The sequence below is a fragment of the Lathamus discolor genome, chromosome Z (assembly GCF_037157495.1).
Source record: "Lathamus discolor isolate bLatDis1 chromosome Z, bLatDis1.hap1, whole genome shotgun sequence".
Taxonomy (NCBI): domain Eukaryota; kingdom Metazoa; phylum Chordata; class Aves; order Psittaciformes; family Psittacidae; genus Lathamus; species Lathamus discolor.
Window position 1 is genome coordinate 83,172,360 of NC_088909.1, and position 144,179 is coordinate 83,316,538.

At 41.6% G+C, this 144,179-nt stretch overlaps 1 protein-coding gene across 1 annotated transcript; it reads right to left on the minus strand.

Moving 5' to 3' along the window:
* Window positions 1–44,251: 44,251 nt before the first annotated feature.
* On the minus strand, window positions 44,252–116,223 carry DOCK8 (dedicator of cytokinesis 8). Its single transcript, XM_065661765.1, has 47 exons — window positions 116,143–116,223; window positions 112,822–112,997; window positions 110,270–110,341; window positions 106,771–106,894; window positions 106,344–106,556; window positions 105,806–105,891; window positions 105,173–105,239; window positions 104,772–104,921; window positions 104,050–104,130; window positions 103,095–103,254; window positions 102,346–102,485; window positions 102,168–102,261; window positions 100,900–101,062; window positions 95,009–95,126; window positions 93,243–93,313; window positions 92,495–92,633; window positions 90,965–91,066; window positions 90,166–90,261; window positions 88,833–89,067; window positions 87,599–87,763; window positions 85,665–85,840; window positions 83,629–83,724; window positions 82,207–82,302; window positions 81,278–81,427; window positions 78,734–78,847; window positions 77,506–77,661; window positions 74,674–74,810; window positions 73,925–74,094; window positions 72,186–72,331; window positions 71,260–71,442; window positions 70,477–70,612; window positions 69,802–69,889; window positions 66,710–66,806; window positions 65,340–65,474; window positions 63,374–63,526; window positions 62,162–62,320; window positions 61,299–61,399; window positions 60,658–60,850; window positions 53,400–53,543; window positions 52,408–52,539; window positions 51,516–51,650; window positions 50,895–50,984; window positions 50,229–50,465; window positions 49,447–49,590; window positions 48,529–48,635; window positions 47,077–47,244; window positions 44,252–46,434 (listed from the first exon to the last, which is right to left on the minus strand). The coding sequence occupies exons 2-47, from the start codon at window positions 112,947–112,949 to the stop codon at window positions 46,371–46,373; spliced, it is 6,111 nt and encodes a 2,036-aa protein (XP_065517837.1). The 5' UTR covers window positions 112,950–112,997; window positions 116,143–116,223; the 3' UTR covers window positions 44,252–46,370.
* Between the last annotated feature and the right edge of the window lie 27,956 nt (window positions 116,224–144,179).

The window sequence follows — 144,179 nt, forward strand, 5'->3', positions numbered from 1 at the left end:
CTAGGACAGCAGACCCCAGCTGACCCAAGGGATATTCCAGACCACGTGGCAGGCAGAAGAAGGATGGGGAGGGCATTTTGAGTGGTGTTTGTCTTCCCAAGTAACCATTATGCATGATGGAGCCCTGCTTTCCTAGAGATGGCTGGACACCTGCCTGCCAGTGGGAAGGAGTGAAAGAATTCCTTGTTTCGCTTTGCCTCTATGACTTTTGCTTCATCAGTTTAACTGTCTTTATCTCAACCCATGGTTTTTTCCCCACTTTTACTGTTCTGATTCTCTCCACTATCCTGACACAGAGGGAGTGGCTGTAAGGTGCTTAACTGATGACCAGGGTTAAGCCGCAACAGGTTAATTACAAAGCAAGAAGTGGTTCTAGGACAGTGCATGGGATCATGTCTATCTATCCTCTTCCTTCTGAACGCAGAAAAAGAAGTCACACGTTACCTTAAAACATCGTAACAGAAGCTCCAGTTGTCTACTTTCTTTTAGGCCTTTTTAAACATCAGAAATAACGTAAAGGATTCAGCTAATTCAATGCTTTGGCATTTGACAGCACATTCAGGAACCTGAGAGTCACCCTAAAGAAGCAAAATGAAAAGCACCAATTAGCCATTGTACATGTCAAGCCATATTCACATGCTTAAAGCCAGTGATGCCTGATAAAGCCATGCTAAACAATAATGAAATTACCAACAACTACAAATATGAAAGGCTAAGTCATTTTTTGCTTCCAGTGTGAAATGCACAAGCAATATTTTGGTTGCAGTTCCCCCGGAAAGAAAGCATGTGTCTTGCAATAGTTGTGTCACCCTGCACTGCCTTCCCAATTTAAATCCTCTTTGTTCAAACAACAGTTCATGTGAATGCACCGAAACAAAGCTCCAGGCATTCCAGGATATACCAGCCATGCCAGATGCAGAAACACAACAGTGAATGTTGAAGGAAAGGTAGCCTGGTACTAGTTTGCATTGGGAAATACAGCAGAAGTCCATGTGAGCTATGTACTAGCACTATATAAGCCAGGATGTTGGTGTACATTAAAGACACACTGAAGTACTTTATAGACTGCAGAAGAGACATCTACAGACTGCTTTGTCTCATTTCCCTGAGTAGGCTTCTTTAGAAATTCTTGTACATACTCAGCCCTTATTGAGTAAAGGCTTTCCAACTGCAACAAAGTTCATGCCTGCACCTAAATAGCACGTAAGACAGCTCTTTTCCACCACAGCAACTCAAAGATGTTCTGCCAGTATCAGACTCCTGTTTTTCAGTTCCAACTAGCTGGCATGTCCCTCAAATGATCAGACTTCCCAAGACCACAGATACACACATACAGAGACACCATTCCTTGCACTGAAGCATCCTGCCTCACAACCACTCAAAGGTACAAGCCAAGCCAGCTGCACCCTGAGGCTGTGCTGATGTTAAATAGTTGCACAACAGTGCTGCTATCACATCTGACAGCTGCTATGACATTTTACAGCAATGGATGGATGGGACAGCAGAACAATTTATCTATATCTAGCATGGTTACTCAAGAGAGTTTTGAAGATTATCTTCAGGAAAAAGATACTTCTTATCATCCAGATTTTAATTAAGTACTTCCCTAAAGCTTTAGTCTGAAGATAAAAAGCTATTGTTGTCCCAGTTTGTAAAGCTACATGTGGGCTTAATGGAGTACAAGGGAATCATACCAGGTATGAAAGAGTTTTTATCATAAATTAATAAATAAGCTACCACTGAAAGCATGTCACAGACCAATGTCCCTACATGTATTTATATTGTTCTAATCCTACATCATTTACAAATCCCTAAACCAGCCTCCTAAGGGTTAATTGTCTTCATAAACTAAAATAACAAGTAGCATTTGAAGGGAAACTGTAAGGGTCTCTCTGTGGTAGAAGGAGAGGTGGAATTAAGTGGGAGACTGTGGAAAGATAAACCAGAAACACAACATCTGTTAGAAAACCAGAAATCTCAAAAGCCCCAAGTTTAGGCAAGCTTTAGTACAGTGTTCAGTGCTCTTAAGTTACCCCTAGGAAATGGGAATCAATTTCTTCTCCTCACCCCTCCAACAGTTCCCCAATACATTCAGTTATACTTTCAGCTACTTATGTAAAATATGAACTTGTTTGCACTGCATGTTAGCTATTCGCAACACCCTAAAAATGCTTTCCTTACATTTCAATGGCGGTGCATTCCAACATGCAAGTATCTCTGTTTACACAATACTAAAAACTATAATGAGTTAAGAAACTTGAGATGATAGAAAGCAAATTATATCCTTGGTGCTATATAATCACAGCTAATAGGAAGCACCACGATCTTTGTGTTTCTGTACAACATCCCGCTTTACGCTTCCGAATAAGCCTTACAACAGTTTTGTGTAAAATTCCCAAATATTTCACAACTTCAGCCTTCATCTTCAAGATACACAATTGACAGTTACACACCCTGGGCGACTGTTCAAGGACACAGAAAATTGACTTTGAAACTCCTACTACCACACCCAGCACATTGTGTCCCCGTAACATGGCGTCAAGATTATTCAGGTATTTCTCATGGGTTAATTCTGCTCCAGCAGATTGTTTTTTGCACACCGTCCCACAGCTACCATAAACCCTGTACTAGGTACTCTGCGTAATCCAGCTGAAGAGAGTGTTCATGCTCACACCTGATCCAGATCAGTTTGAAAGCACAGTAATGGTGCTACACCAAAAGCCAGGAGTAGGACAACGCTTGAGCTCCGAGATGACTACTGACAACTCCATGTAATTGCTCCACTTTGTCAAAGAGAACTGAACAAAAGTCAGAAATCCTTTGGGAGCCAAGATTTATCACATACCATACTGTTTTTTATACCAGACTAAATGCTTTTTACCCCAAACAAATCACAGCATACATGCAATACACAATCAACTGAATCCTACTCATCTAAGCCCAACCAAAACAAAAAACATTACGCTGCACACCCATTTTTTTCCCCTTAAGAAGAGAACAAACAAACCATTTACCAATACCAGCAGGTATTAGTAAAAACATCAAACATTAGAAAACATTCTGATATAATGTTAAAAAAAAGTAATACTAAGCAAAATTTGAATCTGTATAATTATGTATCTTATATCAAAAAGTAATTGCTCTTCTCAACTGCCTTGCAAATGGCAATCTAAATTCATTCCCAGTCAGAAAACTGACAGTGATCAGAATAACTGAGTGCTAAGTAGAAGTGAAGAAAAGCAGAAATTAAAACAAAATGGTCAACCAGTTAAGCAGAGATATTGAATATACAAAGGGAGCACAAGGAGGACTTTTACTGATAAAGCTGTAATTTTTTGCAGGAAGCTTTAGCCTTGATAACAATTTATACAAAGCTTGCTATGCAACAGGTATTTCTTGAATTCCCAAAGACATGGTTTCACCAGTTTTTCATGGGAAGTCTACATCACAGCATACTATAGCTTGACAAGTTCTCCATGGGCAGCTAACACACATATTCCATCTTCTCTCCTTTTCCATTTTAACACTGTTCAACACCTCCTCCCACACACTCCTCCAACACACAAACCTCCCTCCAGCAGCCAGATTCACTTATCTAAAGAGGAATTCATGCTGGTCTGAAAAAAACCAGCCCCCTCAACTGCAAGGACATGCCTGGATAACTTACTGTGATATGCCTCCGGTGTTGTGGCAAACAATTCAAAGTCGGTTAAAGGTGCCTTGCATAGCACCAAAGGGTCGTTACATTCTTGCTGGGAAGGAGACATTTTAAAATAAAGCTGAATTTGCAGGTAACATTTCCAGTGGAAAAGACCCTATTTCCCCGTGAATATGTTCTAAGTTTTTGGACAGAAAGCCTCTATGTAATCAAAGGCAATAATCAATCTTGGTACACTTCACCCACATAAGTTCTCATAATCACTAAAGGAAATAAACTAAAACTACATCTGCATGGCACAAAGCACCATGCTAATTAACCCTGCGGAGACACTATTTAATCCAGGCAGGGTGCCACTGCAACATGAGTAGTCTGCTGCCTTAGGAATCTCCCCATGCCCATGCATCATGCCATTTGGTCACACATCCCACCCCCACTCCCAAGCAGTCTCTTTCACGTGAAAGAACTGTCTTATACCAAAGAACCCCCTATAGAGGGATGTTTCCTCTCAGAATGTATCATACTGCTCTTTAAGTCTGTGAGCTACAGCAGACAACACTGAGCTGCACATCGCACTAATTCTTAACAAAGAGGAAAATAATCAACTGAGAATCCTTTGTTGCTAGGAGGAGGAAGATAAGAGGGTGTATTTATGGACAATCTCCTGGACCCAAGCAGAAAAGGTTCAGGACAGCATCTCAGAGAAGCTACCTGTAATGATAAGGGTCATTGTCTGCCAATCACCTGCAGCAGTTCACCACACATTCTAATTTCCCAACTGGTCTCAATACAGAGCAAGGAGATACCCTGTAGTACTAGTGTAAATGTTCGGGAGTTAGTAGGTTCTAAACAGCAGATAATGGTGTGGTTGTTAGCTCATTCAAAAAAGTTAAACTAGTGCCAAAGCAACTTTCCTTTCAACATTCTGGTGATAAGACAGGTCTTGGGCTAAAGCCAGAACACCTTATCTGCTGTACCTGATGCCACCTCTTGGTACAGAGACTTCATGTACTGCAAATGGACTTTGAGCTGCTTGTGACTTGTTAAAACACATCCCATAAGGAATAACACACTCAACAGTACCCAACAATAACTGGGTTTTGAGCAACGAGGGGAACATCTGCCTTGCAATGCAATCTGCAGCAGAATGTAGCCTCATAGCCTGCCCAACACCACAAGATGGGAAGACAGAGAAGGGTCTGCCAAACCTTCTGGCACAAACAAGGCAAAGTCAAGGAAAAATGTTTTACAGTGCCAAGCAGAACAGAATTTCAGAGCCTGAACAGCCACAGTCCCCCCCTTCCTCCTCCCCACCAATCCACTAAAATGACATATTACCAAGACAGTACTGCTCATATGGCCTCTCTCAAGAAATGCAGACCTTCTGCAAGGCACAGCCCCATGAATTTATGCATGAGTTACTTCAGCAAGGGGACTCGCACTGCTGGTAAATGGGATACACCAGCTCAACTAGAACCTGGAGGGCAACACTGGCTTCTCACGTTTCAGTCCATTTGCACAGGCAGAGGTCACAGCACAGGAAAGGGCGACTTCACCTTGGTCCAGGGTTTGCAGTACAGTGGTCGAAAAAATAGTGACAGGTTTCAACAAGTAGGCTGTTTCTTGTGGCAAAAAGCACAGGGAGAACTGTTGGTCTAGTATAAAGCATGCTGCATTGAGACAAGGAGAAGGCACATCAAAAAAGCAGCATGAAAACCCTACCTGAGCCTTTCATGTTCTCATAAGAGGGGAGAAGGACTCAGGTCTGCCAGGTCCAGCAAGGCTGAATACAAATTCTACCAGTGTAAAAAGCATAATCATTAAGAGAAATTAAACTGTCTGATAAGTAGGTATTAAAGAAGCAGTTCTCATGTTAGACACACAGTAAGTCAGCTTATAAAAAATGGAAAAGTGTAATAAAAGACACATTTGCTACCTGATCACTTTAAAAAACACTGCTATTTTCACAACCATCTGGTGCACATGTAAGATTGAGACTGACTAATAAAAGGCTGTCTCCTTCCAAATCTTCTTGGCACTTTTTTTGATTCAAATGCTGAATGTGAATTGACAATCCAGGTAAACGCTTCAGTCCCCAACCAACAAGAACTAGTCAAGATTGTGACAAAACATAAAACCCAGCAAGCCATACAAGCAGATGTGCTGAATCTTAACACTTTATCTGTCAAGTGAGACAAGACTGATTCACCATTCACTGTACCTTCAGAGGCCAGATACCCATATCCCACTCCTCCAATACTTCCCTACACAAACTGTGGAGTTCACCATGGGCCTTCTGAAAGGAGAAGGGTAGGACAAACAGTGCCATGACACAACCACCACTGCTATCTTCAGCTGGTGGACAGCAATCTCTGCTTTAACCAGAAATGGGCAGACTCTTTTCTACTCTTCTGTGGGCAGACTTCTGAAAAGAAATGGCACAAATACCCACTCTAACAACTGTGGATGCTGCCACAGGTGAGGCGTCACTGACAGTGCTAGAGCTCATCCACCACTTAAAGACTTCATCACCCCCTTATAGGACTCATGTCCAGAGTCAGAGGAGGTAAAGTCATATGTACACCCAGTTTTTGTTTGTGGGAGCTTTTCCCCAGATGACCAATTGTGTGGACAGGTCTGATTCTTTATTATCTGTCTGCAAGACTAAGATACCAGAACAGCCCAAATTTAAAAAACATGTATTTCCTAGGACTCTAAAGCAGGATGGGCTTGACAAGGGCAGTGTAGCTGAGCTATTTCGTTTTAGGCAAGGAATGGAGGGAAAAGAGGGTGTCACAACTGAAGCACTAGTGTGATGTTACATAACAGTGGCTCAGGAAAGAAGGAAAACTGGGAAGACCCTCAGTCACAGACAGTCTTCATTTAACTTGACTCAATACACCGGTTACATCCTCTACTACATCCCTTATCCAGTTATATCCTTTGCTTGCTCACATTACCATATCATGAAACACCTCTTACAAGCAACAGCACATATGATAAAACTGTGCTTGCTTCCTTGAGGGGAGCAGAGATTAGGAAAGGCCATGAAGGTCATTCTTTTGTCTTGCAGTGAAAAGGAACTGGGAAGGTGGAGAATGAAACTGAAAGGGACCATTAAAACACTATCTCGTTTGCCTGGTTCCGAGGTCAGGTGGCCTCTCACCTGCCAGTGGACAAAAGCTGCCCCTGATGAGAGCCATCTGCTCACTCCTCTGGTCCCATCTGAGCTGGACAAGCAGATGAAGGGAGAGAAAGCTTTTAAAAGGCACTAAATAAATTTCAAAATTAAGATAAAGATATAGAACTGATTGCCATTATCTCCAGAAGCACCAGGTCAGAAACACTAGCAACCATGATGGACCCCAAAAATTCTTAATTGCTAGATTTCAAGTCGCAAAAAACAAACCTTCATAAAAACTCCACTCCCTTTTTGTGCTATTTCCCATCCTCACACAAAATGAAAGCATTCCCCAGCTGTCAAGCATCACTACATATCTTCATGGTATCACACAGCTATAGCAAACAATGAAATATGCAGTTGATCTGCTCTAGAACCATTCCAAGAACCTGCATCTTAGGGCATCCATATCCCTCATACCCATCTCCATATCTAGATCTGGAGGCTAACGCTCCCCTTATTTCAGGACAGGTCACATCCCAAGGCTGAGTTGGCAGGACCAAAAAAACCAAACACAATAACGGTTCTCATGTCCTTCTCTGGCACAAAGGCAAACCTTGGACCAGATCACTTGGCTTTGCAGCTCGGGCTTTCCATGTGCATGTTGCCTACCTACTTTGGGGATTTTCAAACAGGTCTTACCACCACATCCTTAGTGATACTCCTGAGTTTATATTCCTAAGGGATAGGATTTTTTGGATGGTAAACCAGCCACACAACAAACTCCTGTAATAGCTCCCAGAAATTTCTGGTACTGAAGAATAACCCTGTCATATTTTCAGCCTACAGCTCTGAAAACACAATGAATTGATGAGCCCAAGATGCACAGTGCCATTGGGTGGTATGCTTGCTACAGCAGGCTACAATGAGAGAGATACTCATAAGTGTAAACACAGTCATAGGGAGAAAAAGAAATATGACAGCTGTCTCATCAGATGTTCTAAATCAACAACTTGAACAAGAAAAGCTAAAAATAAAGTAATTCGTAATTTGTTTCCTACAAAGCAAACACATCTAGAATAACCATTGTATGTCCTTACACCTTCAAGAACATTATGTTACTGACACGGCAACTCACTTTGGACTAGGTGTAGTAAACAAAACCGTGCGTTTCCAGGAATTCAGTGACCAAGAAAATTATGCAAACAAGCATATGGCCTCCAGCAGAAAGGACATTATTCTCCAGAGTCCCACTGCTAGCTCTTAAGAGAACAGCTTTCCTCAATTTCATTTCAAGCCTTATCACCCTAAATGTTTGTGTCCCTCAAGGAAAGCAGGAGAGTAACTGATCCTAGCAAAGAGAGGACAAGGATGAGGCTGCTGGTCAAGATGCTCTTTGCTGCTGAAACTGTTTGGCTAGCAATGGCACAAATTAGAAATTCCACAAAAGAAGGCACACACAAATGGCAGTATTCCTGTTGCTTCTGCCAAATAAAAAAAAGTAGGGAGACTGTCATTGCAACCACAGTGCTCTGTCTCTCTATCCATGCAAGAAAAAGATACAAACATATATGCACACTGAACACTGGATTTTGAAGCACCAGCTCATGGACATTAAGATTATAAGCCAACAGCCTAATATCTCAAAGCAGACTGGGGGAAACCACAAGTGTGAATTGTGTGATTTTCAACATGTTTCCCCTGAACAGCCAAAATAATAATGAAAAAATTGCGGAAATCCCCTCTACCCCCAGTCTATAAGACGCCACAGAGCAAAGTGACCTGAGCCAATGTCACCTGAAAAGCTGCAGGGTCTCCTTAGCAAGGGTAGCCAGCAGAAGGGCAGAGGAGGGAGAGAACTGACTGGAAAAGCAAGTGAAAGAGCCAGCGCAAGCCATGCAACCCTGCTTTATTACGTTGGGGTGAAGGCTCCACATGCCTGTGGGTACTCAGGGTCACCGCAGATGAAAAACTGACCACAAATCGTTGTTCTGCCACAGCTTGTTGATTTGTGCAGGACTATCGGGGCTGTTTCAGCAGTTTGCAGTCTGTGCACCAGAAAGAGATACCAACAGAGGCATTCCAAGAACACACACACACTCACTCTGTAATAATTCCTCTACATTGAGTACTTCAATTCAAAAAACAAATCACCACCTCAACTCACAAGTATGCTCCCATTTAGATGTATTTTAAATAGCCCATTAGATTGTGACACCAAAACCTACCCACTGACACAAACCAGATTTCACCATTTCCCTGAAAAAGCAGTGAAAAACAAAAGCGCTGAACTTACAGAGCTGTTAGTCCATTTCTCGCTAGCACACCGTACATCACTGAACTGCAGTGCCTGAAACAGTAACTCGACCTCTCTGGGAAGGTGGGCGGTATTATACAAGCTGAAACATTAGAAACATGCATAATTATGCTGGGTATTTGCCACACATTCTTTCATCCATGAACCAATATGAATGGAAAAGTCACACTGACACTCCAGAATTAGATTATGTCTAAACCATCAATTAAGACTTTTTCCTAAGGCCCTGAGAGAACTATTTTTTTTAGGACACAAGAAACTTTGGACTTAAGCTGCGCATAGGCTAGAGACACAGTGACAGTGCTGCCAGCTCAAAGCCAAGACAAGGGTGGGTTTTCTTCCCCACCACTGACAACATAGTGTCACATTATTCTCTTCTGAGCCCAGCGCCCATTCACACAGCACTTCTGAGGGTGCTGCCAGGGCACCACCAGCACCCATCACTAAGTCCACCCACTCCTGCACAGTGACACCTCTCCTACACACCTTAGCACCTTCACCACACCAAGGACCTTCAGCAGAAGCAGTGCATCCACAGGGTGGTTTTTGATGAACTCACCACTGTAAGGACTCACAGGGCAGGTGAATTAAGCAGAGACCATACTTACTCCTAGCTACACCCACCACCACAGCTCACATCACAGCTGCTTAGACTTCATGCAATAGTGCCTTCACAAGCATTACACTTACATTGCTTACACTTAACGCAATATTGCCTTCACACTTCACAGATTGCCCTGGCATGTAGCCTTCCTTTCAAGGAAAGCAGCATTCACCTTTAAAGTTTTGAGAGGCAGAACCAGAAGACAAAGCCAATATTCACAGCAACAGTCTAGCAAAATACCCAACACTTTCGCAACACAACTTGTAAGGCTAGAAGAACATAAAATGCTATTCTTTAACTGGAAGAAAACACCGTTCTCAAAGACAGAACAACTGTGCACATGTGTCTACCTACAGTCTCCTTCTGTTACATCAAGTTCCTTCCCTTAAACTTAAGACCTAGCCACACTCTTGACTAAGTGAGATGCAGCAACACCTATACTTGCTGTGGTACAGTTGCCCCTCAAAACTTACTTTGATACAGGCATCCACATTTTGCTGTTCTGGGCAACCAACTTTCTATAGTAAGACACTTCCAGCATAGAATCATAGAATGGTTTAGCTTGGAAGGGACCTTAAAGCTCATCCAGTTCCATTCCCCTGCAACAGGCAAGGACACCTTCCACTAGATCAGGCTGCTCCAAGCCCCATCCAACCTGGCCTTGAACACTGCCAGGGATGGGGAACGCACAGCTTCTCTGGGCAACCTTGATTCAGCCCATTTCATTTCTAGTGCTTGCCAGAAATAGATGTGGAATACAGGGTATTTATTTCAGCTAATTCCCCATGCACTAGGGACAACGCATACATCTGGAACACTTTCAGCAGAGACACTTCAATAATTCTAGAATAATGCTTATATTTTGTACTCAAGCAGCCCAGCTCCCTCCATCTCTTCCCCTTTATTATATACTTCCAAAACCTTTGAAGATCATAGCAATGCATAATGAAGTACTTCTCTACATATGTAAGCCATATTTTGCAGTTTCCAAGATCTGTGTTGCCCCTTCATGCAAGATAACCACTCATATCAGGGAACCTGAGTTGCCCCAGTGACCACACAGAAAGGAAGTAAAAATGTTGAAGCAACCTTTTTCCACACATATCTGAAATCTCAAGATAGGAAAATTGATCAGACTCAAGTTAATAAGACAATATAAGTAGAACTTGTTTGAGACCGTTTGTTAGTTTTAAACCTGCTTTTGCAAATAGTCGTTCATTCAGAAAATGGGCCCTGCATACTTTCTTACATGCTTAAAAAATGAAAACATAATAAAATATAAAATGAAAAAAATAAAAATAATAATAATAAATAAATAAACTGCAGGCAGCTTTACTTTGATGCTTCTCTCCCTCTTCTGTATAACCTAAAAATCAATTAAAAGGTGACAGAGCAACCCTCTTCAAGTTTTACCTGAAGTATCTATCAAAAATGTTTGATTTATGTGATGAAAATTCCTGAAGTCAAACAAAAGTGGTTTGTGGTGAAAAGAGGGGAAAATGGATGTGCATTTCAGCAGAGACTACTACAGAACAGAAGTCTGAGTTTCCATCAAATCCTGGTTGAAATAATTTAACTGCCAGTACATAAGAGCAAGAATTTCTCAAGTATTTTTCAGTATTTGATTTTGGAGTAAACAGAAGGGAAAAGTCAATATTATAGTTTTAAGATTCCAACTTACAAGTGGTTTGATAACAACCTTCCCCAAGTCATTCTCCCAGGAAAAAGTAGCTAAAAAAACAGCTTACCAGAGCTTGTCAGTTAAGGTCCTTCTTCTGCTTTGTTCAGAAAACCTAGGCAAATAGCTTATCCATGGATAGACCTGGGGGCTTTTCACAAATATTTTGTATTCCAATGCAAGCTTAGGCACATTACATAAACATCTGGAGTACCCACTAGAAATGTGAACACCTCCTCTTTAGCCCTGCAGTGAGTGTCTTCATGACACTGCTCATCAAGAGTGACTGAAACAGTATTAGAGAGGGCTTCCATCCAAAAAATGTTGTAATCTATAGCTTGTCTATACATACACAAGGGTTTGAGGGGAAAGGGAGGTGGGGGAATTCAGGTGCACAGATAAGTTCTCCAATCTTCCTTATCAGTGCTTAACTTCAGAGTGAAAGAAAGTGTCTCATATCATTAGTAATAAGAGACTGTTTCCTGAAGGGCTGGAGACTGGACTGCTCTGGGGAGAAACAGCAGTGACAATCTGGCATGTTCATTTTTCCCTGGAAGTGCAGTCTAGCTCGGAAGTGCTCTGAGCATCCAAATCCTAAGACAATGCTAACTGATGCTGTCATACTTTGACCCCACCACAGACCAACAGCATAGAGAAAACCACAGGCACTGTACAAAACATGGGCATCCACAGAAGCTCCCAGCTGTGTTGACCATGCCAGGGCCCATGATTAATAAACCAGGTACTCACAATGCAGTAAATACTTTGATATCACGTTTCACAGCACATAGGATTGGAGCAAAGAAGATACCTCCTGTGTGAGCCAAGCTATAAGGAGGAAAAGGCTCACAGCTCTTTTTGGGACACTATTCCCAAAACCTTAAAACAGCAGTGTCAGCCCCTTCAGCTTAGACTGCAAAGATGCCTGCAGAATTGCAGCTGTCAAGCCTAATGCCTGGGCCAATTTTAGTGTATTTGTTTATTTTTCAAACCTGCAGAGAAACTGTACCTTACCACGCATTTCAGCAACTGCCTCATAGAATAGTTAGGGTTGGAATGGGCCTTAAGATCATATAGTTGCAACCCCCCTGCTATGTGCAGGGACACCTCCCACTAGACCATGTCACTCATAGGTGCAGCTTAGTTACCTCAAAACATTCCCTTCACAAAACCAGGGAAACAAAGTCGTCTTCTTCTCCGCTACTCCACAGGAGAGCACTGAAAGCTTCTGGTGAGACAAAAGCAATAGCAAGCAACCAGTGTGATCAACTATCATTCACATTTTATTCCAAGAAGTAGTAACTACGCGGTTTAAAAATACACAAAATCAATGCATAAACCTGAAAGAAACTGTCCTCAAGAGCTAGATGGTCCTAGATCACATTTCAAAGCAATGAGCTATCATTCTGTTAACTTTTTGGGAAAAAAAGTGTGGATATTCTGCTTCAGTGTGACTAGTGCAGGAATTCCAGCCTCTCCATTGTGACCTTCCACAGAAACCTGAGAGGTCAAGAGCAGCAGCTTGTATGTGTCATGCTACAATGCTAATATATCTGTACTGTCAACAAAAGCCTTCTGTAACAGTAGGATTAACAAGTTTTGGGGGCCGGGAGCAGGGATCTATATACACACTCTAAGACTGCCACAAAACAGAAGCTCTTCTTCTAAAAGTAGTTGTACAAATTTCATGTTTGTTACGCAGCTGGAAAACAGTTTACTTCCATGGTTTATTCTCAACAAATACCCACACCCTGTCAAACCAGTAACAAATAATAGACTGCTTTCTTAAAGCAATGGTTAATGAACAAGATGAAGACTAGAGAATGCTACTTCTTGGTCTGACACTGAAGTGCTATGCAGAGAGAGGGAGGGTGTGCAGGAAAGATGTTGGGTATTTTTTGCCCTTGAGCCACAGCACAGTAAATCGTTGGTGAAACCCGATGAGCACAAGCAAGCCTGCAGAGACAACGCTGGTTCTTGCCCTTCACACCTCAGTGGTTGTGCCCTCCTCTTCCAGCACCTTTCAGCAGACACCTACCAAGACTGCTCCAGGGACAAGCAAGGACGCAACAGTAACTGCCCTGCCCTGCAAAGGCCCTGGCTCCCCGAGAATAGCCTGTCAAAGTTTAAACTGAACCCCACTAGGATGGCACAGATAGCCTCCGGGTGGCCAGCATGAAGCCATGAAAAGAGATCATCAGATGAAGCTTCCCTCCCCCCCCATTCTTACCCTTTGCAATCTGAGAAGAGTGAAAGAGGACACCAGTTAGCAAGAAGTCTGCTAATTAATTCCTCCTCACCCAGGCACTGCAAAGCTCCTAGCTGCAAAGTACCTGCTTATTAAGAATAGGCACTTGATAGCTTTTTAAGAAAGAGGCTTGATTCATTCTGAAAAATGCTATTAAAAAAGAGACACAATCATCTCACAAGATCAGTTTGTAATGTTTTCCCTACCAGCAGTGAGAAAAGATGAAAGAAAAGCAGCATCAGCGTTGCCTATGTTATTTTAAGCCTGGTTAATCTTCAGAGCATCATCTTCTATTGCACAGCAATTTTGATGACAGGTCCTTACGACACAGCACAGACGTTTTCAAAAGGACGACTTTACGTGAGGAAGAGTCCTCACATCATCTCTTGGGTGAACAAGTTCTCCTGAATTAAACTATCTCCAACCAAGCTGCATCACAGTACAAATGTCTTGCTGTAAGGGCAGGACCACAATGAAGGTGACATGCCAGTTTAAGACACAGGCAGCTAAAGCACTTTAAGAAAGCAGAACTGTTATTTTAGCTACTCAGTTAACCTGGATGGACAGTGATAAAAGGCTCTTTGGAAACAGTACTGAGACGAGTCAGACACAATGAATGATAGGGGACAAAAACCCCAATGAACTCCACACAAACAGATTTCAGCACACTTTAACACAGAGGATCTAAAGCTTCTGCTTCCAGCAGTAAGTCTGTTTGCCTAGCAAGGCTGCTCTGTTCATATTATCACAATACAAGTAAGAGAAGTCCCTACGGCAAGAGTTAAAACTCCTGGCTGTCAGTAGGCAGATACGGCCATAAATTAAGTATCACCTGGAACACCTGCAGCTCACCTGCAGCCTTTTGGGCTGTCAATGGGACATCATAATCATTAAAACAATTCCACCTGCAAGCACAAAGGCTCAAATCAAATCACTTTCATGCTGCTTCTCACTGTTTATGATTGTGGTTTTCCTCATTTTAGCTAGGACACAAAGGATGGAGTTACTTAAATTAACATTTTGGGATTTTTTTATTTTAATGAGGCAGGATGAGCTACAAACTTGTACAATACCCAGAGTTGCTCTAATTTCATCACCCTTTCGCAGTTATGTTTTAATGCTCCCAGGACTATTAATCTTCACAGCCTGCTTCTACCCAGGGCAAGGCCACTCCTTCACACTACATGGGTACAAAGTGGGCAATATGCCAACTGGACAAACAGGCAGTGGAAAGGGTTTTATTTCCTGTGTTATTAACTCCTGGACATACAGACTGCATGTTGATTGTGCAGATGTTCAGCCCAGCCAGCTGTGTTTTCTCACATCAATATTTCATCCCCTTGCCCCCATCCTGAAACTGCTTTTCTTTCTACCCACCCAGCAATCTCAACCACATATTTTCCCCTGAAAACAAGGGTTACAGTTTCTGGCCTTGCCACAGCACACAAACTTAATTGAAATCTGAGAAGCAAAAATGTTTTGCTTGGTTGGAATCCGAAGACACCTGCAGTTCAACCTCAGGTGTGCAATTCAGAGCCAACAACAAGAGAATGGAAATGTCAAGGACCAGATACTCTCTTAAACATACCAGATTTGTTCTGGGCAAACAATGGGAATACTGTTTGGCTTTTTCCCTTTTTTTTGTGTGTGTGTGGTTTTATTTTGTTGTTGTTCTGGTTTTGTTTGCCCTTCCCCCCCCCCCCCCCCCCCCCTTTTTAAAGGAGAAATCCTCCACTGTAGGATACATCACTGAAAATGAAAGGAACTACACAGCTGTCCTCTGGGTCATTATTGAGGATTTCACACCAATGCTATCAGCTCTGAAGAACAAAGAACAAAATGATAGGGACACATTTCCTACTCAACCCAGTTGCTCTTTCTCAAAAGCAATAAAATGCCTTTTTTTTTTTTTAGTTCAAGAGTGAGGGTGAATCCTTCCCTATTTGGAATAAGCACCCTTGTGCACATTCCTTCCTTTCACAGTGTGTGTACATGCTAGCTGGCATCCAGCAAGCTGTTGCAGGATGACTCAGTTTGTTACTGATTAACAGCTCACTTCAAGTCTTTTCTGCTCCTCAATCCAACTCTATCAGTCAGGCATCCTGACACCATCCCTTTCTTACGACTTTGCCCTCAGGTGTACCAGACTAACACTAACTCCATATCAGGGTTCACCATCTACCAGCAATCTTCTTGATCCCTCAGAGCACAAACCCCACCTCTTTGCAACTGCACAGTTCTGCAGAACAAAACTTCCACATCCCCAAAGGCTCTGCAGGCAGCAGAGCAGGGATGAGGCCTTGCTGCCTTCCCACATTTCCATGCATGAAGAGGCAAAGCTGCTAGTCAAGAAGCGGTGTCCTGCAAGGGAAGGCTCTGCCTACTCAGGTACCTGCTGATACCTTGTAGATACTAGCTCAGGTAGATGGCTGGACCATCATGCAGTGTATCACCCATTCACTTCTGGAGAGCTAGGCCTGTCCTTCCTACCCAGAAAGGGTGTATTTGCATGTACACGGAAGGGAGTTATTTTAGTATGGCTGACAAACTGATGCTTCAAATCAGAGACCAGGAGAAAAACAAGGTACTTCAGTTTTGGGTGTATTTTGCTCAAATGAAATGTATTTTTAAGAGAAAGAAATGAAAAAAAAAAAAACCAAAACCAAAACACAACACCCTTTTCCTATATATCAAAGACAACGTGTCAGTCATTCATAAAAGCTGGGACTGCCATCTTGAATAGTCACCCACAGCTATGTCCTGGCATAGACAAAAGGCAGCACACCACAGCAAGCACTGCTGTGACAGGAAGGTGATACTATCCATCCAGTACCCCACTGCCTTCGACCCTGACCCCACCAAGCACACCTTCACCAACATGACCTCATTCACCTTTATCTGCCTCTAAGCAAAGACCACATCCATCCATACTTTCAGCTCACGCTCCTCCCACCAGCACTGCTGCCTGAACAGGCATATACACACTGCCCCTGAGCAACAGCAACATGCCACTGGCCTTCACAGGGAAAGAAGGAATCCGGAGCACTGGCTCTCACACCTTCTCTCAGTTTTTTTCCACAGTGTGGTATTTCCAATCAGGGCACACTGATAAGCTGCACACACTGCAAAGTCTTATCTGCAAAGTCTTGCCCAGGGGTCTTACCCTACCCCATATTTGCATTCTGCAAAGAGTGCTCCTAAGCCCTGCCATTGCCACAAACCCAGAGAGCAGTGCAGGGATGAAGTGACATCTTCATAGCCACACAAAGACTTCAAAGGCTGAGGCAATGCCAAGTGACACACAAATGTCTTTCCAAAATGGAGGCAGAAGAGGAGGCAAAGAGACAAGTCACTGCAAACACTGGAAGCTTGTTTGCTGGCTGTAGAGTTGTACTGGGACATAAGATAGAAGGCCTTCTCCTGCCCATGCTATGCAACACCTTTCACACCTGGACTTATTTCCAAATGCAGTGTCCCAACAGTCCATGCAGGCTGCTCTGTGAAATTTATCATGCCAACCCCAATGTGATTTGGATGATATCCATAAATCATTCCCATGTCAGGGGCTACTGTAATCCCAGTAAATATCAGACAATATTTACACCTGGGTCAAACCCGCAGTTTGGCAAAAAAAGTTAATTCAGCCAAAAGCGCTTTGATCCTCTGACAAATCATTTCCCGATTCAAGCTGAAACAATACAAAGGACTTTGGACACCGACCAGCTGTCACTCTTGTGTTTTGAGATGGCACTAAAGCCCACACAGCCAGAGGAAAAGATTTAGGTGGTGGGAGGGCAGCAAATGGTCCATTTGCGTTCACAGCATGTGAGAAGTTCCTTCTGGTGAAGCAATTCCTTCTCTTGCTACCTATCTGGTGCAGGCTGACAGAACCAGGACCCACCAAAACTCACGAAGAGGAGAGCAGCTGCAGAACACTTGGACAGCACTCAAGTATAGCAAAACCTGTTGGAGGTACTACAACCAGAGGGGTGAGAGATGTGTTCTCTTTGCTCTGCTCTCCCAAGGATGCTTGGACACTGACCAATCTCCACATGCAATGACCCCTTTGCGACCTTTAGGCCTGAGCTGAGAGAGAGAAAAGAATAAGAAGTGAGCTTAACAAAGATCTGAGACAGCAGCTGGGAAAAGCGAAGGCAGAGTTTAGGTTTAATAGCATGTCCTTTTGTCCTGTTTAAAATGAAGCATTCACACACTCAAAACAAACAAAAACTGCCCCCAAAAACGAAGAAAAAACCCCCAAATTATGCTAGCTGCTAGCTTTCAGCATCCTCCCTCATTTTCTCTCAGTACAGATTTATTTTGCTTTGATGCTACTAGCAAATGTAACACTTCACAATTAAAAAGAAACGTAGCTTGGGGGGAAGCCAATTAGAGGCATAACTTGCTACATAGCCCTGGTATGATGAACTATTAAAAAAACAAACCCCCAAAACACCCCAACCAAACAAAATTAAACCAAGGTGTTGAAAGAAACGGTCCACAGAAATAAGTAGTTTCTTCCAGACTCCATCCTCATTTTAACTGATGTGTTTTATTACCAGGCTTTGAGAAACTGATTCTACAACCTTACTGAATGAGCAGTTCATAATACTGTAGCAAAAAAGAGTGACTGGCTAACCACTGAGATGCTTTTGATGTTTTATTTTTACTAGGACAGGTGGCATGGAACTGAACTCCTGAAACCTCTCCTTGTGACAAAGCTTGTTACTCTTCTATTTCTCATTAAAGCAAGTTTTGGTGGCCAGACAATGCTTAGAGGTGCTGCTTGACTTGCCACCTGCCTAGTTCCAATTGGATCTGTGTCTTCAAACTTAGCAGCACAAAGGGATCAACTTGATAAAAACACATGCCTGGGCTTTGAATTGCCTAATGCCAGATCCAGAGTTGACACTACTCCAAGTCTCTCTCACGGGGTTCTGTTGTGATGAAAATAACGTACAATCCCCAGACATAAAAAAAAAAAAATCATTAAACTGGAACTAGGATTTATAAGTAACAGGCAACTTGAAGGAAAAAATGAGGGTTAAAAGGAACACTGGTGAAAGGTGTGTAAAGAAGAAACGGCTGTTGGCAATTACCTTTCATCAAAGGTAAGGAAACACAGGTACAAGGACAGCCTGCTCTCCTTCCCCAGGCTGTGCACACACATCACCCTTCTCCCCCCACAAGCCTGATGGACTCTGCCATCCAGCCCTGCCCATGGGCTGAGAGCACCCACAGCATTTTAACACTGCAGCCTCCTGCTCAGCCTGCCAGGCACATCGGTTGGCAGACAAGGCTAATACCAGCAGCAAGCCAGCTCTGTTGCAAACGGGAGCCAAGGCCAGCCCAGTCCCAGCCAAGCTCGCAGCAGCTCCCCAGCTGCTGACCAAACAGGGAGTTGAGCAAGCCAGGCAAGAGCAGAGGAAACACTCACACAGTATTAGGTCAAGAGTGGAAATATTTCAATGACCTGCAACTTTCACTGCGAACAGGACTGATGAATGCCAGAGCCACACAGCAGAGAAACTCATCTACCAAATAAACAAAAATCCAGCCTCTGATGCAATTTCTCTCACTCTAGATAGCCAGCAAGAGAAAATGAAGAAGGGTCTTCTCCCTTCAGGCAGAAATTAAACCATGACTAAAGATGAAGTTTTCAAGAAACAAATGTGGAGAAACATAGAGCTGTTTGAGATGTCCCACATCAGAGAGAAGTCAGCATCTCAGTCTGGCAAGACAAATATTATCCCTTTTTCATGGTAAGAAAACCAGGAGCATTCTTTGCCTGGAATGCCAGCTTCACACTGACCATCATTCACCTCATCTGACTTCAGTTCCCATCAGGCAATCCAAAATGAATTATAAGCCAGTCATGGAGCACAACAGCTTTCTTTCCACAGTAAGAAAAGAATTCATAAATAATGTACAACCCAAATTGTGGATATTCTTCACCTATAATGTAGGCAGCCCTGTAACAACCAGCTCCCAATTAACAGGTTAAAAGTGAAAGGAAAGCAAAAGGTCAGTTCAAAAAACTCATGTATAAATCAGGCTTGAAGACTGTTCACAGCTAAGAAAATACCAGATTCCTGCAAGAAGCAGGAAGAGCTCAAGAGAGCAGCCAGCAGAGCAAGCACTCACTGTGTGCTGCAGGCTCAGCCAGTAACAGCCCATGGCCAGAGGAGAGGGCAGAGAGCAGTCTATCCTACAGCACACCCTACCCAGCTGCAAACAACTGATGCTGGAGAGTACTCATAAAAGCACTGTGTGTGTTATCACCCCTGGCCACTATGTGTCTTTTCCCAGGTTGGATTCTGCCCTGTTTCTGAGAAGATGGCAAAAACTCAAGTTCTCAGATTGTCACAGACAAAACAAGGCTTTTGCCAGGAAAAGTTTTTTAGTATATGTATTTTTATTAGATACATACAAATTTTCTCTGCAATACTGAGGCTTGAACTTGGTACCAAGAACAGCCCCGTATGTCATCTTTTTCCATTTCTAAAGTAAGAACATCTTGTAAGACTACAACAGCCTGAAGTCCTGGTAGTTGCCCACTGCTGCTGTGTTACAGTGAGAGGCAGCTATGTCTTTTTCTCCCCCTCTTCATCCCCCTGCAATAAGGGGAAAAGGAGTTGCATGGCTGGCTCATCACTTCATCACTTCCACACACGCAATAGTCCCTTGGGCCAAAGTTCAAGACTAGCAAAAAATTGATGACAGGCTGAAAATGCAAAGTGAAGAACAGTTTCTCCAGAAAGTTTTACTTGTCAGTTTAGACAGAGGAGCCTGAATTCTGTCAGGGACAGTTCTTTCACTTCTGCCTTTTATTTCTTCAATTTTCTTCTTGTTACCCGCCTTTTTTTGCATTGCCTCAAGAGACTTTTGAATAAACAGAGCAAGCATTCAGGGGCAGGGTGAAAGAGGAGGAGCAGGCACAACTTGACTGGCAGTGAACAAAGCATGCACTAGATAGAAAAGTTACAGGAAATAAAAGGAGTCCGGACAGCCAAGACAGAAGAATAGCAAAAGCATGAGAACAGCTGAGATCAGAGATGCTTCACAGACATGTTCGGGCAAACATTCAAGGCCACGAGGTAAAACTACCAGAAGCCAGGAGTTACATCGTCTTCTGCAATAAGTTATGTCTTCTTTGTACTGCAATAAAAACTACTGAGAACATCTCCCGGGAAGGACCCACAGGCAACGTCACAACTTCACTCCAGTGACTTGCTCAGAGCTGGGAGAAAGCAGCTGTGTTAGACATCCAGGCCCCTCCTAATCCCTCTTAATCAACAGGCAGCTGATAATCAACCTGGCTTAAGTGGTCAAGATGAGGCAATGGGCACAGATGGGTTGATGAACTTGCAGGCTTAGTCAGGAGGGTGGTTGGCTATTATGGGCAGGTAGAACTGTGCATTGAATGTGTTTAACCTCCAGTATGAAAACCAGTATTTCTAGCAGGGATATTTTAAGAAGGCTCATATCTCCACAGTACAGTCAGAAGCTTCCTGATAACTCTCCAGAATTATTTTCCTAATTCTCCAAAACCAGCAGGAAACTTATTTACTTTTTTCTCAGGATGCTGTGCTGAAACACCTCTCCATGAGCTGTTCAGCCACCCCGCTGTGGTAGACAACTCACTCTGTGGCAGGTCCGTCAGGTGGGGGAAGTACCATTTCAGCTATCTGACTTAAATCTACCTCTGCATGCAAGTCAAAACCATCTTGGCCAAGGCCAATCTCTGTCTAGCAGGAGCTAGGATAATACATTGCAAGCCACCATTACTTTAATTAGATTCAGTCAAATCCAGGTCTTTGCAGTCTAGACATGGTTTAATAAGTGCTTTTACATAAGTAATTAATTGTGAGAGAACACAATTCTTAAAGAAATTAGATAACTCATCACACTAGGTTTTATATGGAGCTTACCTTAGTTTTGGCAAAGAAAGCCTTACTGAATCTTGACAAAGGCAGCCTAACCCAAGTATTCAAGCATCAGTCCAAGTGAAGATTTTACTTGGAGAAGGAATGAAAATAAAACATATCTCTTTGAGTCCAATGCTTTTCCAAAGTTTAGCCAGCCACAAAAGGCTTTCTGTTCAGAGCAGAAGCATTAACATTACAATTTTGCAAGAGAGTACAGAAACAGGAATCTTGCTGCAGTACAGATACAGACTTTCATCCCTTATTCTGGCCCCTTCTGTAGCCTCTATACTGCTCCGAGTTTTAGGCAAAGTTACAAAGATCTATGCAAAGGAGAGAGAAAAGGGACATACATAGTACCTACTGCTTCTGGCCTACTGTACAAACACAATGGTCATATTTCCAAAGACCTCCCATACTCACACACCTATTTACAGAAACAAGCTTTGTGACTTGACAGTTCTGTGTTGAAATCAAGGTGATGAGATGCTCCAGCTCCACCAAAGTCAAACTGACTAAGCTTTAATATATATACACACACAAAATGGCCGCTAGATGACAGAAAATCCTAAGCACTATTGTGCTGCTAGCTGAACATAAACTTTATTGCTATTTTTAATTTGCTTTAAAATCTCTGGCAGTGTTGGTAAAAGATGGGGAATACCAGCCCAGTGTTTCTGAACACTGGATGTGTAGGGAAAAGGCCTTAGAAACCCAGCTAGTTCTTCTGCAGAGTAACACCAGCATCACAGGCCAACCTACCCTCCTCCTCCTGAGACTCTCTCTGCACTGATGCAAGAATGGCTGTAACTGGACATTGTAGTAATACATTATTAACCAGTTCAATTAACAGCTGTATTTGAATACACCAGTAAGTGTAAATCGACCCATAAATCACTTCATTTTTACTCAAACAGTTGAAGAGATCTTATTTTCTGCAGGAGATGGAGACAACCCTGGCTCACTTTTGTGATGCAAATCAGCAAGTTGCTTGGAGGAAGAGAGGGGGAGAAAGGGTCTTTTAACTGAAATGACAATGAAGCTTCCTCCCTACACAATAGTCGCAGAGGCATCAGCACCACCTCCAGGACTCCACACGGTCCTTACCGTGCACAGCCAAACCTCTGGCCCCTTCCTCATGGCTGCATGTCTGTCACCTTACTCACCTACAGTCATCAAAAAGACCTGGAACCACCCAGAACTGGCACTAAATGTGTTACCCCCTTGAAACTAGGGGATGTAAATCATGATTTCCTATGAAGATGTAGCTGCAAGGAAACTCCTTTACCAAGCTAACAAGCTTCCAAAGCAAAGCACCATCCCAAAGAAAAGCGGCTCAGGAATGTGAACTATGTGGGCACACGGGGCTCTGATGGATGCAGAGGGAGGGAGGAGAGGAGCAAGCAGGCTGCTTTCACAACCAACAGCAGTCTCCTATCGAAAGCAGAGGACCATCGTAGCCACCCTCCCTCACTCCATCCATGTGCATGCACAGGCACGCTGGCACACACAGAGCTCGGGAATGTGAGCAATGCGGACCGGGGGCTTCGCTGCTTGAGAGAGAAGGATGGGAGCAGGTACGAGGGAAACACAAGACCAAGAGGCAGCGGGGGCTGCAGGAGTCCCTTTAACAGTGGGTCTGTGGAGGGTTTGCAAGGCTTAACTGCAGGCTGCAAACCAGCAAAGGGTCCCTTCTTGTTCCACATAGCCCATGCTTGTGGAAACGAAACTTCACACACAGTAAACCTGTCTGTCATTAATTTGTACCAGCTGAAACAAACTGCAGGTCCCCGGTTTTGGCCAGCTGCTGACATGAAAAACATACCAGCATTAAGAGTAATAAACACATGCACTTAACACTTCCTGAGCCAGAGATTTGATACTCAGCTGTACAAGCCTTTTCTCCCCCAGGCTAACAGAAAATGGAATTGCTACAGATAAAAGAGACCTGAAACCCTCCCAGGTCTACTCCATCCAAAATCAACAGTCCCTTAGAGCATGAAGAACATATTCAGTCACCTGCCATTTTTAAGGTTCTTGAACTCCATTTTATTTCTACCCCCTTTTCTCGGTCCACATGTCGCGGTCCAACCACAGGGTCTGAGGATGAGCCCTGCCTATCTGGATGGTGCTGCAGCTCCCAGGAGGGGCCCAGGGCACTTCACACCACCAGGTCCCGCCGGAGCGAGCACCGACTGCATCCCCTCCTCAGTACGCCTACCGCGCAACTCGTGACAACGGCAATGTGTGCGCCGACACAAAGGAGGGCTTGTTTTCCTTAAACTTCCCCAGCAGAGCAAGCTCCCTCCCCAGAGCCACGAGTATTTTTGTTGATGTGACCAATGTCACACATGGCTTTTAAACACGACAGAGGACACAAGCAGCAGCAGTGATGGAGTGAGAAACAGCAAGAAAAACACAAGAGATAAAGACTGAGTGATAAATCACAGATGGAATCAGAATGGAGACTAAAGCAACTCCCAATCCACACACGGGAACAAGCATCAGAGCCCTTGTCTACTCAAAGGAAACATGATTAAAACAGCTCACAACACTGCAAGAACAAAGTAAGAAGCACGCATGAAGTCTGTCGGCCCAGTTAAACGATGCTGACAAGACAAACTGCAGCTAATCATGCCTACATCATTTTCAGCACCTCCTGGCTTCAGAGAGATTCAATCCCAGGGTCTTCTTGCAGGTGTTTTTTATCTCATCTGGGAAAATAACTGACTTGCCATGAACAGAAAAGAATCTGAGCAGACTGCTAATAAAGTGGAGAATACAATCAGTGTCACTACAATAAGACTAGCATTCACCCAAGAAAAGAAAACGCTTCAAGAGCTTACCATTAAAAAAAAAAAAAAAGCAAGTTTAAGAATGAGTTCAATACCCCATGTCAGGAAAGAATGAAACTTAAACCAAAGATCTCTCCTTGTGTTACTTTTTCTAAGTCTTAAGATTAGTCTGGGATAAAGACTGTTGTTCTAAAAGCAAAACTGTTTACTGAAAAATGTGAAGTGTGGTTTTAAAATAATACCATAAAGCAGCTTAATTCTAATCCCACTCATGTAAATCTATATGGAACACCTGAAAAGAGACAGGTGACTTTTAATGCCTTTAAAAAAGAAACAAACTTACTTCCCTGCTCAAGAACACTAACACTATACCATTCATTTGTTTTAACATACCAAACCTGGGCTTTTTTTCAGCAAAACTCTCCAAAAGATAAAACTGGGAAATTATTGTAAAAGTGGAGACTTTCTGCTTTTTTTTTCTTGTTTGCTGGAAAAAACTGGAGATCATGGACACAGTTTGGAGCAACTTTAAAACTTACATTTCTAATAAGATCTGCACTGTGAACTGGTCTCAAAACTGAGTGACAGCTTCTCTTCACTCAGCAAGCCCATTTTTGGGTAGTCTCTACAAGGTAAGATGTTACCGCCAGAGGAACAGAAAGCAAGAGAACACAGAGCAGGCTTAAAAGACCAAGCAAAGAGCTCTGAAAAGCACAGGAGCTATAGAGATCCTCCTTCCATACAGCTGGCTGTAAAGTCCTACCCTGGTGTAACTATATGATAGTCCATAACATCCTTATGCAGCTTTGACAGCTATTGTCCAGTTTGTTAGGATTTCTCCAGCCATTCTGCACCCACCTTTTACCTCTGTTCTCCTGTGCACTTACATGGCACAGAACACTAAGCTTAGACTGCCAAAATTACTTCTGCTTCCTGTCCCTGTTTGCCCCAGAAACCCAATTACAAAGTTAATTCATGCTAATGGAGCCTAAAGGGATGTGCACTCACACTCAGCTACATGACAAGTCACAATGAATGAATAGCCCGATTTTCACCCAGGTTTGGTAACTGAAATGTAAACAATGTACACTGAAGTTACCTACTCCAGAATGGCAGATACATCTTGGTCTATGTGTGGGTTAATTGGAGTGAAAAGTCAAGATTCCAGTAGATGAGTCATTAGCCTTTAAAGCACTCTGCTCAAAAACAACCCAAACCAACCAACCAAAGAAACAAAAAAACCACACCAAACAAAATCAAAACAAAACAAACCCCACACAGCAAGTCAGACCCCAGCATCAGTTTCTACTCTGAAGAAAGATTCAGCTAAATATCTTCTCTCAACAGATATTTTGCTGTGTCTGTTCAAGTACGTCCACTCAAAAAAAAAAAGCCCCCAATGTTCTGCACTAGAGCAAGCCCTCCAAAAGCAATGGGAAGTAAATTATGTCTTAATATATCAATAGGTAATTTATCAATCTACGAACACTGCAGTGACATCAAAGAGAAGGAGTTGAAACAGTACAACCTGTTTACTAGCAACTGAGTTAATATCAAAACACTGATGAGAAAAAACCCAGAGGCTCAAATTGCCTTTGCCAAGCTGCAGAACAGAGAAGACCTATCAACTCTTCCAATTTCTCTTCTGTCAGAAATCTGGAAATTGGAAACAAACGCTGCAAGATTGTTTCATTTAATAATTAGTATGGGTTATGTTCCCACACTTTTGCCTCAATCAGCATCTTGACTGCCCTTTGTTACTTTTTATACTTTAATATTATAACACTCAAAAGCCAAAAATAGAAAAATCCCTCTAGTCTGAATCCAACAATTTCTCCCAAAGTCACTGCACTTCTTGGCAAAACTCTCTAAAGACATACTGAAAAGTCACACAAAACTCCTTTATCTTTCCTTCTCTGTCCAAACCAGATTAGTCTGGAGCAGCTTTTAGAGATTCTCTGCATCCCCATATGCTGAGAAAGGGATGAAAAAAGTAAAATCTGCAGACACCTCACTATTGCCTGATGTCCTGGGGGGTTTTTTGACACAGCTGTTCCAAACCAACTCAGGAATGAGCCCCCATCCTTTTCTCATTTAACAGCTTGTGAAGTGAATGAAAACACTGTGAGGAAGCCCCACCATGCACAGCCATGTTTATGCACCTAAACAAACACATTCAACCTCTGACATTGTCTCACTCAAGGGAGACTCACAGCCCCTTAAACTGGGAAAACAGTTGCAGTTTTAAAGGGAAAGAGTCAGAACAACTCTGGGGAAATCTTAGTTTCAAATTAAACTCTTCCATCTTTGAGATAGAGAAGTGGCAGACCAGTGGCACGAATGAATACAAAATGCAAGACAAGGAGCTTTCCCAATCCCATCCACAGAGCCCAATGCTTCTGATCATGACCTGCCAAGATGGTCCTAATAGACTGAGTTGTAGAACAAGTCACATTGGTTTCTAGCAGTTCACAGTTGTAGTACCACGATTTCACGACTATGAATTTCGGATACAACCTTGTACTGCCACTGATAAGCTTCCCACCACCTCCTGCCACTCTGGCACTGCCTGTGGGATGCTGTGCACACAAAGGAGAGCCAGGTGGGGGTGTATTTTAGCAAGTTTGTTTCCAGCCATATCAGAGCTCAGACGTTTTGTCCCATCACCACAGAAGTGTCAGCATCATCACAAAGAAGCTGTCAGCCAAAGTGCAAGAGGGGAGCTTGCTGCTTTCAGCCAGGCGCAGATTTACTGCCTACCTGCAGCCCCTGTAAGGCCCCTGTGGCAGAGGCAGCTGCAGTCAATGGGGAAGAACCAGGAGGTGTGGAGATTTGGGCAGATGCTGAATAAAACAGAAACCCTTCCAACTCCACTTTGGGATTCATTGTACAAAATCCTCCAGGTTAATCTCGGCAGCATCCAACCCCTTAATAATGACACTGAAGAACTGGAAGGGATCAGAAATACTTAGAATTCATGAAAAAGGCTTTGAAAAAAACCACTGTTCTTTAACAACCCAACCAAGCAGTATTTGGAAGGGTCTGGGGAATGATGCAAAACAGTGAAAGGCACATAAAAGCTAAACCAGTGTTTTTCCTTATCTCAGCAATGAGGAATGATTGAGCTTTTTAATTAGGAAGCCAAAATGTGTGTGCACACACTACAGAAGTCACTGGCACTGCACAACAGCCATTAAGGCTACCAGCTCAGTACAGCTAAGAGAAGGACTGGACATTGGGGTGGGTAACAGCCCTATTTGGAGCTACATTCAGGAATACCAAGTAAATTATTAAAAAACCAAAACACTCCAAAAAACAAACAACCCAAAATCAAACAAAAAATCCCACCAACAAAACAAAAAAACCCAAACCCAACCCTTCACACAACCCCCCCTTAAAAAAGACCTCAACAACAACAAAAAACAAACAGCGTAACACTCACACACAAAACCCCAAAAGCAAAAACCAGGAACTCAGGGCTTAAAAATCAATGTTCCTTAAACATAATCCCATACAAAACATCAGGTAAGGGATAGATTAGTCCTCATCAGTCTTAGGTGTATGAATACTGCACATCTCTCTAGGCCTTTAGTACAAAACCTCCCAACACAAAGCAGCCTGACCAGGGCTTGTTCTTCATGCAATAACCAAGATTTTGACTGTTTTCACTTCTGAAAACATAGCGTCAGTGCAATCCATCTCCTGCCATGGCACTACTGCTTCATGTAACTGCACTGGTAACCCTTTGGTTAGAGAAGATGGTAGACCTCTAAGAAAACACCAGGTCCTTGGGATGAGTTGTGGCTACACTTGTGCAGTGTAGAGCCCAACAGTAATGCCGGCACCGCAGAACTGCAAAAGCAGCCACAGTGAAACCCTTTTATATCTCCTCAGTGTCCCCCAACAGCTCAAGGACCCACAGGAAGGGCATCCTCTACTTCAGAGCACTGGCGCATGACAAAGCAGGTTTAAGAAACCACCAAGCCAGAGCAGATCAGCAATCCATACTGGGAAGTGTGGTACTGTGAACATTTGCCCAAGACACACAACGAGATGTCCCCACTGCCTTCCTGGACATGAACCACCACCACAAAAGTCAGAGATGCCTATAGCTTACAGCATAAACAGCTGCAGAGATGATGGAGAAATGGCCTGTATTTTGCACAGAGACTTCTCTCACTGCCATTTCCCCCTCCTGAGTTCTGTGTGCCATGCAGCAACACCCCAGTGCTTTGGGACAGAGCATAGATATCTCCCTCTCCAAGGAATGGCACAGAGGCAGCATCCCTGAGCCCAGAAACAGGCTGGGACACCCCCAACACTCTCACACCTTCAGCAGGGTATTTTCTGAAGACACCTCATTTCAGGGAAACATGGTTACCACCTCCAACCCATCAGAGCAGACACCTGGATCTAGTTATGTTTGCCTGTGTGCAGTAGGGAGCCTGCACACTGACTGAGTGTGGAAACAGCAGTTTGGTTTATAAAAACAACTGCTTACCTTGACAAATTTGTTTACCCACAATTAAGTTCCAACTGTTCTTGCTGGACTCCTCCATCTCCAGTCTACTCACACCTCTAAAGAATCAAAGGGACATTCAAAATGCATTCATGACTCACGCTTAATTGTCAGCTGTCCTTCCCCAGTACAGATCTAATTAGAAATCAGAAACACATTTTTGAGCACAGACACAAAAAAATTGGCATTAACTGCCATGGAAGCCTGTGGGAGCATTTTAAGTCTAACAGGCTGCCGCCTTCTAAGTTGTGCTTTGGCCAAGCTAGTCATTGGGCTTACTTACTACAGGCATAAGAGCCTGGGGCCTGTGACAGCCTCGAAGCAAGATCAGACATTCTTGCCATCCATCCTGAATGACAGAAGTCTCTTCATTACTAGGAAAGCTCAGAAAGCATTTTCAGTATTAACTACAGCACCTTAAAAGTAATTTCCTCTTTTTCTCATCACAAAAAAGTACATCTATAATGCTGATGAAGGGGCTATTGCCATATACACATTTCTGCTATATGCAGAGTTTGCCAGGGAACCTTTGGCAAAGTTCAGTCTTTGGCTGTATTTATTAAATATAAATACAGCCTAAACTTGTATTCAGATTTAACTACAAGTCTCAACACTGCTGTCGTGATTGCAGGCACAGTTCCCTGGAGTAAAATACATGGGCAGCATTCAGAGTCAGAGAATGACCTAGACATTAGAGTTCACAGTACATCACTTCTAGGGGCTATCTGCATGAAAACATAAACTGCAAAAAGTAATCACTTATGCTGGTTGTTCATTCTTGATGTGTATTATCCCTTCTCTTCAGGTCCCAGGCTTTAGAGCTGTGAGCAGCCATGTAATTTGCATGTTATTTCTCCTCAATACCTGGCATCTGCAATATGAACAAGAGATAACTGGTATGGCAGACCTGATGAGCCTGAATGATCTCTGCGGTTTCTCCATGAGATGCCTCAGTATCTTTTTACAGGACTGCCAATTATTCAGCCACACAGATCCTATTAAGATACTTAAAATGAATCACTTCCTGCTAAAATCAAACACGTTAAAAGTTTGATCATAAATCTGAATCTCTAGTCAAAGCAATCTTATCTCAGTGCTTATGTAAGGCTTATAAAAAGATACTGTGACTTTTATGTATTTTTATGTCTCTAACAAAAAACTTCTCAAGTAAATCCTGTAAAAAGAAAAATACAGCTGGCATTTCAGCCATCTGTAAACTTGATTTACATCTCTAAGAAGTTAGGTGAAATTGAAATTTTTCACAAGTTGTTCACTGCTGTTTTGTGTTGCAATTCCACACGAACATCTCATCATTATGATAAGCCAGTTATTAGCTTAACACTTGTCATCTCACCACAGCCAACAAAAAACTTTGATAAAATTCATATGCGTGTATGTATATACACAAGCTTTCAAGCCACTTTGCAAGTTTCTTCCCTTTCCAAAGGGCAGGAACAAATTTGGGTGGGTCAGACACTCCAAGCACTGATGCCTTAAACTTCTATGGCCCATTAGTCAAATCCATTAGCTAAAAGACTGGGGGAAAAAGCCTCCTTCTCCATGACCTAGCACAACAATAGGTGCTGACACCACAAGAAAATCTGCAACTGTCCTCAATTAACAACTAGTGCTTTAGTAACTAAAAGCACTATCAGCTGCCCATTTCTGACAGCTCTTCACCGTGGCTCAGCATCATTTGCAAAAGAGACTCTTCATTTAGACGTGTTCATCTCACTTTCAGCATCTATTATTTAGACATACAGGGCACTGCAGAAACTGAGACAGCAAGCTGTACCAGAGGCTTACAAGCCTGAGAAAACTGCCAGTTTGGAAAAGGCAGACACTGAGGGGGAGCAACTGAACAGACTCATCTCACACAAAAGTTGGGAAAAAGAAAGTTTGTGCTGTAAGAAACACATCCATAGCCAGTTCTCCCAAGGCGGGAGGGTTTCTAGAGACCTGCCAAGCTGCCACCTAAAAACAATCCACATTTAGTCTCCAATCTAAAGACACAGTTCTATTCTCAGTTTCCCCAGTGCAATTTTAAAGTAAAGCCTCATCTCCAAAGAAATCAGGCACTAGTGACTCCCATATATATATTTGGTGACAACAGAAGCTGTCACCAAGTAACCTGAAGTGGTCATAAGTAATTCATTTAATGGTAGTATCGTGTTTGTCTCAAGAGAACCATCCATTGCAGATAATGAGCTTCCACCTAGTCAGAACTCTGGCAGTAAAAAGGGTTAACCTCACTGTGACATCAGACAAATGAAACACAGAGTCCAGTGTAACACCAAACCCCACTGAGCACACAGTGGGCATATTCTGGGGCTCACAACAGCCTGTAACCCCCTATACTTCTGCCCAAGCCAGGCCCTGGCAGCTAGAGTTGCAGCTTTGCAGGGAGCTCATGCCCCCAGCACCAGCATGCCCCACGTTTTCCCATGCCCACCACTGCATATGATGCTCATGCAACAAGCTCCCACACCCAAGCCCCCTTGCACCTTGTACAAGAGAGCTGCAACCTGTCTCACTCAGAATGAATGGAGGAAGGTCCCAGGCTTCCTTGCCATAGGACAACACCTTGTCTTCTGCTGAGGAGGCAGTTTTGGGCTAGCATCCCATTTTACCTAGGTACCAATGAGGCAAGTTTCCAGTCAGAAGGCAGAGAATACTTCAAAGATGCTACTCGCAGCACAGACTGGGTGAAGCCCCACTGCTGCCAGCCATCCCCACTGTGCCCTGCTGGCACCCTTTGGAAAACAGACTCCAGACCTGAACACCCACGCAGCACTCACAAGGACTTGAAACCGCACCTGAACAAAAATGTCAAGGCTCACTTTGTACACATCAGGCACTTAGTAAATTAGTTCAGCCTTTATGAAGCTCACATTAACCTGATCAGCCTCTTCTCACTTATCTCATAATTTTCTTTCTTCACAACATGCACCCACAGAGTCTTTAATCAGATCAGGTGAAATAAAAGGGTAAGGTACATCCGATATTTTTAATCAGCAAATTGTCATGGCCACATTTCTTGGCCAGACAAGATGCAAGGTTGTCAGCTAAGTTACAGAACTGCCAGATGGGCTCTGCTATTAAAATTTGAGAGCTTTAATTTAACAAAAGCACACTACACCTGACCTTCAAATCAATACAAGAAAGTTGAACTAAGCTTGGTCTTAACATGAAACCCGGGGCCAAGGAAGTCACAAGCAAGTCACTATCATTACTGAGGCTTGTAATTATGCCTGAATCAGTTTTTACACATAACTATGTATCAAGCTAGAGCCTGACAGTGTTCTTTGTTTCAGAAGGAATAAGACGGTTTTCAAACATTCAGGATGTCTTCATGAGCTTTTGAGATCCATGAAGAGCAGCCCAAGTCAAGGCATATTCAAAGGCTGAGCATCAAAGCCCAAGACCCTTCCCCACCCCCAAAAAGTTATCTGCTGCCTTTTTACAGTGCCAGCTCATCAGTTAGACTTTATCCAAGGCAGCCCATCTGAACAAAGCACCGACAAACACAACTCCCGCTGTGGATGCGACCCATTCCCTCCACGTCGGTAGCCGCTGTCCCTCCTCTGCCCCGCGCAGCGGCTTCCCCCTCGGGCCGCACGTCCAGTCCCTGTCGAACAAGAAAGAAGCCGGGTCGAGGGGAACAGAGCACGGCCGCTCCGAGCAGCTCCCCAGCCGGACGGGCACCGGGAGCGGCAGGGCTGGGATGCTCCCAAGTACAGACGGGATGCAGCAACTCACATAATACGCCTGTCTGTGCCTCCGACCCCGGCCAAACCCACGGTTTTCCACTCGAACCGAGAAACGGGTACCGGCACCAACAACTCCGCGACGAGCTCAGGTACCCCTGCACCGGGACCCCCGCCTTGGCGCCAGCGGGGCAGCACCGTGGCACAGCGACCAACAACCGTTCCCCATGCAGGGCCAGGCCGCCCCTGAAGCTCCCCTGGCGGGCTGCACCCTGCAGCTCCGCTGTCGCCCCACTCCCGACCCCTCTCCGTCCCCCCCGCTCACCTCCGCGCTCCGCGCCCCGGGAGCAGGAGGCCCCGCCGCGGCTGCCGGAGCGGCGGTGTGCAGGTGGTGGTGGGACGCAGGGCAGCCCCGCAAGACTCCAGCACCCCCCAAGAGCCCGCACCGCTGCGAGTCCGCAAACTCCTCTCGCGGCCGCTTTGTACCCGCCGGCGGCCCGCACTGCGGCTGCGCGCTGCCCAAAATCAACACGGCGCGCTTCCCCCCCCCCGCCCGCACCGCGGCTCCCCCAGCCCTCCCCGAACAGGGCCGTCCCTGCGCCGGGGCCAGCCCTCCGCTCCCCCAGCAGTGCGTGTCCTCCAGCCGCCCCGCAGCCCCCGGCGCTGCGCTTCCCCCGGCACCGCCATGCACCCCGCTGTGTAACCCCTCCGCCCGGCAGCGGGAGTCGGGTGGTCCTGGCCGTTCCCGGTGCCCCCTCAGCTCCGGAGGCGCGCTGGGGTGTGAGGGACGGTGTCGGGTGCTTTTTGGGGGTTTCTCGTCTCCAGTTCATAACCTGGGTCAGCGGCATGCGAGAGGTCCATGCCTGCTGGAGCAGGGCTGCCCTCGGGGCTGCGGCTGCAAAGGCAGCATCCTTGGGAAACCTGCCGGGGCGAAGCTCGGTGCAGCCTCCCCGCGCTCGGGCGGTGGGCACTGAGTCGAAGCCCGCGACAGCAGCGTTGTCCCCGGCAGGTCTGGGCCAGAGCCGGGCGCTGCCCGGTGCGCAGGGTGCGGGATTCCCCCGCGGGGCACTCACGTGAGATGTTGCTCTCGGCGCGGGAGCCCCGGCGGTGTGCTTGCCCGCTGCCGGCCGTGCCGCTGCACGGGGTCCGTGGGCAGGGCTTGCACAGGACAGCAGAGTAAAGCACCGAGTCCCACCGCGCTGCTTGTGATCCTCCGCTGAAAAGCAACGTTCTTAAACTCGTGTCTTGGTCTTTGCTGGTCGGGGACTGTCTCTAAAGCCTTTCCCGCTGTGCGAGGAGACAACATTCCCTGCTTGTGAGCCGTGAGGGTTTTGCTTAACTGTTCGAGTATTCGGCGTGGTTTGAGACATGGCTTCTTTCACTCCTCTCTTATCTCAGGTGCTATCCTCATTGCCCCGAGTTTCCCAATCCCCAGCAAATGCTTCAGAGGCTTTGTTGTGATATCCTTAAAGGTTTCACAGCTCGGGAACAGGACAGTCCCTCCCAAACACAGAGAGGTCAGTAAGTGAATCCGCAGACCAGGAGTAAGCAAGATGCAAGCAACTAAGCCAAGTCAGAAGTGTGAAAACACTTGGTGTTCTTTTCCAGATCTGGAAGTGGGGTCCTTCAACGTGATTATTGGGGGTTACTTTGAGGCACAAAAAGATGCAACTGTGGTGCATCTACCCTTGCCTTTTCTGGTTTTTCCTGCTATGTGCTGCCAAACGCTGGCACCTCCTGATCCTCCATTCTCATTTCCTTCTTTCTGTGCCATTCCTCTGCTTTTCTTCTGCCTTTCCCTGGTTAATTCTCCTGAAACTGCTTTATTTCCAGATATTTTTTCTTTGCAGACGTTATATGTGAAGCTCATGAATGGAGACCAGCAAAGACTGTCTCAATGAACATTGATTCCAGAATGGAGCAAGGAGAGTATTAAAGAAATCTGAAAATCTGTTTCTTTCCCAATGGATCACACTCAAGTAACAGTATACAACAAATTGGAGGGTTTTATTTTAAGTTCTATGGAAAGCTAGCAGGCTTGGTGATTTTTCCGTCTAAATAATTTCCAGTATTTCTTCTGAAACCTCTGAAGCCATTAAAACATTTTAGAGATTAAATCGCATCAAGTATTTTTGCAAGTAAAGCTTCTATGGTGTTGATATAAACCACCTCTCAAACCACTAGGCTTTTATTACAGAAAAAAGCTTTTAAACATTTTAATTCAAGAGCACATATTTTTTTAAATATTCACAGCCCACTGCAACCAGACCCTGCAGCTTTTAGACATTAATAATTGCTAATCCTGACTGAACTAACTTTCCATCCAGAGGCTATTTTTTTATGGCTGAGTTACCAGCCCTAGAAAAAAAAAAGGGGGGGGGGGGACTGATGAAAGAAAGAGTTGAGACAAAAGTGAGCACCACTTTCCATTATTTATATTAACAACTAAAAAGAAAGTATACTCAGGCCAGCAAACAACTCCTTAGCATCAGTTTATTCATCCAAATAGTTGGGTCAGGACCATGTTGTACCAGAAACTGTACAAACACCAAATGAAAGCTCTCCAGACTTGGGCAATGAGCACAGCAAGCAGATAGGGCTCTTTCTACTTCTCCCACTTAATCCTTTCTTTCAGGAGCTGCCAGCTCTCAACAGTTTAAACAAGCAAAATTAAATAAAGAAGTCAATTGTTCTGTTATCTGCATAAGAGTGACAGGAAAAGACTTTCAGTGTGGTCATGCAGTAGATGGGGCGTTTCTCTTTGATGGTACAATTAAAACCACCAGGTCTTGGTTTGCCTTTCGGTGCTTGTCTGGCACTGCAAAGGGCACAAGCTGGGAGATCTGGCAAATGGGCAGACCTGGGATATACAGAGCAGAACATGAGGAGGGCCAGTAAGTACCTGCCATTCTGCTCCATCCACCATGGCCTCCCAGGCACATGCACATGGGTGAGATTCAGAGAGGGGACATAGATCACCTGTGGACTCCGTGTAGAGCACCAAAGAGAAACTGGTTTCAGCCTAAATGAATCCAAGGTAAACCTCGAGGAGAGAGGGGGATGAGAGTGTCAATGTGCTCCTGCTCAGCTGGGAGCGGTGAGGAACAGGGTGCTCATGTCATCCTTGGAGAAGCCTGGGCAGCCCACACCGCCCTGGCAGGGCTGTGGGAATGAGAGGGTTTGGCTTGCTTAGACCAGCCACCAGTGAGGAGCACAGAGCAGTTTTGCAGGGCTTTTCCAGCTCCCTTAGGGGCTTTTCACTGGAAACATGCTCTGGCAGGTAGGAAGGCTGGACACACCATTAACATTTAGCAAAATAAAACCTCCACTGCTGGAAGAAAAGACCAAACCCACCTATTTCCTTCAAAAAGCCAGATATCCCATATTTGTGAGTAGATCATAAGCAGCATGTCCAGACGTAAGTAAAGGTAACGCCTGAAGAGAGAAAACACACTGTGTTTTTCCATGATCTGGATCTGGTCCAGATAAATACTGTGTACGCTTTAGAAGACTTTTCTTTAGAAGACTTTTCTGTGAGATTTAGGTTGCACACAATACAGATAAAGCCTATGCACACATAGCATGTATGTAAAAAAGAGCAGGACTTAAGAGAAATCCTGCCCAATGTCATGCGTGGTGCACTGAGCTGGGTGGGCTCAGGCAGAATGAGTTCCCATTGACTCAGGCCACAATCCGTTGTGTTTTAACACTCACGGTGCTTGAAACCTGCTTTGTGTGGAGTATCCCACACAGCTTACTCAGGAGCCATGGGGCTGCTGGAGCATGGGGGTTACATCAGCCACCTCAGAGGTGGCTAACTGTAAGAACCTGAATGCAGGCGCTCTGGGGGCTAAACTTAGAGGCAGGTCGCACCAGCCCTGCTCCCTGCTGTAGCCTATACCGTGTTTGGAAGTGTGGAAAGGATCAGACATCCCCTCTGCTGCTGCATTTGTCAACGGTTCTCTGCTTAGCTGCAGCCATAGAGGGACAAGAGGCCACAAGCACCTTCGATGTGTTGCCTCAGGTCTTCCTCTAACTGCGGTGGGCACCTATGGCCCCACAGCAAGCATCCCCTCAGCAGCACAGTGGGTGGAAAAGGCTGAGGGTTACTCACTTTTTGCTCCTCTTTCCCTCCTTCCCCAGCACCCCCAGGCTCTGTGATGCTGCCAGCCCCGCAGGGCTCACAGCTCCAGGGAAGGCCCTGAAGCCACAGCAAGCTTCGCCTCATTTGCTGGGGCAGTGGAAGTGGCCCTGCCCTGTAAACAGAACAGCCCTATGGAAGTTTTCTAAACAGTAATTCTGGTTTGCCGAAACAAAACAGAAAGTTGTAAAGTGCTTTCCATAGGAAATGGGGATGCTTTCCTGTGCTTTGTTTTGTCCATTCTAGAAATATCATTACCTGAAAAACCCTGTGTTTTATCGAAAATAAGCTTTGGCTTGCAGGAAGGAGTGTTCATAGCTCCTACCTAAGCCTGACCAGAGCACTGCAGCCCCTGCGACCGCCCCAATTCATCCCTGCCTTTGTAGGGTCTCACACAGATGTGGGCTAAAGGGGCCAGGGCTGCGCTGCCTCAGGTATCTCCCTTCAGGCCTGGGGTGCCCCTGTGCTGTGAAGAACGTTGTGAGGTGCTGATCACTGCCATGCAGCCACCACTGCCAAAGCCAAGCAGCAACCTCAGGCATTAAGTAAAACCCAGTTTTTAAACCACTGGACCTTTGCAGCCCGGAATATTCTGCAAGCCACTGTGGAGAGCAGGGGTAGCACACCGCACTGCTGTGATTGACCCCACACAGTGGGCATGGCAGTTGAGAGTCAGACTAATCCTCTCCACTGGCAAGCCTGTGAAAGCCCAGCTCTTTCTCTCTGTTCTGACTTGCTTTCAGGGAAGCCGCAGTTTCAATAGGTGTACACCCTGCCTCTCTTCTCTCAGCATAGCACACTGCTATCAAATCCTACCACGTGGCTTTTCTTCTGAGCACTCTCTGCAAAGGAGGGATGTCACACAAACACAAAAGGAGGCAGAGTGGTTTTTTCTGCCCTAGTTCAGGGATCACATCAGTGGCAGCCTGGAAGCAGCAGCACATGTGAAGTCAGGCCCAAGTGAAATGAAATGGTGCAATGTGCGTCTGAGTTTCCACCATCTTGAGTTTCCAGTGCTGAACGGTACGTGTTGCTGTTTCCCACACATTGTCTTGGACCTCACCATCAGGCCTGGGGATGTTTGAGGCACAACAGTGTTCTTGATTTGTGCATGAATGCACAGGAATGCAACTCCAGAAATCATTTACTAGATAAATGTAGCACCTGCCTTTCCCCTTATCTTTGAGGGAGCAGTGTCAAAATACTATAGTCCCCAAGGACTGATCTGCTCTAATAAGGTAAAGTTGCCATAGCTCTGCCTTCTAGATTTTATCTACCTTTTATTGCTGAAATATTTTAAGGAATGCTTGCTTCTCCAGAGCTCCCAGACCTTTGTTTTACCTCCGAACTGGGTGAAGAGGCCACTGCAGTTTATACTGAATTAAGCTGATCTTAATACCTTTTTCAACCCTCATCATTCTATGACTCCTTGTAAACAGCATCATGCAGCTGTGTTACCAAGCTTGAAGTTGTATTACCAACCTGTACAAAGCTTTACGTGGTCTTGACGTCTGTCATGAGTTGTTTGAGAGATTAATGTAATAATGTCCTTGATGGGTATGTGCATAGAACTACATTGGGGAATCCTGCTAAAACCTGAAAGTATCACCAAAAGTCTATTAGGACACCCGTACTAGGGAAGATGAACAGGTTCATGTGCAAGTCCGGAGGAGGGAGAGCTGGCTTGAGCAAGTTGGTTGGAGTTCGCATGTTACCTGTCTCTCATGCCAGGACTGGCAGAAAACATTCCACAGCACCCCAACAGCAAACTTGAGACCCATAGTGAAAACCAAAAGCAACAATTAAAGGAAGAAAGCGGGATAGAAGAGATTTGCAACTTCTCGCTGGAAGAAGGAATTTGTTAAATGCATTCACAAAGTTAGAATCTGTTAGTGCAATCCTAAATTTGTGTATGTTTATCCCAGGGAATGGCAGAATTGGGAAATTAACAACCCCAGGACGTGTGGCTCCTTGGAGGAGTTCCTCCCTCCTCATGGAGTTTGGTTCCACAGCAGTACGTAGCTAGGACCTGAGGGTTTCTGTGAAGGACACCTGCATTTTATATAGGACTCATTTGAAGGTTTGTTTCTATCTTTGTACATTACAGATTCTCAAATTAAAATGTGCTCTGTGCCAGAGCTGAGCCAGCAGGGACTGCTGTTATGCACAGACAGATTATCACCTTATATAGATGATGATTTGGTTTCATCCAATTCATTAATCAATTGTCCTCTTAGAATTGGGTTTCTCAACCTTCATCCTAATTTCACGAGGGGATCTTAATTTAGAGGCATTATGCCATTTTTTAGAAATGCGATTAGGATAGAGAGGGCCTTGACTGTAAAAGCACAAGAGAAAAAAGTTGGTGTACTTGGTCATTTGTAAGGGCCATCTGGTGACATTCAGTGACAACTCTGAACACCGGTGGTCTCACCTCAACCAGTGATCAAGCTGAAGAAAATAACAGGTTCCTCGTTCCTGTTCTGCAGATGTCGGTGTGAAGCTGCTTTGGCAGAGACTGGGGAAAGTTTTAGCTGTTGCAGAAGTGCATGCCTTGCTGATTAGTCTGTGATTTATAGCAGGTGGGTGTAGATCCTCCCTCACAACTTACGGAGATTCTTCATCATGAAGAATTTGCTACTGGCTGGTGCACGGGTAGGAAACCGGACAAGCTCAATGGCATGCCAGGTTTAATAATGCTATGTTTATGTTTCAACAAACTACCAGTGGAAGTCTTCAGCCTGCAAATGTACCTCCTGACAACACAGCCCGGCACAGACAATAGGTACAGATTCCTCTGAAAACTTCATTTCTGCCAGCCAGAGGCTTCACCTGGTATCTGGCAGTTGTTGGATAGTCACAGGTACCCTCTCATCTCACTGTTTCAGACTGTGAAGCGGTCTGATGACACAGGAGGAGTCCCTGTTTTTAACAGATGGTATGCAGCTGTCCCCTCTGGATTCAGGGAGCGCACTCTGGTATTTCACTGATGCAGAGTGCTGCTGAGGACTCACAAAAATGCATTAATCCCAAAGCATTTCCTGGGTCTGGACAGTTTTCTGCCCTCCTTCTAGCAGAGGCATTGAGCGGCAACATCTTCAGGCCTCCTCCCTCCCACACATAGGTTCATGGAGAGCAGAAATGGGAACTGTTTGAATAGGAAGTGTTCAAGTTAAGCTGAGGATTAAACAAGCTCCAGTTTTGCAACCATGAATACCATGTGTTAAATGCTTTTCCTTACCAGGCTGTGGGAACGACCAGCAGTGAAGGGAGGCTTAGCTGGTCTTTCTAGGAAGGTTGCCTCTGTCAGTGAGGTATTCTGAGTGCTGTGACAGCAGCCGGTGCCACAGGGTCAGTGCCCCAGTGATGGTGCCTGGCTTGTGAGCAGCATCTCTGTGGAGCCACTGGTGGGTGCATTTGGGTGCATCCTCCTTTGGTTAGTAATAGAGAATTTTAGCAGTGAACCAAAACTAGCAGAAATAGCAGGTCATTCTGCCTTTGCCTTCTGTTTCCTCAAACTATGCCTGCCTATGACTTTTCCTAAGCTGAACAGTTTCTGTCTATGGCATCCGTTTTGCATATAGGACATGGAACCAGTGGTCTCTCTTGTGACCTATTACCACAGGAGGAATGTGAGGCTGTTGCAGTGCTCCCAGCTGGCCTGGGTTCCACATTGGAAGTAACAACCTGACACTTAGCCTGCCTCCTTCAAAGGGTGATGGGAAAACGCAGGGTGCCTTTTGTTTGGCACTTTTGCAGTTCCACAGTTCTTGATGGAAAAAAAGCAAAATCCAGACAGTAAACACTAAAAAAACACAAAAAATTCCACACCCAAAAATCCACAAAATCACCCCAAACCTAAGAACATTTTTATTAGAAAAAAATAGAGGTTTTGATATTTTTTATTATTATTATTTAATCTTTTGTGATTACTTTTTGCCTGACAGTTTCCATTAAAGTACAGCAGCCCCGGGTTTGGTGCTGAATGCCTGGAAAGCGAGATGCATTCAGCACTTTAACCTGCCCTTAATTCCATTTCCATAGTACTACTTCCTTTGTTCCCCACAGTGTGCTGGGTTTCTAATCTTTTGCTCTTTGATTGCTTGTTTATTTCTTTATGGATAGATTTCTTTCACTCAGATGCAGCTTTTGTCCTAGGCTGCAGCAGGCCTTGGGGGCAACTGGGTCTGTCTACAAGCTAAGCTGAGCAATCCTTTCTACATAGTCATGGAGGGCTAGCTGTATTCTCATTAACATGCCACAGATTACAAGAGTTTTGTTCTTCCTAGTTTAATCAATGGTTGAATTCTGTTACATAAGCCAACCTCTTTAGACCCTGTTGATTTAATATTATTCTTCCAATACTAGAAGCTGGCAGCATGAATTTACAGCAAAAATGCCATTTTCCAGTCTGCTGTAAAATCTCTAATCTCTGAGTCAAGCAGTATCAGCCTATTTTGTGTAAAAATGCCCTTCCCTTCCCCATCCCCTTCCTCCTTCCCTTCCCCTTCTCCTTCCCCTATTCCCTTCCCCTTCCCCTTTTTCCTTCCCTTCCCCTTCTCCTTCCCCTATTCCCTTCCCCTTCCCCTTCCCCTTTTTTCTTCTGCTTCCCCTTTCCCAATCCAAGGGTTTCAGTTTGAGCTCAGGATTTCATGCCTTAACACAAGAAGCAACACATTCCTTTAGGAACACTTCCAACTCTTCTTTGAGAAGGTTTGGGAACCTGAGAAGGGATTGTTCATTTCTGTTAAAACTGAGCTGCAAACAAAGGAAAGGATGTGGTCTTGTACCTACTTCCTTTCTTCACTGTTATTAAGTCCAGAAACACTTGTTTGTGTGAGGTTTTAAGACAGCTTTCTGGCACTTCTCAGCTGTAGATATGTTAACAATGTTAAGCTTGCTTTTTATTTTTCTTTTTTATTTCTTCTTCTTTCTCTTCATGAATCTCTCCTTGGGCAATGGGAATATGTACAGTCATTTGCATTTGAGAAAGCTGGAAATGTGTGGTAGGAAATCTTCCCTTCCAGTTCCTGTTTTACCAGTGTTTGTCAAACAGCACAAGACATAGTCCTCCTGCCATCCTGCTGAAATACCTTATCCCTTTGATTATGAGAGTTTAACTTCCTTTGTAATTTAGATTTCAGCATCCTAGTAGGCATGCAATACAGGTTTAGAAATAGTCCATGAATAGAGGCAGATAAAGAAAGCCCTTATTCCTGTAAAAATATAGTTCTAAAGGAAACATTAGATCCACAGATAGAAATATAAAATCAATGTTATACCTTAGGAAGAAAAAGCGCGTAATGATTTAGGATATTTACATTTGCATTTAGGTATCTTTTAAATTCAGTAATAGGGAATTAAAAAGACTGCAAAGCAGCCGATTGCTTAGAACAAACAATCTGAACAAACTGTTGCAACTTTCAAGGCTTTCTAAACTTATCCTAGAAAAAACTACTATTAAGGGTCTTTGGGATTTGATTTTTTTGTTTTGATCATCTAAGCAGTTTGACATTTGCAGGACTTTTAACTAAGCAATACTAACTGACTACACTTTGGCAAAGAACTTCACCAAGATTAGCATTGTAATGCTCAAACACTTGGAAAACAGTCAGTTTTTGAATAAAAATGCTTCATTAAAGCCAATCTCTCTTATAGAACATAGGGAGTCATAGAAATGTATTCAATTCACTATGTCAAACACACAGCCAATGCCAGATTTTACTGTTACCTTCCCAAGCACTAACGGAGCTTTTATGGGAGTGTGCATTGCCTTTATTCATGTAATCAAAAACTACTCTTTCCACCAGGGCCCCTTCTCCTTTCAGTGCACTGATTAGACCAGAGCATTACCCAACCTGAGATGAGTTATCAAGACCTGCTTATTATTTTTTAATCACTCCGTTTAACCGGTTTAAAAGATATTTGAAACAGAGTCGGCTGAGCTACTCCCCAAATTACAACACTCCCAAATTCAGCAGTAATGGCAACACCCTTTGTACACTCCTTGTACGTGTTCCTAACAGAAGGCAGCAGCACTGTAATGCAGTAAAACAAGCAAAACACTTTTTTTCATGTGCTTTATTTTCATAACAAGCATTGCTTTAAGAGATTGTCTCACCCTAAAGAGTCCTAGCAGGCTCTGTGTAAGGCTGTCTGCTAAGCTTTAATTCCACTTTCTGAGATGATACTTCCAACAAACAAATAGGAGGGGGAACAAAAAGAACTAAAATGTTCGCGTTCATTTTTCCACGTCTTCACATGGGTGGGAAACTTACTGAGGAAGCATTCAGCTTCCAGAAAGAGGTCATGTTACCCAGACCTGACAGCTGTTAAGTAACAGTACTGCATTTCTCTTTCCCCAGCACAAGTATGGCTACCTCTACTCTTGGTCGTGCCTGATCAGTTCTTCACCTGCTGAAGCCTTGAGAGTGTGTTTTTTTTTCATGCAGTATGAAAAGCGTGCTCCCCTTATAGCAGCTGTTCTGCAAACCAGGAGTCATGGAGGGTCGGTAGTGCTGGCCAAAAGCACCCACCTTGGCTGCTCAAATGTATTCAGAACATGCTGACAGGTTTATTTATATTTCTGGGCATTATTGGTGGTCTTCTGGCACAGGTTATCCAAGGAAGTTGTGAATGCTTCATTCCTGGCAGTGTTCTGCGTCAGGTTTGACAGACTCCTGGGGGACATGGTCTAGTGTGAGGTGTCCCCACCCATGGCAGCGGGTTGGAACTTGAGGATCTTGAGGTCCTCTCCAACCCTAACTATTCTGTGATTCTCTGATTCCATGATTCTCACAGCCAGCATGGACTCCTTATGTATGCATGTTGTCTGCATGCTGGCAGATGTGTGGGTACGTGCTCACACCAAATGTTTTGGATCAGCTGTGCTCTGTTGGGTGATGGGGCCATGTACATACTTGATGCTGCTGCACGGTGCAGTGGGACAGGGCACACCTGGGCTGGTGAACGTTGTGCTGAGCTAAAAGATTCCAGCACCAAACCAGCCCCATGCTCCTTAAAGCTGGTGCTCACTGATGGCAAATGCAAGGAGCAAGTGAGCTATGGTGAACTCCCAGCTGAGACACTCATGGGAATCTCTGGACCAGGATGGTGTAGTTCTGTGCCTTGCTTGCTGTCTTCCCTGTGACAGCCTTAGCAGTTTAGCCCTGAACCTAACTAGTGTGGATACACACAACTCTTCCTAGTCTTGAATCACTCAGATGATATGTCATTCAAGGATCAGGGATGTTTCTGCTCTACAGCTACGCACTGGAGGAAGAAAGGAAGGCACTACTATCACTGAGCTTCACACTGCCATTTTTTTCATCAATGAAAAAGAGTTTGGGAGCAAGTTGTTGCCTGTTACACCTTGCAACAGACACAATTTATCCAAAAAGCAGACTGGCACCTCCTCTCACATCTTTGCAATTTCTGCTGCAATATGCTTCTACAGGGAAAGGCTGTTCCTACTGAAATTTTCTTTCCACAAGGATTCCATTGAGGTATAAGGTGCAACACAAAGGCACTTCCAAACATCCCATGAAAGTCACTTTATTGAAAAATTAATATCATCAGGTAGAAAATTTACATATGACATAGTTCAGCTCTTGAAAGAAATGTACAAACCATGTTTCATTTGTATAAAGGATCACATGAGCTACAAACTGAGGGCAAGACTGGCCAACTGGTTGAGGGGTGCTCAGCTTGTAAAATGTGAGTGAAGAGTCCTTCAGTATTCATGTTATCCTGAGTATTGTTTCAGTTCAGGAACCACAACACATAAAACACTTTATTACTTTTACCTGGTATGTTGTACATCTGTAGGGTTTTTTTGTTTACTTGCGGTTTCTGTTATTTAGGTGGTAAAGGATAAGCATCTTGTAAACAACAAGGTTGGATTACAGGATTGATAGATGACAGTAGTCTGACCTTCCTCCCAAACAGGCTGTTAAAAACTATATATAAGGGGCTGAGTTCTGGTAGGCAGAGATCTCATAGCTTCTAAGTTTTGGGAAATTAATAATCTTTAGAATTGTTTCAAAGCAACTGGAATACACAGAATCCACTCCATGGAGGCATCTTTTGCTTTGAGCTTTTTATACCATTTGCTTATGTACTCTGGATATGTTCACTTCAAAATCACAGAGTACTTACTCCCAGTTATTGCATTTAACATATGACAGAGAGAGATGTTTTCTTATGCTCCGAGTGCTGTGTAAGTGTGGGGTTTATTTCACCTATTTCTACGTGTCATCTTGTCTGATCATCCCTGTGAATCTTCTACATAGCGCATTCAAAATCATCATCAGCTCTGAGAAAGTTCACTGTAATTTGCTAAAATGAAGTATAAAAGAAAAACTTAGTTTCACTTTTTCATTTAATTTTCACATTAATTTATGTGTTTCAGCAAATGGGACTGGTTACTTTAATCAGCATTAAACTATGATTTCCAAAACCCTGAAAAGGTGGATGGAAGGAAGTTACATTGAGGGATGTTTTCATGGATCTTTGTTTCAAAATACAAACATTACATGGTAAGCATGGTCACAGTACAAATCGCATCTCTGCCATTGCCTCACTAAATGAGTTCTGAAGTCCAAATCTCTCACTCTTTCTCTCAACACCCTCATCTGCAAAATTGTAATGATATTTCCTTACTTCAGAGCAGCGCTGTAAAGATTACTTAGTAAAACATTTGCTCACGGTTCAGAAAATACTAAGCATTAGGTATTATGAATTATGTGCTAACTTCTCTTAAGCTGCAGTAAAGCCTGAGTGAAGTGCTTTGTAGGAAATCCTCCTTGTGCACTTCTGTAACTATTTTGAATAAGGTTATTTTCATAGAGCATTGTATAGTAAAAGAATCACTCATAGCGTAGCATTTTCTGTTTAAGCTATTATCTATTAGCTGTGCTAAACATGACACTGATTATAAAGAAATCAAACTGCATGTCAAGTAGTAGTCCCTATAGCTAGAAAAAAAGTTAGAAAATCTATAAAAAATATTTATTGCTACTTCTTGCTTTCGAAGCTTCAGTTGAGAAAACTCGTGCAGAACTCTCCCTGTAGTTAAGGACCATGATAGAAACTGGTGACAGAAACTGATTGAGGAAATTATTCTTTCCTACAGCTCCAGCTCAGCAAGCACTGAGCAGGGGACTATGTCCCTCCTCATTAAGACAGCATTTAAGCATGTGATTAACTTGCAGAATTGTTGCCATAAGCCCATGGATAACTGCTGTCTTGGGCAAAGACCATAAATAGGCCTAATTTGTCAGTGTCCCTTAGACACGTATATTTGGATTCATGTAACACATCAACCAAACTACACAGAGTTCTGTGTCTGTTAGGTAGCGATGACTGACCTCATGGAACTGGCCGCTCTAGTGGTCCACTCCTTCGCATTATGTGATTATTTTACAATATATGCAGAAGTACCTAAAAAGCACCCTCTTCCTCCCCAAGCCCTCATGAAATGTGGTTGATTAGGCGTCGCTCCTCGGTTTTCTTGTGATCTTGTGTAAATGCTTTTCTGCATGCTATCCAGAAAGCACACATGCTGTCTTGTGAGACATTTCTGATTTCATAATGTTGAATATCCCATCACTTCTGGCTTGCAGCATGGAGCTCTTCCTCAGCCAAAGCAGCTACTCCTTAGGTGCTTTGTGAAGAAGTCTGGGCATCATATTTCCTAAAACTGTGGCTTCGAAAAGATTCCCTGCAATGAAATGGATCCATAAATAAAAGTTGGCAAATGAAAAAGAATCCAAGAAATACCTGCCTTGTGAAAAGAAGCAGCAGCTGACAAATCATCAGCTGTTATGTGTTGGCAGGTCAGAAGTATATTCCTTCTTCCACTCCTACCCACACTGGACACAGTGGCTTTGTGAAAAAGCATATACTCATTAACAAAGAGCCTAAGTTAAGACTATCCTGTCTCAGTCATGGGACTAAACTTGATTATGTTATCTGGGAGTGAAAGGACCACTCTTACTTAATGGTGGCTAACAGCACATGGAGCCACATGCTCAAAAAAACCCACATACCTGTTCTATCTCCTCCCTGGCTTCACTTGTGAGAAAATGGCAAGATGTTTCCAGTACTTTTTTGCAAGGCAAGGGAGAAGTCTTCTCTAACAGTGTATTTAATTAACATAAGCCCTCTACCCCAGGAATGAGCAGCTTAACACAGTCAATACCACATTCAGCTCCAATGGAAGTCAGCAGACTTTAATCAAGTATGAAGTTGGCAGTGTATATATTATGGCCTTGCTTTAGCTGCCTGTAAAACTGCCATTTTTTCTTGCAAAAATGGCATCTTTTTTTAATAGCTACAACAGACTACCCTGCCCTAACTGTACCTTGTGCTGTGGACCTTCATTACAGGTTTGTACAGTTGTGGGATCTTCCTCTCAATCATGGGCCTAAGGTTCTCCTTCAGCTTCCCATAGTTCTTTCTGAGCTCTAGCTGATATTCCCGCTGGTCAGCAGTAATAAGGCGCTTATTCTTCTCCACTGCTTCACCACACCTAGGCAAAAGGAAAGAGAAAAGGAGTGATATGTATGACCTACTTCTGTTAAATGCATTAACTTTGTGTTAGGTAGCCTGAATGGCCTATGGTCCAGCTCTTCTGGGCTAGGCAATCCTTTGATAACTTGTCAAGTCCAAAACAGTAATGAACTAAGAAGGAACCTCTGTCTTTTCCAAGTAGACAAATTGAGATGATATTTTAAAGACATTAGAAATGCATGAGGGAGCTAATAAAAAACAAGTTTAATCACTGCAGAATACTGAGCTACCTGCCTACTATGAGCAGATGCAGAGATAATAGCAGGGAGTAGAGGCTGTATTTTCTGCACAAGGCTCATTTTTATTTAACTCAAACTTATCCTTCAGCAATTATGCTTTGTTTGGACTAAGGAGAAGAGTATCTTGCTATGTGGATATGGTAGTTAAGATTTACAAGCACGTCTAAAAAAATTGCCGAAATGTGTCTATCTTTGCCAATGCGTTTGCTTGACAGATAGGGTCAAGTGTTTTCTTACAAACAGCTTCCCACAGAAATGTCATTTTATTAAAAACAAGCTGAAAGAGATGGACTTGTTCAGCCTGAAGGAGAGAAGGCTGTGGGGAGACCTTGTAACAGTCTTCCAGTACCTAAAAGGGTGCCTGCAAGAAATCTGGAGAGTAACTTTTTACAAGGGCATATATTGGACAAGGGGCAATGGCTTTAAACTGAAAGACAGGAGATTTAGATTTGATACTGAAAAAATATCTTCATTATGAGAGCAGTGAGATACTGGCACAAGTTGCTCAGAGAAGTTGTGGATGCCCCATCCCTGGCAGTGTTCAAGGCAAGGCTGGACTGGGCTTTGAGCAGCCTGGTCTAGTGGAAGGTGTCCCTGCCCATGGCAGGGGCATGGAACTAGATGATCTTTAAGTCTCCTTCCAACCCAAACCATTCTATGATTCTACGATTATAAAAGCAAGGCAATAATCAGAAATGTTTGGTTTCTGTAAAATGTCAAAAGATATAAAAAATGGAAGATCATAATTTATACATAATTACTTTGAAGTATTAAAATTTTCTTCCTTTTGGGATGCTAAGCCTACCAAAGCATTACCATGGAGCAGATATAACATGTCTGGACCAAGTGTCTAAAGTGTGAGATACCAGGATTCATGATGCTAACTTGCATAATTAATCACACAGTCATAATTATTGTGATTATTTGTTTTATTGATGCAACTCAGCTTTTTTTTTTGTTTGTTTCTTTGTTTGTTTTTTGTTTTTTTTTTTTTTTGTACTGACCTCATTATAAACTCTTTGAAGCACAACCTCAGCTTGTTGTGATGTCGATAAAGTTTGGGGTCCGCTGGAATTTCAGCCAGGAACACTTGTGCTACCTCTAGTGGTCCCTTAGGGGAATAACAAAGAAAAACGTCAAACCCACCTGCTTGGGCTGAAAACAGGCCAAACACACTTGGTTAAGCTGTTTGTTATTTCATGTGCAGAATTATGAAAAAAAGCCTATGCATAGTCACCATAACAGGATGTCCCTTCCACACCCCCTCCCCCCAACTTTTCCTTTGGCAAGCAGAGGTGTTTTCCATCATATTTTATCCTCTCTTGTTTTTATTTCTCCTCCAGCCCCACCGAAAAGGTGTCAGATTCTGCACAGCAAAGAAGAGCTGGATAGCTGTACTGCTGGACCTGGTTACATGAGAGAAATACAGCTCCTTTGTGTAGCCTTACAAGACCCCAAGGGAGTTAAGTAGTCACAGCCCAGAAAAGGACCACTCTTTCCAAAGTTCGTAACACTCAGGTTGGTCTTGACTTCATGTATTTTCTGAAAAACCATGAGTTTGTGGTGGTCCTACAGCTGAATCGTTGTCATTATTCCTTTCCCAAAGGATAAACCTTGAGTGAACAAAATGGGTGGTATGGCTAGTTTCCTAGAACTGGAAGATCCCTGGATGCATTCACAAGGCTTCTTTGAGTTTCTGCACCTACAACCAAGACAGCAGTTCCAGAAGCATTTTCACCAGAAGCATCCCTAATGAGCAGTATACAGTGACCAAATATCTAGGGATTATGTTTAAATGCACATTGTGATTAAATGTGTCTTGCTAGATTTATTTCATCCAGTGCAAGAGATGAGAGCAAAAAAGAAAGCACAATGAAAAAAGTATGCAGAAACTCTTCATCTGGCTTGTGTTGATCCCTTACCTGATTTACAGTGGCTCCAACTGAGCCCTGTAAAACCATCTGGAGCATTTTGGCATCTGGTGGCTCTTGGTTGGTGGCTGCAGTTAGTTCCTGTGTTTTTTTCTGCATATCTTCAATAGCAACTTCAATGGGGGTTAAAATAAACTAATGGAAATGGGAGAAAAAGTGCTGCATTACCTGAATCATGCATGCAGTTGACCTGTTCCAAATCTGGCAATATCCCTATCATTTTCCTCTGCCAAAAGCTGTGAAACCCAGGAAGACTATTCAACCTAAATGTCATCTTGGTACATGCTGCACCTGAAACAAAGCTCTTTGACATCTTATAATTTGCAAGAATAGAATGTGAATCCGATTCCCTTTTTGCACAAATTTGTTACCATTCTAAGTTACTGACTTCATGTCTGAAATGGTTTTGTACTTTCTACCTTTATAAAACTTTTTTTTTTCTACCTTTACAAAGTCTCTAAACCAGCTCTGAGCCCAATGTAGTTCTGTGACTATACTTTACCTTTTAGAAATACAGCCATTAATATTTCTTCACACATCCTCCTACACAGCATTACAACCAGGAGGTCAAAAAGAAGAATACACACTTGCTATCCTCTTCTCCATAGTAAATACCCACTCTGCATTTGTCTATCCATTTTATGCCATTCCTGCTTATGAGTAACATCTGGGAAATTCAGCCTTCTTCTGCTAAGAATGTAATTTAAAAATCTTCCCACCCAGAGACTCCCTCAACCCCTGAGAAATTAGATCTGTCCTCAAAACACAATTACCTCTTCTTTTTGGATGACACTGATCCTGGTTTTGATGTAGGGGAAAGCATGCATTGTGGTTAGGATGGTGTTCCTCTTGTACTGCTCACTAAGCTCTCCTCTGGGGCGCCCGTCCATGGTGAAAGGTGTAGTGTACATGAACCGACAGAGGTTGAAGTTCTTCTCAAAATACGTTACCCTGTCTTTCATCTCATACTCATCAAAATATGGCTCCACAAAAGTAATTTGTATGTATGCCTAAGAAAAGGAGGAAGAACCATTACAGCACTTTACAACCCAAGAAATGTAAAAAGAACAGCATATATGAAATATCCTGTAGCTCACATTGGCTAAGCATAGAGCTGTACAGAGCTGCAAACTCTTCAGCGCTCCTTTTCTTCTTCAGATCTGACAAAACTCACTTCTGGGGAGGGAACAGCTTAACCCTGAGGATCAGAGCCAGAGCAGGGACCAGAGATCAGAACTTCTAATATCCACACTCTGTGACAAACCACCAAGCTAAGCCTTTCACAGAGGCTTTAAGGATATCTCTGGGCATAGAGATACTGCCAAGATTGGATTTTTTTGCGACCTTAATGTTTGAGCATAAACATTTCAAAGGGACCCCTTCTCTTCCTTTCTCTTCTGTAACTGAGCATTCAGCACTCTCAGGAGTACTTTCCCTACCTTATTGGGATCCAGCTTTCTTTTGTCTACAGGAGCAGAGTCCTTGATCACTTCCACAGCATCCTCCCCAAAACACTGGCCATAAAATCCCTGGAAGAGAAACAAGAGTTATCCTGGAGTGGTTTTAGTCCTTAATACAATGCTAACGATGTGTATGTCGGTAAGAGAAAGGAGTAACCATGACAATTTCTGGGCTCTGTAGAGTTGGCTTCATGAACCACAGCTGGCCAGGCTAAGGCATCTTCTGACAAAGATCAGTGTAAGTTGCTCACAAAAAAATAGAACTAGAGGTAAAGTGATCAGAAGAGAACATTGCTGTTCCATGAAAAAGCTGAGAAGATACCAAAGCAAGTATCTAGCATGCTTAAATCAAATAATTCAATATATTTACAGGCCTGCCTACAACAGACATGGCCTCAAAAAAAATGTATCACTTTCATCATTATGCTGTAAAAAGGGCTGCAATGGAAAGAAAGGGTGCATACAAAGGAAATAATCTTAGGTACTAATCAGTTTGTTAGTGATTTTTATATAGCAATAATACTACTAGAACTGTGTGGGCTCATTAGAAATCATAAAATAACACTGGAGATCATATTAACACAATGTTTTTTTCTCTACCTCTAATCTGTGAGAAATCTCAGGAAGCTTGGTAATTGCAGGCTCCTTATAAACAAATTCCTGTTCATCCAAGTCTCCAAATTTGGATCCATAGAAACCAACACGAAAGTAAGTTCCAAACATTCGCTTTTGACCCTAATTGATACAAAGAAAGACGAAATTTACTTTTTTTAATGTCAACAGTGTAGTATTTTGATGCCTTTCCCTCCCAATTTATGTATAAGAAAACCCACTAATCCTATGTTTTTCCTATTTCAGAGCCAGTTCTATGCATCGCCAGTGCTGACGGATTAGAAGTACATATTGATGAAGGAAAGCATACATGCTAAGGGGACTTTTGACTGAGATCTACTTTAAAATGCGGGCTAATCATGAAGTGGCTTTTGCAAAACAAAGTAAGTTCTTATTTTTTAATTTCATTGGATAGATGTGAACAAAATTAAAAGTTTGCAGCGAAAGTTAGTAAGAATTTGAAACTGACTGGACTCTTCTGAAGAAAGAGAAGGAAAGGGGCAGTATGAGTGCTGAGAATTTAGCCAGGCTTTTGTATTTCTTCAGTTTTATAACTGAAAACACCAGTAAATTGACAATATTTTCCTTAAATAGATGTGGCCAGGTGGAATAACCACGTTCTGATTCTAAGTTTGACCTGTTCAGCTATTTTTCTGTGACTCTAAACCAGTTTTATACTAACCTATGCTTTTTCCTACACAGAGAATAGAGCCTCTTTTCACTGTGCACTACCCTTTGTAGGTAGATCAAAGCAGATGGAAGCTTTTGTTAGAAAAACGAATGGATCTATTTGACATGCACAGTTTTATCATCACCAGTCTTAGACAAACAGTGCAACCCAGTAATGTGTCTTGCTAGCAGCACCTTGCCTCATGAGTACCTTATTAATAATGCTGTCAAAGGCCTTCTGTAGCTTGCTGTGTGTCAAGGTAAGCTTCCTGAAGTCTCGGTGTGCTTCCAGTATGGGGATGACAATTTTGTACACCTCATTCACAGTTTCATACAATCCACCCTTGGGAGAAAAAAATGAAGGAAAAAATAGAATAAAAACAATGAATCCTCATGTGCTCTGAAAAGAAACTAGATCTCCATTAATGGCCTGGCTGAAAATGGGATTTATGGGACTTACCTTTTAATCTGCTATGTTACTTGATCTATCTTTCTAAAAACTAGTAATAGTAAATGAGTAGTTCTGAACTGCAAACCACAAGCCAAATCTAATTTGGAAGTCCGATTTGTTGGGCTCTCAAGCCCAAATTCCTGTGTAAAACACATGGTTTCTGCATTGGGCTAGAAAAGTTAGAAATGCAGGTGAGCAGAAAAAAATTTATTTGTTCAGCATGTGTGGTTGAGAGCAACCAGAGCTGCATGTGGACAGAAAGAACCCAAACGGTATCTTTGGAGATCCTAAATCATATATCCTCTTCAGCACTAGAGGAATATGATGAGCTACTTGAGTATTAATACCATGACTCTTTAAATGGTAAGTGCAGATTATGGTGGTTGGTTGTATGCTGTGTAAAAGCACAGGAGTAACTCTCACGTGCTTTCTAAAATCTATAGTTTAAGCAAGATATTTTTCCAGGAATGTACTGTCCCATGAAAATACCATTCGAAAGGCTCTATTCATTCCTGGGACAATCACTTTCTGCTAATGCTGGCTGTAGTCTGAACAGTAGAGGTGCATATATGGCTGAGCTGGGCTGGGTCAGGCCTAAAATGTGTCTCTGCCTCTTCTCTATTTTTTTCAGCAGGCCAGATGTGTGGAGCCTGGTTTAGCAGCAAGACTTTGTTTCTTGTGCTGGAAAATAAGCTATGGATCTAGCCCATATATGTCCACTCCACCTCCAGGTGACTCTGTTCCTTACTCACCGTGCTGAAGAGCTCTGCTGCTTGTTCCAGCAGCCCTACCAGGCCACTTTCTGAGAAATACCTCCCAGAACATATACCATCTTCATCTGGAGATAAAACATCATCTGAAACAGCAGATTCCTCCAGCACATTGGGTGAAATGTTCTAAAATACATCAGAACAGAGGAATCAGAAACCTAGATCAATAGTCCATCATAAAGATTGAGGCAGTTTTAACATATTTACATGACAGGAAGAAGTATGAGATTATACAAGTGCACCCAGGGGTTACACAGTTAAATTTCATTTAGAAGCAAATAAAACACCATAAATCTCCGCAGATGGCAGATTAGGAGTTTCACTACAAGAATGCTAAACTTTCCTTCTCGCCTCAGGTTTAAAAGGCAGACTCCTGCAGGTCACAAACCGGCCCCCTTCTGGTGTCTGGGATTTCCATGGAGCTGCAATGAGCTCAGTCCCCCACACCGCAGGGGTTACAACCAGTGTTTCCTTCCGGCTGTTGGAGTCCGGGTGTGGGAAATTCCAGACTGCACCCCAGACCTCCTGACACCTGCTTGAAGAAGTTGAACTTCCAAATTGTTGATTTGACTTTTGAAGCAGTGAAGTAGGACATAGACAATATTGCTGTAAAACCTGCAATGACTGATTGCTGCTTCTTGGTCAGCCTCTGTGGTATTACACACAATTTACTTGGTTTCTGTTTAAGTTTACTGACCTTAACACATGTTTAAATAAATCTAGTTAAAGTACACAGTGTCAGCCACTCTTTGAAATTCTAGACCATGAAATAACCTGTGTGCAGTTCTTCAGGATCCCTCTGAATAAATGACACTGGGTAAAATCAACATTAAAAATTTTATAATGCGTAGAAATACATGTAAATGAACAGTAAAATAGGTGTACCTACAGCATGGAACTAGTATATGTAACTTTCAACAGCAGCAGAAATACTGAGCTTCGATTTGCTAGTAATTAAAAGGAGTTAAATTAGTGTCTTAGAGTCTCACTTCAGCAGAAACTGCCAATGACAATCTGTCTGAGTGCAGGATAGATGCCAGCTGGCTAGCTAGCCGAGTCCTTAAAGACATCTTTATAAAATGGCAAAGACACTGAGGACTGTTACTATTGATCAGATTTCAGATAAAGAATTGGCACCACACATCACCAGCAACACAGGACTTCCCCGTTGGGTTTTGTGGATGTCCTTATTTCTCTATGGGTGAAATTTACTCCAATCAGGCTACTGTCCCAGTGCCTAATTTGCACATCACATCACCTCCACTGGAAGGGTGAGCACAAAGCTCACCCAGGACAGCATTCACAGGAATTAAGAATATGTCTAAATTTCAGCCACAGGGAAAACTGCAGTGCATTTTAGCACACACATAGCACTTTTTACCTACCAGTCTCATTGAAGATAGTGACTTCAAACAGACTCAATCTCCCTGGTGCATACCTAGGGCAACTCATACAGCCCATGGTGCAGCTCATTTTCTGGTTTTCCCTTTCTGTGACAGTAGCCATGAAGAATGGTTTTTGCAGAATCAGAATGGCATGTGGCCTTCCTTTTCTTTTTTTGTTTTTGGTAACAAAGAGACAACTGGCCAGAAGAGTAATTTATTTATGAAAGTAATCAAGAAAGCCACGGACACCAATTTCCTATTCTTTGTCTTTCCATCTGTAATAAGTAATGCCATGTATGTATTTCTATGTTTTACAGTCCAAGCACTGTAGCAGGAGAAAGCCTTCATGACATGCCTCTGGTATTTCCATGATCTTCTGCAAAGTGGAAATACCTCACCCACCTTTTACTTTGATCTGCCTTTCAAAGTGAAGAATTTTATATGCACCTTGTACACTATGGGCAATACGTAAGTTACCATGTGTATCATCAGCAATTACTTTGGACCTCACAAGCCTGGATTTCATAGAATCATAGAATAGTTAGGGTTGGAAAGGACCTTAAGATAATCAAGTTCCAACCCCCTGCCACGGGCAGGGACACCTCACACTGAACCATGCCACCCAAGGCTCTGTCCAGGAAAAGAAGGAAAAGAAACACTTGTGTAAAATCAAGAGAATTTACTGTGATCCCCAGCCCTTATCACCGTGTTAGATATGGGTAGGGTAGCCTGCCACCTAGATCCCCAAAACAGCCCAGTTGATTTAGGCTACTGCTAAGCCCAGGCTTATTAACCTTCAGTATGGCAGTCACACACACTAAGTCCTTGTCTCTGGTAATATAAAGTGGCAGTAAGGTCGGTCTATATGCAATTCATACTCTAAGTCTGCTTTATTACTTGAAAAGGTGATTTAGTGTAAACACAAATTAAGCTCAAAGGGAATTTCACTGAAAGTGATCCTGTTCTGATTTTGAGGAATAGTTTTGATTGCACAGCACAGAGGGATGCATACACAGTTTAGTCTGGAACAGTAAAAGTTTTACTCCACTGACCATCATACGCAGTAAGCTGCAGAAGACCCTAGGTCAAGTGATTCAATCTTTTGCTGCCTCATTTTACTAATCTGTGAAAAGCAGATAACACTTTTTCTCATCCAAATGAATATTTTAAAATACACATTATTATAACCCTCAATTCCACAATTAAATGTATATCACCAGTATTAGCTGATTTAATATCTGACCTAAATGAAGAAATGGACACAGAAGGAGTCAGTTGAGTGAGACCTGGAACTCCAGGTAAAGCTGAGAGTAATGTTTCTCTTTTGTAACAGGATCATCTGAACAAGATTTTCACAGGTGCTACAAAACACAAATCTGTTTGTAAAGAATGGCAGCTCTTCTCCGGAAGGCTTTGTAAGAAATGCAAGGTGTTATTATAGTTAATTATTGTTATTGAGCAAACTGAAATTCAAAATTATGCTGTCAGAGAAGGAGTTGTGTAATTGCATTTCTGGTCATTAAGCTATTTATTACCTTTCTACTGTGAAGCAAGTGTTTCTTTGGCAAACATGCATTTACGCAAGCATTTTGATGAGAGGAAAATACTTACTGCTTTTAAACTTGTAAGTTTTTGCTTGCTTCATGCCTTGTAGGATAGTTCTTTAAAATAACTGAAAACACACCCATTCAATCTAGAGCAAGGTAAGGAGGAATTGCATTAGGGTCAAATGTGCAAGATTACAACCATTCAAGGCAACCTGGGAGCAGGATGACATTGCGAAGGGAATGCAGATTTCACCCATAATGATGGTAGTGTTGAAGAAGTAAGGAGAAAAGAAGAACATAGAAGTAATGAATAGAAGTTACAAGTTAGGAACAATACAAAACTGATAAGGGATGCAAAATGGCAGAAGTATAAATCCATGGCCAGAAATTTAGCTGTAAAAGAGTATATATAGCTATTTAAGAGTAAAGGAATCTGAGAATAACACTAGTTCATTGTTCAATTGCTAAGGTGGAACTGCAAATACTAAAGCCCAACATACAAAATTTAATGCAAAATGCCAACCAGTTAAATCATGTTCACATTTACTGTTCTGAAGGGGAAAACAAAAACCTCCAGGTGGTATGGCTAATTACAATTTTGAAGGAAAAAAAAAACCCCAGGTGGTGCAGTTATATCAAGGGATGATGAATGTACCAGCTATTAGTGTTAGCCGTTTCAAAATCACTGGAACCAAATGTACTCCTCAAGAGCTTACATGTACTACATGTAAAATGTACTCCTCAAGAGCTTAAAAGAGCTAAGCAAAAGCATATCCAGGGCAGCAAATACTGAGTTGCCATATGTTTTATAAAACTGGGGAAGTCCCAAAGGGGGAAATATGCTTTGGGGACCAGATTTTTTTAAAAGTTAACAAGATGATGGTTAGAATGGTGGTGCCATGGTCAGGGGTTTGGGTATCTAGAACATGGGACTCAGTTTAGGGTGCTAGGTCTACTGGGGACTGGTGGAGCTGGTCTGACAATGAAGAGGAAGAGCGGTTTTGGTAGGAGGCTTGCCAGACTGGTCAAGAAAGCTTTAAACTAGATGTGTTGGGGGAGAGGGGCATTATTCCATCCTATCATACCCAGTCAGTTGCCAGCACCTATAATAAATGCTCGGAGCAATGTAGATATATTCCAGCCGCTCCAGCCAATGAGCTGGCTTCATTTGGAGCTCGGCTCAGATGCCTCTATACAAACGCCCGTAGCATGGGGAACAAACAAGAGGAATTAGAGATGTGTGCATGTCTACGGGGGTATGATACAATAGGCATCACAGAATCATGGTGGGATGGCTCCTATGACTGGGGTGTTGGCATGGAAGGTTACAGGCTCTTTAGAAAAGACAGGCCCAGCAGGCGGGGAGGGGGAGTTGCCCTTTATGTTAGGGATAGGCTGGAGAGTATGGAACTCTGTCTGGGGGCAGGTGAGCAGTTTACAGAGAGTTTGTGGGTCAGGGTTAAAGGGAAAACAGCAATGGGAGACATTACTGTGGGGATCTGTTACAGACCGCCTGATCAAGGAGAACCTGTGGATGAAGCACTCTACAGACAGACAGAAACAGCCTCACACTCGCAGGCCCTTGTTCTCATGGGGGACTTCAACCACCCTCATGTCTGTTGCAGGTACAGTATGGCCCAGCACAAGCAATCCAGGAGGTTCCTCGATTGTGTGGAAGACAACTTCCTTCTGCAAGTAATAGAGGAGCCGACAGGAGAGGTGCCATGCTTGACCTCGTGCTCACCAACAGGGAAGGGCTGGTTGGAAAGGTGACGCTCCAGGGCAGCTTTGGATGCAGCGATCATGAGATGGTTGAGTTCATGATCCTCAGGACAGTGAGAAGAGCGTGCAGCAAGCTCACTGCCCTGGACTTCAAAAGAGCAGACTTTGGCCTCTTCAGGAACCTGCTTAGTAAGGTTCCATGGGATATAGCCCTGGAGGGCAGGGGGGCCCAAGGCTGTTGGCTGATATTCAAGGATCACCTGCTACAGTCTCAGGAGTGTTGCGTCCCAGCTAGAAGGAAGTGCAGCAGGAGGGCCAGGAGGCCTCCTTGGGTGGGTAAGGAGCTGCTGAGGAAACTTCAAAGGAAAAAAGAGGCTTATAAAAGGTGGAAGCAAGGACAGGCGGCCTGGGTAGAGTACAGGGATGTTGTCCAGGAAGCTAGGGACCAGGTTAGGAAAGCTAAAACCCGGTTAGAATAAACTTCGCTAGGGATGTGAAAGATAACAGGAAGGGATTCTATAGGTACATTGCAAATAAAAGACAGACTAGGGACAATGTAGACCCCCTCTGGAAGCTATCAGGAGAACTGGCTACACAGGATTTGGAAAAGGCTGAGGTTCTTAATGACTTCTTTGCCTCACTCTTCACTGGCAAATGCTCTGATCACACCACCCAAGTCTTGGAAGGCAGATGCAGGGACTGTGAGAACGAAGACCTTGGGCCCACTGTAGGAGGGGATCTGGTTCGAGACCATCTTAAGAACCTGAACGCACACAAGTCCATGGGACCTGACGAAATCCATCTGTGGGTCCTGAAGGAGATGGAGAATGAAGTTGCTAAGCCACTGGCCATCATATCTGAAAAATCATGGCAGTCAGGTGAAGTTCCTGACAACTGGAAAAAGGGAAATATAACCCCCCATTTTCAAGAAGGGGAAAATGGAAGACCTGGGGAATTACAGACCAGTCAGTCTCACCTCTGTGCCTGGCAAAACCTTGGAGCACATTCTCCTGGAAGGCATGCTAAGGCACATGAAAAACAACAAGGTGCTTGGTGACAGCCAGCATGGCTTCACTAAGGGGAAATCCTGCCTGACCGATTTGGTGGCCTTCTATGATGGGGCTACAGAACTGATGGACAGGGGTAGAGCAGCCGACTATTCTTTAGGGACTGCAGTGACAGGACAAGGGGTAACGGGTTCAAACTTAAACAGGGGAAGTTTAGATTGGATGTAAGGAAGAAGTTCTTTACTGTAAGGGTGGTGAGGCACTGGAATGGGTTGCCCAAGGAAGCTGTGAATGCTCCATCCCTGGCGGTGTTCAAGGCCAGGTTGGACAGAGCCTTGGGTGACATGGTTTAGGGTGAGGTGTCCCTGCCTATGGCAGGGGGATTGGAACTAGATGATCTTGAGGTCCTTTCCAACCCTAAGTATTCTATGATTCTGTGATTCTATGAGCAGATAGTGGTAGATTTATCAGACTGCATCCAGGACAATCCAGAAACACTGATACAAAATTTTGCTAAAGATTAAAAGTATTGTTATTAATCTGAATCAACACCAGATTATAGAAACTTGGTACTTTAAAAAAGATTAAAATTTCATAAAGAAAATGTGCCCAAACATTATCTGCATAACATCTGAGTTGATTCTGCAAGACATTTCCACTAATTATTTGGAATGATTCATAATCATTGCAGCAAACACTCTGTATGGTCTTCACTGCTCTTAGAGAAAAATAAGGAATCATCAACACACAGGAATATTTTAAGTGTTCAGCCATTTCTATTTTTAACAATGTGTGGAAAAAAGCATTAAAATCACTAAATTTGCAGTTGAGGTCAGTTCAGGTAGGGGTAACCAAAACTGCATAATCTGATAAACTACATACAAATATCTGCATTTTGAAGTGTCTAACAATACTTAGAAAGAGTTTAGCTTTCATCTATGTGATGTAGAAAAGAAGGGTGGAAAAAAAAAAAGAAAACAACCCAAGAAAACTCTCTGGAAATGGTCATTGTATTACCGAGGAAAGAGCTCAGCAATGCCAAAAGAACAAGTAAAGTCTTTGGAGTGATAAACTGAAAGATACCTGCAAGACTGAAAGAACTTAGGGGACACTTCTACTTGACTTTGATGTGACTGCATATAGCTTAGGGTGATTGTGTCATTCATCAGTCAAGAGGGTGTTGGTTAGTAACTGAATGACAATCAAAAGATTGGAGAACATGCCTAAAAGTACTGAGTAGCTCCAATTACCTAGATTATGAGAAGGAAGCTTGAAAAATGCATCTGTTGCAGCTGATAAGTAAGAGACCTAGGAAAAAGCATGGATTCCACTCAGCAAAGAAGAGATTACAGTAGTCAACTGCTGGAAATAGGAGTCAGAGACAGATGGATACTAAAGTGCCAGTTTTCAGTATGCATAAATCATTGGAAAAAGGTACCAAGTGGTGATAAATACTTTGCCTTTGTAACTTTTCCTCTCCATACATGCACTTCTACTCTGCTTAACACAAGAAGGAAAACACACAGGCGAACAGGCCACCTCAGCCTTATGCTGTCAGAGCTTGGGAGCCTTTTCTTACCTGAAAGTTGACACTGCCCACTGGGAGATAGCTTCTATCTTCAAGCATGCTGAGGTACTCTGCTACCAGTGCTGCAGCATGGACCAGACACATGGCTGCTTCTGTGTAGCACTTCCTCTTGGTGTGCTTTTCTGCCATGTTCTGCAGCCAAGTGAGCCTCAAGTCAGGTGATGTCTGGTACCCTTTGGCAATCCTAACAAGATGGGGCAGAAAGGAGGTGTCAATGATCACTTCTTTTCAAGTAACACAAAGAACCTTTATAATTCATGACCTGGGTTGAATAGAAGGAGACATGTCTGTCTTTATTCTGTATGATTCACTAAACAAAGGACAAAAGAAATGGTTATGCAGTGGTAGGCAGGCCACACAGGGGCCTATGAGGAGAGTAAAACTGCTGAACCCAAGACTGTTCAGTGTTCATCAGTCCCTGACATCCATTCTTGCCCAAGTCTATGCCCACCTCCCAGTAGCTCCACTGCGATAGTCTCATTCCTCCAGTCTGGGCACTCTGCGACAGACTAGCTGCACTAAAGTGGGAATCCACACAAACAGAACAGCTGGAGGGTTTGTACACAGCTTGTTCGTAGAATGCACAGTTCTTGTGCTCACCTCACTGCAGCAGCATTTCTAAATGGATTCACCTGTACATGAGATCCATGAGCATCTCCGGATCCTCCTGAAATTCCCTCATTTTCACTGTATCTGACAGGATGCTGTTCAGATTACACAGCAGCTCCTCTACCTGCAGTAATACAAAGAATAACATGCATTTCTCAGGTGTTTCTTTTTTCCCTTCTAGAAAAATAACAGCATCTGACCAGATGATGTAACTTTTAGTCCCTCTTACCCAAGAAAATGTCAGGATGCTGAACTACTACAAGATAAGTTTTTCCAGCTCTATTCAATGCAGACATAGCAGATCTTATATTTTACTTCATCAAAATGAGCTGGAATTCTTTGATCTGTTTATATTTGAATGAAAAAAAACCCAAACCTATGTGCTAATGGAGTCCAGCTTTAGTCGATCTCTGATATGATAACAAAGCAGATGTTTTTACAAATCTTCAGTGCAAGCTGAGTTACTGTAAGAATTTTAGCAAAGCATCTGACAGTTGTCTGAAACATTTTTCATTACTGCTGCTGCCACGACCTTCTGAATGGACAAAGGCAAAGAAGTGTCCATGATGCTATTTGTCTTCAAACACAATGAATCAAGTTCCCCCTTGGGAAACTCTTAGAGGCTACAGTTCCTGCTGGGGTCTATAAGACAGTTGTACACAAAACTAAGAGATGATTCTCCTGTCATGTGACTTCAATAGAACTCTTAGGAGTTTATTTTATGGAATTATGTCCTCCACGTCTTCCCTGCTTATTGTTGTATTACGCAATAACCCCTGCATCCTTATTTTCATTGCTTTGGAAAACCAAGATCTAGGACTTGCTCCAAGCATATTTGTATGTGAAAGCTCCTGATAAAAGCCACAGATGTCATAAAAGATTTGACCTGAATGGGAAATGGAGTTGCTTGCATATCTGCATCTTCCTCTGCATAGGCTAGGATGGTTCGTAAGGACCGACGAAGGAATTCCTCATTAAACTCGGGTGATTTTCCAACCAGAGAGGCTAGTGACATGGTCATCTGCATCTTCACTCTTGCAAAATTCTTTTAGAAGAAAAGACAAAACATGAAAGAATGATGGCTGCATCATACGTATCAGTTCACATATCTCTGTCTACTGTATAAATCATATCCACATCCTCTTGCCCACACCAAGCATGTTAAAGTCACCATTCACCCAAGCAGTCTCTGGGGCATCAAAGCCTTTCCTGTTTTACCTGATTAAGACAAAGTTCCTGAATTCTGACATGTCTGTATTTTGGGAAAAGAATGTTTCTTGGAATATGTACTCTCACTTGAGACAAAGGGAAATCAGAAGCTTCTCTTTCCCCCACTGTGCTGGCCAGCGGGTGTGCAGATCAGATCACACACAGAGAAGAAGGAGAGGAACATTCTGGAAACAATTCTGGGAGGCAAAAGGCCTCTGAAGTCTTCACCTAGTGATGCACTATGCCTTGCTGATCACGGTGTCGCAGCGGCATATTTTCCTTCTGCAAAGCCAACACTTTTTATATATTCAAGGCTTCTAAAGTAAAAACTAGGGAAGAAAATGCTCTGCAAGATCAGATGCTATCCACAATGCTAATGCATGTCCTTTCATGTTAGGACATTGTGAACCTACATGCCTAATATACGTAGTTTGCTCCATATGTATGGCAAGGATCAGAGACTAGCCCAAGGCCACCAATGAATTCCCATTAAGGCAGCATACAGTAGTTGTACTGAGGTTGTAATTGCACTGGAATAGAACTAGTCTAAGTTTAAGTGACACAGGAGTAGAAAAGAAAAAGTGATAAAATTAATAAGAGCATTACTTATGCATTGTATAGCGCTTTTATCAGAGGTCTAATGCTGTCCCATTTAAAGATGCATTTACAGATGTTGCAGAACACATTTTCCTAAACAAAATAATAAACACCAATTAAAACTACTTTCCTCTTACAACTCTAGCACTTCTTCTGCATCAAACGTGTATAAAACAGCATAACGTATGACTGTTCATCTGGAGATGTGTTCCATCTGCTATCACAACTTCAGGTTCTGTTTCAACTGATGACAAAAAAAGCTGGCACAAAAAAATACTGCTCAAAATCTTACATTGGTAGAGCTGAAGCTGTATCTCATGAGGAGATAAAGAGTGGCACAGGCTTGAGTCCGTGTGATATCTATGCTGCTACTGCAGTGATGGAGAACTCTTTGACACAGGTCAGCACACTGTTCAACCTCCTCTTCAAAGAGGAAATCTCCAAACTGAGACAGAAAAGAAAACATTCATTACTCTTATTTCTGGCCATTAAAGATTCATTGGCTTAGTGCATAAAAATCATAGGGTTCAGACAAAGACTAAATTTTACAAAAGCTGCATTTTATTTTATTTATTTTATTTTTTACTTCTGATTCTTGTGATGCTATAGGTTCCATTTTCAAGCTTTTCTACAGAGAAGAAGAGTTTGAAAATAGTGTATGTGTTTTGAAAAGGAGCAGCAGAAAGAAAGCATAAAAAATTTCTCAGAGTTCCATTCTCCAGGAGCTTTTAAAAACATGAAATGTTGCAAAGCTCTTAGAAGCATGGAGAGTTGTTATTTTCAGAATACATAATGGTTGATGACACATGCAAATACTTCCTTAAGCATAAGGAGCAATTACTAGTTTTTTCCATCATCACTTTCCCTTCCCCAGCCCTCCAGAGTGTTCCTCCTCCTACTGTGTGCCACAAAACTTCCACTGCCCAGCTTTCGTGCCAGACTCTCCTTTGCAGTGTCTCCATAATGCACCCAGCAGACAATAAACCCAGGGGGCTGGATGTCTGTCCTAAGAAACATTCACTGTAGGCAGCACAGGTGCACCAATACCATGTTATATATTCATACATAGAATTGCTAGAGGTGTGTGAACATAACACAGGATATTATTCCTGATTTGCAGGCCTATTTCCCAGTTCTCCACCTTTCTTCACTCTATTATCTCACTGTTTTATGTCTAATTTAAATGACACACCTGCTGGCCCAGGGTTCTATAATTTTTATTTGTAAAATAACATCTATATACCTTTGGTGTAATAAAAATAATTGGAATGATTGCTTCATGAAATACAGAATGAGTCAGCTTAACTAGAAGATCTATTTCAATAACAATTGCTTCACAAAATTCATTATTATAACTGGAAGTTAGCTTTCAAAGATAAAGTACAACGAAAACATAATTATGAGTTTCATAACTACTGAGATATCTATCCTGTAATTAGACTTTGTCAGCCAATCTGCATTTAATAGCAGACAGGCATCAACTGGACAGGAGTGTCCTGTTTGTTATTTGCATTTTATAATAGTTTAGGGGTAAAAAACATTTAATGGATTTTTCCTTTTTGGAACTGCTTTTCTTTGTAGGAGACTGAATCTCAAACGGATTTTAGAGAGTCCTCATGAAGCACCTAATCCAGTATGATCCATATTACAAACTTTTGGGTCAAATTCTGTCCTCTTTTTTTCTTAATTTGTGATGAAGGAATGAGAGAGATTAGGATTTGGTTTAATTTTCAAGCAGAATGAAGATGAAATCTGCCAATGTCTTAAAATCTACTTAGAATTTCAGAATTTATCTTAGAAGTAGAAACCTAATGATCCCCAGATCCCTGATGAGTTAGCCTTGATTACTCTGCTGCCCAACTGGTTGGAAACTAGTCCTAATGATATAATTTAGATTTGAATTTATGGAATCTGTGCAATCCCTGGCATTAGGATGCCTAATTAAAATAAGAATGTATTTGAAATATAATGGGCGGATTTTTTTTTTACCTTTTCATTAGTAAATCTTCTATACTTAAGAGTAGACTGCTAAACCCAAAAGATTATTCAGATTTAGTTAATTCATCTCGTGTGATAAATAAAATAATCTTACAAAAGCTGTAGAAGTCCCTTAATATCCCTACAGATAGGAAGTGTATTCATAGATGCAAAACATGCCAAAGGAAGAGTGGTAAGTAAATGCACACAGCTCTGTTCTAGAAATGCTGCTCTAATAACTTAATTGGAAGCATGAAAACAGAAGTATTTCAACAGCATACCTTAGCAATGAGTGCTCTGAGTGTAGCAAAGCAATGAGTCAGGTAAGTGGTGCTCTGATCACAGCCCAGAGAGTTTACCAGGACCTTCAAAACTCCTCCTAAAAGATTGTCTCTGCATTCTGCTGCAAAGCTTGCCTACATGTGAGAAAAACAAAAACTGCATGAGGTAATTCAATAATGAACTGGCATATAGGAACTGAAGTTCTGCTGTCTTGTCCTTGAGATATATCCAGGAGTTTAGAGATTGCAGTTCTTTTATTTGTTAGCAACTGCTTCAGAGGAATTGCAAAACACTTTTGTAGTGATCAGGAAGACAGAAATGTCCTAAACATTTCCCAATATCCACAGACCCTCCAATGCATTTTTAAACTCAGCCAGCCTCTGCAGTAACTCTTGAAGCTCTGTCCACCTTCTGGCTAATCTTTCATGCACCCTGGATGAGGAAGTGATCCCATGGTGGGCAAGCACCATCCTTTCTCTTGCCTCCTCATGCTCTGATTTCCTGGCATATAGACTACATCAGCATACTGGTATGCTCTGATCAAACCGACAACTCAAATTGTGGGGAGACTAGGTGTTACAAATACTGTCATGCAAAAGTCATGCTCAATACTACAAAAGTCCAGTAGCTAAATGCTCTTCTACTAACACATTTTCAGGAACAAACTTTTCTCCTCGCCATCTCTGAATATACACAGTGGAAATTGAGTTTCTCCCCTAAACCAGAAGACCATGTCTAAGCAGAGTCAACTCTCATAGCTCCACTGTTGTCAAAGGACCTGCGAAATTTTACTGCATCTGACTCCTAGAAGACAGTTCTTACATCTTACATTGTCCATCTTACATCTTACATTCTCACCTTACATTGTTCTATGCAGGTGGAAGATACTTTACTGCACTGAGCACTTTGTGGGAGTCAAGGTTAAATCCTTTTGTCTCACAGATCCATACATACGAGTATGACCAGAGGCCACTCAGCAGTCCAGTTCCAAAATACTAATATCTTCAGATACATTTCTAGCATAAATGAAGGTTTTCCTCAGCATCTCCTCCCCAAACTCCAGGATCAAGTAACATGTTGAAATGGCTTTCAACATCTACTGAAGACAAGGTGGCGGATTTCCCTTTTATTCACAGTAGCACAATGCCCTGCAGTAGAAGGGGCTTGTGGCAACAGTGCAAGGCAGATAGCAATTTTGTCTTTGCATTCATTCAATATTCTTTTTCCTCTTCAAGTCTATACAAGTTTACAGAAGATCTTTAATTAAAACATTTTGCACTGCATAGAAACAAAAGGAGAAATGCATCCTGCTTCCACTGGCTTCTGAGGGAGCAGGTATTAGTTATAAGCCAGCTCTGCTTTTTCCCACCTGGATGATGTTCTCTTGCATATCAAGAATGATCAGGTTAGCTTCAGTTGCCAGGTTTCCACTGATCAGAGCTTCTTGATCTAGCTCAGCTTTTGTCCTGTGAAAAGGAGATCTCATTAAAGCATGCAGAGAGATAGATGGCCTGCTGTTTAAAGAAAGCCAAAATACAACCTATACCATTCTGAACAATAGCGTAAGAGCAAACAGTGAAAACAGTGTCCAGAGGTGTTTCTTAAGAATTATGGAGTCAAAGAGGAGAGCTGATACCATAGAACAGAAGTCCCAAAGGGGACACTTGAAACCTAGGCCTCTTTCAAACAGAAATAGTTCAAATAGATGCTTCTGCTTCCTTCACAGTAATCTGCATGATGGCTACTCTGCCCTCACTATCACATTCAATTGTTCAGTAAGATATGCAGTAGTTTCTGAATGCATTGCCTATGTCAGGACACTAAACCCCCAAATGGAATAGGAAGCAACTGATCTAACACTTCCAGAAAAAAAGTTAAAATAACAGGCTTAGGAAAACTGGAAATTTCTTCAATGCCATGGTAGCAGTGTTTCATGTAGGCAGTCAAAATGTCAGTTCTTGAAACTGTTGACAACATACGACAAGAAGTCCAACATCTGCAGGGTCAATACAGCAGTGCCCCAGGCTCAGGCTCATTGAAGAGATGACTGATCCATTTATAAAAGACAAAATGTGGTGGTAAAGGCAATGCATAATACCCTCTTAGTGTAGATTTAAGGACGAAGACTGGACCACAGCTCCTCTACAAGCTGAATGCTCTAAGAATAGGTACAACTCCTAACAAAAGTGTATTTTCAGAGATCCCTTGTATGGTAGAAACACAAAGAAGAATCTTTGTTCTTTTTCCCAAACTGCTCAGAAAAGGGCTGTGGCACGGTCAGAAGCTGCTCTCTAGAACTTGAGATTAGAGCTGCCCTGACTTGGGCCAAAGTTCCTAAGATGCATTTCTGTGGCTGGAGCAACACCCTTACAATGAGTGACTCCAAAATCTGTTGTTCAGATTACCTGATTATGTTCAGTTACCTTTACTACCCAGTGGAGTCTTACCCAAAAAGAAAACCAGAAAAGTAAAAGCCATCTTTTGGGAAGAAACACTTCTAAGGAGAGCTAGGAAAGGAAGTTGGGGCAGTTAAATGGTTATTAATTACACTGACTCAAAGCAATGAAGAACAGAAGGGCTTGCCAAAATGCTTGTGCTATAATCAAGCCAGGGATCACTAAACATGAGTAGGAACTGAACAAATTAAGCGAACAGTGCAGCCACTTGAACCATTTCCAGCAACCACACATTAAACATGTTGACTGGATCCTCTCTGATACCACATGTAGCCTATAACTGCAGCTACAATCCCAAAGCATGCTGGACTCAAGGAGAAGCAGGCTGAGTAAGATTGAGTAGCAACCTGTGCAAACCTGCTGTGCCACATACTATGTGCAAACATCTTACTTATGGGACCTACACATTAAAGGCTTCCAAAAAGGAGGGAAGCAAAGAACTTGCATACCACAGTGATGAATGCTGGGTAAAACAGAAAGGCCTGGACAGCATGCAGAGTCATACTTACGTAACCAGAAGTTTTATTTTAAGTGGTTTAACTGATCTACTGTAAAGAGCTATTTGAGCTGCTACTTGAAGACTTTTATTCTAACTGAAATGAAACTGGTTGGGTGAAAGCAAGCTTCTTTCAGGGAAAAATAAGAATAACCACACAGAATATGCACCTCTTCCAATATAGTGCAGAAAGTGGAAGGATTCTTTCTTTCAAGTTTGGATAAATTCCAAATTAACAATCTTGTGTTCAAAAATGTATGTGATGATTATGGATGAGTGCTAGTCTACAACAACACAGTTGCTGCACAGCACAAGCGAGTGAACTCAGTTCAAATTCACATATGTTGAACGATAACATGAGCTCACAGCAGCTGGACTGGGGAGAGGCCAGTGTCTCTATATCTGACCCACAGTGGCCTGTTTAGATAGCCAAAATTCAAGCAAGTGTCCATGGACAAACGGCACCTCTCCTTTAGGGGAAAGCAACAAGTTGCATGCTTATAGAAACTTAGCAGATACCATATGAAAATGCTGTTAGTAACACAAACCATTCACCGAAATACAGTTTTCCATAAACCTAGTCACTGACCTATCTACTGCCATATAGTGCTGATAAGGTGAAATGTACTTCATAGACACAGAATCACAGAATCACTGAATCACAGAATGGTTAGGGTTGGAAAAGACCTTAAAATCATCTAGTTCCATCTAGTCCTGCCATAGGGAGGGACACCTCACATTAGACCATGTCACCCAAAGCCCCATCCAATCTGGCCTTGAACACTGCCAGGGATGAAGCATTTACAACTTCTTTTGGCAACTTGCTCCACTGCTTCACCATCCTCACAGTAAAGAATTTCTTCCTTATACCTAACCTGTACTTTGCCTGTTTAAGTTTAAACCCATTACCGCTCATCCTATCACTACAGTTCCTGATGAAAAGTCTCACTCTGGTATCTTCGTAGGCCCCCTTTTAGATATTGGCAGGCCGCTATGAGGTCTCCATCATAACTTAAAACTTCCTACAAGAAAAATATTCACTACAGAACCATCTTCCCCTACTCCTCTTAATGACTCTTCTCAATCTTAACATAGCATGTCAAACCCAGCTCAACAGATTTAACGTAGCAAACCCATACCACAGTAGTGTATACAGTGAGGAGCCATAGCAACACCAAAATAAATGTCATAGCAAGCCTCTGTGGAGTATTTGATACAACTTGTATCAATACCTAGTGTTTACTACACTGATAATAAGAAGGAAAAAGATGTGCAAATAACTATTTAAACTTCTCATTCAGATATTTGTGATCTCTTTGTTGGGTCATAGCAACAGCTGGATACTCCTGCTACTTAAACATTTTATATTTCTTTCTCTTTGGAAGAAGATGGAAATGACTGAAACTGCTGATTTTGTAATAAAATGTTCCTAGGAGAAAGAAGAAAACATGAAAAACGCAAACAACTTTGGATCTACTAAAAGCAATATATATTAATTAAATTACTTACTTATCTTGTCTCTCATTTGCCTGCCGCCAGTGAGTCTGCTCCTTTCTCCAGCGCAGGTTTTCACTTAGCCCCACTGATCTGTCATTCCCTAACAGTGCAACATATATCAGTGAGATTAAAGCAAAAGAGGACACCTGAAGTCTGATAGCTCACTGAAAGAAGGAGATGTATGTCTATAGCAGTCTGTCAGAACTAAACCATTCACCTTTACAGCCTTAGGGCTTTAGTAAAGGACAGGACCCCATCACTTTTTTCATCTAGATTTTTACCATATTAGCTTGTTTAATGTCTTCAAGGACAAGAACACAAATTATTCCATTTATTAAATGAAACAACATTTTTTTCGATACAAACGATTTGTTCATACTGATAGTTTAGGCACCATATCTCGGCTTTTGATTAGACAGCAACACGGTCTCTCAGAACATCTGAAAACTTAGTTGGCTCATATTTTTCAATGGAGAAGAGCTCAGTCCTAGCTACACCTTGGATAGTTGAAAGCTAATGATATTTTTCTCCACAGTAAAACCAAGAAAGGTCTGCAAGAGAAAGGTCTGTGGGTGAAAAATACAAGGACAAAAATGGGGGCTACGCGTAAAACCCAACAAACTCATTTATGTCTACAAGCTCTTGAGATCTTCTCTAAAGATAAGGGGGGAGATGGGTGTGAAGTACCAGCTGGTATTCTGCAGCGCTTCATCATTTCTCCTCTGGCTCCTTCACCTCTCAGTAAAGCCTCTTCTAATCGGGCCTTAACATCTTGTGACTTCTGGAGTGCTTGGGTGCTAACTTTATCTGAGCTTTGTTTGCCCTGAAAGTAAAGTCAAAGCAATCAACACCGATGCCTCCATCATTGGGCATGAGTTAAAATTACATCTCCAAAACAAGACACAATAGGAGAGACATGTAGGGGGAGCAGAAATCAATGAATATGGCTGATTACTATATAAATGCTAAATAAATGTTGCAGATGAGGAAAGAGGCAGTGTATGTACTGCTAATAAACACAAATATGTAGCTCAGTGCTGCAGAGAGAGAAATTTAAGTTCAGAAGGAAGATCACTTGATGCATTGCAGACAGACCCTGTCAGAGATGGAAGTCCTGATGTCCAGTCCTAGTTTTTAATTAAGGAGTCATCCTTAGTGCCCTTTCTGGTACTTACAGGAACTGTAATACATTGCCCAACAAAAATAGCCCTCAAACCACCAGAAAAAGGAAAAGAATAAAACAATTTAAGCCAACTTCATGGGACTTTCTCTAAGGTTTTGGCTGTATTTTGCTTGAAGGGTAGTGTAGGCTATTTTAGCTGAATTAATTTGTCCATTTGTAGCATAGATTAAACAACAGCTAATTTAACAGTTGTCAATAATGAATTTCTCCTGGACAGCCAGAAGGTAAGGGAAAAAAAACAAACCAAAACGTAGCAGGACAACAAAGTCAGGCCATGTTTCACCTACCTTGTACTCAAAGCATGACACACAAATGAAAAGCAAATCTAAAATCCTGTTCAACTGCATGGATGGAAGGTCTGCAATCCATTTCTGTATTAGATTCTGATCAGCATTTTTCATGATCCAGAGGAAACATATCAAAAGGTTGCGAGTAGTATCAGGACTTAATGTGGCATTTTGTCTGTAGGGCTAGGGCAGATAAAGTAAATGTCAGTTGAAAGAAGTAAAAGGAAAGGGATGTAATTCAGGTGAGGTAATGTTACTTAAATTTAAGTGAAATAGAATCTCAGAACTGACCTGTTCTGAAGAACAGGACTTCAGTAAACATAACTGCTTTCAGGTTACACTAATCTTATTTTTTGAATGCATGTGATTAGCAGCAGGACCAGTTGTACGCATGTGAAATACATAAAGAAGCACAAAAAGCATTGTTTGTCAGATGCTTGTATTATAATTTCCTTAGAATAATGTGGAAAAAGATTCTATTACTGTTTGGTCCCTTCTTGCAAGGCAGTTGTGTCAGCCAAATTGTACAGGAGATAAAAAAACCCAACAAACTATGAAGAAAAAGATATACAGAGGAAAATAAGGATCTGAATCCTAGATCCATGGATTCAGGTGAGACTGGGATTGCAAGGCATTGGGGGAGTCATAGTGGCATTAGCTGATCTAGAAATAAGACTAGATTGGTTGTGGAAATGGAAATAGGCATGTGGGAGAAAAAGAGGAACTACTTATGCTAAAGGAGTAATTAAATATCTAGGAGAGAAGAGTGGGATAAGACAGGAGGAATATGAGGCATTCTTTGGGGCTGGAGGAAACAAGAACACAGTTCCTCATGACTGTAGTTATTAGTGGCAAGAAAGGATAAAAGGAGAAAACAAAGAGGATCATAGATACAAGAAAGGAGACTGGCAGAGCACTGATCATACCAGGGATACTAGAGTTATTCCAAAGCTCCTGAGGTTGAGCTGATTCCCTGCAATGGCAAGGGCCACATTCTGATTGATTGCACCTGCAGACTCTTCTTCTTCTTCTGTGTTTCCTGTGCGCGCTTTTCCGCTGCGAGGGTCTGAAACTAGATTTGAAACATCCTATTGGAACTTCAAGAACAATCCAGTTGTTGCTGCTCACATATCACAGTCTTCCATCGGGCTGTAACCTAACAAAACATTTGGAACCTCCATCCCTAAGGCTGTTGGTCCGGCTGATGCACCAGGCAGCGAAAAGAGGTGCAGCATTAGCCATACAGATTGCAGGCATCTGCAAAAGCTGCCCAATTGTTCAGATAAACACAGGGAAAGGAGATGTGCCCAATAAGCTCCAGGTGTTCAGAGAAGCCAGATTAAAAGCAAATGCAATAGCAAACATGAGGTTGTCTCTGAGGTTCAGAGCTAAACTAGCACTTCACAGGACTGGGAATCATCCAGTTCCAGACCATTTCAGGCAACAGGATCAGCTCAAAAGCCATACATGGGTTTGGTGATATTCAGCAAAGTATGTTAGTCTGCTAACAGCTGACAGAGCTGGTATAGCCTGCTGGCTTAAGAACAAATTTAATTTTAGGCATTTAACTCCTTCTATTCCCTGCTAGTTCTTGACATCACTTTCAACAAATAAGGTTATTTATACTTAAGTTTTGTAAAAATCTCTGCTTATTCTGAGTGTCCATTTTGTGTTTTGCAAGCCTGCTTTCCAGAGAAGTGGAGGGACCAGCCAAACCCAGTGTGTTTGGAATGAGGTCAACAGCCTCTTGTGATATTAAAAGACACCTGGGCTTCCTTATGTCATCTTCTTTTCATCTCTGGTATAAGAATAATACTTAGATTAGGGGAATGGGGTGAGAGCTGATTAGCCAATGTGTCTTCCTTTTAGACTGAAGTGCTAAATAATACTTTCACAGTATTAAGGGGTTTTTTTTGTCTAGACATCTACATGCAAAGTATTTTCAGAAACAGTGACAAAAGTATGTTCTTCAAAGACTATACCTTTTTTCTTTAAAACTTTTATTTTATTTATGCAAGTGAAATGTAGTTCTCCAGGTAGCAGAAATCTACTGTCTTACATGAAAACCTGAAATAGCTACTTTCAGCAGTATCATATGAAAACACATGTAGAAAAATTCAAGGAAACAGCCTAAATAATGTTGGTTTAAATGGTTTGATAATGCTGATTTAAAAGGACCATAATGTAGAGCAAAGTTTATAGTTATAACAGATGACAAAAATATATTTGCTGTGTGACAGTTACATTAGCCAGAGATAAATTTTGGTATCATGTTAACAGCACTAAAGAGCAATAGAAAAAGACAGAAATAATACAATCCAATTTCTTTAATTGTGATGTAAGTCAGTATCATTCTTGTTTTCTGTTAAAGCTATCTACATCCTAATATTTCTAACAAGCTTTATTTGTAGGATCATAATATTTACACTAAGAGATAGGCAGGAGTATTTACAGATACATCCCTGGTCTATCATTTGCTCATGAAGTGAGGACACTAAAGTTTTTCCTGTCTACAGAAATCCAGTTTACTTCTGAGCAAAGAAATAAACAACCTTAATAGACTGCAGGGAATTTCTGCACTTAATATGCTCTCTTTTATGTTTGATAAACTATTTAAACAAGTCATTCTAAAAAGCTGAAAAATACAAAGGGAAAAAGGTCTTACTTGTAAAATCATAGAGTTGTGGCAGAGAATCCAAAATGATACCAACCAAAGGGAGGTAGAGAGCTGCAATTTTAATCTTCACCTCTTTTTTGGAGCACCGTTGGTCTAAGTCATGGGAACACAGCAGGCTAAGGATAGCATTGACAGCTTTTCTTTGCACCTTGCTAATCCTGTTAACATAAAAACCATCCATGAGCTCCATTAACAAGTCATGCACAAATAATTTATAAATCAAAGACATAAGAAGCAGACTGGAGGTGAGACAAATTAATACACCCATATTCATTAGATAATCTCTTCCATTCTGAGCAGAGACTCATGTTCCCTGCAAAAGATAGCAGTATTACATCTCCTAGCCACTTCACCACAATCAAAGAGCACCCAAGTCTTTCAACGTTCCCATAAAAATTCAATACTGTGAAGTGCTTTAAGAAAAGCATCAGACTCTGGCCAAAGTTTAGCTAAATTCTTAAGTTCAAAGGCAGAGGCATTCTTAGAGAGAAGAGCAGCTAGAATTTTATGTTGTGTTCTCAATTTGGCTGTTTAGCCAACAATACCACAACAAATAGTATATATTTATTTACTGGGTCCAACATACTGCAGATAGAACAATGAGTGGGTTATTGCTGTGTTACAAAGCGATTGAAAAGAATGGGGAAACAGGACTGCCCTGGAATCAAACCTTGCCTTTGCCAAGAGCAGTAGTGTAACTCAGTTCCATTCTAAAATCTTCAAATTCGGATACCCACCCCTCACCGTCTGCATCCAGCGCTGCTGCCAATTCAGTGAAAAGTAAGCCAGTTAGAAAGTGCTGCTGACGGTATTCAGCTGAGAGGTCAAACACAGTGATTTTCTGGTCCTGGAAACTAGAGCAGGAGCTAGAGTTCTGCAGAAGGATATTAGAAATGTGAAAGAACAATCACTGAAATCAAAGCTTCTTTACGGGGTTGTAGTCACAGTCCATGTAGCTAATGGAAAATCTCTACCAGGGGGAAAGCACAGACTTTGAAAGAGGGTTAGACATTCTGGAAGAAAACATCTGAGTGTGAAATATAATGCATATACTTTCAGACAAGTTGTCTGCTAGGATGCTATCTCAATCTTTCCATTCTGTGCAAGAAACTCCTCTGGCGTTTTTCCTACCCTATATTCATTAGTTTGGATGGGACACAGTCAGAATTTCCTCCATGTTTACAACTCCTTACAGTGTTGTCACTGTTGCAGAGTGGCCATTGGACATTGTACAGCAAGAGGCTGCCCCTACATGAAGAGAGACTTTGGTATCAGAAGCTCTGCACTGTGCCCTCTTCAGCATCCATGACGTCTACAGAAGTAAGGTCAGGAAAGACATGCAAACAGCATTTCCTTTCAGCCTGAAAATCCTTAGCTGAGCTTGCTGTCAGCTGCCACAATTTAGAGCAGCCTTCAAATTGCTGTAACTTAATGGCTTTGCCTGATATACAGCCAGCCCAGGAATCAAAAGTTGCTGCTATATATGTGTTGTGAACTTCTGAGCTTCTCCAATCATAGGTGTGTGTGCCAGAGGTCACCTGAAATGCTTCTGTCCCCTGTTGGGGTGAACATAAGTCTCAGGCTCTACTTCCAAGTGCAGTTACTGGGGTTTATGGGTCCAAATGCTGCTTTTAATTTATATTCTTCAATATTCTCTCCTAATATTTCTGCCAGTCACCTGGAAATCATCCCAGAAAACAAACACAGAAAGTAGCAGTATACCACACTGTGGCAGCTGTTTTCCAGCATATTGGCTCAAACGGAACTCATGTTTCTGAGCATCCCCAATCTTTGGGTCCACCTACATAAGTCCTCTCCAATTTCAACCTCAAGCAGACAGGCACTGGCTGTACTGTTTGTGTGGAATAATGTTAAACTGTAGAGCATCAAGTTAAGTGAATTTGGCTTCTCTCCAAGAATACCAAAAGATTTATTTACAAGGCCATATTTCTTACTGAAAATCTAACTCGAGCTGGGCAGCACTCCTGCAGACAGATCAAAATTAGTGCAAGGGTGGTCAGCTAATGTAGTAAATCATCCAAAGAACACAAAAGCCTTATTGATTTGCACAGGTTGCACTTCACAGGTTACTCCTAAAGGAGAAAGAGTTGATGATGTTGCTAGAAGGAAAGAATGATTAAACTGGTGTGTGCTCAGCTCTCATTTGCTAGAACTAGTTGCAGGAGCTATGCTCAGTTCTCTTTTCCCCATAAGCAGCAAAGTCCCATTTCTTGTTCTTTGGCATACAGGATTAACATTAAGCAAAACTATTGGGAAATCCTGATGCTAAGACCTTATTGCTTTTCTTCTGAGATGAAGAAAAAGATTCAAGAAAGTATTATTTACTTTTATTGAGCTGTCAGAACCCTTAAGGTATCATCTTAGCATCCAACTAATTCTTTGGCAATGGCACTTGAAAAAGAAATCATGAATTTGAACTCTGCCATTACTAAGAGTGTTTTGAACCTCCATTCATTCTTAGCTTCAGTTCCATTTCCCTGCCTTCAAGGGATGTGCAATTATGGGGCATTGCACTGAAATGCTTCTTCCCAGTCCTGACCTCTGCAAGACCACTGAGGTGGAAAACAGGCAGGCTAGCACCCTTTGTTAGGGGGTCTGCCCCATTGTAAAAGCAAGGTACCATACAAGTAGAATGTAGAAGAGAAGGGCACAAGACTGGCGAAATAGTGTGTGGCATGCCACACAATTTCTTCATTCAATATGTTTGTCAGCTCCATGCCCAGGATGATGGATGGAAGGTCCTAACATTCAGAGCTGTGTCAGTATCAGGTCTAGTCTGGAAAAATGTGCATGTACTGGAAATGACATCCTGGAAGAAATGAGAAGTGATAAGGAGAGGGGTTCACAAAAATTGTGTGAGAGGTCTACTCAGGATACCCAAGTGTTTCCACACAAAAAAATCATAAAGCTCAAATAAAAGTGAAAGCACAGAAAAATCATTGGCAAAGTCATGGCAATCATTGTAGCACAGGGGTGGGGAGATACCCAGAACAAAGTATGTGGCTATTTGAAAAGAAAAAAATTATAATCCTGCTCTGAACAACATTAATGATCAACAGAAATCCACGGCTGTAGGATATTGAAAACTGCAGTGATTTAGTTGCTAATTTGCATAGTGGTAGCATCTATGTCCACTTGGGGAACAAGAAGCCCAGCCAGAAGGCAAATGCACAGAAAATTTGCTAGACATAATTCTCCAAAATAGATATTGAAATATGTATCTGTGGTTGTGTATGGATGGGATATAGGTGCACCTGTAAATCAGCATTCAGAGCCACGTTCCTTTTAGACCCTGTATGTCTACCTTAACAGTCATTTTCTGTTTAAATGTTTCTAGAGGGGCGCACATCTGTGTCATGTTAAGCTTTAATTTCTGTAGATGCAGTCTTGTAGATGTAGTCTTTGTTCTTCTGCCCCTCTTCTTTCAAGAGGGAAGTTGTTCTCCCTGATATAACAGAGGTTAATTTTAACCTAAGTATCTGAATACAGGTATCTGTACATGTGTGCTTTATGTGACGTTGATGAAATATCATTTAATTGATGCCTACCTGGGAAGATAAGGAGGGAGAGGGGGATACTGGAGCATATGCAGAGGTCATGAAGAAGAGGTTCAGATTGAGGTAATGCTCATGGCTGCAGAGAATTCTCAGGAACTCCAGTCTCATGGAGATTAGGGTGGAGAGTGAATTCAGCTTGTTTGAGAGCTAGAAAAGCAAAACAAAAAGTGCCATGTGATGGGCATGCACTGTTTAAATTACCATGCGGTGAAATATTCTGCTTTCCAAAACGGAAACAGACAAGTAGCCCAGCATGCCCTAAAATACTCACTGGTTCCCTCTACCTAATGAATTTCCATCTATTAGCTGCTCTTCTTTTGGCAGTGGTGGTGTCCCTCTCCCCCTGCCCCTTCTGACTTACCAGCTTCCTAAGAGAGAATGAATTGTGTGTGTGGTTATTTTATCCCAAAAGTAAAAAATACAGTAATTTTCCCCTTTTGCATAATACATAGATTAAAACCAAACAAAACTTTGTTGAGTCTGTGGCAACCTCATAAAGAGTCCTGCTGGGCAACAGAGTGAGAGTGGTCTTGTGACCATGATTCTTCATGACTATGATTCTTCATCATAGGAAGAATGACATCAGTGGAGTATTGCACAAACATTAGGAAACAGGGCTGGTAGCCAACTTGCATTCTCCCACCTACCATCAGCTGTCAGAGGTTCTTCCGTTGGCAAAAAAGCTACAAGCAGGTATATCAGGTCACAAAACAGAAGGAAAACTTTCCCCTTCAGATACAACAAATCATTTCATATCAACGTCCTGCATAAGGTTTGTTTCGGTTTTTTTTTTTTTTGGGGTGGGGGGGGAGGCTTGTATAGTGGGAAGTCAGAGATGGATCATTTTGATTGAACCTCCCAAATTTAAATGATGTCCTTACAGCACTGGACAAGTCAAAGATCGAAAGCTGCTCTGTATGGTCTGCAGATCATATGGTTTGCTAAGGGATGTAAAAAAGTAAGGGAAGCAAAGTGGCTCCATGGATGCTCTGCAGTAGTGCAAGGTATGACATTTCTAAAAGGATCTTAACCTCCAGTCAATGTTTTTCTGCAGACCACAAATCAAAAAAGTGTTAAAGTCTCTGCATATGCAATAAGAAGTAGGAAATTTACTGAGCTCTTTAACACAACTCAAAGGATCTTGATGGATAAATGAATCAGAACAGAACACCAGACTGGCTGTAAGCCAGATGCAATCCCAATCATGCATGGTGCCTACCTGGTTACAGTAATGTTTGATGAGATTAAACACAAATCCGCGGTCCATTAGAGAAAGAAGATCATACAAGAAAAACGCCAGGCTGATATTAATTTTTTCCGCTTGCTCACTTTCCTTTAAAAAAAGGGAAAAATGCAGTTATGATGTATAAAACATACATAAAGGCAGAAGACTTTTTAGAATCATTAAAAACCAGTATAGGAGACAGCTCCCAGATCCATCACATGCAACATACTGGTGAAGATTGTTTCAGTTCTCCAGCTTACATAATCTTGTTAAAATTATACCGGATCATTCCTGTAAATTATTTCAACTGTTGTAACTTTCACAGGGAATATCAAAGGATGAACGAACAAGTTTATCAACACAAACCTTTGGGCTGACAACATGAAATGGAATTTGACACCTGTTCTGAATTACCTATGGGCTGGAATCCTGCACATGCTTCTATTTTATTTTATGCTTTAATTGAATCTTTAACATTAAAGAATGCTGGTTTACACACTTAAAACATAAAATGCCGTTTTAAATTATTAATAAAAATCTGTCTATGCTGATGGAATGCCAAGCATTTTGTTTAGAAATTTTAAGTATAAAGCTAATGCTTAAAAAAATACTAAGTAAAAAAATCCTAGTAAGTTAGATCTGTGGATTTTACCATTCAGCAGCTAAGCTCTTGCATTGGCCTGATTACCAGAGATATGCAGCCTCAAGCAAAAGCCACACAGAACTTCATGTGCCCCCTAAAATAAGGCTGCAGTTACTCCAAACATACCAGTTTAAATAACAAAATCTCAGTAGCATGTGTAGCTCACCAAGGAGAATTTGTGGAGGTGCCTGAGTGATCTGCACAGATTTAACGTTCAGAGCCCTCAGGTGGGTTCAGTCAAGACTGACAGCGATGACTGAGAAAAATGTTGCCCCTACCGGTGTCTCTGACTAGTGAGGACAGGTGTGCAGCACCTCAGGGTGGTTACACTTCAACCTTTTTGTGGCTGCTCAGGAATAACAAACATCCATCTCCCACGATCCATAATTTACGCAGCAAGGTGTTTTTTCTGCTGCGAGGACAAAATTAGTTTTTACCTTCCCTGGTAGCTTAAACTACACCAGACATATCACTGCAGAATCCCAGGGCAATCGGACATGCTCAACCATGTATTGAAACATAGATTGCTACTGCTTGGATTTATAATCAGATGCATACAGCCTACTGCTGCTCTGTACAGATAACCGTCAGCCCTCGTTCTGCAAAGGCTGCAGTGGGATTTTCAAACATAATCAGGTTCTGTACCCTTACTCTGTCAAAACTGAACTGAATTAACAGCCCATAAAAACCTGTGTATTTTTCATGAGGAAGTCACAAAATACTCATTTTTTGGCAAAACTTCTAGTTCTGTTCAAAATTATTTAATGTAACAAATTTTTATTACACAACATACCTAAAAGAAAAATGTCACTGACACCTTAAGGAGAGATTTCTGTGAAAACAATTTCTCTGCATGTGGCTGTCACGAAAGTACGCCAAGGATTGAGCGAAGGGTAAAGCTTCCGGAACAACTCTTTGGTGGACAGTGACAATAACTTCCACCATTCTTTGCCCTCAGTTGCCTGGCCTTGGCCCTTTCCCACTTTCTGCTCCTCAACAGCACAGTGGGACGCACACAAGGAGAAGTGGATGGGGAGGCTGACCTGGCAGGCCAGCTCTCCAGTCTGGTCCTGCCCTGTAGGAGAGCTCAGTGCTGGGCTGCCATAGCGCATTTGGCAGCTGTGAGGTGTGAAAAAAGTCAGTTGCAACAAATGAGCAACAACAGTCACCCAGTGCCTATCTGTGGCCTTCACTTTCATCTATTGGCTAATGTGGAGTGACATCAATGATATAAACTAACAATATTAATGTTAAAATACAAACTGCATTTTGTGATCCTTTCAACTTTATAATCCATTGTATCAGTGCAGCTTGTTAAAAAGTATCAGGAAAAGGAATTTTATGGGATTTTGGGCTTATTTTTTGTCCTCACTTTTCATGTGGCCAGTGCCTCTTTAAAGAGACACGGGGTTAGATCAGTCGCGTTTGGATTCTGCAGCCCTCAGGAGGAATACGGCCTTCATATTGTTTAGCCCACTGCCATCAGAGAAGTCAAATGCGAAATAACCACTATGCCTCAGAAATGAGGGTAGCAGGAATAAACCCTGCTTGGGCTGCAGTTTGATGCCCTGGCTGACCTGGCATAAAGCATCACTACCACTAAAAATAGGTGTCCAACCTTTCCTGTTGATGGGAAAGCGAATTCCTTCCCTGCATCCTGAAGTCATACCGAGAAGCAGGCTGGAGAGCTGAGCTGAATGAAAACAAACTGTCTACCAGGAGAGCACAAGGCTGCCTCTGGCACAGCCACAACTCAGTGAAGGTTTATGTGAGAATACTGCCTCAGTTTTAGCCTAAGTCTAGTAACACTGATGAAGGTGAAATGGGATTAAATATAGCTCTGTGCAACACCAGGTGAGTAGCAAGGATCCACAACAGCTATTTTATGCATTTACCTTCTGTGGTTTGACTAAAAGTGCAGCAATCTCTGAAGTCACCACACTAACTATAGTAGTAATATCATCTTTGAAGCGATCAGAGAACCGGCTTCTTCGTGGATTATCTTGTTTCTCTATGCTGTGAACATACTGAGCCATACTCTTTATCTGCAAAACAGAAAAATAATATACAAAAATGCCCAAACTGGAGGTAAAACTACTGCTTTCACTTTGTGCCTGGGAGTAAGATTCCCTACTTGTTTTTTCCTGAATGTAATCACTCCCATCTTCTCAGGGCTGCTGTGACAGATCCTACATGTACTCACAATGACAGCAGAGAGCCTGAGACTCACACAGACAGACACTGACTTCTGTTCAGGTTCACGCAGTTGGCTACTCTCGGCACCTGAAATCAGAATGACCCTCCAGAGACCCTTGCATCTGCAGCTCTGAAATGCTGTTTGGAATGTTTGCCCTTCATGATGGCAGACAGGGAGTGATATCTCTGGAATTAATTCTTATTTCTTCACCTGATGTTGGGTTGTTTATATGCTGCCACTGAAAATCAGTGTGATTTTTCCACTGACATCTATCGCTTAGGGGCTCTGTGATTCTGTGAGTTTGGGGAGCCTTGTCACTGCTCTCAGGCTGTTAGCAAAGCAGTAAAGACAGGAACAAGTACTCACAAAGGAAGGGCTTGGTCTGATGTCTGTCTGTCACCCTTCTGCAAGCTGTGTACCACTGTGCATGTAGTCTGCACAGGACTTTGCCATCACAGGCTGTCAGTGGGGAACCAAGTGAATATGGAGGATTCTTTAGTTGTACTTTCTACTTTTCACACTGGGGCTGAATAACCAAAGAGATTACCACCCAACTAAATCTGTGGCTGGATTACCCGCTACATTTTCTCCATTTATCTACTGTAAAATACCACTGTCAAAGCTTACCAGGAGCTCAAAGAAGAACCAGGCATACTTGAAGACAGATTCTCTCACCATCCCCGTGCTGACCACCATCTGCAGTGCCAGCTCCTCGTGGAAATGCTAGATAATAAACATAGAGTGTCAGGAAATGTTTTTTTCAATCAACTCTTCTTTCAGTTCCAACATTGCCCCTCTTCCCTGTGGGAAATTCCCCCAGACTGGAAAGTCAGGAGCTAGATAGGGATGTGCTGACATCCCTGAAGAATCAGAAGGCAGATTTGACCAAAATGACAGACAACTAACATTGGTGGCAAACAGACTTTTTGGGACCCATTTCCTGTGAATCCAGAGTCCTGGATAACTAAACTGGGAAATGCCTTTCGTCTATCCTCAGGCCACTGGCTATATGCACGACAGTGAGCAGTCACATTCCCTACTCTCCACTAAGCACTTTCACTTACCACATTCATGTGTTTTGAGAGAATGTGTAAGTAAGACTGTCTCTGTGGTGGGAGAGAAGCACACAGTGATAATCACAACAGAGCTTGCACAGAGATTTGTAGCTGGAGACAATACTCTGCAGTGAGATGTGACCATCTCACCCAATCCCAATGACCGAAAATTTTAGGAAATACAAATCTGGACTGAAATTTTATTACAATAACTGTTATCTATTCCTGACTTAGACAATAAATTTAATGGGATTCTCAAGCATATCTAAATTGAGTAGGACATATTAATCCATCCAAAATTAGACTGGATATAAACCTCTATGCCTTTTAGCAGAAAACAAACCAATAAAAAGGGGTAAGGAAGGAGAGTTTCTGCACTGTAATTCAGATTCTGAACTGCTCATTTCAGGGTTTCTCCCCTCCTTCTTCATCCAAAGCCACTGTTGCTGATCAATGCCAAACACAAGGCACAGCTCTGGAAAAATTATTGATGTGACATGATATCTTCTATGTTGTTAAAAAGCTATTTGGGAATGAATAGTCAAGATAGGAAGGAATTTATTGGTTATAAAAGCTACAAAAAGGGGAAAAGAAAACATTCGTTACAGAAGAAAGAGATAGCAAACATTTCTGAATGGGGTTTACTGTAACATGTAAGGGCAGGTATACAAGGGTAAACAGCAGTGGAGAAAGACAGAGGCCCTAACATCTTGAGAAAGAAAGCAAAGGGAGGATCCAGGCAGGCTGCTACTTGTCTAAATCAGTCCTGGTAAAAGAAGAAAAAAGTCTAAAGACTCAGGAGCAGAAGGAGAAAAGTTTGGGTAATATTTACGCACTGATTCAATATTCCATCACAAACTCTTTATTCAATGCAACTGGTTGTTATTTTGTTCTCTCTTTCCCCTTTCCTCATTTTGAACCACTAATTATCAGCATAGCCTCAAAAGGCTCCAGGCTCTGTTACTGTGCTCCCTCATGCTTAGTGGTAGCCTACCTTTTTATTGGGCGGTCTTGGGCTTGCACAGACGTTTGGCATGTCATTTGTTCCTTCAACATAGAAAGACATCCGACTGGAGCTGTGATCCATAGGCTGGAGAGCATAGCCAGAAGAAATACATAATAGGAAATTAATACATGATTAAGAGAGACGAAATCAACAGCGGGTTGGTTTGTTTGTTTGTTTGCGGTTGGTTTTTTATTTTTTTGGTGGGGGGGTAGGGGGGGTCCGAAGGCATGCACAGACGGTCACCTAAACAACTCATCTTCTCCGCATCCCAGTCCCCACTGGAGTCCAAAGAACACCCGAATGCCGCAGCCGCAGGGGAGTGCAAATGCCAACACTGCCATCGCGTGTCCAATTGCAGCACTGCAGATGTATTTTGGAAGCGCTACAAGTCACCTTTTCAAAGGGTAAATTTCAAAGGGTCACAGAATCACAGAATCACAGAATCCCAAGGGTTGGAAGGGACCTAAAAAGATCATCCTTTAAGTTTATCCGGTGGCTCTACATCCCAAATTAAATAGCATCTGGGAGTCTTTCCTTCATTAAAAGTAATGCCAAGTTAAAATGAAATGAAATGGCAATAGCCAATTGTGAATTGCTACATTTATCAAAGTGATGAAGCTGTAATATCAAACATTTTACTTCTGTATTAATATGTAAAAAAATTGCCTGCCTTGAACTCTCTTTTTTAGAACACTGTACATTACAGAAAAATTCATAAAGCTATTAAGTTCAAATCTACATTATTAAAAATTGCTATGGATGAATATGTATGTGTGTATAAACATATCAAATAGACTGGCATCTTACTAGTTGTGGTTTAATTTGCTGACGACAAGCACCCATTCACTTTAACTGGACAGGCATGTGATCATTCAGTGGAGAAAAGACTTCAAAATGTTTCTGGAAATAACTTGCTTGAGAAGCAGTATTTTACATAGGTAACACTCAAAGAGAAGCGAGGGGGGATATGGTTCAGAGCTCAGCAGACATGCTGCTGTGGAGTTTTGCAGGGTTGCAGCTAGGAGCAGGCTCCTTACGCAGGCAAAAAATCCTGCTTTTCTCAGAGACACAGCTTCCCAGCTCCTGCTGAATAAGGAACTCTAGATTTTGGTTTGCCCAGACAGCTAAGCACAGCCACCCTCATCAAGCCCTGAAATGAGCCTAGGATGCTGTAGACTGGGAAGCACCAGGTGCCAAACAGGGAAGCAAAACTCATATTTTTGGAAATCATTATCCTTTCTATCCTGCAAGCTGTTGGTGGCATATGTAGCTGTGGATAAGAAAGACAGAGGAAGTTGTGTTTCACTCTGTAGCTGAATTAAGTACTTGGAAAAGACCCAGTTACAAAATCTGCAAAATATCACCTGTACTATAGGTAATATGAAATCATGGGGCTGCTATCATAGAAATTGCTCCGCGATTTGAAAAAAAAAAACAAAACAACCAAACACATCAAAACGAAAAAAAAAACCAAACCAAAAACCAACCCCCCCCCCAAACCCCAAACAAACAAAAAACCAAACCCCAAACCAACCAACCAACCAACCAACCAAAAGACCTAGAAGGAGCAAGAATAAATTATCAGTGTATTTTAGGAAAACTATTTCTCTTCTGAGGAGTCTTTCACTTCTTTTAGAATTTGTTCCAATTAGAAAGTGTAATTGTTAGTAGTCCTTTCTCACACTGTGTACCTGGACCAGGCCATGTCACCAAATGTGAACAGAACCTAAATGTCATGAAGAATAGGAGATTGAGGCACATCAAAAAAGAAAATACCTCTGTGGAGTGCCTGTGTCTCAAATGAAAGACAGAGCTCTTACCTGTTGCTCTTTTCACTGAAAAGAGACATCAGAATTTAGCAATAGGATTTACCATTTACCTATGCCAAATCAGCTAAACCACAAGTGCTTCTGGTGATATATACAGTGCATCTATAAGAAGCAAACCCTACCATCAATGAACAAATCTAGATTATTAGGTCTGGGTCCACACAATTCCCCAGGTATCTGGCCTTGTTCTCTTACCTTGGATGATATGATGTTTTTGACTTCCTCATCATTAGCACTTTGTGTAACAGCAATGTCAGGATTGCTGCAGCTGATCACTCGGCTCTGAAGGAGTTTACTCCCAACAGACATTGCAGAAGTGCGTCCAAATGTGTAATAACGAGACTCTGTTGAAATGCCACTGCTGCCTGCACCTGCCCATAGGAAGATGTTGGAACTAAGACTAGAAGACATATATATGAGACAAAAACGAGATTCAAGCCAGCTTTGCTCACTGCTGATATAGCATTAATACTTCAAATAGCATAAAGCTCCTGAAAGTCTCACTACAAACTGCATCATTAACAATTACATAGGCATAGGATGACAAAGGGCATGGGTGGTTGTAACAAAAGCAGTAACAAATTCTTAACTGGGCTACCTGAGCAACAGCTCTGCTACAATAGCTCTGTTTTTCTCCCATCAACTCTTCTTAATTTCCTGTAGATTAAGACAGGCCTAAACACAAAATGTCACCTTCAACACATAAGATTTAACATGTCCAAAGTACCCCAGAAAGCAGAGATCACTGCCAGCAGGAATTTCACTAAATGATTACCTAGTTTTCAGCCTCCCCATGGACCTTATTTTTCCAGGATAAATAATTTCCAAGTGTAGGTAAACTCAGAGATTTTAGCTCATCCTAACATCAATCTAAATGTCCCTTAAGAGGGATTTAAATGAACATTTAAAAGAGAAAAGGGCCTACATTTCTTTAGCTCCCACAGTACAGCTACTTGGTGGTAAGTCAGCTGATATATAGCAATCACTCAGATGAATTCTTTAGGATTTTAGGCTTTAGGACAGTGGACTGCGGCAGAATAACATAATAGCTGAGGTTTGAAGGGACCTCTGGAGGTCATCTGATCCAAATTCACGCTCAAGCAGAATCACCTAGAGCCAGTTGCCCAGGATCATGTCCAGATGTCTAATAACTCCAAGGTGAAAAATTTCACCACCTCTCTGGGCATCCTGTGCCAGTGCCAGTCACCCTCACATGAATAAAGTGTTTCCAGACAGAGGGTACCTCCCATGTTTCAGTCTCTGCTCACTGCCTCTGGTACCGTCACTGGGCACCAGGGGAAACAGCCTGGCTCTGTCATCTTTGCACTCTCCCTTCAGGTCTTTCTATACATTGAAGATCCTCCCTCAGCGTGCTCTTCTCCAGGCTGAAGAGTACCAGATCTCTCAGCTTTTCCTTATTGGAGAGATGCTCCAGTCCCTTCATCACTTTTGTCACTCTTGGCTGGTCTCTCTTCAGCATGTTCATATCTCTTTTGTACTGAGAAGCCCAGAACTGGACACAGTACTGCAGGTGTGGCCACCCCAGTGCTGAGCAGAGGAGAAAGATCACTTCCCTAATCTGCTGGACAACATACAGGGTTTTATCACCTGATGACACTGCTAATGCAATGGACAAATTGGCAGAGCTTGACCCTACACCACTTGGCAGTAAGTAAGTTTGCATGGAAAGCAGTTTACTGATGTACAGGCCAGTAAGAAATCAGCATCTTAACACCACTTTAGTTTTTGGAGAAAATTCCTCTAGAGAAAGCCTCAATTTAGGAGATGTTTCTCACTTCATGAAAAGTGGCTTCATGAGATGTCTCTCACTTCATGTCTACCTTCATGAAAATACAGCACTGCATATAGCTGTGGAGTCCCTTCACCTCAACCTCGCACCTTAAATGAATGACTGAGAGATAGAGATTAGGGAGGGCAAGTTCATAGCAGTGCTGAGATCCCTTCCTCTGAGAAAAATTGCGTATCTGAACAGATGTGCTTAAACAGTAGGCAATCTGAGTCTGAGAAGTTGTGCTTGCTATTTTATAAGCCAAATCGTCAGAAGCACCATGCTGAATAGCATGTATCAAGAAAAAAGAATATTTTTGCAACCTTTGCACCAACATTACCTGGCTTGACAACTTCTCTTTGAGGGTCTGGCAGATGAAATACATAGTAGATATAAGAAGCCAGGAGGCAGTTCCTCCCATGCTGGTCTTTACTCAGGTCTTTGCTGTTGTGGAGACTGTTCACTATTGCAACCACAGACTCAAAGGCAAACTGTGAGAAGTTGGCTATGAAACAAAGGCAAGAATTAGTCTCAGAACTACATTATACAATATAATTAGGTGAGGGCATTCTTTGTACCAACAACAACTAATCCTACTTCAGCAACTCCATCAACAACTAACCCTAATGCTTTACTTCAATCCTTAACAAATTCAGCTCTCTAGACAGCAACCTGACCAGATCCAAGGCCTACACATGCAAATAACCACTCTTTGGTAGACATGCTGACTTTCAACTCAATCACTTTGTGCTACATAAAAGTAGATCGTAACTGTTAACTGCCATTTCTAGCAGTCTTCACACATTTCGTATAAAATACGAAGAACACCAAGACTCACTAGTCTCCTGCTGACAGATAAACACAAGCTAGCAGGCTTTTGCAAAAATTACAGAATCACAGAATGGTTTGGGTTAGAAAGAGCCTTAAAGAACATCTAGTTCCACACCCCCTGCCCAGGGGCAGATGGCAGGGACATCTTCTACTAGACCACGTTGCTCAAAGCCCCTGTTAACAGTAGATGACAAGTGTTGTTTACCAAAATGAGACAATAAACTACATCACTCCAAGTGTGCCTTCCTTCCAGAGTTAATACTTGTGATGGGTAATTGGCAGACTCAGTAACAGAAAAATCCATGTGCATTACTATGCCTTCTCCATTCATGTGTTCACCCAACTCTGCCTAAAGATATTTGTACAGAGGATATAGTGCAGTCAGCAATCTCAGTTGCAGGATAAGAGATTTGCTGATGCTTTTGTTGCAAAACAACTGAATTCCAAACAAAGTTAAACCACGGCCCACTTTTTGACCTATATTTCCATATAAGTGCTACAATTTAACATACCTTCCAACCAGAGTCTGAGAGTCTCATGTGTAAGGGGGAAAGGAGAGAAGACAGGAACTCAGTTAAATCTAATTAAACTGTGTAGTGAAACCGTGTTTTGAGAAGCACAACTCCTTTTGAAGTGGGCTACCCCAAATATAAAATCTGAGCCTGGGTATTTAGCGACCATTTCCCCCGTCCCTATTCTAGGTTGCTTGCACTACCACTTCAAGGCCATGCACCAGTAAATACCTGTCTGGCCAGCTATGACCATGGGTTGTACAGCCAGCTGGAATAGTTTATCTAGTACCAAATGTAAAAACAAGACAAGAGGCTCAAGGCGTGAAGAATTCAAACAAATAATGCTGAGTTTCAATTCATGCTCCAGTGTAGCCTCTGTAATCTTCTGGTCCATCAGTCGAATGGGGAATGACACTTGACTTTCCAAAGAATGGCACAGGGTGAAGAACTTCTCCAGGTGAATGTCCTGCAAATACAGTACACTCACAGTTAACGAAGTTCATATAGCTCAGGCTGCTGCTAGCTAAGCAAACGTGATTGTCCCACCTGATGGGATGAGAGAAAGTGTTTTCACCCTTCTAGCTTGCAGTAGTGGCTAGTCCTAGAGATCAATTTGTAAAACAGCTGTCACAGCCTTTTGCTTGTTCCTTTTCACCTGGCCCAAATTCAGACTCTGGTTAGATCAGACTAGAAGCAGAAAAGTTAAAGCCCTCACTAGAGTGGTTGCTTCATTTCATGAAAAGACTGTTTCTTCTCGCTAACAAAATTCTGTCACATCATAAGTCTATAGTCCCTCTGTCATCGCACCTAAATTCCAACTACATACAAGTTACGTGCCTTACGAGTATGTCCTACTTACATTTAAAAAGCATGCTGCAAAAGGGTCATAGACCAGCTTCAGACACGGGGCTTCCAGTTGTTAGGACATTGCTACCAGGGTTAACTAGAATGGGTTGATGGGGGTAAGTACTGTAAAGCAGCAGAAACAAAACAAAGCTGCTCTGCCTCAAACCAGTATCCCAATAATATGGTGAAACTCCGATTTCCTATTACATTTAAATGACCAGAATCATAGAGCTCTCATTCAACACTAAGCTTGTGTCCCCAAACTACATGGCATTGACAGCTGAGGCACCTAAAGAGTTCTGGCAGTATAACCTGTCCCTTGAGGCAGGGAGGTGCTATGTCTCTGCAGATGTGGACACATTGTCTAAACCAGCCTTGCAGAAAAGAAGATGAAGACTGCAGAAACTGGAACTGTGCCCTGCCAGCATCTTTCAAGCACAGCCTAAGTGGACATTTGCTGAGCTGAGAGGGCGCCAGACTTCCTATTGCTTGATGTGACTTGATGCTGAGAGTGCTCATTTGTTCACTTGTACCAACAAATCTCATTTCACCAAAGGATTTAATTCACTGAGGGTATCAGGTTATTTTCATAGCCATTAGTTGCTTTTAAACCTGTGTGGGCTTAAACATTTCCCTTTCATAAACCTCCTGAGGGGCCTGGACATCTGAATTCTCTTTGAAATGAAACTACAGCTGTATATTGCTTCTGATGCATTACCTGAGCGTGAACAGATGAAACAGCTTGCACTGCAACATTGAAAACACCCTTGTGTCCTTCAACCCACTTAATAGGCGGTGTCTGAGATGGAACTTTCTGTAATGGAAAAGAAATATGGGAATTGTCATCTTCCTTTTAATGATCAAACTGAAAGCCTGTTTACTTGGAAATCTATGGGGCATTCACACTATTAATTTCCTTTTAGATATCTCAATTCAGTAACATACAGAGGACCACGGCTAGGCACCTTCTTGTTCTCATAGACTAGATGGAGGGAAGTTGACGCATTGAACAGGAATGTATCTTCTGAGGGGTATATTTAAGGTTAGAAGTTTCCCAGTTAAAACACTGCCAAAGGCACTCCATGGTGATGTGATGCAGTTTTAACCCTGTGGACAGTTTCCTACTTGCCATATTTACTCAGACAGAATGGTTTTCTGCTCCACTGGCAGCACCTGATTCAATTTCTCCTCCCTCTCTCACGCAGCCACAAAAAAAATGAGCAAATCATCTTCTGGAAGAAAGCAAATTATTGACTTGACACCCTCTAAACAAATGTATCCCTGATTAGACAATTTACAAGGATTTGCTTGGATAACTAAATCTAAAAAATACAATATAACACTATAAAATAATAATACCACCAGTGACAATAATAACAACACATTTTTCTCCAGAGCTTTCCCCTTTTAAAATATAAAAGGGAGCCATTGTCTACTAGCAGACAGCAATGTTAGTTTGTAAAACACTTATGCTGTTCTTCTACATTAGGCAAATACTATCTATTTTTCTTTGTTACCTCAGGAGAGTGGATTGAGTAGTGGAAAGGCAGCTTATCCAATGCAACAGGAAGACAGTAATGTCCAGTTTGAAGACGATCATTTAACAGAATTGGCAGCCACTGAAACAAATGAAAACACAGCAATATTAATGACTATATATGATTAGAGCTATTTATCTAATTTGTTATGTGCAGTCAACAAAACAACAAATGAGATATTGACCCAAGCTACTCTGTTCTAACCGATTCAACAGTAATTTCTTTGCATTTTTAATTCACTGATGGCTACTGTAGAAAAATATACCAGTCTGCTTTACAAACCATCCTGTTTGAAGAAGACAAACACTGAGCTTTTCATGTGTGACATATATTTTTCTGAAAATCTTACCAGAGGAATGTACTAGAGTCCATACTTTTATTTCAAATATCATGTGTTTTGAATAGACTGACCCTTGACGTTGACAAAAATCAAGAGAATTGAAGTTTTGCTAAGGATAAATTGAACATCTCGGTCATGATCACCATGGAAATTAAGGACAGAATGACTCACCATAACTCTGTGTTGATATTTGGACACAATTTTTCTCCTATTAATGTCTGAAAGAGGCTGTGCATTTGAGTATCACAAGGCAGGAATATTTTGTACTTAGATAAACAGAAGCTTGAAAATTAAGTCCTTGTCTATGTCAAGTCTCACTCCTGAACTATGAACTAATTTACTTCCTACCAATCCCATTGACATTGGTGGGACTACATCTGTTTATAAAAGAAAGCCCATTTGAAAGGATTCACTATATTAAAAAAAAAAAATACAAACTTCAAATCAGGAACACATGGAAAGCGCTTGTCTGTCCCCACTGCTCAATTGCTGACCATGGCACTAGAGTGTTTTCAAATCTGTATTATCATTATCTATGCTTTCCTTTTATTTTAAAATCTCTCCAGTTAAAAATACTGATTGATAAATAAAAAGGTCTAATGGACTATGCTACAATATGTATTTCTTAAGCTAAAACATGCTAGTCTCAACAAGAAGATAATGACTGCAAGAGAATTATATTTTACTTTCTAGATTCTTCCTTCGTTTCAATTTTGCTGTGGGTAAAAGACACTTTAGAACATAAACAATATGTCATACAAAACCTAATTGAAATGAGTAAATACCTTGTATATGAATGTGTTATGTAACAGTAAATAATTGTAATTGCATATGTTTTAGGATTGCAACTTTTTGCAATAAAATAGGATATAACAAAATTAGTTGATATGCTATAAAGCATCTTTGCTGCAAATATTCAGGTGCATACTTTGGTTTTGTCAGCTGAATTCATCAACTTCAAAGACACCTAATGCAAAAGTATAGGGCAAGGATGCAACAGCACAGGTGCATCTTGTTTCTGTGACCTACTTGTTTTGATTTATTACCATAACCAGAAAGGGAATATATGATGAAATTCTTGACAAGGAAAGAGTCTGTTTGCACAGGATACAGTTACACATATATACATATATACATGCACACACCCTTATATATCACATGGAACTTACTGAATACCCAAGGAGGGTCTCCACAGATGCTCCTTGTTTTGGCTGGCAGCTGATGTGATAGAATGTGAACAATAAATGGTGTTTCTCTGTGAGTTTTGCTGGCAGCTTAATTTTCACTTCTTCATAGAAGTCAGGTGACCTGTTTAAAAAAAATGCAAAGCACATTTCCAGTGTAAGTATGAGACTGAGTAGGAAGCAAGTTTGCCACAAGGCTTTTATCTGCCATAGTTCTAAACACTGTGTAAGTCCTGAAAACATACACATATATACAGCTGTATTTATGAACTACCTACAGCTTTGAATCAGCTGGAATCTTTCACCTTTATACTTTCAAAAATATTCAATCTCAGTTTTCGTTTCCCAAGTAAATCCTGTAAATTCCGTAAATCCTAAATCACAAGTCCAAATTCATAAAAATGAAGCCCCTTCAGATCTTTTGGATCTATGAATTCATCAAAGTGAACAGTTACAAGGTTTTGCTGCTGCTTCCTGCTCCTCCTCCTTAGTCATCAGATTAGGAACATTTTCAACCAACCTCTGAACAGCTCCAAACAAGAAAAGCAATGATTTATTATGCAATGGTCACTTACACAAATGAATATAGCAGTATGAATTAGATATTAGACAGGATGTAAATGTTTGAAAGGGATTAGTACCAGCACTGCTTGATGAATTATACAGGCTAAGAATTACGTAAAGAGCTCATGATTAATACTTCTTAAGTCACACAAATAGTAACAGTACTTACTTATTATGGTATGTGATAGCTGTATATGTTTCTTGCACAAATTCTGGACCTGAAGATTTCCCAAAAATTACCTACGTTAAGAAGCAAATAAAGTAACAGCAGTCAGGTCTAACACACCTAATAGTCATAATCTTGTATAAATATTGTATAAAGGCAGTACCTGAAGGCTGAAAATTAATTTCCAATTTTATCTCAGCACATTGGCACAAATGTCTTACTACCAAACACCTTCCCCACACACCATTCAAGGTAAAACACCACAAAAATGGAGCAGACATTAGTTCCAGAGCCACTGACTATTTCATATCACATTCTCCCGTCAGGCTAAAAAGTTGGGAATTGCAGGAATAAAGTTGTGGTAAACCTCTTACTCACTGTCACATTGTCTTTAACTAAATTCTAAAAAGTTAAAAGTATTTTTTTGAAGTTCGTTTTTCAGTTGCAGCCTGCTCATTTAGGGTGAGATCCATCTCACTTTACCTTAAAGGTCCAAAGTTCTTTTATAATCAGTGAAGAGAAATAGGCATTTTTGGTGCTTGGCATTCTTCCCTTACTGCAGACACAGCCTCATGTTAAGGTCCTGGAATCCAGTAGCTTTAAAGGGAGCCCTGGGAGATGAGCTTAGACAAGGGTATCTGTACCGCACAAGTATGCACAGAGGTGAAGCCTTGTCAAAGCAGAGAGCAGTGCTAGATGAACTGTATTTGTCAAAATATTTGTCAAAAGTATTTGTCAAAACCTAATCATAATATGAGCAGAGTTTAAGGAAACCAACAATGCAGTATGGTGTAAAAGATGGTACTATATTTGCATGGCACAGCTCCAGCTCTGGGCAAAGTGTGGCTTGGGGAAGTACTGCACTGATGCTCTGATTCCAGTTCCAGAGGTCATGTGGAGTAAGGATGTGAAGTATGCACTGTGCAGTATGATAAAGGCTGGTCAGGTGTCAGTCCTTGCTCCAACAAATCAAAGACTTGTTCAAAATCATACCAGAATTCCTCAAAGTAGTATTTCCACTTTTTTTTTCCCCCTTCTAACAGAAAAAATCGCAAAATATTTCATCACAATGTCATTCTAAAATAGCTAATTGCACTGTCTGAAAAGTTCCAAAAAAATTCAGGCTAAAGCAGACACCTGGGATAGAACACTTCAAACTGAACATCTGAAGTCTGGTAAAGCTGAAGAGAGGATTTTATAATGAGAAATGTTGAATAACCTGAATACAGACAGTGCTACCTGCTCTGCTAGTACCAGACTCATATGCGGTAATAGACAGTTTGCCTCAAACACGGAAAACTCTACCTACACTGCATGCTAGTGCACCTGTTCAGATTAAGGCAATGAAGATCCCAACTTCTACCTTCCAGTGTTAGCATCTGAGTATTTGTGTATACATAGTGCATATGGGGAGGTTACACTGGCAGATAGCCTCCAACACTCTTGAAAGGTCTCTGAGAATTTACCATTAGGTTTTCCAACACAGCATTGACTTAAGATGTCACCCTTCTGAAAATACAGTAGGAAGACTTAGATAAGAGGGAGTAAATATGCCTCTGTTCCACTTGAGTGCCAAGTCTTCCCTGCTGTGGGTAAGGCCCTGCTTTCTGATGAGAATGACAAGCTTCACAAGCTCTCTAATGTTAGGCTTCCTAAGAAGCCACACTAAAAGCTATGGTGATGGAAAGAACACACTGAGTTATCTCTTCAGAGGTTCCTCAGGAGCACATGTAAGGAAAAGTCTGCTAAGAAATCTCAACATTTATTACCGGCATTGCACAGGATGGGTCTTCACCACACATAAACTGGATCTTGATAGTAAGGTTTCTTGCAGAAGCTGGTCGATTAGCGAAATTCAGCCTCTGGGGGTAAACATACAGGAGATTTCTGGAAGAAAGGAAAGGAAGAATAGAAAGGGTAAATGCCAAGATTTTGCATTTCAAAATGAAGTGCACAAACTAGCATTTTGCTGATTCCTCTCCCTGTCCTTCCACCTAGATCATGAGAGATTTGCCACAACTTCATTTCAAAAGTTAAGTTCTTGCTGTGACACAAAGAACATGCCGTGTTTTAGGTTTCCTATACAGAAGCTATGAAGGCAGTCTTCCTATCTTTTTCATTTTATTTTTTTAATGAATAATTCCCAGTTACAAATGAATGAGTATCTCTGCTTGATGTAACGAAAAGAGGAATCTATCAAGGAAGCAGCTCCCTCCTCAGCTGTGAAAAATCAGATTTTGAAAGGGGTAAGGAATTACTCAGAGGTGATGAAACAAGTAAATAAGCAAATAAAACAAGCAGTTGAAGTTCATACTTTCCTGGTTTATAGCAAAAAAATGGCAGATATTTCTACATTGTGCAAATCAAAAAGTGGTACCAGTAACCCAAGTAAACAGAAATAAGAAATTTTGAACTATCATTCTAGAAACTGAAATACTTTTTAGTAATGGATATGAATAATGCTTTAAAATATATTCTTTGCTGTTTACTAGCTTCTATACATTGAGAGATCACTAAACTTAAAAAGCACCTTTAATTTTTGCGGGGAATTCAGCAGCATAGCTGGTCTTCCAAGTTCAAACCCCAGCAGTTCTGGTAGGAAAGTCAAACTGCTAATGGAAAGCTTTTTCTCCAGAAAAGTGTATGGCAAGTCTGAGAGTTCAGCTACATCTGGATTACAGTCTGGCATCACAATTATGTTTATTTAATATCTCATTTTCCTAGACTTGTGAAAGAGTATCATTATTTGTCCTCTGAGTACAAGGAATAAGACTAGTGTTGGTGGAAGCATGCTGGCTTCCAATGAGAAACTATGAGAACTACTCATGGGCTTTCATTTTTTCCTTTTGTCTGTGACAGTCAGAAGCTACACACAGTATCTCCCTGTCCTCATCACAGACACCTCCTCAGCACCATCATTGATGAAAATGTAGAGCAGCTCTGGAAAATGCTGTCATTAAGCCAGACAGTCCATCTTCCATTTGTTACATCTCAAGTCCTGGAAAACTGTAGTTGATTCTCCTTATTGCCATGTTTCACAACGTGACAATAGGCTTCAACTATACAGTCCAAGCTTCTCTGCTAAGCAGCACACACTATGTCAGCCATGACATGCCTTAGCAAAGAAATTTGCATGTTAACTTGCCTTTTCCTTTGTCCAGAATAGTACACCCCCCTGCCACACTAATGCACTTTCTTCACTACCTTCTTAAATGCAACTTCTGCTCAGCTAAATTCTTTCCAAGATATTAGAAAAAGCTAACTGAAACAGAGAAATGTATCAGTAACCTCCACTGAATTATGCTTGGGGAAATGACATATTAAATGAAGGATATTATCAGTATTACATATGCCAGATGTGAAGAAATACATTTGGGGGAGGCTGAATAATCCAGTCATTGCTTCATTAATCTGCATCCCAGCAGAAGATGTCACAAATCCATATAATGTCCTTGAGCACTGGATTTTACATTTAGATGTGACTTGAGATGAAAGACATGCAAAATCACAGAGAGCTCTTTGCTGACTACACAACCAAGGAAGCATTATCCCAGCAGGTACTGTACCGAAGAGCTAAAGCTTGTGCCACTTGTGCTCAAGCACTTTTAGGGATCTTGCTTACATGTGTTTTAAACCCATCAGCACTGCAGAAGAACAGAGACAGATGCTGACTCTGAATATCCTGCAGAGGTTTAAAGTGATGACTGATTTTTTTAAGCAGGGAGGTGTGGAGATGATCAAAAGAGTTTCCTTCACACAGGCATGAATTGTAGACCCATTGCTGACCACTGCATAAGGGCTACTGCCTGGCAGCATCCACACCCTCCAAAAGACTGAGAAGGAGCAATGACAAGGAGCTTTTCCACATGTCAGTTAGCAAGGGTGCCAGGGCAGCATATACTGTTGACTTTTAAATAACAGGACACCTAGCATGCTCACAGGACATGACAAGCTCCAGGAGGCATTGTGTCTCTCGTGAGGCTCTGTGCTGAGCAGAAACATTCAATGTGTCACAGCAATTACTTTTGGTCAGTGTGATTAAACTTCTTCCCTCCCTCCCCCCACAGAAAGTACAGAGCTCTACCTCCAGAAATAGTCAGATGTGCTTACAAAAAGCAAAAGGTCTATTCAGAAGCAGTAGTGGCACCCTTTAAAAGACAGGGAAAAAGAAGTGGGAAATGAATGGCCTCAAGTTTGGGCAATTAAACCACAACAAAAATGCCCAGCACCGTTTGAACATACTGTATCAACGTAAGTCTAAATCTTCTAATGTTCTTGCACAGTAGGTATCTTGCTGTGGATGTGAATGTGCCTTGGAAATACAAGATACAATCATAAACCAAGGCTTTGCAGAAAGTCATTGGTAGAACTGGAACTGGATTTAAGAACTACCATTCAGTCCCACCCACCTTATACTTTAGGAAGTTGTTGAACTGAGATTTCTACATGTTAATTTCAATCTCTAATTCCTACAGGCCTCTGGAAAACTCAATTTAGCTTCTTGTAAAGGAAAAAAAAAAAGAGTACTATCTTACTCTGTGTACATTATGAATAATTTGCAAATACTTTCAGTCGTTTCAAAAGCTTTCCTTAATAAGATTTTCTCAGTGACAGTATCTTTTATTTCCACAGAGCAGACCAAAGAACAAAACTAACATTAAAGCTGAAGAACAGTGGCATTAAAATGACAACATCATGGGTTTTCTGGAAGGCAAAACACAATATTTATTAGTATATGACAGATTTTAAATAGTATAAAAGTGCTCAGAATGTGAAAGCAGGTATTATACTAATGATTTTCATACAGAGAGCTACCAGCTACTCAAGACACAAATTTGCCAAGACTTTTTTAAATGCTTTTGCTGCATTTTGAATTATACTTGCTTAAAAGTCTGCTGAAAATAGTTTAAAAGAATTCACTTTATGATGTCAAAATTAACTGAACTGAACCCTTTCTAATTAAACTATTCGCATGTGATTCTTTTTTTAAGGAATAATTACATGTTTCTTTAAAAACTTTGCTTTCATCTGGAAGTTCAGACAAATACATAGTTTATCTGGGGTCTCTATACAGAGATCATCATGCCATGGTGGCATGTTTTCCCTTCTGCCTATATTACATAATTAATTAAGTTTGTTATGAGGAGTCAGGTGTAATACCTTGTCTGAAAGCAAGGTGAAAAACAAGCTGCTGGTGGAAGTGGGGCATGCACACCCAGAATCCTGATTGTGAAGGTTTTTGTTTCCTTGTTTCTGCTTTGTTGTGCAGTATTTGACAAAGTAACTTTTATCTCAGAAAAAAATACAGAAAAATCAGGAAACCTTCCATAAAACCTCTTACTGCTAAGATAGTACAGTAGATGCCCAGAAAAGATTAGGGCTTGGAAAAGAGCAGGCAGCTGTTTGCACTGAGATGAAATAGTGTACTGAGGAGCAGAATAAATCAAGACACACTCAAACCTGTCTGAAACTGTAGTATCTAGCTTAAGTTGTTTCCTTCCCATGTGTGCAACAGAGTAATACTAATCTTCACTTTTCTTACTCTGAAGAAGTTAGAAGTGCTAGCACCTCTAACCAGCACAAAACTAGAGCAATGGTCCTATAGAAGATGCCAGGGAAGTGATTGTGCCCGTGTGGTTGGCACTGGTGAGGCCATGTACCAAATACTGCATTCGGTTCAAAGAAAGACATTGAAATGCTAGACAGCGTCCAAAGAAGGGCTGTGAAGCTGCTGAAAGGTAGCTGCTGAAAGGAACGGCTGAGGGAACTGGGGTTGTTTAGTCTGGACAAGAGAAGGCTTGGGGAGACTTTATAGCTCTCTACCACTACATGGAAGGAAGTTGTAGGGAGGTTGATGTTCATCTCTTACTCCAAGTAACAAGGGATAGAATAAGAAGAAATTACCTCAAGTTATGCCACGGGAGGCTTAGGTTGGGTATTAGGGAAAAAGTTTTCACCTAAAGGGTTGTCAAGCACTGGAACAGGCTGCCCAGGGAAGTGGTTGAGTCACCACCCCTGGAGTTATTTAAAAGATGAGTAGATGTGGTGCTTAAGGACATGGTTTAGCGGTGGACTTGGCAGTGCTAGGTTTATGGCTGGACTCACTAATCTTGAAGGTCTTTTCCACCCTAAATGATTCTGCGATTCTGACTACATAAGCCTACAATGCCTTAACTATGCTTCTGCTTATCAAACGGAGCATTGGCGAGAGTGCCCGAGCTGTGGCTAGGTAATTCTGGCTTGTGGGAAAAGGAGGTGCTTTCAATCACACTGCACAAATACAAGTATTACTTCCTGGACTGGACCAAGTTCCAGACTTTGCTGTTTCATAATATTTGCAAAGCTGCCTTGTCTGACTTTCTGGGGAACTACTGCTGGCGTTCATTAACAGTTACAGTTAGCAACTCCCCTTTCTCACTCTGAACATACTTGTTGCTGCAAGGCACATTTCTTCATTTTTTCCACCTTTTCCCCAGTGTATCTAACTAACTAACTAGCTTTAGATTTTATTTGGGTATTAACTAACTGAGTTGCTACTTCACGGCCTAACACCACTTATGGCATGTCAGTTGCGTCATCACCATTGATTCACTAGTTAAGGTAAATATTAATGAAGGCAATGATTTTTTTATAGATACTCTCTTCATTATTACAAGTTAGTTTGGACAGATCCTACTTTTGTTTTGTTATCAAGACTTTTATTTAGGGTGAAAATCAAACCAGAGACCAAGAAGTCTGAAGAGATTAAGTATGCTGGGTATAAACTCTTGCTCAAAGAGTTTAACTGTTGAGTTATAGCAAGCTTTTTGTCTAATGTGGGTGTATGTATTCAACACAGACACCCCTAGCAACCGAGGGATAGTGTGGAGACACCCAAACAACTTGTTTTGGGAATAGTACACATTAATTTTCAGCGTGGTGGCTTTGATATTCATAATGTCTGGCTGCAGAAGTTTACCTTGGTGAGAACTGAAGGGAGAATATTCTCTGCAGACTCAACTCTCTAGTTCAGCAACACAAAGGTTGCTAATCTTTTGATTTTCAAAAGCAGACCTTTAGACACTACGAGTCTGCACACTGGAGCTGACAAAAGCCACTCCTTATTGTGGCCAGACAGCAAGTAGGAAAATTAAAATTCTGTCTAATTTTTTCATTAAAAAAAGGGCATCATTACTGAAGTTCACTTCCATTTGTGTTTTCAATTATATAAAAACTAATTTCCCTACAGAAAAGTCTTCATAAACCCCCTAAAAACTGGGGAAAGAAAAAAAAAGTAGGTGTCACCAACAGCCAAACTGTCTCTCCATTTTCACAGGAAGGTGTGGAACACCTCCCCAGGATAAATCAGTCTGAAGCCTTGTAGTTTTGAGTTGTACTGAACCACAAGTCTTGTTCTTCCTTTTTTGCCTCCTGAGTGTGGTCAAGTGAGTGGGTAGGAGAGCTGGCTCTTTGTTAATCTCTGTGCAAGAAGTGAATAAGGTTTACATCCCCCCTTCATTTCTGATTCCTTTCTGACAGTCACATCTTTGCCACTAATGCAGTTCAGTACCCAGCTACTGTTTTACAGATCAGGAAAGTCCCTTAGAGTAGCACCAACTACTGTTGTAAGAAGAATTCTGCTTTACTTTCATGCCTTAAAAAAAGATATGTTATTTCTTACCTATAAATAGTATGGGGAACGTACACTTCTCTAATTGGGAATTCCAAAATCTCTTTGTGAGGACGATTACGGTTTTCTAGAAAAGGTTTCACTGGTAGTAATTCTGGTGTCAGACAATAACCAAGGTTTTCTGGAGCTGGGGAAATCTCCAGTTTCAGCGTTCCTTTAAAAAAAAAACCATAAAATCTCAGCAAAGGTATAAAAATAATCAATGTATAATAGAAGAGAAATGAAAACAATATGTGAGACTACATAGTAACAGTGGAAAAACAAGAACTGGTTCTTTCGCTTGAAGGTGGCATGAGAATGAAAGTGCAGAAATATACACAGGAAGTAGCCTACACACAGCCCTACAATTAGGTCAATATATAGCTCTTTATGTCTACCCTGTGCTATTTCAAAGAAACAGCAAAGAAAGAATACTATAGGCTGGGTTGATGTTCTAGTATCTTTCACACAATGTAATACAAAATTTGTTTGGGAGACAAATAAATAATAGAAGGGCTGATGTCTAATACAGTTGTCTCTCACTACCTCCACTCAGACTCTGCTTTGATTAATCTCTGCCAAAGTAGACACCACGCACCAGGAAAGCCAAGCTTACTGTGGTGAGCAGTTAACTGTTAATACCAATAACATTTACACATGTAAAACTAGACTTCCAATTTACATTTTCTGTTGTGATTTCTAGCAATCAGCTAAAAAGGCAAACCAGCTTAGCACTCAGTTCATATATTTTAAGGTTTCTCTACAACAGCTGACGGAGAGTTTAAGTTGTACATTACGTAAAAATGAAAAGCTGGTCAGGTTTTTGACAGTAGACAAACACTCTCTCTGCTTCTCTACTTTGTTAACTAACACTGACCCAAATACCCAAGTAAGATGAAATATTTACACATTTTCATCTCCCTCTGTAAAATATGACCCATTTAAAAATACTGCACGGAATCTTTGAAATTTGCTCTAAGCACTGTCTTCAAACAGCTGGAATAATAATAAAACACATCCAGTAGATACACTGTAAATTAGGGAGGAAAGCAAATAACTTTAGAATATCAACCTAAATAGAAATCTCCATGCTCAGTCATACAGAAAAAAACGTCAGAAGCATTTGTGCTCAGGCAGACACTAGCAACCCAGGAAATTCCACACTAGCACATACCATGCATTTAAACCTCAAGTTAATTGTATTTTAGGGTTGGAATTTACAGGACAATTTAGGGGAGAAAAGGACATATATACTTTTCTATCCAAAAATAATTGCGTACCTGGTAAAGTCTTAATTCTTCTCTGTAAGGAAGACGATCTTTTGAAATCAGCTAAAAATTTGAACAGATCTTCATCACTGAGCCTGTCTCCTTCCTACCAGGAGAAACAGAAAAATCAGTACCTTTATAACACTACTCCATAACACAGAAAGCTTCAGGCATAAAGAGTATCCATTACCTGCTTAAAGAAGGTGCTGAGGGTCAGAGAGACTGTTTTGAAGTTTGAAACTGGAGAGCTGTCCTCCAAGCTGAGACTTCTCTCAGAAAATCTTCTTCCCTGTAGCAGCGTTGCCCTCTTGTCACTAGTGGATCCTTTCCCTTCAAGCAGAAATTAAATGAAGTATTAACTTGCTTTGTGTTTCTTTGGTACAAAGACTATCAGAATACACTAGAAGCCTACAATTTCCTAATAACATCAGAAGATAGAGAGAATACCAAAACCATTCCACTACTTTTATTTCAAACTATGTGAAATAGTGGAATAGCAGGACACACGTAGTGAAGTGACATTATTTCTGCTGCAGAGCACAAGCTTATTCAGAGTTTTAGCTCATGGGATATAAAGCACATTGGTCAATGTTGTCGACCAAAGGTCCTGTGTGCTCTAGAAACTACGATGTTATGTATTTTGGTTGCCCCATATTGCAAACAAATGTTTTAAGTCAAAGGGAGTTTTACTTCTACAAAGCCAGTGCTCAACACGGCCTAAAACATGCAAGACTGTTTAGCATACACGAAAATAAATAAGCAGAGATGAAACAGTGAGCATATGAACTTAGAAGTGTTTGTAGAACAGAAAAGGAAGGCTGAGAAGATGTGACTTTGAATTTGCTGTTCACTTTTGGTGCCAGAGTGAATGACATTGTTTGGTATGCACAGGCCTACTGAAGAGTGGCTTTGTCCTACTCAGAAAAGTTAGATAAGTACCATTTAAACCTTCAGTTTCAGGTATTTCTCGTTCAAGCGTTGAAAGGTTGAAGACATTAGTCAGGCTTATGGGAATCCAGGCAAATGGCATTCTGTATTTCCCCAACCGCTGACAAAAGGATTCAGCTTGGGCTTTCAGTTTTTCAATCTTTTCTTTTGTCTAAGACAAGGAAAATAATGACTGTTTAAAAAGCAATCAGTTATTTTAATGTGATTGTAGATAAAAAATGGAAACAAGATATCTGTAGTTCAGTAAATAATTTGCTTTCTTATCTAATTTCTTTCTGTACCACTCTCAGGATCACAACAGTTTTGATTTGTACATTCACTTCTTTCAATGACTTCATTTTTATGATAGAAAAGGAGAATGCAGATCTTTTTACAGTGACCCCCAGGCACAGCTTGAAAAATCACCATAAAACACTAGCAGGTTCTGCTTCCTTTGTCAGATACAGAAACAATACTCTGCTGAAAGCAATATTCTAAAGGTAGCAGATGTGTGGAAGTCCAGCAAACATGTCCGTCTACTCCAGGCAGGTAAATGACCATAAATTCCTTGAACAGAGCTCATGTTATCTGTGGATGACAGTACAGTATAACAAGTCGTTTGCCATCCAAATCAATAACATGTCTCTAAGGTACAAATATATCTGCTAACTCCACACTGCATTGTCATCTCCTTTACTAACCCTTACCTGCTTTGTGACTCAAGACTCTGTTAGTATTGATTTCCAAAGTATCAGTAATGAAAGTGCACCGTATCTTCTCATAACTTCCTTCCATCAGCCGCAGACACCAGACTGCTTGCACCATGGATGCACCAATTAGCTTTCTCTCCACTGTTCTTATGATTCTGTCCTATTCCAAAAGGTCTGCTCTTTCTCTGCTTCTGTTTGTTCGTTTTTGCTGTGCACGCATTTTTTGATCAAAACAGTCTTTATAATTATTTACTTACCTTGCCAGCCTCGCTTTCTTTAAGAACTGCATAGGGTTCTGCACAGTCTCCAATTTCTCCTTGCTGAAGCACTTTTTCTATCTACAAATAGCAGTAAAATAAGACACTCACAAAGAAAAAATATCACCCAATCAGTAATATGTTGTTTCCTTAGCCATATGGAAGAGCCTGAGTAAATGAGCAGTATAGAATCTTTAATACCAGCTTTGTGGAGTAACTGGTACTAAACTAGTTACTCCATACTAAAATTCCTAGTTTTCTATTTGGCCTGTTAGAAAGAAGAAAATACATATGTGACCACACTGTCAATTAGGTATGCATTTTCACGGAAATCAGGAAAATTAATACATTCCAAATTAAGTGTTTCAGGCTAACAGAGTTTCAGAATTAAATAAACAAAACGATGCAAAGCTCACTAACAAAAAGCCACAGAAACTCCAGAGAACACAATTAAAATTTAAAAAAATGGCTTATTTGACCTTATTTTAAATTTCCCTTATGCAGAGATAGGAAATTCTAAATATGTAGCAGAACTAGAACACAGGATATCAAAATCTTAGCTTGGGAGTGAGAGACACCAGAGGACTTCTGCACACATACCATTAAAACTAATCAAAATTCACCTCAGCTACAGGAAACTCATGTTTATCAGCTTCAAGAACTCAGACAACAGGCACAGCCAGGAACAGAAAGAATGCTGTTGAAGTAGCACTGTAACATACCTTTATTACTAGGTATATATCCGATGAGGGATAAGTGACAGAAAATACTGCTGATCTTGCCTGACTAGACAAGTCAATGGAGGGTGTATAAGAACGCAAGAATCCTCTCAACGAATCAGGGTTAAGGTCACAATGAAAATTTTCTGAGATCTTGAGAAGGAAAAGAATTAAAATGTATTACAATCCAAAAATGCATCAAGTTTAATTTTAAAGTAAGTCAAAAGCACTAACCAGAACTACGAAGTAAATAATTGCAAGCATATTGCCTTTGTCAGAATAAAAAGAATCCAATATCAGACTGAGTGTGTGAAAAGTTGCATATTTTTGTAAGTTTTCCGAAATTATTACTCCAGAGATACAAACCCAAGCCAACTGAACAAAAATACTGTATGCACACTTACCTTTTTCCTTTCTTTTACATCATAGAGAGCCATGCAGGCAAAAAAAGGCTCAATCTCTATCTCAAACCTATTAAGGAAAGACACACAGAAAACTGATTAATACTGTACTCTTATGACCCTGTATTAAAAAATAATAACAAAAGGGCTATATTTCAACCTTCACTTCCATTAGAAAATAAGGAGAAATATCTAATTCCAGACCTCAGGTCTCTCAGAGTCTGGAGGATTTTTCTATTAGTGTATTTTATTACATGATTTCTAGAGGACAAGAAGGGAAATCCACTGCACACAATTTATTTTCTAAATTTGTCAGAAGGCTGGTCTCAATATCCATTACAAAAAAACTATACTTTCCTTAATTTTTTTTTTCTGTTTATCAAGTTCAGCACAAAGTGCATGGAGACCAATCTAGTCTGTTGTAAAGACATAACCTGTGCTCATTCCCAACTCCCTTTCATCCTGACAAGTTAGATTTTTGCAATGATGGATAGAAATGGCCCTCTGCTACACTAACAAAGAACAAGCAAGCATGTAAACACTTGCTGAACAGGACTGCAGCGGTGTAGCAGGGTCGGCAGCAGTACTCTGGCATGAACTGAGAAATGGTGAGCAAAGCCTGTGAAGGATACTTACTTCAGAGTCTGCAGCTTCACCAAAATCCTGTTGCCCAGATGTTCCTTTGGGCGACCTGGCACCGGCCGTATCTCCACCGCATCTTCCTGTGATTAAAGAGTTACTCTAGTCATACTCAATTCAACCAACTGCAAATCCACATACTTACATATAACCTTCAGGGGATGCTAAATGAGCCGCTGCTAGAGACTAGCACCTTCACCCACCCAGGGGGCATTTAATCGCTTTAGAGATGAAAGAAAACTGCTTTGTATTTCTGAGTATTTACACTTCTGACCCCCATCTGGCATTTACACTGAATATTCACACTTCTGGCCCCCAAGCAAGCACTACAGTAAAGGGTAACACCCTGACACAACTGTATCATCGGCCACAGGCAACACAAAGTACAACCACGTGAATGCCCATTCATGCTGGCAGGAGCCCATGGGGATGTGCTTTCACCATGTTATTACCCGAAGGAGACACGAAGCCCATTTTCTGACTACAGTGCAGCTTTGACTTCAAGCATGCCAGGACAGCCAGCTTCCCAGCTCACCTCATCCACGGCGGGGTAGAGGGCGAGGAGCTCGGCGTGCCTGTTGGTGCGCCGTGCCTCCTCGTTCTGCCTCTCGAACTCCTCTGCGCTGACATGCCGCAGCAGGTTCTCCAGGCGGGGGTCTGGCTGCAGGCTGCGCAGGTCGAAGTCAGACGTGGCGAGGGTGGTCCTCGAGGTCTCCTCAGTGAGCGCCTGGGCCTGTCGGGGCCCCGCCTGTTGGAAAACAACACCACGGTGAGCTATGGCTTGAACACCAGGCTGTCACCAAACACTGCTTGTCTGGCACGGAGAGCCCTAATGCCACCTCTGCGGTGAGGCTTAATGGCCAGCATGGCTCTCTGTTGATGCCATCACAGAAACTGTAGGATGCTGCGTTTGAGGAAAGCAGCTATATTTAACTGCTTTTCCCAAAGTTAAGGAAATGTACCTGAAGGTTTGCATCGCTGGAATCCAACGTTTCCGATTCAAATGTTTGTTTTTGAAGCGTCTTGTGCAAATCTTTCCTGGATCCCTTGTTTTTCAGGCTACAAGTATCTGAATTCCCTTGGCTCCTTTCACAGAGAAGCCCGAGCAAGTCAGGACAGCATGAGGAGGTGTTAAGGGGAGAAAAAAAAAAGGCAACAAAAAGGACATTTTTTTTTACTTTAAACAAAGCAACTGGGAACATGGTTGTGCAAAAGATCAGTGTAGCACAGCTTTCACACAAAAATGTGGCATTTAACGTCATTTGTTTTACCACACCACTGCAGCTCTGTCACGGATACTCATAATGGAAGTATCCGTGTATCAAAAGGAAGAAATACCATTCACATCACTTTTGCATAGACTGTGAGCCTGAGAGAGAAACAAAACCTGTTCTAGGCACAAATTCAGCTCTACACTCCCCCAGCAGAGATGGCGACTACTTCAGTGAACTTAAGAACATGGGTTGGATGGCTTATCTCTTGCCTGGCTCCTTGCTCCTCCGATAACACAGGCAGGCACTTACTGATTTTGTCCTGGACCTAGCTGGCATCCCAACTTAATCAGATACAACAATACGCATCTTTTAAACAGTGCCTGCTTCTGAAGAGGGATATCGCTATGGCACAGTGTAACGCTCTCAGCTGGCAATTTCTCAAAATTTTGGAGCAAGGTATCAATTTCAAGTTACATTTTTGTGGCAGATGGAAAAAATCAGGAAGTACCCTGGCAAAATATACCAGATGCATCCAGAGCTCTATTTCTTCCACTCCTGTATGCAGTTTGCTAAATCCAGCGATGGTATCTTTGCAGTCAGCCTCCTTGGTTAGAGTATTCTGCTCTGTTCATTTCCCTTTCTGCAACACTCCTAACACTCTAAACATCTGAGTACTTTCAGAAAGATGCCATGATAAGCAATTATTGATCAGGGAGACACCTTTTTATTACATTTTGGGAGTAACTGAATTATATGCTCTGATGTGTTTTAGTTTTAATTGTTTGCATTTTAATCACTTACCAGTTCACTGCAAATGAAAACTAAAGTCATAAAAGAGACAATCCCAGCTCTCCTTGGATGTGACCTTGCTTTGGAACTGCTTTAATCATCCAGAATGAATGGCAGAAATTCTGAATGCGTTTACTTTAAGACATTGCAGCATCCAAAAGAGATTTTGTCGATTATTTTTTCTCTACTTCAAGTGGCAAAGAAATTACTTAATGGGGAGATTTAGTACCTGAGATCCCACTTTCCCTGTGGTGTACAATCTGCACTACAGATGCCCTTCCCCTAAAGTAGTCCTGTAAGGTTTACTCATATTGTTTATTTATTTGTAAAGCACAGTTGCAATTAAAACACCAACGGGCAAAACCTGCTTTTAGCACACATGTCAATTTTATGGCGACACACTGAATTAAGAAAATGCGACAAGGAAAAGGCACGAAGGACAACTGAAAGAAGAAACTGACAGGCACAGGAAGAAGCTTCCCATTCAGCCTCTGGCAAAAACGCAGGGACCGCTCAGCTGTGTCCAGCCCCTCTGCCACACACCTCTTCACCCTGGGGCATGGGGAGCACCTCTGCTCACCTCTGCACCCACTGAGGACTCTTTAGTCTCCTGTTGTGAACCTTCACATCCATGAATGAATGAAAGTCAGACACTCATCCATAGCTTAGCAGACCGTACGTTCAGCAGCCTGTCCTATCAATCTTTGTCTCCCTAGGAGGCAACTACAATTTTTCCAGCCTTTCTCAAAACAATAGAAAGCTTTCTACAATTTTCTGCAACTACTTTTTCTCACTTTTCTCTTGAGGTCTTTTCTTTCTCTCATATCTTTTTCAAGAACAGAGTCCAAGCATAACATGAGGCTCCCAGTAACAATCTATCACAGGTTTATGTGACACTGCAGCATCTTTTGCACTGTCTTGTTCTTTGCAATTTTTAATAACTTGCTTGCTTTGTTAGTCACAGCCATCAAAGCCCAGCTGTCCAGCAGGGCCCTTCATCATGTTTATTGCAGATTCAATTGCTCAATAAAGTTTCTGAATGCAAATTTTCTTTACCTGAATGAATAAAGTAGTAAAACACATGACAAACCTTTTCGCACGTGCATTTCTACAGTTCCACTCACATTTCTACAAACACACACAAGTTTTGCAAGCGCAAAAATAGCTATGTTCTATTTTTCACTTCACCTGCTTTACTGTTTGCTCCCTACTTGTGTGCACAGAACTGCATACTGGCTCTCTGTAGCGCACTCAGAACAACGCTGTGTGGAAGAGCTAGTGTCTGTGCTCTGAGCAGTGCGGGTGGAGAGCCTGCAAAACCCGCTAGCTTATTTCTAGTGACTCACTGTGCAGCAGTTCTGAGAACTCAATCAATTTCATCAGCACCCCCAGAGGAAGTCTCTTGATAACCCTCAGCAGCTGCTCCTTCCCCGCACAAGCTGCACAATCAACCAAAGCAATTTCTTTACAATCACCGTGAGTCAACCTGCAATACACTGACTGCTGAAGTTTGTCAGGCCAGGTAAACAGACAGTAGCAAGGGCAGGCAAAGGGGCAAAAAGGCAGCAAATGTGGCCCCACACTGTCAGTGGCTCCTAGTACTACTTCTCAAGAGCAGGGCATCCGTGCAGGACGGGGTGAGCAGGAAGCAGTGCAGAAAAACAGGGCTCCACAATCTCTTTATGAAGAACAGGAGGGGGTGATGGGGAAGGAGGTGAGCTCCACTGGCATGGTGCCTTCCTGAGAGTCTGGGGACAGACACCCCTGTGCAGAAAGCAGTCACTGAAGCTTCCCTTCACATTTGATACATGAAATGAAATGGAATGAAATTAAATTAGAAGATTAAATTAAATCAAAATCAATTGTCACTTGTAATGACTATAGGTCCAAATCTTATGTTGGATTACACTGACCAAAAATACAGCGGTCATTTACTCATGTAAAATTGTGAAGTCAGATGTTACACTAATAATCCCATGAATAAAGTCAATCACTGCTGGGAAAGCCCACAGTCCTTGGGTTTTTGCACTCCATTTTGTACCCCATTTTGTTTTCAGACACTGTTAGAACCCAGATCATGTCAAATTTTCAGGGCATGGAGGGAAAATAAAGAACATACAAATGTAAACTTTAACCCTGTTATATATTTTTTTTTTTAGTATGATCAAATACTATTTCTTATTTAGATAAATCATCATTACAGACAGTTGATTTGAGTTTCTGACCAATTAATTCCCAGAGTGCCTGATAATAAAGAAGCAGATGCAACAATATTTAGCTATAGCCCACTGGCTCAAACAAAACAATATACTCATATATACTACTGAAAAGTCAGTTCTTCTCTTCGGTCACTGATTCAAATCATTATTCTTTAGCATAACTTGTAACAGCATGCATCTCCTTCCTGACAAATAAGATCCAAGCCATTTTAGGTTTTATTTACTTGTATGTAGCTTACTTTCGATTCACAATCAGCCACTCCCGGGTATACGTCTGAATGCAGTCTCTGACATGTAAGTCCAGTTCAACCCTGGGGAAAAAGCAACATTTTGCAAATATTTTAGTACCTAGGCCATACCTTAAGGACAAAGAAATTTATCTAACTGTGCTATCCAGATAAAGGCCTCTCTATTAGTCCTCTCTTGTATATTCATTTTACTGCTAAACTATTGTTTGAGGTTTAAAGAGTTCTGTGTATTGCATGAATTCCCTGATGCAGGCTTTTGTTACTGTGCTTATAAATATCATGCATCTAAGACTGATGTTGCTAAAAAATACAGCAAAATAAAAGAAATTATACCAGATACCCAACTTTGTGATTTTCAGAATTTGATAACATATAGTATCAGCATACAGAGATATTTTTCCAGAGATCTCAGCTCCTGAACTCTTCAAATACATAGTGTGCTAGGTTTTCTTGGTGTAATTTTCTTTTTCTCACAGAAAGTAACAAAATTCTAAAAAAGGATCCTAAGCTTTTAATCAGTTAGCATAATAAAACTTTAACATTTAAAAATATGTTATAATTTAATTTTATGATTTTAAAATAAATCTCATTTAATGTAGTGGGTTATCAGTGCTGCCTAATGGACTGGATACTGACTGGAACCAAAGTATTATAAGCTACAGTTGAGGTCGATGAATTTGCTGCCATGATGTAGCATGATTCCCCTACCCTTATTCTAAAACAACTTCAGTGTCTTGTACCAAAATCACTGTTACATCCTCTGATCCAAGTAAGTAAAAGAAGAGGATAAAAATGCAGTGCAGGAATGGGTGAAAGGGATGATACTTTTTAGCACATTCCACCCAGAACTCTAAAGATTTGCAAGTGATAACTAAGAATGGGTAACAACTGATTTGGGTTCATGCATGCACCACAGGACAAAGCCTTGGCCAGTACTGGGCTGCTGTCCCTGTGTGCCCCTGCACTGGTGGACTGGCACAGAACATGGTCCAGTTGGGATGTGTGTTTGCAACCAGGCAGCATGTTAACCCAGTTTGGTTGGTGGTATCCTCCTCTTGGTGCAGGAAGAAACCGCAGACTGCATCAGCTGCAGACAAATCTTTGGTGCACAACTCTCCTGTGCTCTCATCTTCCCTAACACACCCTAGCACTCTTCATCAGGCTTTTCTGTGAAAGCACTAATACTGATGACGATGGTGTGAATGGCTAAATGGGAAACTGACATGTAAAAAAGATCTGGTGAAAGCACATTTGTTGGTGTTGATTGTTTGAGCTTTGCCACAGACTCCTTGCAAAACACTTAATGTAACTGTAGTGTAAATCAGACCTAAAACTGATGGTACAGCAGGAGTCTACACATTATCCTACTAGAAAAACAAGTAAGTAACTGCTATTTTGAACAGCGGGCATGATGAGAAGTAACCTTGGAAACGGGGGAAATTATCATCTTATCTTTTAAATCTCATTTCAGATTTGGAGAATTTTTCACTATTTTTGTCCACAATTTAAGTAAATGGAAACTCCAAGCACCAAAATATTCACTGTCTCCCACAGCCCTTCTTTCTCTCTAGTCAACAGGAAAAAGAAAGAAAAAAACAAAGAAGAAGATAAAGACTGGAAAATTTTCCATGAGTAACTTCAAGTGAAAAATCATCTTTTGTACAAATGTTACAGACATAGCAGCTTGGGGCTAAACTGGTGCTTCCTTCTTGTTTGTCTGGCTGTTACTGCATGCAAAATTCACTAGGCTTTTGTGGTTCTATCTGAAGATACCATTTACAGTGAAACAGCCCTTACAGAGTGTTTTACATACAGTAGGACTCTCCCAACCACATCAGAAATTCCCCAGTGCATATGTTCTTCTCATTCTGAAAATTTCTGTTGCTCATAGTTTTTCTGTTGTCTCAAACCAGCTTAAATATTTACAGGATGGTTGAGCACCAGTATCAACACATGCTACACATTCTAATTTAAAAGCTGTTAAAAATAGTGGAATTATTTCATTAATGTCAGCCTGAAATCAAAAGTGACTCCTAAACTAGAAATTAACACTTCCCTCTGCCCCCAAACCTTGTGAAGTATGAACTATTTCTCTCCATTTAAACATGAAAGCTACTGAGAAAGAGATGCTTAGTGATGTGATCCATGTAACATATAGCTGAGGGGAGCAAAGGGGAAGGAGAAAGAAACCCTCAATCCTATGCTTACTACATAATCAGAGTCAACTTCCACCTCTGGGATCACAGAATCACAGATATAAAATTACTTTTCATACTACCCTCCTGCCCTTCTTCACTCAAGACGAGTCTTGAGTCTACACCTACCTCACTTCTACTGCTACCACCTAGCTCAGGCAGCTATGTATGAGCTAGCATAACTTTAAGTGTGCAAACAGGCCTTACTGAATCAGTAACAAAATTTAAGTGTTTAAGTTCAGCAAGTGCATAATGGCTGGATGGATGGCAGAGTGAGGAGTCTGGATCAACATCTTCAAAACTACTTTTAAATCTGCAGCATTTCAGAGGGAGGTAAAGTCTCCTTACCCATCTTCTGGCATAGAGGGTTGCAAAGTCCTGCACTCTTTGGGTGTAAAGACAATGTCCAAGTCATCTTCAGGAAAGTCACCAAGTTCTTGAGCTAGTTCTGAGTCCAAGTTGTTCAGCTGTGTCATTAGGAAGCCTTCAAAATCTACTGGGTCTACTACGTCATAAAAGGAAGGCTAATGGAAGAAATAAAGAGACATTTATTATAGCAACAGAAAGTTTTTTTTCTTAATAGTGTAATTTAGTCTTATTATTTAATTCTTCAATTCTTAATGAAAGAATTCCCATTATTTATTAAACATCAGAAACAGTCTTCTAATCTCATTTAATGCAAGAAGTTGCTAGTGAAATGTTCAGATGAAATAAGAAACAGAACGAGAAAGAGAACAAAGAAAGAATAGTTTTAAAACAAAAAGAAATGGAAGATACTACATCTAAATCTAAAATTGCACCTATTTTCTCCCTTGAGCTTTCCTAGATGCTGATAGAATGGGGGCAGACTGAGGTGCCCGGAGGTGTATTCTGCTAGAACCCTGTGAACTCAGTCCCCCTTGTCCAATCCACGGAATTAATCAAGGTTATATGCAGCGTAATTCCAGCAGCAATGAGTAGGAATAGCAGAGGATGGGGCAAGTGACCAAAATGATAGTGACAGCGCCAGCTGTCAGAAAGCTGCCAATGGATTCTACAGCACATGTGATGGAACGCACTACCAGTAGCAAGACCAAGATGGCAAGTCTCAGATGTTATACTGAGCTAAAGACCACGTATAGCACAATAACTGCCATTGTAAAGATGCCACTCACTTGATGTGCTGTGCCTGAAAGATTCTGGCTACTAGAAACACTGTGCTTTCGACTTCAAACAAATTTGAGGGTAAGATATACCCAGAATCAGCAGAAATTGTTATTTTCTGTCTCTGCAAGTTACTAGCTTGTACATTACTAGAGTTTTAATTTTATTGGATTTTTCAAGGGTTAGTATGATAACTACACAAAAGATTACATGGATCTGCTAAAACTGTTATTGAGAAACCTTAGATAACCACTATTTCTAGAGAGTGTTGCATTGCACCTCGACAGAGAGCAGTTTTATCTAACTACATTTAATCAGCTGTTCTTACACAGAACGTCTGACCAGAACAAAGTTAAACAAGTACCAGCTTTGCTATTCATACAGACTATGAAGCTGTCTGGCTCTTTTGATCTGCTTAGTGTCAAAAGCAGAAGCAGAAAATCTTGTTTGATATCATCCCTAGAAATGTTCCATATACACATAAATGTGACTTCATATGTTAAATGTTATTATTTGTATAGATAAAATTAAAATTACTTTACTTTTTATATACCCAACAAAACATAGGCTGTATATGCTTAGAAAATATAACATCTGTCCAGTTGAGTACAGAGACCAGCATATCATATCATTAATTTTCTTGACAAGTAACAAAGAGATCTAAAATTACAGCTTCAGAAAACCTATAGTCTATTATGTTCCGTGAGCTGCAGAAAGGCTGAGAACACCTCAGTGCAGTAAGAACACCGAAAAATAGAGCATGACAATAATAGCACTGGAATAACCTTTTTACTATGAAGAAGAATTCTAGCAAAAAAAATAGCTATAAAATTATTCTTGTCCATAAAAACAAAGAGTTGCATTATCCAAATACCTTTCTCAAGACTGTCTTCTTAAGCTGCCAGCAATAAATGGTCTGTATCCAGTAATCTACCTCTATGGTGCTGTTGACACGGTATGTGGAAAATAAAGCACCCAATGTTCCTGGTATCAACTACCTTTATATTCAATGTTACTGTGGCTCCTGTCTCATCCAACATGCATTCTGGAGCTCCCCTGCTTAAACTCCAGTGTTCTTCACCAAAAGTAAAAACCTGTGAGCCAAAATCATGAAATCTTCACTTACTGAGTCCTATGTCTGCAAGGCAACTCATGGAGGTTGACAGGATTTTCACCTGAGCATGCAGTGACCTCTGCACATGACAATGTTACACTTACAGCATTATGAATTTTAGCTCAACAGGACAATGAGGGATTCTACAGTTTATGAAACATGCAAAGGTGCTTAACAGTGGCAAAGCTGTAACTACAATGGCTCATACATATTATGCCACATTGGTCACTGGAGATTCAAAGATGAGTTAAAGCTGATTAGTGGTAAATTAAAAGTTTTGGAGCCTTTTTAGTGTTTTCGAACTATAAATGAGAAAGTAATTCAGCTGCAGAAACATCTTGCAGAAAGAGAAGGATATTTAGAAGAAATGTTCTAGAAACATCTAGCAAAAGCAAACCAATTTAAACTTTTTGGAAAAAAAAAAAAAAAGGGTGTGAACACTCCTGCAAATGATGTAGTAAGAGACCATCGAACACAACCAACCACCACCCCCCACCCCAGGTTCCCCTTTTATAGGGAAACTGTATTGGTCTCTGCACAAATAAAGCTCAAGCTCACTCCACTGCCTGTATATTTAAGGGACCAAACGAATTCTCCAAAAGCGCATTTGGAAAAAATTTCTCTCTTTCTTTGCTCTTTGTGTCCAAATGGAAAATTGAAAACTGACAGTAAGTCCAGCAAATTATGAGGTAGCCAGCTGAAGAAATATACTGTGCTATTAATAAATTTTTAGGTTAAGCACTGTCTCAGGTTTGTACCTAGCTTAGTGCTATCCTGGTTTCAGCTATAACAGCCGTTTTTATTCCTTCCTAGCAGCTGGAGCAGTGCTGTGTTTTGGCTTTAGTCTGAAAATAACGTTGATAACACAGCTATGTTTTCAGTGTTGCCAGCATACTACATCAATAGTTTTGAGTAAATAGTCATCTTTACTAGCTACTGATTTTTACTGTCTGCATAATATAATAAGATTAAAGTAAAACAGCTTAAAGTATACAAAAGCATATTACATTTTTTCATTTGCTGAAGATGCAATGATTTAAATGCATAATATTTGTACTTAATACAATCTAATGTTTGATTAAGCGTTGCTCTTCGTTTCAGAAATAACACTTCTCCATTCTGAGAAGCTGCATTTCGTTATGTCTTCTAACTTTTTCTAGTTGAAATTCTAATAATAATCTTTAATCACAAGAAATGTGTGCTTTTGACTATCATAAATTAGGCACAAATGTAAAAAAGATGGTGAAAAAGGTAAATGCAGATGGAGGGCAATTGTCTCCCTAGTGCAAATTATCAAAGGAAACAGAAATACTGTTTCAAGTGAGAAGCAAACACTCCTTTTCACACATCATATGAGTGTGCAAAACAATTATTCTATAGAAAATGCCAAAAAATCATTACTGCAAACATACCTTTTTAATGATGACGGATTAGAGACATGTAGATTGTGACAGCACACAAAATGGCAGCTATGGCGTAGTACTTGGTAAATGAAATGTTATCAAGTTTCTCAAGAGCAAAAGCAGTTATCTGCATGTAGAAGAAGGGACCTAGCCTCCCCAGGCTGAACAACCGAAAGGAACAAGTTAAAACCACAGCATTTCAGATTAAGGAAGTGAGTAGTGGCAGGAGGCCCTGACACACAGGAAGTAACTGGTTATATCTAGTGGCTTACATTTTTCACAATCATTGGTGCACAAAGACTTTTCCTGCTTATACTTAGTGGGTCTTAAAAAAATTAAAGAAAAATTAAAAGGGCAGGAAGGAAAGTATCAAAATCTGAGTTTTATTTATGGCATAGTATGTCTGCAGAATACTTGCCCTCCTGAAAGGCTATTAAAAAGATATAGCAATTTTTTCCCTGTGTCATAAGGGCAGCATCATATGGTCTGACTTTTTTACAGTGGGATTACACATGGAAGACTGAAGATGATTCGGAGACACATAAGAGTTGACTCAATTATACCCATGTCAATCAGGGCATATATAGGCATTTTTCACTTAACATGCTTACTCTACAGCACTGAAAAACATGGTAGTGTGCTGACCCTACTGCTAGCTCTGGAAACCGAATTAAGCCATGCTAGCTTAGTGTTTACCTTCCTTTTTTTCTCTTTATTCATTGATCTCCTTTTGCAAATTATCTGTGATCACCACACAATGCATTTACTTGACAGAGTTGAATGTTTCCAGCAAGGGAAGGATGCAGTATACTCCAAAACTTACTAATTAACTTTGATTTATAGTAGTATGAAGAAAGTCTATTTTAGGCTTCAAGGACTATTCTAGGCTTTTTCAAATATCTAATTTCCTCATCTTATCAGGGATTATTTTTCAACAGCTTCAAGCAGAAGTCAGTAGAAAGCAAGATAGTTTAAGAAGATCACTTAATTTACCCTAGAAACATTAAGCAGTGTAGAAGTTAAACCTGTGTAAAGAAGATGAATCCAGAACTTACCAAATGAAGAGTAGAAAAGCCAGGGGTACTTAAGCTTCGTTGACAGAACTGTGCAAAGCCTGGTTGAAGAGTAAATTGCTTTCTTATTTCTGCAGAGGAGTGCCTGTAATTAAGCAGAAAAAAACCTTTATAATTACAATTATCCCCATCCAAATCCCAAGTGCCAGACTTTGCCAATTTGTCCCGTGTTTAGAAATGTCCCAGGGTTTAGAAATGTATTTGGATGATGTTCTAGACTCCTAATGTTTTGTACCTGATGCAAACCTCAAAAAACATTCAAAGTCCTATATAATTAAGATTCTGACACTCTTCCAACAGATTTTTATGATTATATTGCAGTCTTGGCATCTGGGAAAGGCTATGCAAGAAAGAAAAACCTTGCCCTTAAGTGAAGTCTGACTGCAACCTGTACAGCATTACTTGTAGATTCGCAATTGCAAAGCAAAGATACAGAAGAAAAATACACAGAAAGAAAAATGAATATCCCAGAGGCAAGTATTTTAATGAGCTAGCAACTGATCAAGGGATAAAACCAAGACAGGACACCGAACAGTGAAAGCCCAGACTTAATGCGGTCTGCTGTGAAAAGCACAAGATAAACTGAAGTATGAATTAAAAAATCAGCTTATACTGTATCAGTCGAACATTTGAGGACAAGTCTTCTTAAATGATAACCAATTTGTTTCCATGGGAACAGAAAGAGGCCAGTACTGACTTCTTCAAAAATCCCACGTTGATAGTACAGTTGTTTATACCCAATCTAAAAATGCTGGGATCACAGTAGCTTGGTCATTTTTCATGCAAAAAAGATCAATTATTATTTAACACAATTTAAGAATAATTGGCCATGAAATGGCAAAAAAAGGTCTACAATATACTTTAAAAATATATGTTTTTAAATAAGAAATATAAAATATATGTTCAGGACAAGATTGTTTTTAAAAACACAAGAGGCATTTAAGCAGATTCCAAGGGAAAAAAAAAAAAAAAAGAACAAACCCAAACCTGCAGCCCACCAGGGCAGCCAACTTGGAGACAGGAAAATACAGAGGGAAAAAGACTTTCTCTTCCATATGAAACTCTCTTCCAACTCAAGCAAGAATTAACAGGCATCTTAGAATTACCAGATGCCACAGGACAGGTTGCTTGGTTGCTCTTAACCTTTTCTCCTCTGTGGCCTCTTGATTTCTACAACTACTATATCTATTCTGTGACAATCTTACTACTGCTTTTCTTAACAAGCATGACAAAAACCTGAACTCTGATCAATGCTGTTCTGCTCACGTTAAGAGACAGGCATGATTTTTTTTCCCTAATATAAAAAGAAAAACTGCTTGTATATCAATGTTATTGCTACTCATCTTCCCACTGCAAATAATCTCTGATCACGTATGTACTTAACAAGGTGTAATACAAAACTCTTATTTAAAATCATTAATTTCCTTCAAACTGAAAGGTTCCTATCCTGTGCAGATGTGTCAGTTACTGACATAAATAATAGATGTATCAGCAGATGCTGGATTAATGATGTTAAAAACTGTATTATACTGTATTGCAGAAGTTGCTGCTGTAAACAGTGATATAAGACACCAGATATTTACACCAGACATGGGGTCATCAGATTCTTTGGACAGGAAATGGTAAGAATTTTCATCTGCAAAAGAGGAAGCATGCATGTAGATGAAGGGCAGATTTGCTGTCTGGTAAAAGCCTTTGCAAGCCCAGCTAAATGAGAGGAAATTTGTTTCTCAAAAGCACTGCACTAGTTACAGTCTCACTGGTATCCAAAGAAATTACCTGCAAATTAAATTGGTCCAATGGCAATTGGCAGGATCTACTAGGAATAGGTAAAGGAAAGACACAGCTGCTAAAAAATGCTGAACTTAAAGCAAGGAGAAAAGGTCGGTGTTATGGTGAGAGACGAGGGATCCACATTAGAATCATAGAATCATAGAATAGTTAGGGTTGGAAAGGACCTTCAGATCATCTAGTTCCAGCCCCTCTGCCATGGGCAGGGACACCTCACACAAAACCATCTCACACAAGGCTTCATCCAACCTGGCCTTGAACACTGCCAGGGATGGAGCACTCACAACCTCCCTGGCCAACCCATTCCAGTGTCTCACCACCCTCACAGGAAAGAATTTCCTCCTTATATCCAATCTAAACTTCCCCTGTTTAAGTTTTAACCCGTTACCCCTTGTCCTGTCACTACAGTCCCTGATGAAGAGTCCCTCCCCAGCATCCCTATAGGCCCCCTTCAGATACTGGAAGGCTGCTATTAGGTCTCCACGCAGCCTTCTCTTCTCCAGGCTGAAGAGCCCCAACTTCCTCAGCCTGTCTTCATACAGGAGGTGCTCCAGTCCCCTGATCATCCTCGTGACCCTCCTCTGGACTTGTTCCAGCAGTTCCATGTCCTTTTTATGTTGAGGACACCAGAACTGCATACAATCCTTCAAGTGAGGTCTCACAAGAGCAGAGTAGAGGGGCAGGATCACCTCCTTCAACCTGCTGGTCACGCTCCTTTTGATGCAGCCCAGGATACGGTTGGCTTTCTGGGCTGCGAGCGCACACTGCAGCCGGCTCATGTTCATTTTCTCATTGACCAACACCCCCAAGTCCTTCTCCACAGGGCTGCTCTGAATCTCTTCTTTGCTCAACCTGTAGCTCTGCCTGGGATTGCTCACACCCAGGTGTAGGACCTTGTACTTGTCATGTTTGAACTTCCTAAGGCTGGCATCAGCCCACCTCACAAGTGTGTCGAGGTCCTTCTGGATGGCATCCCTTCCCTCCAGTGTATCAACCAAACCACACAGCTTGGTGTCATCAGCAAACTTGCTGAGGGCGCACTCAATCCCATTGTCCATGTCACCGACAAAGATGTTAAACAAGACCGGTCCCAAGACAGGTCCCAACACTGATCACTGAGGGACACCACTTGTTACCGGTCTCCAGCCGGACATTGAGCCATTGACCACAACTCTTTGTGTGCGGCCATCCAGCCAGTTCTTCATCCACCGAGTGGTCCATCCATTAAATTGATGTCTCTCCAATTTAGAGACAAGGATGTCATGTCAAACGCTTTGCACACACAGTGTCAAACGCTTTGCACAAGTCCAGGTAGATGGCGTCAACTGCTCTACCCCTGTCCATCAGTTCTGTAGCCCCATCATAGAAGGTCACCAAATTGGTCAGGCAGGATTTCCCCTTAGTGAAGCCATGCTGGCTGTCACCAAACACCTTGTTGTTTTTCATGTGCCTTAGCATGCCTTCCAGGAGAATCTGCTCCAAGGTTTTGCCAGGCACAGAGGTGAGACTGACTGGTCTGTAATTCCCTGGGTCTTCCATTTTCCCCTTCTTGAAAATGGGGGTTATATTTCCCTTTTTCCAGTCGTCGGGAACTTCACCTGACGCCATGATTTTTCAAATATGATGGCCAGTGGCTTAGCAACTTCATTTGCCAGCTCCTTCAGGACCCGTGGATGGATTTCATCAGGTCCCATGGACTTGTGTACGTTCAGGTTCTTGAGGTGGTCTCGAACCAGATCCTCTTCTACAGTGGGCCCCAGGTCTTCACTCTCACAGTCCCTGCATCTGCCTTCCAAGGCTTGGGTGGTGTGGTCAGAGCATTTGCCAGTGAAGAGTGAGGCAAAGAAGTCATTCAGAACCTCAGCCTTCTCCAAATCCTGTGTAGTCAGTTCTCCTGATAGCTTCTGGAGGGGCCCTACGTTGTCCCTAGTCTGTTTTTTATTTGCTACATACCTATAGAATCCCTTCCTGTTATCTTTCACATCCCTAGCGAAGTTTAATTCTAACTGGGCCTTAGCTTTCCTAACCTGGTCCCTAGCTTCCCGGACAACATCCCTGAATTCTTCCCAGGCCGCCTGTCCTAGCTTCCACCTTTTATAAGCCTCTTTTCTCCTTTGAATTTTTCTCAGCAGCTCCTTATCCATCCAAGGAGGTCTCCTGGCTCTGCTGCTGCACTTCCTTCTAGTTGGGATGCAGCACTCCTGAGCTTGTAGCAGGTGATCCTTGAATATCAAACCTAGCACATGTGGAGTTAGGTTCTGTGCCAGCTTCTATTTCAGCTTCTACGGAGGCTGCAGTCCACCTGTGCCATGGACATAATTTTACCTTTCCTGCCTGTACAGCAGCCTTGTCTGATTCCGAGAAGAGCTTTACAGTCACCCTTAGCATCAAGGACGGTCTAGTTATGTGCTAAAACACAGTAAGGAAAGAAGGCAAGTGATGAAGCGTGAACACAAGGCAGGCACTGAAAAATGTAAGCAAAAAAGGGTAACTGTACCTCCAGAAAGGGGGACTCGAATAGTCATTACCAGTAATCTGGTCTCTAACACCCAGAAAGGTAGTAGGGCAATTTACTGAACAATCAACTTACAAGTAGCTGGAGTATCAGGTCGCAAACTGTGGTCTCCAGCTGAAGCAATGGGACCAAAGAGACTGTGAAATCATATCACTTAACATCAAAGTGTGTATCACCTTAGTAATGACTGTTTATTGATAGTCTAATGATAAAGTGTATGGTAAACAGGTACAAACAGTGGTCTGCAGTCAGCTACTGTCCAAAAAGTTTGTCAATTATTGGTTTATTATTGGCAATTATTAGGATGAACACCCAATATGGATGTTCAAAGGGCAGTCACACAAAATCAATCTAAAACTGTTCTGTGATAATTTAACTGGGTTGAGTAAGGCCCTTGATAGTGTCCCTCATGGCATTCCTATAAGCAAAGTAAAGAGAGAGTGGCTAGATGGAATCATCATGGATGCTTTCAGAACTGGTCAAAAAACATATTCAAGGCACAATAATCAACAGGTCAACAGAAGATTGTGAAATCATTTCAAATGATGTACTACTGTGAGAAGCAAGTTAATTTTTACTCAGTCTAGTTCCAGTCCATATTTTATTTTACAACATTAATGATGGTATAGATAACATAGTAATAAAATTCATGGATCACATGTACAGTTGGAAGGAGTTGTGAGGGTACTGAAAGGCAGGACTAGCACTCAAAATGATCTTGCATTTTAGAAACATCCTGAAATCCGCACATTTAGTTTCAATAAAAATAAATGTAAACCCCGAAACTTAGGAAAAAAAAAATAATGTAGAAATACAAAAAGGGAAATATACGGTCTATAGAAATAGCCACACCACAGAAGAGTCTCTGAGAGAGTATACTGGGACACTTAACAAGAAAGTACCATAAGTGAAGGAAAAAGAGAAGTTATTTCTGCTTATCTAAACCAGTGCTAAGAGTACCACACAGTAAATCAAATTTACATTTTCAAAAGACAGCAGTTAGCATGCTAAAAATCTGGGAAGGAAGACCTGCGAGGAAAGACTGAAAAACATAGATGTGTTACAGAAGAGATTACTGCATTGTCATCAACCGTATAAAAGGTAGCAAGCTGTAACGAAAACAGTGAACAGTCCATGTCTATAAGGAGAAGAAGTAATCTGCTTAAAGAGAAGCAAGAAAGATGTAATAAGCTATTAAGAAAAACGTTCCCTCTGCAACCACAGCAAGACACTGGAAGTGGCCATTTGGTGGTGCCATAGTGACAATAGCACACTAGTGTTATAAATTATGTCTTCAAACTACCTAGAGAACAGCATCTGGGCAACTGCAAGCTTTTCAGAGACCCGCAATGGGACTCAGCATTGTTAATAGCTCTACAGACCTCCCATGTTTGCACTTGTTCCTTTTTTTAGGATAAACAGGAAACACTAGCTGAAAAGGAAAAGGTGAAGTCTGGGAGAGTTTTTGTCCACAAAAGTCACTGCTGTATTTGCTGTAAGCCAGTGTTTACATGGCACGTGGCAAGACAGTGTAAATCTGAGGAAAGATGGGAAATGATGGCAGCCCAAAGCTTTTCTGGACTGTTTAGATCCTTGTCTACTCCATGGTGTTGGAGCAAAATAACGTCAATTGAAATTCACTGTTCCATTCTGTGTTTCCTTGGGCCTACGTGAATGCCAATGCCATACTCCTCAGTATTAATCTCAAAAAAGTCAGAACTCACCAGACTTACTGACCCACCCAGATGGGACTGGAGGGTAGCCAAAAAAAATCAACCCCCAAACAAACCCCCCCAGTGCTGCTTAATCAGAATTGCACCAATGTCTGCCCCACTGGTAGATGCAATCCTCCAGCAATCCTCTTGAATTGCTAACAAAAAGTTGACACATAGTCTGTATTTCACAAACTCTCCAATGTAAATGTACTGTTTGCATAATATATTAAAACAGTGTAACCAAAATAACAGACAGTACCTGCAGGTTCTTAAAATAAATCTAACTTGGTCAAATCCTGAGTTGTTTCTCAGGTATCAGGAAGGGAAGGTAAAATAGCCATTTATTTTACTAATGTAAGTAGATTATGTCAGTGAAATAAGTTAATATAAGTTAGATCTGTGCAGAACACTGCTGGGTTCTATAATTAAAATTATAGAAATGCTCATAATGCGTAAAGCTCTGCAGTTTCACTGTAAATTCTGCTCAACAATATAGTTACTTGAATTACACAGTTTAAAAGCAGGCACAATGGGTATTTTGCTAGTATGCAGATAATATGAAAACTTAAACATGGAACAGCAATACAGAAATATAAGAAAACAGAGACAGATCAGCTTTAAAGATAGAAACCTGATTTTGTAAGCATACTTCACATATCTAGTAAATCAAGTTATCCAAAGTTACCTACTATCACAAGTCACCTACCAGAGGGATGCAGGGAGACTAATCCTCAAAACCCTTACAATCCCTTCCAGCAGACTCTGAGGAACAGTGAATTATCCTCTGCAAGAGCTGCATACACAATTAGACAGCAATGAAAGACTGAAAAAATTGAAATAAATAGAGAGTGCGAGAACTATCCTGAAGATGGAGAAACAGTCACATTTAAATGTATACAGATAGCAGAATCATAAAGTAAAATAGAGAAAACTTTTGCTGAACAGGTAAAATATTCTGTCTTGGCTACCCTGAGGAGTAATCCCTTTCATCTGACACTGACGTAGAAAATTCTCAACTAGCTTTTCTTCTTTTTCTTTTTCACCTAATATGAAACTTCTCTAGTCACAACTTAAAGCAAGCAACAAAATACTCCGGAAGAGAAAAACCTAACAACTCCCTAACCCCTTCCTTCACTGCCACACACAAACACACACAAAGTTTTGGGCAATGATCCAGACCTTTAACTAGCAAATATGGGAATCTGGCTTAGAAGTCCTTTTGTACCACCAGTGGAACTGCCTGCTTTTCTTCTAAGTTTCTAATTAGTCCATAAGGCAACAGAGCTCTGCTTTGTTAATCACTGTTTACAGAAGAGGTCGATCTGAACTAGCTGCTACTTCCTTGATGGCTTGGATAGGTGATATACCCTATGGTACACCCATTTTTAGGGGTCTACCACATTAAGACTTGTGTATCAGCTAAGGCAATAAAGATGCTATTTGAGACAGCTGAAATTTAATTGCAATCTTCCTAAAGGAGGTGGTGCAGGAACAAAAGAAGATGTCTAGAAGAGCAAATTGTTAACTTCACTGTGCTGGCAGCTTGTTACAAAGTAAAATGGGCAAGAAGTCCATTTTTGTTTGAGTCACAAGTCACGTATGCCATTCATTTAGTGAAGATTCTTCAGTGCCACTCGGTTCTGCTGTTTCTCCCTCAGCAAGAGACATAAGCACACATCAAAATGAATTTCCTAGTCCTGGTATTGGAGGAAAAGATCAACCATATTTTCATGCACGCAAAGGAGCAGAAGACTTGGGATCCTGTCCTCGTGAATCGTGCTTTTAATAACTGTGATATGGGCAATTTCAAAAGCATTAGTGATCATACATGCCATCTTCCTTTTATACTGTGACTTGAAATGTAGTAGAAATATATCAGTTTGCACTTTCAGACTTCTGTGTTCTTTGCACTATCCTATCAGTTCACAACTGGGTAATTATGAAACAAATGCAAGGATTTGTCTTTCAGCTCATATGCATTATCTGAACTTCACAATGACTTCACTGAGAAAGTGCTACCATGATGCTGACAATCTTGCAAAACCCAGCCCAATTTTTAATAGTTTATGTGTTTTATTTTTACTTTCTTCCAAACAAACATTAATAATAAATCTAAAAAGATAAAAGTCAGACATAAAGAATAATAAGAAAGACAATATAAATATTATTTTAGGGATTTTTTTATTTTTGCTCCTATAGGATTGGTTTTATTTTTGTCAGTTGGCATTTTTATCAACAAGGAAAAAAATGCATATTTTGCCTCTTTCATAACCGACAACATCAAAGAAATTTACAATATATTCACAGATGGGTCTTTAACACTGGGAGTATTTCAAAAGCCAAAGAAGGAAATAATGAAAATGGCACAGAACTTGACAAATAATTTGTGTCAATATTTTGGTCCCTCATTTCCTAAGAACACAGATTTGTGGAGCTCTGGTGTCACTTTTCTGTAAGAGGAAAACAATTAACTTTTCCTTTTTCCCAGTTACTTCTTAGAATAACATTTTTTCTTTAGAGCCATAATTTAACTAGAAAATGTAGTATCTTTTATTAGGGCAATATACCTGAAAATAACATGGCCCAATTTTAAGAACATGAAGAGAAACTGACATTTTTAGAACACAGAATTTTGATTCGACTTTGGTGGGAGACAGAGCAGTAACTAAGATACACTAGAAACCTGGATCTGCCACTCACACTTTTAAAAATGAGAATATCCACAGAATCCGGCATATGTTAACAACTATGTTGTTAAAAAGAATATATTTTTGTGTCTGCTGGCTATCACTACAGGTACAAATTCCATTCTCTCACAAAAACATTTGGATGATGCAAGACATTTTATATCATAAGTTACAAATTAAATTTCACTTTGCAATTCACCTGGAAAATTTCAAGCTTGGGTAAAGGTTAAATTTTATTCTAACAATGTTCTAAATGTGAAGTTCTGTTATTATAATGACTGCAAAGATAGAATTGTAAAAATTGCAAAATTTTGATCATGTGACAACTGAAATAAAATGTAGTTTTACCTAATCTACTTTGCTTGACTTTAGTGAAAAATACTAGTATAAAGTCCAGGTGCGCTGACTCCTTTATAAAAAGTCTCCATGCCATTATTATTGAAGCTCAGGAAACTGCATGATTCATCATGTATTCTACAAAGATCTTGAGGAAAAATATTGTGGACTTTCTATCTGGACTTGGCCCAAAGATTGATCTAGGCCTGGACCTATCTTTCTGTAACTGCATTCATGACAGCAAGCATTTAGTGTGAGTATGTCATCAGGTAAGCACTTTTCACAGGCTATCCTTTTTCCTCCTGCTACAGATATCACTATAGTCCAGTGAGTGGTTTTCAAATCAAATATAAAAAAAAAAAAATCACGTCAGGATAAAAAAAAAGGAAAACTGCTGAACTCTGGTCATGAACTGAAATTTTTAATGACCATAAAACCTAAAAGCAGTAGATAGCATAAAATACAGCATTAAATATTACCTCCTTGCTGATTTTCACTTCATGTCTGAATATGAAAACTCTTTGGAAAGATAAAAAAAAGAATGTTCATATGTGGGACCTGGTGGACATAAAGATATTTTTCATTTCCAGCTATATATTTTTGGGGTAAGCTTTGGATTTCCTGCACTATAAAAAAATACACTCATCATAAACTTCAGCCGAGACTTCACAATGCATATAGACATCTGAAGTCTACAAGGGACATAAGATGTTAAAGAAGGATTTTAAAATGCAGTTTGTCTGCTCAGAGCCTAAAGTTCTAATTCCTGCTCACCAGCCACCTTCCAGAGACAAAGCAAAAACTTCGGTATGCTAATTATATAGCAGGGGTTATGACATCTGATTCAAGTGATTGAACAGATATGCAAATACTGTATAACACCAGTCTTCAACAGCTGTAATAAAAAATAGATGGTTATATTTCAAACACAACTTGAGTACACAGTCAGATGAAAAGATTAGCTTCCTGCTAATAACAGCAGTCAATACCATCTGTCTCAACAGTAACAACAGTATTCTCCATGCATGACCAACTGTTCTCTAAATGCTTTGTTTCTACAGCTGCCTTCTTGCTGATAAAAAGTACACCTGTATTATGGAGCCTATCTTTTCTGCACTTGTAATTTTTCATAGAGATTTGGCTGGATGGGCCTGTGTTTGTCATCAACCACCTACTTAAGTGACTACTATCACCTTGATTGTATAGCAGGCAGACATAAAGTGTGCGGTAAACAACACAAGCCAAAAGTAAATCACTGTGAATAACCAAAGGCATTAGTATCCTCTGAAAAGTAGTTAAGAGGGCATTTTCTTACTCTTTCTTTCCTACTTCCTAAAAGTTAGCTGTATTTGACGCAGGAAATGCCGTAATCTTTTGCCCAGTGTACAGAGGAAAGGTCTGTGCTTTTAATCTTTGTGATGGACAATAGGATGTCAACGCCACTAAAAACTGAATAAGCTCGTATTTGAAAAATTAACATCTACATACAGGAATCTATATTAGCATTATGAATTAACGCCCTATAGCATAATCTTGATACATGATATTGCTTTCTTCCTCTGCTAGAGGAGAAAACTATGTTTACAGTTTCCCATCAGAATTAGAAACATCTTAAGGACACACACAGAGTTTTGAACAGAGAGACATGGATTTGTGCATCATTTGCATTTCTTTTTATTAGGTTTGTGCTTATATAAAACATGACAGCTTGCAATTTAAGCTGAGCCTACATCAGACATTATAGCAGTGTTCCTCCTTTCACACAGTTGTCTCTTCTACGGTCTCCAGCTACATTCTAGCTCATATGATCTACAGCACAACTCACTCCTAGCAAATTAAATAGGCTGTGTCGATGCAGACAGGCTATGATACAGTTGGGGCTAAACGCAACAATCATCAAATCAGAATGTGAGATGCAAATCAGCTGATATTGGTTTGAATTATACATAGTGACCTGTCAAACCATACACTTGTTTAAATTTGTCTGCTTGAGTGTGGTTGTAAAACATGTTAGGAAACTCTGCACTGACATAGACTTGGCCTAATCTCACCTCTCACGCTAGCAAAGGCAAACGAACTATCTTTAGGACAGATAAAAACATAACCTCACAAGCATTAGGAAGTTCCCTCTATTATCTTTAGAGCTATTTACAATATCTAAATAGTATCCATCCCTAGCCTACTTTAATATTCTTGACTTTGTGGTAGATTTAGAAGATTGTTATTCCTGCAAGTTACATCTCTTCCTTGGAGTGGAGAAGTACCTTCTCTTTTCTGCTCGCTCAGATTGCCTTGAATCCAGAAAGTGGTGGGATGGAAGGTAAAGCATCTATGTGCAGAGGCTGCCATGCGAACTAGCCTTTATGAGTAGTGTATGAAGAAGTGGAGCTTCCCGTCTTCTTCCTATGAATCTGTTTTAGAGCTATGTACAATTTATTCTTTATGCTGAATACAAATCCAGAAGACACCAAGACAATAATACCATAAAAAGCTGGGAGAAATCAGCTTACAGCAAGTCAGGAACACAGGAGTGATTTTTTTTCTGGGACGAAGTAACACAGAGGTGATTGGGCTCTTCATATGTCTAAAGGAAACATGTCTAAAGCTGGGGAAGTACGAGCAGGATGAGCAGACAATGAGTTGGACTGAAATACAGAAAACACCTTTAAGATCATCAAGTCCAACCACTACTTGAGGACTGCCAAGTCCACCAGAACCATCCTCATTAATGATCTGGATGATGGGGCACAGTGCACCCTCATTAAGTTTTCTAATGACACAGACCTGTGAGGAGTGGATGATGTGCCAGAGTGTCATGCTGCCCTCCAGAGAGACCTCAACTGGCTGTAAAAATGGGCTGACAGGAACCTTATGAAATTCATCAAGGAAAAGGGCAAAGCCCTGCATCTGGAACACCCTCATGCACCAATATATGCTCATGGCCATCCAGCTGAAAAAGCTTTGCAGAAAAGGACCTGAAAGAACTAGAGGACCATGACCATTTTAGTCTTACGACACTATGATTTCAACCAAGTTGCACATGAGACTGCAATGTGCCCTGGCAGCAAAGGCTACTGTTATCCTGGGGTGCACCAGGGAGAGTATTGCCAGCAGGTTGAAGAGCTTCCTTCTCCTCTGCTCAGTGCTGGTGAGACATAGAATCATAGAATAGTTAGGGTTGGAAAGGACCTCAAGATCATCTAGTTCCAACCCCCCTGCCATTGTATGGACACCTCACACTAAGCCATGTCACCAAAGGCTCTGTTCCACCTGGCCTTGAACACTGCCAGGGATGGAGCACTCACAACCTCCCTGGCCAACCCATTCCAGTGTCTCACCACCCTCACAGGAAAGAATTTCCTCCTTATATCCAATCTAAACTTCCCCTGTTTAAGTTTTAACCCGTTACCCCTTGTCCTGTCACTACAGTCCCTGACAAAGAGTCCCTCCCCAGCATCCCTATAGGCCCCCTTCAGATACTGGAAGGCTGCTATGAGGTCTCCACGCAGCCTTCTATTCTCCAGGCTGAACAGCCCCAACTTCCTCAGCCTGTCTTCATAAGGGAGGTGCTCCAGTCCCCTGATCATCCTCGTGGCCCTCCTCTGGACTTGTTCCAGCAGTTCCATGTCCTTTTTATGTTGAGGACACCAGAACTGCACACAATACTCCAGGTGAGGTCTCACAAGAGCAGAGGGGCAGGATCACCTCCTTCGACCTGCTGGTCACACTCCTTTTGATGCAGCACAGGATATGGTTGGCTTTCTGGGCTGCGAGCGCACACTGCAGCCGGCTCATGTTCATTTTCTCATCGACCAACACCCCCAAGTCCTTCTCCGCAGGGCTGCTCTGAATCTCTTCTCTGCCCAACCTGTAGCTGTGCCTGGGATTGCTCTGACCCAGGTGTAGGACCTTGCACTTGTCATGTTTGAACTTCATAAGGTTGGCATCAGCCCACCTCACAAGATTTTGCCAGGCACAGGCATGCCTGGGTTCTATGCACAAGTCTGGGCCCCCCAGTACAAGACAGGCATAGACATACTGGAGAGAGACCAATCAAGAGTAATAAAGCTGCCGAAGAGACTGGAGCATCACTCCAATGAGGAAAGGCTGAGACAGCTGGGACTGTTCAGCCTGCAGAAAGGAAGGCTCAGGGGTGACCTCCTCCATGTGTACAAATATCTGATAGGAAAGCACAAAAAAGATGGAGCCAAGCTCTTTGCAGTGGTGGCCAGTGTCAGGAGCAGAGGTAATGGGCACAACCTGAAACACAGGAGGTTACTGCTGAAATGCTTTTTTTACAATGAGGGTGACAGATCCCTGGCACAGATTGCCCAGAGAGGTTGTTGAGTCTACCTCCTTTGAAATCTTCAACAGCCAGGACATGGTCCTAGGAAGCCAGCTCTAAGTGGCCCTGCTTGAGCAGAGGGGTTGGACAAGATGACCTCCAGAGGTCCTCTCCCACCTCTGTGATTCTGTGAAAAAAATGAGCAGATACTTTGGTCAGTTTGTAATCTACCCCTGTAAAATGGAAATGGAAGACACACGCTTTGGCAACTGGGAAAAAAAGCCACATGTTAGACCCAGTTGAAAAATTGGAAAAAAATGAATACAAAAATCAATTAGAGTTTAAAAAAAGTGTAAAGATATTCCTGAAAGACAACGATTCCAGTATTTCCTTCAGGTAAATGAAAAGGCTCACAAACAAAACGAGTATGAAGGAACAAGACTAGTCAGCCTTACCTCAGTGCGCAGTAAAAGCATGGAACAGATTTTCCTGGAAGTTATGTTGAGCATATGGAACATAGGGAAGTGATTAAAGCCAGCCAGTGTGGCTTCACCTAGGACATATTGTGCCTGACTAGTCTGGTGGCCTTCTACAATGGAGTGACTGCATCAGTAGACAAGGGGAGAGCAAGATGTCATCTGCTTGGATTTCTGTATGGTCCCCCACAACTTTCTTACCTCTAAATTGGAGAAACATGGATTTGATGCATGGATTGTTAGTTGGAAAAGGAACTAACTGAATGGATGCATCAGAGTTACAGTAAACAGCTCAATGTCCAAATGGAAATCAGTAACGAGTGGTGCTCCTCAAGGGTTAGTACAAGGACCAATACACAGAATCACAGAATCACAGAATCCCAAGGGTTGGAAGGGACCTCAAAAGATCATCTAGTCCAACCCCCCCACATGAGCAGGGTAACCTACAGTACATCACACAGGAACTTGTCCAGGCGGGCCTTGAATATCTCCAGTGTAGGAGACTCCACAACCCCCCTGGGCAACCTGTTCCAGTGCTCTGTCACTCTTACAGTAAAGAAGTTCTTCCTGATGTTAACGTGGAACTTCCTATGTTCCAGTTTACACCCATTGCCCCTTGTCCTATCACTGGATATCACTGAAAAAAGCCTAGCTCCATCATCCTGACACCCACCATTTACATATTTGTAAACATTGATGAGGTCACCCCTCAGTCTCCTCTTCTCCAAGCTAAAGAGACCCAGCTCCCTCAGCCTCTCCTCATAAGGGAGATGTTCCACTCCCTTAATCATCTTTGTGGCTCTGCGCTGGACTCCTTCAAGCAATTCCCTGTCCTTCTTGAACAGAGGGGCCCAGAACTGGACGCAATATTCCAGATACGGCCTCACCAAGGCTGAGTAGAGGGGGAGGAGAACCTCTCTTGACCTACTAACCACTCCCTTTCTAATATCTTCATTAATGACATAGATAGTGGGACTGAGTGCACCCTCAGCTAGTTTGCAGACAACATCAAGCTGAGTACTGCAGTTGACACGCTAGAGGGAAGGGATGCCAGAGGGACTGTGGCATGCTGGAGAGGTGGGCCCATGTGAAGTTCAACCAGGCCAAGTGCAACGTCCTGCACCTGGGTCAGGGCAACTCCCAAGATCGGTACAGGCTCGGTGATGAAAGGATTGAGAGCAGCCCTGAGAAGAAGGACACTGGATGTGAGCTGGCAACGTGTGTTTGCAGCCCAGAAAGCCAACTGTATCCTGGGTTTCAGAAAATGAAGCATGATCAGCAGATTGAGGGAGGTAATTACCCCTCTACTCTGCTCTGCGACACCTCACCTGGAGTACTGCGTTCAGCTCTGAGGCCCCTAGATACAAGACAGACATGGACCTGTTAGGGAAGGTGCAGAGGAGGGCCACAAAAATGATCAGAGGGCTGGAACACCTCCTCTATGGAGAAAGGCTGAAAGAGCTGGGATTGTTCAGCCTGGGGAAGAGAAGGCCCCTGGGAGACTTCTTGTAACCTTTCAGTGCTGAAAGGGGGATTATAAGAAAGATAGAGAGAGACTTTTTTAGTAGGGCCTGTAGCGATAGGACAAGGAACAATGGTTTTAAACTAAAAGAGGATAGACTGAGACTAGATATAAGTATTATTTATGATGACGGTGATGAGGCAATGGAACTGGGTGATAAGAAGCTGTGGCTGCCCCATCCCTGGCAGTGTTCAAGGCCAGGGCTTGAAGGCCTTGGGATGGGCTTGGGGCAACCTGGTCTAGTGGAAGATATCTCTGTCCATGGCAGGGGGGTTTGACTATGTGACTGTTGAAGGTCATTTCCAACTCAAGCCTTTCTATGGTTTTAAGATGCAAACTGGTCTTTATATTCCCTGCACATGCAGCTCCAAGTAATTTTCTCCAAAGGATTTAAAAAATCAGATTCTCATTTATTTTATGGAAGTCTTAAGAAAAATGGCCATTTACTATAAACTGTTTCTAACAGATTGTTATATGTAACATATGAAACATACATCCTACTTTTACATCTTTAACCTTTGATTAGGGTTTAATATTCTCTGTGCCAAAGACAAACCCACTACTATTTCACACTTATAGTATGTAAGCAGTCTTTTCCCACAGCAATGTCAAATTGGAATTCTTTAACCTTTCTTAAAAGCCATAGTGCACTGTGTATTTAGGGCATGGATTTTAGATTAATTCAAATGGGATATTATTTGATTGCTTGAAAAAAACTGTCTTGAATATAAATCTGCAAAAACTAACTTGAGTTGTCCCCACTTAGACAGATTCCCTGGGTGCAACTCATTAGAGTAAAGCACGATTCAGCTCCTTCATCAAGTGTGCTCTCCTCGCTCTCTTGAATTAGGTTGACTCAGTAAAAATAAGCACAGGATTTTTAATACTACCACTGTCCTGACATCACATATTATAAGGCTATGGCTCAATGTCATACTTAGTAAGAAGCAGCTTTTAAAAGTTGATAAAGTATGAAGGCACTTTATAGGTATGCGTCAAACACATGAAAATGTCTTTGCTATTGGAAGACTGGTAATTTTATTTAGGTTTTTATAATGTATTACTTTATGTATCCCTCCCTGTGGCAGGGGAGGGGGTGGAACTAGGTGATCTTAAGGTCTTTTCCAACCCTGAATATTTAATGATTCTATGTAAGAAACTGACTATGAAAATTTACCACATCTTTTTAAAAATGCACAAGATCTTTATACTTACTACATACATTGTACATACAAATGACTGAGCTTCTCACTGCTGCTGATTAAATAAATTTTAAGTTTAAAAAGAAAAAATAATTAAAAGAAATAGCTTGGCCTATACATGAGTCTGGACAATGCTTTTTAAAAGTAATTACCATTTTATTATATCCATATACCAAGGGCTTTATTAAAATTCAATCAAAAAATGCTGGCCTCAGCCCTATAAGCACTGCACAGAAATCTGCTATCAGGGTACGTAGGAAGTGGCCTGTTCTGCCACTGAAACAGTTTTGCACTGTACCTGACCCCTCTGCAACAGCCTTTGCCATTTAGGGTAATTTCTCGTGAACCTTCAGAACTGAGACTTCATCAAATGTAAGATCCAAGCTGACCTCTTTATTTCAGGCAGAAATAAATTAATTGTTATCATTGATGTAAAGTAGAATTGATGGTAAAGCAGAATTTGAGAATTAGGTAGGGGTTTGACTTTTATCTTAGGCTTTTAAAACTTCCAAATCATTGCTTTGAAATTAAATCTTAGCTTTAATTTAAAGCTAATTGTTTGCTTTAATATTGGTAATGTCAGTTGGTTTTTTTAGTAAGAATCTATGCATGTAAACTCATCCTTAAGTACATTGTTAAAACTAGAACAGGAAAAGAAATTTTATTTTTGGCAACTGGACAACTTCAGGGACAAGGAAATGCAATGAGAGCAGTAAATGCTAAAATTTTGTTTCATAACACTTGTAAAGTACAGACATTGGCTGCCTGTAGAGACACCTGAGGAGTACGTCTACTGGGAGGGTTTTTAATTGCATGAATCACATGACTGAAAGCTAACTGATCTGTTAGAGCTGCATTGCTGCTCTTGATAGTTTTCTGTTTTGCAATGTATATGTTGAAATGTTTTGGATGCATAGCACTGGTGGCCAGAGTTCCAGCTAGGTACCTAAAGCCCAGCTTTCTTCATCTGAAGACAAAACAAGTAACTACTACTGTAAGATCGATGTGGAAGATAAAATAGTAAACAACACTACCCAAATAAAAGCAGTAAAAGTAGAAAATCTCTTCTGTAATGCTGTGTTTATCCTAACATGCTGCTGAGGCAAACTGATTAAAATTCAGCTTTTGTGGTGTCCCAGACACACACTGCTCAGCTGGTGCATGTTAGAGCCCACACTTTCAGCAATGATGAGCTGGTTTTTTTCATCAGCTTACAAAATTATTTTTCAACTTTCTTGGTTTCTGGGTATAAATACTATGACTGGAAAGCACAACATTAACGCACTATCTCAGACTCGACTCAACAAGGGTGATTTGCTTTTTCATGTCCCATTCTGGCTTCCAAGCACCACAGACACCTAACCATCTTGAAGAGCTCCATAAAGGTCTCTTACTGTTGCACATTAGTGGGGGTTTTCTTCCTCTTCCTGTGTTCAGTGCAGGAAGTGATTTGAAAAGACAGTTACAACTCTTAAGTCACTTACTTTCAAGTGATACTTTAGGATTCATTTTGAAGAACATATAAAGTTGGACTGGAATTTAATTTATCACATAATAAAAAAAAAATATGTTGTTTGAAGAGGATGTTCTTTGAGTTCCTGCAAAATTTTCAGCAACTTATCTCGGGGTGATAGTGGTAGGAATGCTGCCTAGCATGAGGGATACTAAACTAACATGGGGGCTCCTTCACTTCTAGATATGAGATGAACATTGCTGCACATAGAAGTTATCCGATTAAAACAGAATGAACTACTCTCATACACGCATTAAAAACATATGTGCAAGTCTCTGCAGGATTACAAAAGGCAGGAAGCAACAGGTTGGGGCAACAGACACCAGATGGGTGGAAGGAAGAATAAAGTGATAGGAAGACAGGGTTATGTCGGCAGGTTGCATATACAGCTTACAAGTTTGAAGGCAGCTGAAGGCCTGATTTTAAAGTTTGACCTTGTTTTAAACAAATGTGATGGTTGTCATGTAACAGCTGTTCCAGAAGCACCTGCAGCTCCAGCACTCATGATCAATAACTCACACTAACTTTAAATCATGGTGAGATCACTTACACAACATTTTGGAACATATCACTGCTATTTTTCTACAGAACAGTGCTCAGCATAGTTCATGCTTCACCAGATACGCCAGGGTACACCTTACACAGCTTGCAGGGAGGCAGCTGATGCTGTTGTACTGGTGAAGCAATACAGAGCCTAATGCTACGGTGGTCCTCATAAAATCAGTATCTAGCTTAGTCAAGTCACTGGTGAGAGAAAGAGTGAGGAAGAGAAGAGCTCAAATGCAAATCTGTAGTGAATGGAGAGTAATTATACAGGATTAGTAGCAATATACAGTAATAACTCCTGTAAATGCCTTGCCAGGAACATCGAACTTTCCCTAAAAGCTGCATTTTTAATAAGTAAACTCAGGAACTCTGAAGAAAGAGGAACAAAATTTTACAGTTGTAAATAAGCCTTTTGTGCATAGGCAAGAAAGTTAACACACTGACTTATTACCTGATTTTGAAAATTACTTCCAAAAACACCCCAAACCACCACATTAAAAGCTTTGCTCATGAAGATATATCACTGTACTGTCAGTAGAGCAAACTGCACCTAAGTCATGTAAACATGAACTGCTCCTTTTGAAGGAAGGGCAACATAATGTTCTCCTTGCGAATATATGTAATTTCTACCATTCTGTGCAGAAGATAGTATTTTTACTTGCAAAACAAATATGCAGATTCTTAAACTGAAATCATATTCAGAACATGACGAATACATATTTGAACATTTTATTTAGTACAAGAGGTACTGCGAATTTAACTATTGAGTCAAAAGAAATCTAAAAAGTTATAACTTTGGTTTAATTTCAATTTTTTTTTTTCACTAGAAAAACTTTTGTGAGCCCTTGTGAAATGAAGCCAGATTAACTGTTATGATTCTACTACTTTGTAAGGCTCTAGTCATGCAGATGAACAGTGACCATCACCACAGCTGGGAAAAGCTGCCAAAAGCCTGACCCTAAAAATAGGAAGAAAGAAAATAACCCAACCCTGTAAATAACAGCCAGTTATGCTCTTTATTCAAGCAAGTGTCCAAATGATCAGGAGTTGTGGCAGGATCCTCTAGTGAACGGCTCATCTGATGGCTTCTCAATATGATGTTTTACTCTAGTGAATATGCTACCATAAGTTTGTAATTAATTCCCAACGGACACAGAAAGGTACATTGATGCGCATTCTGCCATGGGAAAGGCACATCAGAGCGGAGCTAATTTTATCCTCTGTAACTGCAAACCCCATGTCTTCCAATAAATTGCTGAGGAGGTGGAGTTTCTCTGCATACTTTTCTCTCTGGCACACAGACTTATCCTCAGTTTATATTACCATTATGCTGTATGTTCTTCTGTGTGTCAGCAAACTCAGTTACCTTGTACTTACAGCAACACCCTGGAAACACGTTTTGTCTCAGATGACAAGACTCTTGAAAAGGAGGCCTGTGTTTTCCTTTAATCCAACAATATGAAAATAATTGTCTTGTTTTTTTTTACTGCCACCACAGAGCACAGATCGGCTGAGAGTCAGCACTTCCCTGGGAAAGGCACCAAAGTCTAGCAAATAGCAGGCTCAGTAGCAGGAATAGGGTGTTCCAACCGCTGAACTCGAATTTATTTGGTTTCGGGAGGGAAGGGGAGAGGTAAATTTATTTTCTATCTTCAGGAAGGTATTTTCATAGGTGAAAGGGGGCGTGGGGGGGAACCCAGGCATGTATGTCACTGCAGTATCGATGCGCTACATAAACCACTCATTTCCTAGGAGCGCTAATTCACGCACCGGGGCGTTTTGACTTCGTGCGGAGGAGCCCCAACCCTCCGCTTCCTTCCAGCCGCCTCGGGGGCTGCTCGGAGAGAGCAGACAGGGGAAAAAAAGCTGCTGGGGTGAGACTGGACGTTTCCTCCCTGCCAGAGGACGTGAACCCAGAGCTGGCCTCGTCTATATACGCTTCGTGAGCGTAAACTGTACTGCAGAAGCGCACACCGGAGAGGCACCTCTGCGGACGGCTGCGACCGGCGTGACGCGCCGGGGGCCCCGTTTGCGGCGGCAGGAACCTCCGGGCGGAGCCCGCTCCGAGCTCCCCGTCCGCACGGCTATCGGGAGCAGGTGTCCCGGGGAGAAGCCGACACTCCCGCAGCCCGATCGCCTGCCTTGGCCACGCCTCAGGATGAGGCTGGCGAGGGGTAGTTGCGAGGTAGGAGGAAAGCCCCTTCCTTACCTGTTGATTTTCAGGGCGAACGCCCTCCTGTCCGCGGAGGGTAAAGTCGCCATGCGGGAGAGCAGCCGCGGGTGCCGGCTGCCGACGAGGACGGACGCCGGCTGCACGCACGAAGGGCGGCTTTATTTCATCTGTTTATTTTTGTTAACTGCATGCTCCGGGCTAAACCCCTGACGGTCTGCTGACAGTTCTGGCTGACAGCTTCCGCATTTCACCTTCCTCACTGAAATCGGCCGGACTGGGAGGAAGGATCTGCCCCTCTGTACAGCTGGAGTCTCAGCCTACCCCGGGCCCTGGTACCCTCGCCTTGCCCCGGTGGCCCCTGCAGGCTGCCCGCCGCGGAGGGCCCGGGCACAGGGCAGGAACTTACCCCCACGGCTGAACACAGGCGAGCCCGAACCGCCGGTGGGTGTTTTGCAGGGAAGCAGCAGGTAGGGCAAGTATGTCAGCAAGCGCAGCGAGGAAGGAGGAGGGAAAGAGCTTCGTACCTGTGAACGTGACAGCGGCGGAAATCCTTGCACATCGCCCCAACCCTTTTCCTTTTGGAAAACGCGCTGCGACTGTCACACCCTCCACCACTCCCGCCCGGGCCGAGGGCAGCTCTGGAGAGCCAAGCCGGGAAGCAGTGGGCGCGACTGAGCCCCAGACCGGCCCCACACCTCCCTCGGGCAACGCCGATCCAGTCCGGTCTTCCCCTTCGGGACAGGCGCAGCTCCCGGGCAGGACAGGACAGGGCAGACTGACGCCCACCGCCCTGCAGGCGGAGGAAGTATCCAGAGTCCTTTCTTCGGCCCTCTGGCACACAGGTGGAGCTGTTCGGGCAGGTAGAGGCAACAAGGTGTCACGCATAAGTAAATGCCAGCTCCTCACCTGGGGTGATATTTTGCCAATACACATGTGCACTCAGGATACAGGTTTCTCTTACCCCAAAACTATTTGGAATGTGTCAGGAAAACTCACATGTACCAACACCAGATATCAGCTCAGCTTAGCACTGAGCAGGCCCAACTGCAGTTGTCTTCACCAGCACTTACAGCTTAACCTTTTAAAAGGCCTTTTTCATTAAGGGTTCTGTGGTTTGTGTTACAAAGTGATGTTTCCTGGCTGGTAGTTCTCTCTCAGCCTTGGTGTGGATTTCCCTGCTTCTGCAGTTAAGCAGAGCTCAGACTTCATCTGAAAGGGGAAGAGACAGAAGCCAAATACGGCATCTGCAGGTGAGTTCTGGGGTAGCAGAGGCAACTCAGTTTAGCTTGTCCTGTTTTAATTCTTGTCTCTTAGTTCCACTTCATTCTATCTCCTGTATGAAAGAAAGGAAATGGGAGGAAACAAATGTGCTCTGCAGTTCTCCACTAGTACAGTAGGTACTGTCACATGGATTTGCTTTCTGGTAGCTTAACTTTGCATTGTAGATAACCTGTCACTGGAAGAGCTGCTCATCCATGGCAGGAGGTCTGGTCTCTTCTGCTTCTCAGAATACTGTTTTTGAGAACCATAACCATCCCTTTCATTGTTTGATTTCAGAAGCTTCCATGAAGTGTTGTGCCTCTGTTCACAGCAACTTACAAGCTATGAAGAAGTGTAAGCAATGAAAAAACAAAGTAGGAAAGCTCCATTAACCATTCTGTCCAGTAACACAATGGTTTGGGTGTTAGACAGGTTTCACACATGTCTTTCTGTTCATGGCACGTCTAATGAAAGGAACTGGACATTCTTCCTTTGCTGACGTCTCTGGTTACTTGGGTTTGGGGTGTTGGTTTGTTTAAGAGATGAAGAACTGCTCAGTACCTCATTTTTCACTGAAGCTATAAAAAGAGTCCAAGCTTCGTCTTAACAGCTCATGTGGCATCAAGTAGGACCTTCCTTGATTGCCAAACCTGACCACACAAATCAAGCTAGCAGCAATGTAAATCCCAGCTTACACGCACATACCCATTTATCAATGACACAATTATTCATTTCATAGTTTCATACATTCTTTATACATTCTTTGTCCATACAAGCATGGACAAAGGAATAACTCAAAAAATATTCTGTCATATGCAGGAAAGAAGATGCCTGAGGAGACACACAAAAGTAAGGTTTCCAAAACTGCTAGTATATTCATCAGGTCCAGACCAAACAGATCATTTTAAGTTTTCATCTTTTTCGATGAACTGATTAGTGAAATGCTGGAGGAGACAATCATCAGCATGTCTACATGCCGCTTAGCATGGGATTTTTCTTCAGTTAAGACACACGTTCCCAATACGGTTTTCTTAAAAGAGTAAATTAGCAATCACTTCTTCACTGGGGGGCAGTGGTATCCCTGCAAAGAATGCTCTTGCGTGACAAGAGTGTTACAGCATCATGCCCATCATTAAACACAACTTTGTACCCTAGGGTAGTCATGGGCAACAAAGCCTTGCTGAAGCTTTAGGTGTCACCTACTTCTTTGTAGAGGATGTACCTCATGCTCAACCAGCAACTGAGGTAAATTCACAGGAGTTTTCTCAGTATCTTTTATAATGGTAAATTTGCCTCCTTGGCAAAACACACCAGCAGTGGAGGTTCACACCAATGAAGAACTGTGACGACCTCAGTACCAGCCAGCAAACAAACAATGCCTGTTAATGTTTGCTCATATTCCACTTTCCTACAACATTGCTGGCTACAGGAGTCCCACGTAACCAGTGCAACTAGACACTCTTTTGTTAAAGGAAGCTGACATGCCACCGAGTCCAGTACTCTCGCTGGCATAGATCTTGGCTGTATCCAATAAAATCCAAGTGACTCATTCAAGACTGTTTTAAACAAAAAATGTTACATAAAATTTAGAAGGCTAAATCTCATGAAAATTAAGTGTAATTTTCCATTCCTCCTTCTGATATATTAAATATGGCAACAAAATACTGAACCTTCCTTACAAAAAATAAATTAAAAAAGTCACTCCTAGGTTTAAGTTTCATTTCTGTGTTGGTGAAACAGGAGAAGAGGAACTTAAGATCACTTTGCAGCCTCTGCTTTTTGTTATAACAGTTGACTAAAGGAAAAAAAAACAACTATGCTATGTGAAAGCATATCTTCTTTTCCCGTTTGTCTGTGCAAATTATTCTGGAGAAACAAAGATGTTACTGGTCAGATCATCCACAGAGAGTTTCTCAAAGAGAAATGCTTCTTTGCTTGTGGGAATCGCCGGGAGACGAGCTCATCAGATGATGACCAACAAGTCTCGTTTATTGCTAAGCAGATGGATACTTATATACCTTGCTTGCATGTTTATAGTTTGGTTACAGAGAGATCATTGGCTTACAGCTTTTACATGTTACAAGATCATTGGTTTGTAGCTTCTACATTTTTTGCAGCTACACCGTGCACCCCCCCACCATCCTCCTTCTCATGCACTTATCACTTAGTGGCCTTGGCTGTGATTGGTCATAGTATGTTGCTGTTTGCCGGTGTCCTTCATTTCCTCATTATCTGGCGTGAGAGGTTTGCACCATGTTCTACACAGATGTCTTGTTTCAGCTCGTTGATGGGAGCGTGACCTTTGACCTTTTTTCAACAAGCTAATCCTCCACATTTGCTCACCTTCACAGTAATCAGAACTCAAGCAGAGACAACACTGATTTTTTTCCCCCTTACTGTCATGACCTTACAGACAACTAGGCAACTTGCTGGATGATGTCTGTTAATATTTATATCCTAACTTTAAGCCTCTCCTTTATTCTACTATACTCAGGTTCACCAAATTTCATATCATAACAGCATATTGAGCACATAAGTCATAGCAAGCAGCAGTGTTAAAAAGCAGGTGCACTGGTTGAAGCAAGATCTTCCTTCTCTTATATGACATGTGAACAATCTGCATTCTTCAAAGAAAAATAAAGCCCAGTTGTCAGAAGGATCTGTCAATCCAAGATAGGAAAATAGAGACAGTTTAATATAGAAACAGTTAAACACAGGTAAGAGGCAAGAAAGAAGTAACTGTACCCAGGGGAGTATGCAGACCACACTAAAGTTATGTCTCTGCTTACCAGCTTGCATTTTGAGATACACATGTGCCAGCTGAACAGCTACAGAGCTGATCATGAAACTGAATTTCTGTTTCCATGTTGTTTGTCATGTCAAATATCATTCAAAACTTCTGGCATCATTGTGACAATTCGCAGCAACTCCTTACTGTGTGATGCTGAACTACATTGTACATACAGCAACACATACAGCAGTAAAGCATCATGGCTACTTATCTGGCAGCCATGATGCTTTAAGACTATTTCACTTCTCATAACATTAAAATGCCAACGATTTTCTTTTCCTGTTGTTTCAATCAGATCATGCTCACTTTGCTACTGAATCAGGAATCAGTAAGCTGCAAGGCTCTTCAGTGCAACTTCTTCCTTGTTTTCACACTCTTAAAAGTCTTCTTCCCCAATTCTTCTCAAAGAGACTTAAACACTTTTGTCCAGCATCCAAAGTGGCCCGAAGCAAATGGCTTTGCTTGCACCAAGATCTTCAGTATTTAGGAAGGGACTAGCTTATTTAAATTGTGACCACCTAAATGACTAATTAAATATGACTTCCTGGTATACGTGAACAATTTACTGCTTTCTGATGTTGTTATGTCTGGTCTCAAATACCTCAGAATAAGACTGCCACCTGGATCTAGGCTTGCTATGCTCATTTTAGCTGCAACCACAATAAAATATGCAGGTTTTGCATTTATCTTTGCAAAGTAGGCTTTATTACATGGGGCAGTAGAAACACAGTTAACACAGCAGAATTCTAATGTTTGAATATAGCCTTTAAAGAAACCCAAAGGAAACTCATAAACCACAGTATTTATTTTAGGTAATCTTGTTCAAAAGAAAAATAATGAGCAGTGTCATGTGAACTGGTGAAAAGCAGAACAACTTAAAGGACCAGGGCACTGGTTTCGTTACCTTTTTCTTCCCCAATACCAGATGTCTCACTGACATGTAACTGAAATGTCAGTATTACAAATCCCCTAATTTTTGAAAGACAACTTACAGCCTCTTACATGCTCTGTGATGCCAAGCTTCTGTTCCCAATACCCTTCTCATTTTTTTTCTTCCTTTACCCCACAAGTAAGGGATTTTCTTGCAGTAAAAAGCTTAACATTTTTTGTTAATCTTTTAATAACAGAACTGTGTAAAGTTGAGCACACTCAGGACAGCAAAAACTTATACCATTGGTCACGGTTCTAAGAGACAGGCCTTAAAAAAAAAGGCTGATCAGGTTTTTAAATTAAAACAGAGTGTGTCATACAAGGGGATTATCTGAGTAGTTGAAACAAGAACACAAGAAGAGACGTATTGATCCTAAAACTCTACAAATCAACAAACTATGGACTCACTGCCTATAATGAATGGAGAACACTTACTGCCTTCCACAGATAAGGAAACAGAAATTCCACAACTGGTTCTTGACAACTGCCTTTATTTACTGAAAATACCCAAGCCTGTCACCTTGCTAAACTCCAGAGTTTTGTGTTTGTGCCACTGAGATGGCAGATTTACAGTGTAGGACAACATGAGCTATTTTAACTACAACCAAAACAAACAAACAAACAAAAAAAGCATTTATCTCACAAGTCAAGATTTTAATAATTTGCTTCTTAACTTATTGTCTGGACAATAGCTATAGGTATTTCTGTGGAATAGAGTTTTATGTCCAAGGACAAGCTGAACTACTGGACTACGTTATTTTTAGACCAGACTTTTATATGCTTGTTATTATCAGAATTACTAAAGTAAACACAAACTATTTTAAGTGGACTATTAGTATTAAAGGCATGTTTTAACCTACACCAGTACAGGATGATCCAAGGATATCTACTAAGTGTATTTACTGACATACAATCCGATAAACATACAAACAAGCCAAGGCCAACACAGCTCATCTGCCTATACTCAAACCAGTGTTACTGGACCTTATTTTGAGTGCAGAGGACCACACCTGGGTTTAGAGGAGTGCATGTAAGTATGCATCAGGTAAACCTCTTATCCAATACCATTATATTTACACATTTTAACATGAAGAAATGGCAAACATAGTACCAATTTGCTAAGCTTAGCTCCACGAAAGGTAGGAATTTCGTAAGACTGTTAAAATTAACCACAGATAGGTGTTAACACACCTACGTGCCTCCTCACAGCACCTGACGGGAAACAGAGAGA

Coding starts and splice junctions, on each gene's coding strand:
- DOCK8 (XM_065661765.1), bottom strand. CDS start 112,949: ATGACACAGCTGAACAACTTGGACTCAGAACTAGCTCAAGAACTTGGT. Junction 104,131..104,771: donor ATATATACCTAGTAATAAAG/GTATGTTACAGT, acceptor TGCTATTTGTAG/ATAGAAAAAGTGCTTCAGCA. Junction 77,662..78,733: donor TCAAACATTACTGTAACCAG/GTAGGCACCATG, acceptor TTGCTTTTCTAG/CTCTCAAACAAGCTGAATTC.